The sequence below is a fragment of the Symsagittifera roscoffensis genome, chromosome 1, assembly GCF_963678635.1.
Source record: "Symsagittifera roscoffensis chromosome 1, txSymRosc1.1, whole genome shotgun sequence".
Lineage (NCBI taxonomy): Eukaryota > Metazoa > Xenacoelomorpha > Acoela > Convolutidae > Symsagittifera > Symsagittifera roscoffensis.
In genome coordinates this window covers 57,725,922-57,870,100 of record NC_087062.1, presented here as the reverse complement: position 1 = coordinate 57,870,100, position 144,179 = coordinate 57,725,922, and the positions used below count along the sequence as shown (strand labels likewise).

At 35.6% G+C, this 144,179-nt stretch overlaps 3 protein-coding genes across 8 annotated transcripts; 2 read left to right on the top strand and 1 right to left on the bottom strand.

Annotated features, from left to right (window-relative positions):
* Nucleotides 1-3,819: 3,819 nt before the first annotated feature.
* On the top strand, nt 3,820-9,192 carry LOC134846287 (centrosomal protein of 131 kDa-like). Its single transcript, XM_063863581.1, has 8 exons — nt 3,820-4,199; nt 4,571-4,759; nt 4,968-5,198; nt 5,720-5,952; nt 6,578-6,715; nt 7,304-7,790; nt 7,985-8,151; nt 8,806-9,192. The coding sequence occupies exons 1-8, from the start codon at nt 4,040-4,042 to the stop codon at nt 8,980-8,982; spliced, it is 1,782 nt and encodes a 593-aa protein (XP_063719651.1). The 5' UTR covers nt 3,820-4,039; the 3' UTR covers nt 8,983-9,192.
* A 34,691-nt stretch (nt 9,193-43,883) lies between these two features.
* Nucleotides 43,884-100,179, top strand: LOC134846267 (alkaline ceramidase 2-like). 3 transcript variants are annotated; one of them, XM_063863568.1, is made up of 4 exons: nt 43,884-44,383; nt 94,868-95,780; nt 97,673-97,821; nt 99,205-100,179. In XM_063863568.1, the coding sequence occupies exons 2-4, from the start codon at nt 95,682-95,684 to the stop codon at nt 99,746-99,748; spliced, it is 792 nt and encodes a 263-aa protein (XP_063719638.1). In that variant the 5' UTR covers nt 43,884-44,383; nt 94,868-95,681; the 3' UTR covers nt 99,749-100,179. The 3 variants fall into 3 exon arrangements, with proteins under 3 accessions (XP_063719638.1, XP_063719623.1, XP_063719630.1); XM_063863553.1 differs by having other exon boundaries at nt 43,884-44,478; nt 94,819-95,780; XM_063863560.1 differs by lacking the exon at nt 43,884-44,383 and adding an exon at nt 44,652-44,694 and having other exon boundaries at nt 94,819-95,780.
* Nucleotides 100,180-102,305: 2,126 nt separating this feature from the next.
* LOC134856845 (bone morphogenetic protein 2-like) lies at nt 102,306-111,872 on the bottom strand. Of its 4 annotated transcripts, none has more exons than XM_063873136.1 (3): nt 111,609-111,872; nt 103,940-104,285; nt 102,306-103,516 (listed from the first exon to the last, which is right to left on the bottom strand). In XM_063873136.1, the coding sequence occupies exons 2-3, from the start codon at nt 104,256-104,258 to the stop codon at nt 102,567-102,569; spliced, it is 1,269 nt and encodes a 422-aa protein (XP_063729206.1). In that variant the 5' UTR covers nt 104,259-104,285; nt 111,609-111,872; the 3' UTR covers nt 102,306-102,566. The 4 variants fall into 4 exon arrangements, with proteins under 4 accessions (XP_063729206.1, XP_063729207.1, XP_063729204.1 ...); XM_063873137.1 differs by lacking the exon at nt 111,609-111,872 and adding an exon at nt 110,729-110,806; XM_063873134.1 differs by lacking the exon at nt 111,609-111,872 and adding an exon at nt 104,769-105,024.
* Nucleotides 111,873-144,179: the final 32,307 nt, after the last annotated feature.

Here is a 144,179-nt window from a genome sequence, read left to right as displayed (position 1 = left end):
GGAGAAAAAACCACTCCGAACACAACATTTAATCACTTTTTTCGAAAGTCGGAACATTAAGTCACTAGATACACAGCTCAGGAGATACACGGGTCGAGGTATCGACTTATGCTTGTTTTGACTATCCCAAACAAACTGTTGCATGTTTTGACTGCTTTGACCTTTCGTTTGTAATGCAAAGTGGTATAGGTGTTGAAATAAGGAAAATGTCTGTTTTAGTGAATTTCTTGTAAAACTCAAATGACGACCCGGGTTGACAAAAAAGACTCCTGTACGCTTTTCATCAATAAAAATTTGCATGTCATACATTTACTTTTCCAGATAAAAAAAAACTGCTTAAAAAAAGCATGACTAGCTTTTTATTTATTGGTGAAATTGTATAATTAGATTTTTTTTCCATAAATAGAATGTTAAAATAGGCTTTTTTTCTATACATGAACGTAAATATTTTTTGTTCCGACTTTCAAAAAAAGAGACGTAATATTTGTGCTCGGGATGGTTTTTTTCTGCTGACAAGTTTTGACTTTTAACTAGGAATTTTTGACGTATTTTTTTTCTATATCAGCCATAAAGTCATATTTGAGTGACTAAAACTTTAAAAATTTGATTAATTTATGTAATAAATTTATGTCTGATTACCTTATATCACAGTTTTAAAAGTATTTTTGGAAACTGTTTGTTCGAGCATAAGGCTGATTTAGCGACTAAAATTTAAATTAAAGAGATTCGTTTCCCCTCAATTTTGACATTTTTCTGTTTTTCTTATCAGGCAGTTTTCAGAATATTTTTTGGGCCAATGTTTGTTTCTTAGACTTACGTAATCAAATTTAAATATGACTCAGTTCAGTTCCAATTTACTCAATGATTGATTAAATTGACCAAATTCAGGCAAAAATTAAATCGTTTTATCAAATTTTATAAGTCTCATAAGAAAAGTTGTACACTTCTGCTAGAGCCAGCTTAGATCTGCTGATTTAAAACTGACCGAGCCAGTTCTAATAAATTTAACTGCTCTGACATAAAATAAGCGTTTAATTTTAGACTGTTCTCAATTAATGAAATTAAAATCTGTGATAAACTTCCATAGTCCACAAAAATCAATTATTTCGCTGCAAACTAATCATGTAATTTAATTGACTTGTTACGAAACTCAAGCAAATTACGTGATTATATTTGCACCAAAAATTTAACTATTACAATAAATTTAGGCTTTTTACACCCGAGCAGTAGCGTGCCGAGGAGGGCGACTGCCCTCCCCCTTCAATTCTTGAGCACAATGTTTTTAACCACAGGGTCCCCCCTATGGGTACATTTTTTTATAGAGATTTTGTGAGGACCAAATCGACATTTCTTTTCAAAAGCGCCTTCAATTTTTTTCAAAAGGGATTAAATGTTTCCACTTTCACACCTAAACTTGACGCACCTGTAATTTCCGAGTCTGATGACACCACCCGCACTGACAAAAATGGATTAAGATTGATTTTAGTATGAAAAAAGTACGTTGATTAAATTTAAATCGATTTTAGTATGAAAAAAGTACGTTGATTAAATTTAGATCGATTTTAGTATGAAGATTAAATAAAAAAGATGAAGATTGATTTGGATCGATTTAAAATTGATTTAAATTGATCTTAAATCCCAGCTAAAAAAAATTGATCCAAATCGATTTTAAATCAATTTGAATGCACTTTTTCCAGTCTGAAAGTGTTTTTTTTAGGGGGATTAAAACGGGTTTATATCAATTTAAATCGATTTTTTTTATTCAAGTATTATTAGTTTCAAGTTTTTATTGCGTTTATTTCTGGCCTATTATTTTTTATTTTACATCCATAGCGTATAGTAGCATAAAAAAGACCAAATAAAAGGACCAAATTATCGAGAAAAATCTAAGATTTTTTTGCATATTTGAGTTCAAAAACAGATCTATATTGACCCTTATACTGATTCGTTTCATTAGTTGTTACTTAAAAAGTCCAACAATTTTTTAAAGGGTATGTTTTATTCGCCGTGTTAGCAAAAAAATCAATTTAGTGTGTAGGAAAATTCATCGAAATCGATTCAAATTGATTTTTTAAACACTTAATTTGAATTGAGAAATTCAAAAAGATCGATTTAAATTGATTTAAAATCCATTTAAGTTCGTAAAATGTACATGTTTAATCAATTTGGATCGATTCAAAATCGATTTATAATCAATTTAAATCGAGCGAAAGACATTTCTATCAGTGCGGGCAGTCAATAGTTACTATATAAGCAACCCCATTACAAGAAACTCGAATTGACGATTGATATTTTAGTGAGGACTGAATGATTCATTTGATTATTTTCTAGTTTTGTTTTTTGAGTTTAAGTTTTTATTGCATTTATTTCTTGCCTATGATTTTTTATTTTACATCCATAGCGTATAGTAGCATGAAAAAGACCAAATTAAAAGACCAAAATGTCGATAAAATTCTATAATTTTTTTGCATATTTGAGTTCAAAAACTGATCTATATTGACTCTTGTATTGATTCGCTTCATTAGTTGTTGCTTAAAATCTGATTTACTTTCAAGATTTTCTATGATTTTATTGCCTATTATTGAGATCACAATTTAATTTTACCTGACCTTTTTCTGGTTTGTTACACAAGGTTTTGCCCATAATCTGATTTACAATGGTTTTCTATGATTATATTGCAAATTTTCAAGTTTAAAACCTTATTTAGTTGATCATTTTATTGAATTCTATAACATCTGGCACGAGTGTTTATGTTTAAAAGATCAAGAAAAAAAAAGTCCAACAATTTTTTAAAGGGTATGTTTTATTCGCCGTGTTAGCAAAAAAATCAATTTAGTGTGTCGGAAAATTCATCGAAATCGATTTAAATTGATTTTTTAGACACTTAAATCGATTTAAAAATTTCAAAAAATTCGATTTAAATCGATTTAAAATCCATTTAAGTTCGTAAATTGTACATGTTCAATCGATTTGGATCAATTTAAAATCAATTTAAAATCAATTTAAATCGACCGGAAACCATTTCTGTCAGTGCGGGCAGTCAATAGTTACTATATAAGCAACCCCATTACAAGAAACTCGAATTGACGATTGACATTTTAATGAGAACTTAATGATTCATTTGATTATTTTCTAGTTTTGTTTTTTGAGTTTAATTTTTTTCGGGACCAGGTGTAGACCTTCTCGTGTGGCGGTCATGTATGTGATGAGCAATTATGCTAGTCTTGCTAGCTGTTATTAAAAACACATTTTTTACAGGATTGTTCTGCTATTTGCATCTGTCTTTCAGTTGTGCCCTCAAAAAATCTGTCAAAAATTGCTTTTCTAGGTCCGTTTTTTGACTCTTCTCTCTGTTTCGATTGTGCTTGACATATGTTTTGACTCTGCTCGACATATGTTTCGACTGTGCTTGGCTTATGTTTCGACTGTGCTCGACTTATGTTTCGACCGTGCTCGACCTTCGTTGCGATTTTCTCGACAAAAACTGGGTATGTTTCGACTTTATGCTCCACCTAAAATTGCTTCTCGGCCGCGGAATTTCAGTCGCAAAGAAAGTCCAAACATGAATTAAGCTCCTCGACCCGGGAAGTTACAACTTTTCTAAGGAACTAAAAGCACTCCGAGGAAAATATTTGTTTTTTTTTTCTACGAAAATGGGAACAGTTACAACAATTTGGAACTCTGGGAATTCGAGGGAGACCACCTGAGCAGCGGTTTCGATTAAAATCTCAAGCATCTTTTTCTGTACTCGTCAAATAACACAAATACTTCACATAATATAATATTTATAATTTATTGTTCAACACAAGTTAATGTGTTCAACACAAAGCTTACGCCAGAATTGACTGAGTGAATTTTTCTAAGTTATATAATTCTGATTAACATGAAAGAACAATTAAACGCCAAAAATTTACAGTCTGGTTAATCAACGAGGCTTTATCTCAGCTGAAAAAGTAAATATTTGCTCTAATTTTGAGACACGTGTAGCTTTTCAATAGTTATTTTTCACTTTGAGGAGGGGTCCGTTAGACTTTTTGTCATGACAGAATCAGAAGCATTGCATTCTAGAGACCACTTAGTTCAGTTTGACTCGGTTATAAACACTCCAAAAGTGAATTCGATGTCGTTGAACAGTTTGAGTTCCAAATTTGACCTGAGTTCACTGCCCACTGCAACTCTGCTACGGATGCTAGACAATGGGAAGAAAATCAGACCGTCATATTCAACAAAAATTCTTAATGCTTCTATACGTATTACCATAGGCGTTTCTTGGTACCTACATCTGATAACAATTTTTAAACTCTTAAAATACTAATTAACGTAATGGTTCAGCATAATGGATAACGGAGCGTAGTACCGATCACTTTTAATATTGACTGGGGGTTCTATTTTCCTCTATTATCAGTTACAAAAAAAAACAGAGCGGAGCTACCTAATAAGGTTTTAGTTATAAACTGTGAACGTTTAAAAAAATGAAGTTTGACTTTTTTTCACCTGTAGTTAGATTTTTTTTTGGTTTCATCATAAGAAAACCGTGATTTTATTTGAAATATGTCGGTTAAAATGACAGACAAAAGTGAATCTCAACCACGCTTCGACTCGAGTTACCATCCCGAAGTGTCTTCGTCTTCAGTGGGGAGGTATCTGGGATTGCACTACGAGAGACCTCTCTCGCCCGGAGGCATCAGAGAGACCACAGTGCCACTGTCCAGTTCAAAGTTCACAGCTGACCTCGAGGCACTTGACTGGACGCTGAAAGGTTAGGTTTGGGAATATGAAACGATAGTTGCTTTATTTCAAAATCGGATTGAAATATAGCACTTCTTTACAATAATTAAGTTTCTTGTTGTTTTTTTTAGTCGCGGGTTATGCCATTGGGTTTTTTTAGTCTTAAGAATTTGTATGTCTTTTCTACCCAGTTGTAAAAGTTTCCCTCGTTGTTTTGAAACATATGAAATTACCAACAGGAGATCTTCTTGAACTGAAGAGAAGCTACTCGATGACAGTTGATCACCAGATGGGAGAGATAGAACGACTGAGTGAACAACTAGAGCAGACAGAGAGACAGCTGAGGAGCAGGAAGTCCGAGTTCGAATCCCTCTCTCTCCGCTCTCAGGCCAAGGTGGACTCACTGCAACAGCAGGTGGATGAACTGACCGCACAACTGGGTGCTGTTACTGCCAATTCAGATGCAAAAGGTAAAGATTGATTGAGAAACGCTTTTTGAAAACTTAATAAGAAATTAATAATCAATAACTTTGATGGCCTTTTTTTGGGTAGAACAAATTGATTATCCGGTTGTTCAGCAGAAAATAGATGTTTTGGATATTTTAAAAAGCTATCAAAGGGGACATTTTGGTACTGAAGAGGTGAAATCCTCGAGCGGGGACATCTTTTCCTAAATTCGCCCCTGTTTTCATCCAGTTGCCAAATTATTCGCCAGACCTATAGCTATTCGACTATTCGTCGTTGAGCGAAGAGGCGGATTAAGGATTTTCTCGATGGGCGCAGGGATATCAAAAAAATATCAAAAATTTTCTTGTAAATTCTGTCTACCTTTTTTTAGGTCAGCCAAAATGATATTCTGAGTTTTCCTAAATCGTTTTTCTGCACGGCAGACGAACTTTCGAAGAAAACTAAGAAGGCGTTTGTAGGTTTTTTGGATTTTTGACGCCAATTTTGTTAAAATTTCGCCTCAAAGCAACTAAATTTCTTGCAGATCACGAAATTTCAAATCTATCGAGGAGTCTCGAAGCCAGTGATAACAGGTGCTCCCAACTAGCCGAACAGTTGCGCCACCTCAAAGCAGAGATGGACAAACGAGAGAGAAACCATATGGTGACAGTTGAGTCGATCAACTGCAAAATCGACGAAATGAACTCGCAACATCAGCAGGAAAGTGAGAAACTGAAGAAACTCCATGCGGAAAAGCTGGAATACGAAGTAGAAAAGGTGAGCTCCTTTTTAGTCTGTCCAAATTTTTTTTGAGAATGTTAGAATACAAGAATTGGTTGTTCTACAACAACAAAAAACAAGTCCCCAGCAACAAGTCCCCAGCGACTGAGGAGGGCATCTTTTCAGTCGTGGTTTGAATTCCAAAAAAAGCTTCAGAAAACTCTTCAGTATAAAAAAAACGTCACTAACATACGATATTCATATATTTTTTGCTATTCGCAAAGCTCATTATCATATTTCAATTGTGAGTTAATTCAGCAAGAGTTCTATATTTTGCTGAATTGTTTATTTAGACTCTGAAGAAAAATATAAAAACAACTCTTATATATACTAAATTGATTAAATCTCACACTGCTGTCTATTTCAAAGTAAAAAGAAACATATCTAAAATATTTCATATGTCATGCCATCCTGAAGAGTGTTGATGAGTGTTAGAAGAATGTACCTCAGTAAGTTTTTGAATTTGATTCCTTTGATAAATCCAGATTACGATTAAGTTTTCAAACTGTTGAAATTTAATAAAAAGTATATCGTATGAAGAAAACACCGAAACATAATAAGGTTGCATAACCCTGGAAAAATGTTAGTTCTACTTCACTGGGTAGAAATTTGAAACTTCTAGGTTCAAAGAAGTCTGAGGGAGTCGCATGAGAGTGAGGCGAGGAGAGGTGAGAGGTCATTTGAGACGACGAAGGAGAAACTGGAGCAAACTATAGCCGAGTTGAGCGCCAGAATCACCAGAGACAGCGCCGAGCACCGGGTACAAAATCGATTATTCTATAGCCACACTCTAAAGAACTTTGAAATCTGTAACAAATCATTGCAAGCAATCTAATATTTTTTATCGTTAGATTTTTTTTCTACCGTTGCAGAAATCTCATTATTTGTAGAATCTCACTAATAGTTAGAACTCTTCTTTGTAAACACTAGCGGATTAAGTGAAGGGGCGAGTGGGGACGCGTTCTTCTTTAGGGTTTCGACCCCTTATCACCTATAGGGTTCCTTTTGGTACTATTTTTTGCACCCTTTTTTTAACCGACAGCCCGAATTTTCAATTTTTTTTTGAAAGGGGCCTCCTTTGATGCTAATTTATTCTAATTTTGAGGAAGATTGCGCGCCAGAAGGCACAACTTTGAGTCAAAAACCTCCAAAAACGGCCAGAGTACGGTGTTTTTTGTTAGGCTGATATATACAATGATATATCACTCAACCCAGTCCAATGATTATTTTTGGCGTGGAAAGCAAAAGACAAAACCAAAAAAAGAAAAACTAAAACACACCCGAATATAAAGTTTCTCCCTATTTTCAATGGTCAGAATATTGAATTCTAAAACAGTGCAATTTTCAGTCAGCAATCGAAAAATTAAAAGATGATCACGAACGATCTCTTTGCTTTGCGTTGACGAGAGAAAAGGACCGAGCTCAGGCCGAGTTGCACGACTTACAAAGATCACTGTCCAACAAAAACGAGTACGAAGTGGACTCCCTCAGAAGAAAACTAGCCAATCAGAATCAAGATACGGAAGAGAAGAAAAGACGAGTTGAAAACGAGGTTGAACTTCTCAAGTCACGTGAGAAAGGTCTGAATGACGAAATTGACATGCTCAAAAAACGTCATCGTGAAGAACTGGAGTCTCTAAAATCTAAACTAGAATCTCAGCATGCTTCAGAATCTCAAAAACTGGAGGAAAAAATGAAAAGGAAACTGGAGGCTGAGATAGAAAAAGAAAGAGCAGATAAAAAGGTTGTGGAACAGAATCTGCAAGTTTCAGAGACGAAGTTGGCTGACATCAAGACTAAATTTGTATCTCTTGAGGAGCAACTACAGAAGCTAGGTGAGAGATTACTAAATTTTATTCCTCATAGAAATTAATCATAGCTATAGTGGGCGGCAAAATGAGAGAAAAAGAAACTTAAGCGTTGAGTTTCACTACAATTAAGTGCTCGGAATTATAATTGAATCGGCCAGAAAATGGACAGTTCGTCCTCAAAAAGTCAGACCTAAACTGCTTTTTTTTGCGTTTTGCAGAGCAGAGGACAATCAATAGTATTGAGAAGACGAGTGTGAAGCTGGTGAAAGCGTTGGGAGTGAGTGACCCCCGGACAGACAGGTCTCAGACAGTGTCATCTGCTCTGGAGTTCCTCAGGTGGACTGCCAAAGAGACCATCAACATGATATCCACCAACCAGACTCTGGTCAGACCACCAAATATTACGCCATGGCGTGCTTTCATTATCATGAAACTGTCAAATTCGATAACAACACCCTTCAATTTTGAATTGTTAATTTAATTATCTTTTGCATCATCTTTTGCTGCTTAATTATTTTTCGCATTATTTTTGCATCATCATTTTTTTGCTTTATCTTTTATTTTTTCATAATCTATTTCTTCTTGCATCATCTGTTTTTTTTGCATTATCTATTTTTTCACAATTATTAATTCGAACTGAAAAAAAAATAATTATTGAGCACTAGTCGAAGCAGCAATTTTCTCTGGAAGGTTTTTCGCAAGCCTATTATTTCGATGCCATTGAAGGCTAAGGCATGATCTGGTCCAATAATTTCATTCGATAATTCATTTGAATCTGTATGTCAAAAATAATGTTAGTATGTTTTTGTATTAAAAGCCATTCCCGATGTGGGATAATAAATCTTTTAAAATGTATTTCAATGTCGATTTTTTGCAAAGATTTGTCTACTAGAAGCTAAAAACTCGGACGTCCTATCATAACTATACCATGAAATTCCAACGATTAGTTTTAGGGAAAACTGAATTATTTAAATTGTTCATTCTCTATGACATCTTTGGCAAATACTGAAAAATAAATATTGACAAAAACTTTGTTCAGGTGCTGGACATTTGTGACAAGTGGAAGAAGTTTGAGCGGGAGAAGAATGGAGAGGTGAAGCGACTGAGGGAACAGTTCGACCAGGAGACGGACGGACTGATTGAGTTCTCCAAGCAAGAGATAGGCCAGTCCTACAGACACAATATGCGACAGTTCACTCCCATTCCCGACTCATGAGCTAATCATGACTCATCGCCTGAAGATTAGAAGAAACAAAAACATGTAAATTGAGGAGCCTAAATGAAACAAGTTTCTTAAAAGTATAAAGAAAACCATGTAATTCTTTAACTAAATTAAAAAAACTGCACTAACATACTTTTTTGCATTTTAATTTTGGAAATAAATAATTATCAAGTGAGTCTCTGAAATTGATTTATTCAACATTAAGTGTCTGGAGTATCATAAAAACAAAAAATACAGTTTCTGCGAAAGGGCACAGAAAATTCCGACACAGAAATTATCTTTTCCAATGCATTTGTCCAAGCTATATAGGTTACATGAGTCGACCAGGGCCGTAACATGGGTCGTTCTGGGTTGATAATTGGGTCGACCAGGGTCGATACATGATTCGACTTGGATATTGTACGGTCCACCTAGAAAAAAATCAACCAAAGGCAATCAATGTCACCTGGGTTGAGTTAAGCGACAATTTTTTATCTGTATATATAAAAATTCTCACCAAGAGTTTGATTTTTTGTCAGAGTGTGAGCTTACAAAACTGTATAACAGTTGCAATTAGCAAAACAAATCCGCATATATGGCTTCACAATGTGCAGTTGGCTAAACCAGGATTTTTTCTGATCACATACAGGACCGCATCGACAAGGCCTAAATATTGTCCTGACATCAATAGTCAGCATGGTCTCAACAACAGATTAGGGGCAATGAAAAATCGTAACCTTAAAAAGGCTAGCAAACAATCACATTGAGATTCCCTAGAAAAAAGAAAAGCTACAATCAACTCAGCTGGAAAACTATCTAAAACAACAGTAATTTGTAAGATATGGATGTCGAAGTAGTTAGAATTAGTTTCAGAAATAACAAAGGGTATCAACCGTAACCTTTCAACGGAGATGAAAAAGTGTCACGCTGAAACGTGAAAAATTCACTAGTGCTGACAGGTGTCAATTAACAGTAGTAACCTAGACTGCGCTAGAATAACACCATGACATTGAATACGGATACTACGCCGTATGACACTTCCCCCTTTTAAAAACTTTATCTATTTCGAGTAAAATTTGACAAAAACAAAAACAAACTCAAACATAGTTTATCTTCTTTTCACTTGTTTTGGTTTTAATATGGCCCTCTGTGACATTTTATTTTTGTACTTTGGTAAATTTGGACTCGATGAAATCCCTCTGGCGACGCTGATATCAGTTTGTTTCGATCTGGCGAACTTTCTTCTGGTTGGGCCAGATCTACTGAGACTGTCTCCAACAAATTGATTTGATCGCTTGACGTAGCGGGCTCCCAAAAAATCTCGTTTGTCTCCTACTTCTGTTGGAGGCTCTCGTTGGCGATTTTGTCTGAGATTCTTCTTTTGCATCTGTCCTGTCGATCAATTGTTTGCCTTGAGTTTGTGCAGCATCTTTTGTTTGTGCCGCTGTTTCCTCTAGTTTAGCTGGTTCAACTATTAGCATAATCGGAAAAGTCTGTGACTCAAAAGGTCTTGGTCTTGGGTTGCCTGCTCCTGACTGATTTGCGAATCCCCCAATGATATTGGATCTCCTGGTATTTGGAATGACGGCGAACTAGCATCTAGTTGTCTTGCTTCTAGTAATACTTCTTCCCCTTTATCTGAAGAGCCCACTGATGTCAATGCGAAGTCCACTATCGGATTCTTCACAGGACTTGCTATTGCCAATTTTATAAATTTGCTCTTCTGGAGTTTTCGATTCGACTAACATAGTTTCGTCCAAAATGATCCTGCCTGAGTTATTTATGTTTTTATTGGAAGTTCTTCTTGATTTTCTTCCGAGGACGCTGAGACTGAAGATAGATCATCTCTGCGCAAAATGAATACTGGCTTCTTCTTCTTTGCCAATCCTTGTGCTGAACCTGATGATGGTACAGTAGCTGGCAGGCTGCTGGTGTTAATAGGCTTCCTCTCTTTCTATTTTATAAATCAGACAAATTATCTCTAACTTTGTTTGGTTTCTTGATACATGATTTTTCCTTATCACTTTGCCCTTCTCAGTGATGTCAGTAGAGTCTGTTACTTTGACAACTTTGCTCTTGAATAGGTTAATTAGTAGTTTTTCCGACTTCGGTCTCTTGCTATGCGAACTACATCCTTTTTATTTGGATAATTGATGGGAACAAATTCTAGACTACTTAGGACTCTTGTCTTGCTATGTCCTGAAACTGAGCTTACCCTGATTTTAATCGTTCCTCAAGCTGGCTGCAAGGATTAGTTCTCTTGCAGTCAAATTTCTCAAGCTTTGTGAACTTGATAGATGTCACTTTAGATTTCACCAGTTACACGCTGCCTTTTCCAGATTCTCTAGAGCTTTCATCTCTTTTTCTTCTGACCGTTTCCACCCGCTTTTCAGTTGTGAATCTGAGTTTCTCTTGAGGATTAGATTTAGTCTGCTTCTGGAATCTGATCGCTCTCTCGTTTTTTTACGGAGTTAGCACATCTCTGGCTATTTGTTCTCGATCTAAATGTAACTGTTTGTCCCTAGCAAATGAAAAATAAGTATTTGATTTCTGTCCAAAACGAAACAGAAGGTTGATTTTGTGGTAACTGCGTGTTTCGCACATCTGATATCCTTCAATATAATTCACAATGACTACTGAAAATCGGAAAATTTAGAGTCAATTTCCATCGTGCCTAGCTTTTTTTTATTGTTTGAAGACAAGGCTCAACTAAGCGAAATCCACCATGATACTCAACTGCGCAAAATATGTGACTTATTACCTTTTCATTATGAAAAGTCAAAACTTTTTTATATTGAAACCGGAATCGGCATACTGATCTACTTTGTGATATTTTGCGGTACTATGATTTTGGTTTCAGTCAGATAAGAATTGTTGGACTTTGTCTGCGCCTGTTGATCTGATTACTAATGCTGACGGATTTTTAGGGAATCGATTAACTTTTACTTAGATACAAAGCTTCTTCCTTTTTTTAAATCTAACAGTGGGCCTGCAATACCAAGTTAGAGCTCCTCACTGAGGCCTGCAAAATTAAGTAGTGGTTTAGCCTAGTTGGAAGGTTTGGCAGATCTAACGTTTTTACAATTTAGTCAACACCATTTGTAGTTTTTGCACTGGTCGATAATCTCGCGGTGCATTCCTGGTCACCACAAGTACACTGCCGCATCAATCATTGATTCCTGTCCATGATGTGTGCAATGTAGTCTATTCTTGACTGCCTTTTTCAAACCTTCAGGACAGCCATTCGGTTGTCAATGATAACCCAATCGTTTTTTACTGTGATAACAACCTAAAATCCTGAGAGGTAGCGGAGGAAATCTTTTTTTAGGCCAGTATACACTTTCTAAGTGGTGCCAGTTGACTGTCTTTTGTAAAAAAATTTTCGATATGAATGTTCTCCGCCGAGATTTTGTTGAGTTTCTTGAACATGCAGTTGAGTTTCGCCTTATTGAGGATTTTTTCTAATCTAAGTTTTGTAAGTGTTTTGGTATAGTTATTCTTCAATTTTGAATTCATTTTTGGGGAGATTTTAGTTACTTGTTTCCGTTTCTTGGCCAGTACAATTTCTGACGGTCTTTTTGCCGTCCTTCCCCTCATTCTTGAACCTACTGATATGTTATTTACTTTTTTCTGATATAAAAGATAGATTGAATATTTGCTTTGAAGACATTTTTTGAAGTTTAAAAACGGAATTGATATTGTTTTGAATTGAGAACTTTGTAATTTTGAATTGAGATCAATTGATGAAATTGAATAAAATTTTGATGAAATTGGGCTAGAACTGACACAAAAAGAATGATTTGGTTAAAATTTGAGATAGTTATGGATAAATGAGTATGACAGTAAACTCGTAGGCAATAAACTTTTCATTTTTCGAGGTGATGTAGCCCTGCTGCACTCTGATTGGTGTCGATTTGTGCATAAATTTGCATAATTAAAAAGTTTGTTCTCTGATTGGTCAAAATTTTTGGTGTATAGCTCCTTCTTGCTTTATAACTCCTGATTCTGAACTTAATCTGGTTCGACAGTTTTGATGTTTTCCATTTTTAAGTCCTCTGATGATTCTTTGGTAACATTCCACTCAAACTTTCTGCAAGCTATGTCGAACTCATGAATTGCTATGTCGAACTCATGAACTCATGATTACAAATTGCTCGTCAATTTTTCAAAACTGAAGAAGTTGGTACTTGCCTACTGAATCAATCTCGAATCCTAACCAGGTTGGAGGTTCTTTGGAAAACTCGCATATGCTGAGCTTTAATGCCAAGCCTTCTGCATCTGTTCTCTTTTGGACTTTTTCGGCTATCTTGTTGTGATCTATCTGTACCCGTGTATTCACCACATACGATACTGAATTTACAACGCTGACTTATCGATTCATATAGACTTAACTGACTGAAAGCATACTTAAGATCTGGAGGTGTAAACCAGGGTTCTCTCTTGTAACTGATGAGATAATTGGGGGTGCAGGTTTTTATAGTTCAATTAGATTGGGCATCTGAAAATTGTTTGCTAAAAATTGTACGTTCATCGGCTTGGCGTTCACTCCTAACTTGATTGATCCGTCCTTTTTGCCGTTATAACTATCGGCGCTACGAAATGTTAAAGGGTACCTTTATCTAATTTTGCTTTGTGACCCTTCTTGGTTATCTTCTGAGTCGTTATCGTAAATCTAGTCCTAGTAGACAACGTGTTCATTTTCGGTTATCAAGATTTTTATCTTCTTCTACACTCGACCGTTTGAATTGATGTCTATCAATAAAGTTTCGAATAATGTTGTCGGTCTTTGGTTATAATTCACATATGATCTTGTAAATTTTTTTCTTGAAATGAGATTCTTTTTTCTTTGAAATCCATCTGTAATAAAATGTCAGCTGTCCTATTCTGGTTGATGACAGTCACATTTATTAGGGCCCCATTTGCTCTGTTTGTAGCTCTTAAACACTTCGTTATGCACATTGCGATGTAAATGACGACTTCAAAGCTATTTAATGAATTTTTGTGGTGTAACACTTCATTGATTCTTAGTACTTAGTATTCCGGTTTGCTAGCTGAATCATTGAAGTTTGTCTTTTCTTCATCGGCCACGACATTATCTGTTTTTGGGATTTTGTTGAATTTCAGCTTTTTTGCAAAATTGTTCTCTTTTTCCGCATGAATTGCAGTTGACGTTTCGAGCTGCGCATTTGTGTCAGTGTTCCGTTGTGAGCTTCTGATTTTGGTTCTGATTGTTGAGTACCTGATTTTTGATTTTCGTTCTGATTGTTGTTTTTTCATTTCTGATTCTTTGAGTTGCCTAACGCTCTAATCACCCTATTTTGAATATTTTTCTTCGATTGGATGGACAATGTAGGTTATTGTTTCTTTTTGAAAAAGCTTTGGCTCCTGTTGCTACCTCTGAAGTTTTTGTTTGTCTGTAAAACGTGATGTATCCTTTCTCGTGAGGGAGATCTGCTTTTACCGTATCGTCTACTTTGGCACCAGGTATTTTGCAGAAGTCTTTTACGACATATGAGATTTTCATCTTAGCAACAAAGATGTCACATATTACTTCTTTTTTTCTGACTTACGTGCATCCGAATTTCGCTGCTTACCCTGGTAACCGAAGATAGAACGCTTCGAAGCATTCTTTGTCACCTTGATGTGCGTTATGTAATTACATCCTTTCAATGATATAGTTCTTCTCTCTTATGAAAAGTAGCTCGCTTAAATTAATAAAGTCTTCATAGCTTATTGTTTTATGTTGATGTGAGGATTCTGTCGGATAAATCTTTTATTCCCTTCGTTAGCAAGGTCAAAGACAAGTTTGAGTTTTACACGATTATCTGCTTAGCGGTAAAACTTGTTAGAGCCAACTTTTGGACCTTTCTTTCTCTGTTTAGCGTTTCGAATTTTCGTGTAGCTGCTGTTCTGTTAACTGTTTCTTCTGAGGTTTCTGTTGACGGTATCGTTTCTGGCCTGGGTGGTGGATGGTAACAAACAAGTTTTGGATTTGATTATAGTACGTTTGAGTCACAATCCTCCTCAAGGAACATTGCCAGGAAAAATTGGCCGATCCATGTTTTCCAACGAAACGGAGGTTCTGCGGAGACTTTTCCGCGGAGTAAAAACGTTTTTGATTGATGCAGTCTGCCCATGGCAATCAGTTTTAAGATCATTTCTTGGATTTGATAGAATTTTTTACAAGTGCAAAAAACATCCGAAGATTTTCAAAGTTTTGAAAAGGGAAACACACTCTAACCCTGCCATTTCAAACTTAAACCATTCTCTCTTCTCTCCAGTAAGCATTTGACATATTTAACGCACAGTCGAAAAAAGATTTAGATTTTAAAATCAGCTCTGATCCATGTATCACATATTCTTGAACAATAAAAAGTTCCCCATCCAGACGACTTGAAGTTATTTAACCCAAAATGTTGTTATTTCATAATAAGATAAGCAAATTTTTTATAAATCTCAGTTTCTAGATACGGAACAGATTGTCTCTGTATATCGAAATCCACGATAAATGAAAGAAAAAATCTGCTAGTAGCGCGACACAGCCCTGAAAGTTCCACCTGATCTTTCAAGATACGCTGTTTTTTTGTCCAAGAGAGAGATTTTTGAAAATCGTTTTTTCAACAATTTTGTTGTTAAAGATTTCCCCCAAACCAGTATCAAAAACAAAATGATTTATTTTCCTTAATTCAAACAATTAATTTAGACAACTTAGGTTGGCTCAATACAATTTTCAGTGACTGAATTTTCCGCACACGCTCTGCGCTAATCGGAGGCATTGAAATACGCGTCTTTGTTATCTTAAAAGGTCGATTTCCAAGCTTCCATAAGTTAACAAAAAACGATCTCAGAGAATTTTTTTTAAATTTCGAACTCAATTTATTAGGATTTTTTAAATGCCTTACATAAAAGCCAGAATAATATAAGAGTTGTCGATAAAAAAATTAGAACTGAAAATATGAACTCAAAACGACTTCAAACCAAATTTAAACAGAAGCTTTGGCAAAAGAATCGGGAAAACGTTTTTTTTTCCAGAAAGCTATCTTAACGCATTCCATCTTTTTACAAGCAAGTTTGAGAAGCTAGAGTTAATATATACGTGGTTTTTGTTCCGACTATCGTAGCGAAAGTAACGGAATGTTTGTGCTCAGGGTGGGTTTTTTTTCTTCAGACAAACTACGACGTTTTAACTAGCCATTTTTGACGGGATTTTTCAATATCATTCAAAAGGTATTTTTGTCTTGAGATTAAATTTGAAAAAAGTACTTTACCCAGTGTGATCACTTTATAGGGATTTGAAGATTGCGATTTTGGCCAATTTGGAACAATTAACTAGCCATATAGTTAGTGCCATTAATACGTATTAGGAGCGAAATCTAACCAGATTGCCATTTTGGCCAATTTTGGATCATTAACAATCCATATAGTTAGTGCTATTAATACGTATTGGGAGACATAATCCGTCTTAGATTTAATTCAAATTGGTTGAAGGTAGCTTATTTGTCATAGTTGATTTGTCAATAGGACGCCAATTGCACGCCATTTAAAATAAATAGTGATAAATTTAGCTCCTAGTAACAAATCAATTAAGGCAAATAAGCTTCCTTCAACCAATTTGGAACGATTTCTAAGACGGATTAAATATCCGTTTACGCATTAATAGCCCGAAAAATATTATTCGTTAATTGTTCTAAACTGGCCAAAATGGCAATCATTAGACCCCCATAACTTTACGAAAAAGGATCACAGGTGAAAAATCTTTTCAAATTTGAGCTCAGGACAACAATATCTTTCGAATGATATAAACAATTCCGCCAAAAATAGCTTGTTAAAAGTCGAAATTTGTCCGAAGAAAAAAAAACCCTTCCCGAGCACAAATATTCCGTTACTTTCGTATCGAAAGTCGGAACAAAAACTAATCGCAATAGAATTGAAGCTAGCTTATTGCTGCGATTTTCGAAGAAAACGAAACATTTGGTTTTTCAAATGACTATGTGTGTTCCAACACTGTCTGTTTGTGATTTTAATTATTAATCATTTCGAGATCTGTTGGCTTTCCGAGACCATTTAAGAGGCAGTCGGAACATTTAAGGTTTTGCTCTGATATACTAGAAGTCTCTTGTCTAGCCTTTTTAGCGAACATTTGTCTACGATCTACGAAACATTGATACTGATAATATATGTTCAAAATTTTTAAAAAAATAGAAATTAAGCGGTGCAGTGATTTAGAACAATTTCTATCAGTGATCATATTGTACTTGACTTTGCGTAGACAGAGATGGTTTTAAAAAATGAATAATAAAAATAAAATAAATTATATAAATAATATTTAAATAAATAAATAAATAAATAGGTTTCAATCTTTTACATATATTAAAAATATTTTGATCAGTGTTTATAGTAAAAAAAAAGTGTCAAACACTTTCAAAAAGAATAACTGTAGGCTATTGTCCCGGTTTTCGAACAAAATGACAGAACAATTGCGCTTGGAATGGCTTTTTGTCCAGACCATTTCTGTTTCTTAACTAGACTTTTTTATTAATTTCAATATATAAAAGGTATTTTTGTCTTGATTTTTAAGTAGGAAGAAAAACATTTTATCTATACATGGAGAAAAATCCCACAGAACAAAGTCGTTTCAAGGTGAATGAGGCTAGCTAATCGGTTGTATCAGTTTTGTTCAACTTATAATTCCACACTTGATCTTCGATATTGTCCAAAATAAATAGTTGCCCAAAAAGACTAACTGTAGGCTATTGCCCCGGTTTTCGAACAAAATGACAGAACAATTGCGCTTGGAATGGCTTTTTGTCCAGACCATTTCTGTTTCTTAACTAGACTTTTTTATTAATTTTTTTATATAAAAGGTATTTTTATCTTGATTTTTAAGAATGAAGAAAAAAAACATTTTATCTATACATGGAGAAAAATCCCACAGAACAAAGTCGTTTCAAGGTGAATGAGGCTAGCTAATCGGTTGTATCAGTTTTGTTCAACTTATAATTCCACACTTGATCTTCGATATTGTCCAAAATAAATAGTTGCCCAAAAAGACTAACTGTAGGCTATTGCCCCGGTTTTCGAACAAAATGACAGAACAATTGCGCTTGGAATGGCTTTTTGTCCAGACCATTTCTGTTTCTTAACTAGACTTTTTTATTAATTTTATTATATAAAAGGTATTTTTATCTTGATTTTTAAGAATGAAGAAAAAAAACATTTTATCTATACATGGAGAAAAATCACGCACAACAAAGTCGTTCAAATTGAATGAGGCTAGCTAATCGGTTGTATCATTTTTGTTCGACTTATATTTCCACACTTGATCTTTGATATTGTTCAAAATAAATAGTTTCTCAATATTAGCTCGAAACAAAAACCATTCGAGACCAATTAAAGGGAAATCGGAACATTCAGGGCTTTGCCCTAATATACGAGCAGTCTTGTTTGTCTTAAAAAACCAAAAAAACTGGCAAAATAATTTTGTCTCCAATATTTTTTGCCTCAAAAATTCGAGAAGGTTAAAACATTTGAAATATTTTTTCATGATCTTGCATTGGTAACTTGAGTTTTTCAGCGTTACAATTCAAATTAGCTCAAGCAACTGAATGAAAAAACATTTTTTGAGATTCATTATTTTTTTTATCATTTATTTGTAAAGAAAAAAGTCGCTTTGCTTCTACAAATTTTTACATTTTTCGCCTGTAAGTGTAAAATTTCTACATTTTTCGCCTGCGGAATTGACGTAATATGAAACTGAATGGCATTTTATAATATAGTTTCTTCCGTGTTGAGTTTTAGATTTAACAGGAAATTCTGATCATCTACTGAAACACGCAAATGAAAAAAAAATCTTTTGGGCTCGTTTGCTCTTGTCTATATAACACTTGAATCGATTAAAAATACTGTTGTTGCAGTTTTTTGGCCTATAACTCAAGTATTAAATGATTCGATACAAAATCAATCGAAATATATAGGTAAGACAAATATGAGTAAAAGAATAATAAACAGTTCCATGCACAGACGCTCGTAAAAAATACATAACAGAAGAGTAATCAGAGCTCGTCTTGCTGGTAGAAATTATCAAATCCACTTTTCATTTTGTAAGGCACTTTTCAAACAAACCGTTTGCTCGATTATAGGGAAAATGCTTTGTCATCCTAGTTATTCTGTGAAACATTGATTTTTTGCCTGCAGTCTATGGTGATTTGAAATCTAACGAAAATTGGTAATAAAGCGGAGTATTTTAACGGATAGATTGAAACCGGAGTATTTTAAACGATAAATTTCTCACTAACATATAATTTTTTACATCTATGGGGGAGTGGGTTATAACTTATATCTTTTTCGTGATCCTGAGGACGTTGCTTGAGCGCAAAGCAACGTTACCCAGCCCAGAAAAATAACCACAAAACTGCATATAGATCTAAACAATGGAAGCTAATGTTACAAAATTTCGAGGAGGGATGCTAGAGATAATTTGACCCGGGCATTTGGGGGCAAGTGATAACGATCCCCGCAAGTGTAAATGGCCCTATCAGAACTCGGAAATGAACGGCGGTAATGGGCTCAATTTTTAACATGTTATAGGCCTAGTTGAGGGAAACTTAAGTTTAGAACCCCAGACTCCTAGGAACCCCAATTCCGGTTTTTTCCTCTACGTGAAGAAACCCACCCCTAATTTCCGGAAGTCGTTTCTCACCATCCGATGAATGCAGGGAGCTGAAACTTGGTGTGATAATAGGTAGTGGCAAAATACATCTTGTGTTATAATCTGAACGATTTCCAACGGTTGGATCGGAAGCTATTAGCACTTGAAAAAACACCCCCTTAGACCGAAATAGGCAACTCCTTCTGGTGTTAATAGCCTTTTTCCGGAAAAAATGATAACGGACCTTAGAAATGGGATAACTTGTGAACTATTAATGGGATATGGTTGGAAATTGGAAGTTAGGACCCCCAAGGGATTTTGAACCCAAATATGGAAGTTTGACCCCGATTGACCCATGTGTGACCTTAAGTTGACCTTTGTGCGTACAAAACAAAATTGCATAGAAAACCCCGAGATAAACACTGGAAAGTGGCGTATTCCCCAGCCCCATCCTGGAAAAAAGAATGGATCACCTTGCCAAAAATGGAGGGAACACTTATATATTGGGAATTAGAACAGAAGATGATAGCCACATAGCTTTTACATTGCAACCTTGGAGTAGTAGAGTTAATTCAAAGGGGACTTGGTAAATATTGGGTTCCATTTAGCTTGGCGAATGATTTATTAATACTACAGAAAAGTAGTATCAGGGGAATATGACAATAATAGGACCGCAATATGAGAAGCGGGTCTGTCAGTAGTATGAACGGACGGGGAAATTACTTGGCTTCCCGGAGGTGAATTTTTGGTTTGATTTGACCCCTACTAGACGAACTACGAATAGAGTACAGATAGAAAATTTAGATGCTGGGAATGAATTAGCTACACTTGAAAAGGGTCTCCCCCTGCCCTTGAGAGGTCGGAACGTTAACGGGATAATTAAAATAAAGACCTTGAGAGGGTCATTGAGTAAACATAGCATGGTTTGGAGAGGTTGAGTTGAACTCGAGGGCTGAAGTCAGTGAGGGCAGGACTTAGTTGATTAGAATCCAATGTCTTATGGTTGAAATCGTTCAAACTATAATGTCTTATGTTGGAAATCGTTCAAATTATAACACGAGATGTATTATGCCACTACCTATTATCAAACCAAGTTTCAGCTCCCTGCATTCATCGGATGGTGAGAAACGACTTCCGGAAATTAGGGGTGGGTTTCTTCAAGTAGAGCAAAAAACCGGAAGTGGGGTTCCGGTTTTTTTGCTCACATAGCTTTTACATTACAACCTTGGAGTAGTAGAGTTAATTCAAAGGGGTTAATTTTTATATTAGAATCCTATTGCTTGATCACATAGTGATACCTAACGCATACCGGGTATCTAATAAGCGTGAAATGATTGATAAAATAAACCAAACTTGGCACGTGGCAGAGTTGACAGGGGGATGGATATAGTCTTAAAACATGTGCGGACGAGTGATTAAAGCGGTTACCAGGACTGATAGGGAATGGCGTGACTTAACTTAAACTAAGTGTAAAGAAAGATAAGGAATCGAGGGTACCGGTGAACCTTTGAGTCAGAATAGTTGTTAGCTACTATTACGAGTAGTTGGTTCTCAGTCAGAGAAGAGAGCGATTGATACTGAGATAGAGTATAGTTGGTTCTTAATTAGATAGAGAGAAAAATTATTGCTAGCGAATCGAGTAGTTGGTTCTCAGAGAACAATTAAAGCAGAAACAGTCGAAAGTTGGAAGTTAACTGCAATTAGGCAATTGTGCTGATAAATCGCGGAACCTTTCCTTTTGATTTGATTAATAGATTCTATTCTGGCCTTCTTTGATTAGACGTATATTCATCTGAAATAAATTACAATGGGAAATTCTTGCAATTGTATCGAGTAGAGAAGACAGCCTGAAGAGCAGTACACAAGAAGGAGCAAGCAACATAATACAATACAGAATAGTTGCCACCAACTTTACCCTTTCGGGATTGTAGATAGTAGGGAATCTCGGTTTCCCCGTTAAATTCTCTACCCAAGGGACCACTTTGCTGTGTCGTTAGGAAAGATATAACAAACCTAGAGAAGCAATCCCCTAAATATACAGTGGTTATCCAAGAAAATCTGAACAGCTCGTTTGCTGGTCCTTTCCCTTGTGGATAAACCATCTTAACTTTTTAAATATTCAATTTGATATTTCATTAGTGATGCACTGTGCAAAAGAATCCCCGTTTAACAATGACCGCTACTGACATGATGTTCAATAACTACTTCAGTTTCCGTGCTTCAGCAAATCTCAGTAACAATCATAAGAGAGAGCACCAACTGAAAGTGAAAATGAAATCATTTGGTCAACAAAGATACCTGTTTTTTTGTCCCTTTTTCGTAACTATAAGGCCAAATAGAAAAATTTAGACCAGGTTTTGCTAAAAAAGTAATCATTTCGGTTTATTTCTACGGGAGGAGAAGAGCAAAAACGAATCAGTACAGATATATGCACAGCTGCACGCGAGAGATATATTATACTTAAAAATATAAAAAATAGAGATTATTTTTTTCAAAATGGACTCAGCTTAAAAAGATTTTACCAATGAAGTACTGCTCGACAATATACTCGGGTTTTCTCATATATTTGAAAACCAGCTTAAAACCTGACCCTGATAAATAATCTATTAAAGATTCTCTCTTTGCTTGCGTACTCTGTGTTGAAATAGTTTTTTTGAGGGCGGGTAATTTTTTTAAATTAAAATCCGGACCTTTTCAGATGTTATAGGTTAATTGTTTATTTGTGATTTCTCCTTAAACACCCAAACAACACATTTTTTTTCAAAAAAGAACCATTCACTTCGACAAGCATAGATATTTTGTCATATGATTGGTTTTATTGTACCGAAATTAAGTAAAGTTTGTGTCACAGCCACGTGCGCATATTTAACTCAAATTATTCCGGTCCTTCATTAATATAAAACTTTTAGTAGACTGCAGAGAAAAATTACCCCTAAATTATGTGTGACTAGAGGAAGTTAATCATCTGTCCCTGATATACGCTAAAATAGTTTTGGATATCAGGTGAGAATATAATTTATGAAAAAAAACGCTGCAAAAATGGCTCAATGAAAGTTCCTTAATTAAACGCCTTTTAAGTAGCATAAACTTGAAAGTTTTAGTTCAGAAAAGTGAAGAGACAAAATTTTTAATGGATGCTAAGTGTTGCTACCGCAAAAAAAACTTAACGGTTGTTTTGATAGTAAATTGTTGCTAAATTTAGTTATTTATACGGGCTATTTTTGCATTTTGCCCTTTTCATTCAATCTTTGAAATATTTTAAAACCAGTTCAAAACTACTTAATGAATAATTCATCAGTAGTCGAAACTGAAAAGTCCTCGGAATCATCATTCCGATTAGAGTTTTCCGGAATGTGGATTTTTCTTGTAGTTTTGACGATTTTCTTCGCATTTATGGCCCTGTTTGCAAAAATGGCTATTGAAAGTGAGGACGTCCAGCGAAGCGGAACGAGGAACCGGAACAACATTCCGAACGCAGAGGGTGTTCCAATGTTGGTGCTCCAGCCACCGTCTCCAGCGGCGTCGAGTTTGGACATCCGTAACACCTTGTCGAGAGACAACGAAGCCGCACTGATTGGGTCAGCCACCGATAAGACACCGAAACCAAAAAACTGACACAATTAGAAAAATATCCCGTTCAGTCGTGAGCGTGCTCCAAAAGAGTTTTGCTACTTCATTAACTACTACAGAAATCATACCAATCAAACATCTGCAGCCACTATATTTTACTTTGACTAACTTCAACCGTAGAAACACTAACTGAAAACTGATGGTGCTTTAGATTTGAATTTGCTCAGCGACTAAATTGGAACTATTCATTATTGGGAAATAAATTTTAAACTGCAACTGGCAAACAATAAAAAGCGTGCCTTAAATGATGACCCTAATCGAGATCCCGCTCAAAAACCGAGCGGTTTGTGTGTTTTTTAGACGATTGCGCTCAAACCGATTAAACCGTTAAAAACCGCTCAAATCCCACGTGAAACAATCAAACCAGCCGAAACTATTCAAGGCAGCTCAAATTTTTGCATCAGCCCCTCAAATTGTTCAAATCTTTTTTTTTAAAAAAAAAACGCTCAGATACCGCTTAAAACCGCTTGAACCGCTCTTTCTAAAGCAAGATTCATAGTGCAACCGACAAAGAAAAACCTGAAAAACGCCCTAATTTGTGCTGAAAACCTTTCTTCGAAAACCGAAGCTATTTTTTCCATGCCGTCAATAGCAAATTAATTGAATTGAACAAAACAGGCTCTTCTGCTACAGAATAGCTAAGATAGCTTATTCAATCTTAACTAATTCATCTCCGGCTTAGAGGCCACTTTTGGTTGACAGGGCCAAAAAAGTGGCATATTTTGCATGACTCAGTGTTTGTCGTCAAGTGTTGTAAGTCAAGTGTTGTGAGTCAAGTTTGTTTTATCGAGTTGTTTTTTGGCAAGTTGTCTTTTGTTGCAAAAATAAAAAACAAGACTGCTATTATATCGGGGCAAATGTCTCGAATAGTTTTTCTTCCAAAAATTTTTTTGATAAATTATAAGTCATGGTCTACCAGAGATTGCTTGACTGAAATTGGAACAATTGTAAGTGCGGATTTATTCTCCACGCTCGAGAAATTCGAGTAGTAAAATTTAAAAATATTGATATAGCGATTGCCAACCCAATTTAAGCGAGTTCAGGGATAACTGCTTGGCCCTCTAATAGTTTTTGGATCAATCCCCGCAAGATTTCAGTTTTCTTTCTAAAATTGATCTAAATGAAAAAACACCCCAGGCTTTGAAAGTCGGAACAATATTCTCAATACGCGAAACTTTATAGGAGAATTGGAAAAAGTTCGAACAGACAAAGCTTATTAAAAAGAGCAAATGACCTGTTTCAGAAAACTTTGCAAGCAGAAGTTTATTTTTCAGACAGAAATGATGACTCAAGGTGAACTAAAAGTTCAATTTTGCCTGCAAAAATTGCTTAAATTTAGCAAATTGCTCGTTTTAATTTTTTTTCTGTATGTTCCAATTTTTTGATACTAATTGTCTGCGCGGAGATCAGCACTAACCGCTGTTACAAACTGAATTGAGCAGAGCAAATTTGTTTATTTTAATTCCATACGGCTCATATTTCAACACTTCGAGAGAATTGCAGAAGATTTTGCAGAAGAGTTGCAGAAGAGAGATTTGCAGAAGAGATGCAGAACAGACAAAGCTCATTAAAAAAATGCCATTTTTGCCAGGCAATTGCCATGCTAGTTTGAAACTTCAAGCAAATTTGTAAGATAATTTTTCTCTGAAAAATTAGATTTTGTTTGTAAGCAATTTCCGACGTAGGACATTTGCGTTTTCAAATAAACCTGTTTGCTCCAGCACTGCCGTTTTGGTTGTTGTTGCTCTTTAACCATTTTGAGAGGTATAGGGTTTTAGTGTACAATTGACTACGATCTACAGGACATTGATATTGATAGCAATTTTTTCAAAATTAAAAAAAAATGTAGCGTTGCAGTGATATAGAACACTTTGTTTTTTTTTGGTGTTCTTAACTTTGCATAGAAGGGGATGATTAAAAAATGAAAAAAGATATCAAATTTTTACAAATATTATAAATATTTTAATCAGTATTTATAGTACAAAAATGTGTCAAACGTTTTCAAAAACTACTATCTCAAGGCTATTGTTCCGGCTTTTGAACAAAAAGATAAATTATTTGTGCTTGGGATGATTTTCGTCTAGACCTTTCTCGTTTAATAACTCGGTTTTTTTAATCATTTTCAATATGGAAAAGGTACTGTTTTCTCGAGCTTTTAGAAGGAGGATAAACATTTTGTTCGTGTTCATTTTTCTAAAAACTAGGAAGATTTGAGAACTGTCATTTTGACTAAATTGAGACAGTATTTTGTGCTTTCAACACGTACGCGGATATTCAATTCGCTCATAAGTCTTCCTCGATTAAATTAAGGCAAGATAACGTGTGTATTTAAATTTATAGACCGTAAGTTTTTTTTGAATTTTTTGAACGAAATAAGGTTGTATTTTGAGCTTCATAGACAAGCTTACATCTAAAAATACCCAAGAGCAGAAATAAAAAAATTTGATTATTCTGGACTGCTCGAAAATTGACTACTAAGAAAAAAATTGTAAATTTTGTTCGTTTAATGTTCAAATGGGCAAAATAGATGTTTTTCAGGGTTCCTGGCATTGAAAGTTTCAAAATAATTCTTGATGTTTACTTTTTCCTCCATTTTTCAATATGAGAAAAACTTAATTTTGAAATTTGGAGTCCTTGATGAATTTAATAAACTCTTGGATAAAAAGACATGGTTTTCTTTAACGCAAATAAACATACATAGTATGTGGTTTTCTAAATTAGATTTGCTACTTCAATAACTACCATAAAAACTATTCCAATGAAAGGGCTTTCAGCATAAATAGTTTGTTCTGACCAATTTCAACCGTAAAAACAAAAAAATGATTATTGATGAATTTGTAGATTTGAACTTACTCTTCGAATCACTTGGAGCTGTTTTGAAATAAAATTGAAATCACAAATGGTAAACTGATGGTCCCGGGTGATGATTCGAGGCTCATTTTCATCCCTTTGGTTATAGAAACTTAAGATAATTGGTCAAACTTGTCCTACTGCTACAGAATAGCTAACATAGCATAATCAATGTTGAAAAATTCATCTCCAGGCTTACGTCCCTGGCTGGTTGAAATAACAAACAAGAGTGGCGTAAATTGAGTGACTCAGTGTCTGTTGAAGGCTTAAATTGGTGTTTCTGAGCCAAGCTTCTTTTTTCGAACCGTTTTTCCCAAGTTGTCCTTTGTCGAAAACTTAAGTCCCCACATAAGCGCAAGAGTCCCCACATAAGCGCAGGCCCTAATCTTGTCTCAAATAGCTCTTTTATTGAAATAAATTATTTGTACTGCCTATATTGAGTTGAAAAAATTGAGTCGAAATAAAATGAACTATTAGTTAGCCACAGTTAAATTTTTAACGAATATGAAATCGTTGTAATTCTCCACTAATAAAAATTTATGCAATAAAGTTTTGAAAGTTTAGTTGAGCGGATGAAACAAAACTCCCGCAGACAAATTTTTTGTTCATTTTGAAAAAAAATTGAAACAAAATTTTCAATGTATTTGCGCATTGAAAACTTTGTTTCAGTTTTCAAAAAAATGAAGAATAAATTTGTCTGAGGAATTTTGTGGCTGTAGATTTTTCGCACTCATAATTGTTCTATGCCACATTGAGAGAAGCTATTTTAGTCACTTTCATTCCGTAAGGCTCGCATTTCAGCGCTGTTAGAGAATCAAAAAAATTAAATGATAAAATGCGATCTGTTATTTTTGAGCAAGTTTTGCCGTGACAATCTAAGAATTCAAGCAACCATGTGACAAAACTTTCTCTGAAAAATACTTAATACATGTGAAATTTTTCCAGCTAGGTCACTTGCTTTATAATTAAAGCTGGTTTTTGTAACTCTGTTTTTTAATTTTTTTTTAATTCACCAGTTAATGGGAAGTATGAACCTGTAGGGCTTTGCTCTGATTAACGAGCATTTATTAACAAAAAGTCGAAAGATTGAAAAGCCTTACTTTCCATATACCAAGGCAAAACCCTGAATTTTCCGACTGTCCGTCAATTTGTCTCGAATATTTTTTTTTGGACTGCCAATATTATGAAGAAAAAAAATGAAGTGAAATGAAATGACCAATGAGTTGGCCCAATTAAACTTTGGAAGAATTATGATTGCAGTAAAGTTCTCCGTGCATCAAAATATCGTGTTTTGAAGTTTTGAAATTTGTTTTGTCTACGATGAAAACAGGTTTTGATATTGAAAAATTATAAAGGAAAATTAAAAACAAAATTGTTTGGTACAGTGGTAAGTAACTTTTTATCGTTAGTTGTCCTAACATGCTTGATTTATTGAAAACTGCAATGATTAAAAAATAAATAAGTTTCAAAGTTTTTACTCTTGATGAAGATAACTTTTATGACTTTATAGCCAAAAATTGTATCAAAAACGTTCAAAAAACTTCTCAAGAAAATTCTCACTAAGGTTATCGTTCCGGTTTTTGACGACCGTTTTCTTAAATCTAATAAATTTTGATAAGTTTTGTTAAATCTGAAAAATATTGACTGCCTGAGCTTTAAAAGCTCATTTTGTTCTATGCGGTAAAGGCAATTCAAGGTAATTGGTGGAAACGCCCTCTACTGCTATCAAATAGCTGAGATAACTTTTGCAATCTTAATTATTTTACCTCGGGCTGAGGCCTCTGGCTAGTTGACAAGAGTACAACAAGAAGCGTATTGCGCATCAATCAGTGTTTATTGTCTATCTTGATTGTTTAGTTTGACATTTCTTAGTTCAATTTGTATTTTCGAGTTTTTTGGCAAAATGTTTTTTGTCTGTTCTAAACTCAAGATTGCTCGTATATCAGGGCAAAATTTTGAATGTTACGGTTGCTCCTTAACTCGTCTCCTAGGTTTTTTGTTAAAATATCATAAATGTGTCGAATTGAACTAAGCAAATAGTTTTCCTAATTTGAGTTTGGAACAATTATAAGTGCGGGATAAATCTCCACGCTTAAACAATCCGTGTTTTGAAACTTTTGAATACTTGTTAGACGATTGACAGAGGATTGCACGGATGCCTGCTTGGCCATCCGAAGATTGTTGGATTGATCCCCGAAAGCTGCCATTTTTTTTCAAAAAGGATCTCAACAAAAAAAAACAACCCTGGCGTGTATATATTTATATATCTCCTTATCTTCGAAAGTCAGAAGAATCTTTTCATAACATTACGAGGCCAAACTGTGCATTTTGTGCATTTTAAGCGGATTCCAAGACGAAGACGCTCCCTTTGTTCTTCTTTTGTTCTTTCATTTTCTTTGATCGTTCCGACAGAATTTAAACATGTTTAAAGACTTGTCTCTGGAATCCAGGATTACACAGACACAAAATTGTGCTCCTATCCAGTGCACAGTTTGGGTTCGTAATGAACACGGAAATTTTCCGGACGCTCCTCACTTGTTCCAAATCGATCTGAAGGCAGCTGTGGTCTTTTTTTTCACACAACTCAAAATTCAGCACTTTCAGAGAGTCAAAAAAGTTAATTAAAAATAAGATCTTATTTGCTTTTTGGCTATTTTGCCACGCATATTTGAAACTTCAAGCAACCTTACGGCATAAACCTTTTTCTGAAAGACTTTTTTTGATTGAACTTTTTCCGAAAAAAAATGTTTTTCTTAATTAATTCTGTTCATTTCAATTCTGTCTTTCAATTGTTATAATCTTCAACCGTTTCAAGAGCCCTGAGTCCCATGTTTTTTGTTGTATTAGCGGAAGTTTTCAACGACCTAGAAGATTTTTATATTAACAGATTGATTTCAAAAATACGAGTATCGTTACCCTTAAAGGTCGTAACGTAATTATAGCATAGAAGGACAGATTCAAAAAAGTATGCAATGCGTTAAGATAGTTACTTTTTTAATCATAATTTTATCAGCGTTTCAGGCAAAAGATATGTCAAACACTTTCAAAAATTTGTTAACAACTTAAAATTTTTTGTTGAGGTTTTCGAAGAATAAAGCTGAATATTCGTGCTTAGGATGTTTTTTTTTGTTCAGACCATTTTAGTATTCTAACTAGTCCTTTTTGATCACTTTTTCGAAAAACCCTGAAAAATTTAAAACTGACTCTTTTGCTAATTTTAGACAATTATGACATTTCGTGCTACAAGCGCGTGAGCGGTTTTTTAATCGGCTCGGAAATCTTTCCGAAATGAACTGAGGTACGATGTTTGGCGTATTTTTCATGTTGCTATATATAAACAACATGATTCTGCTACCTTTTTTGGGGAGGTATTCAATACAACCCGAAATTTTTTTTTATCTAAAACGTTTGAAAGACACCTAAGGGCAGTTGGAGCAACCAAGGTTTTACCATGATAAGAGCAGTTTGTTTTTTATTGATTTTATGGAGAAAACAAAGTAGTTTTTGATGTAATTTCAAACTTTGAGTTTCCCTATTTGAAATAACCAAAAACATTCACTGTTCACGAGTTATTGTCTTATTTAAACAGTGTTTTTTTGGTGTAAGATCTTTTAAACTCTACAATCTGTTTTGCATCACTTTTCAATTACTCTTTTGAATGTGAAAATTATGTTCTGTCATATTTAAAAATTTTTCAAATTTAATTATCAATTGGTGAGCTTGATACCAAAAAGACTGCGTAGTTTTCAAAAAAATTAGTAAGGTTAGTTTTATAATCTTGAAGGAGGATAGTGGTGGTTCATTGGCTGAATTTTATTGGTGATTTTTCCTAATTGAACTGGAATTGATCTTTCTTATTCAGTTCAAACTGAAAGATCACTTCCCGATTTTTGTTAACATAAGCTGGTGAAACATGATCTTTAGTCATTGATTTTAACAATTTCGTGCGGTTGGTTTACCATCTATATTTGATCTGAATTAATAATTGATTTATCACTTCAATCTTAATAATTCACTCCTTGTTAATCAACTGTTTTAGGCAGCACTTGTCTTGATTGGTTATGGGCTTAGTGCCCAAATACAAGTGAGAAGTCAGGAATCGGGATTGACTGTTTATTCAAACGAATAAAGTGAGATTTGGCGCGGAGTTGTGACAGAAAACAAAACATGAGAAAGACCACTGATCAGATAGAAAACTGCGGGAAGCTAGAAGCAGGGCAACACAACTAGAAGCAAAAACAAGGCTTTGAAGGGAGTCATCAACCACAAAGAGTTGAACTCAAAGAAGCTGGGCAAAACAACTAGAAACAAAAACAGGGCTGAAAAAATTTGAAAGAATAGGAGTCAAAAGCAGAACGAAGGGTTTCTGCCTTTGAACATACTTGTATAGTTATATATTTGGGCAATATAGTTGATTGTAATATTTGATTTTGATGAAAAAGAAAACATGGTCTTTGAGTTTTAGCTAGAGCAATGCATAGCTCGTTGAACTTTGCTAAAAGATTTTAGTAGAATCTAGCGAGGAAATAAGAGCTTAGATAATAGAAACAAATGTCAAAAACTGATAGAACATTTTTCGGGATAAGAAGTGGATTTTTCCTACTTTGAAGAGCAGTTCGAGGAACGAATATTTCACTTGAATTAAATCAGATTCTAAATGAGACAGTTGATTATAGAAAATTTATGCCAAGCCATAGATTGAATGCGAGCAGCGATCAAAAACAAACTGCAACACATAAAGGAAAAGATGTTTATGGAAAAAAAACAATTGTATATCTAGTAAAAACTCGTGCAGGCTCCAGATAAGAAAACAAGACTGTTCTTGAGACCTTATCAATCCAATGGTAGCAAAGATTGGGTTGATTTACGGAGGAAATTTAAGAGTCTGAAAGACTTAGACTGTAAAAACTAATCTCCAAACTTACAACTTTGAAAAAGTATAGCAACGAAACAATGATAGATTGTTTATGAGAGGAGATTCAGTGAAACATAGAACAAGTGAGCAAATGAGTGAGTGAAAAAATACTAAATTCAATTTTTTGGAAGGGCTTCAAAAACACTTTGACACCGTTTCTACCATAGTGAGGTTTAGTTGAGATGAGAAAAATTTAGTTGAAATGAAAGGGGAGTTAGTGAATTTTGATAGCAAGAGTCAAGTCACTGAAAGAGAGTAAATTTCAATAGCGAAAACAGAGTTTGTTCTAATTGTGTTATGAGAGGACATGTATCAGAACAGAGCTGAGAAAATTTGGCGGCACAGCAGTTAGTGAAGACAACGCTAAAAAAATTCAATGCTATGAGTGCAAGGAGTATCGATTTATTGCACAGTTTGCCAAGCAAAGAAAAAAATGCTAGTAAGACTAAACGAGAACAGAAGAACTTACCAGCTGAAACAGATGCTGCATTTAATTTCTGAGTGGATTGTCTCCGGGCGAGACTTAGTCGTAGAATCTGAAGCCACCAATAACATGACTATGGATCAAGAGATGTTTGTTAGGTTCGATGAAAAGTTTGAAGGACCGTATAGCAATGCATGTTTCCCTGAGACAAACTTTAGAGAAAGGTGAAATTAGCTTCAGAGTAAAAGACGAGAAAGGCAAAGTTAGGAAAATTGGGCTGAAGAATGTTTTTTAGGTTCCTAAAAAATTCATGGAACTTGATAAAATGATCAAAAATGAAGAAAACAGTTTTATGTGCGAGCATGTTTGTTCTTCAGGGAAATGGTTCAGTTTACCCATTGAGAGAGAAAAGTGGTCTCTTTTTGTGGGACACCTTTGTAGCGAAAGAATTTATGTTATGTGCACGTTGAAACACTGGCATTGTAACATAGAACATAACAACTTCAAAAATTTTACCCATTCAGAGAAACATGTTGAAAACTTGAAGATAAATGCTTTTAAAATGGAGAATTGGGTATCTTGTGAGTTGAATAAAGTGAAACAGAAGCCAATCCCAAAAGATTATTACACCAGGGCAACTAGGACACTAAATATTGCTGAAACAGATATCTTTACTCCTATTCACAAGATAGCAGTAGATGGACATGGAAAAGTTATAGGTTTGTGACCAGTTTTCCTTCAAATGTCAAAGTTTATTCGAAGATGGCGAGAGATGAGGCAACAGAAAAGCTTGAAAAACTCATGGCAGATAAATGAGTTCATCAGACTTTAGTTTCAAATAGTGCAGGAGAGTACATTGGTCAGTAATATAGGCGAGTTTGTAGGAAAAGATAATAAGACTAGAAATGCATCATGAGAACGGAAAGAGAACGGAAAGATAGAAAGGGTGTGCGGACGGGTTACTCTAAAGGCTCGCTGTATGTTTATTGAAGCGTACTTACCGTTAATTTACTGGCCTCATGCCCGCGATATGGCTAGCAATCTCGAAAAAATGTGATTTCCTTCTGCTATAGGAAAAACAACCTACGAATGGGGAAAAACCCAAACTGAATGTTATTAAAACTTTTCAATGTTTGGCGTAGAGATTTGCGAGAATAAAGTTTTGCAAAAAAAGCTAGACAAAAAGTCAAAAACGAGAGTTTTGGGAAGGGAACATGGGAAAAAGTAGAACTGATCTGATAGGAATTGAGATTGAAGAAAAACTCAAAGTATAAAACTCCAAAAACGTTAGTTTTGACGGACCTAAATTATATTTTGAGAAAGATAAAAATAAGTGCCAAAGAAGAAGCGATCAGTGATGTAAATTTTTTTGAAAAAGCTCTCGGCAATACAATAAAAACTGCTAAGGAAGTTTTAGCAGACCTTGATTGGCAAGAAGCAAAATAAAAAACTGAATCAATAGAGAAACTAGTTAAGAATAGAGGAGAGTAGCGTATAGGCAGTAGATGGCCTTTTGCTTTGGAGTGCGGACTTAGTTGTGAAGTTTCTAGTTTTAGGGCTAGGTTTGTGGCTAAAAGTCTCAGTCAAGTTGAGAGAAAGGATTGCCACGGCACCTATTCACATATTACTAATTTGTCGACCATAAGAGTACTTCTAAGCTTAGCAGTTCAAAACAAAAATGAGCTGAGCTAGTTAGCCATTATAACTGCATCTTTAAATGCCAAACTAGATGAGATGTTTTGATGAAGTAACCTGAAGACTTCGAGTCATTTGCGAAAAAATAAAACTTTTAGTTTGTTTTCTGAAGAAAAGTCTTTTAATGCTAAAAAAGTCCGGTAGAAACCGGCATAGGTCTCTTAAAGTATATTTTGAGGAAATAGGGTTTGGAAATTCAATCATTGACGAGGCCTTGCCGGTTAATATGACTGAGGGAAAAATAGAATGTTTAGAATTTGATTCTATTTAGAAATAGAATTTGTTCGTGGGTAGATAATAGAGTGGCTTGTTGAGCAAGAAAAGTTTTCTGTAGCTAGTTTGAAAACAGAATAACTGAAAAATAAAAAAAAAATTGAGACAAAAGACCTTATACTGGTCTTAGGGATAACAACTGAATTTGAAAACTGAAAAACGAAATGAAAATTAGTCTGAAGAAGTATATTGATAAATTGTTCAAGATTTAAGTTGACCGCAGCAAAACCGATAACAAACGCTTAAGGTCAGTGCAGAAACTGACGAAAGAAGATTGTACTTCAGAATTTTGCATAGAAAATATAAAAATATGTGACTATCGAGGTTTTTTGGTTGCCTTAATTCAATGCTTTGTCAAGTAGGCCCGACTTTTGCTTTGCAGCAAAACTTTAAGGTTCTTTTGTGGAAAACCCAAGTTAAAACCATTGGAAAGCTGGAAAAAAGTGTCAAAGATATAAGTTAGGCCAAAAAGTTCATCTTCAGTCTATAGGAGGGCTGAAGTCTTCAAACTTATTAGTTAGTCGGATGCGGAATGGATTGAAGTGTAGACAATAGGAGAACTACCTTAGGATATTGTTTCAAGCTCAGTGACAAATCAGTCGTAATGAATTGATCTAGCAGGCTTCCGCGTTGTATATCAATTTCAACAGAAGAAGCTGAAGATAATGCTGTGGTCGAAACTGTAAAAAAAGAGATCGTTTACTGGGAATTTTTTGCGAATAGGGCATAACTTCTAATAGGCCTTTGGAAGTGTTCGTGAAAAAATAAACTTGTTTTGCCCTTAATAAACTTTCATTGAACCAAGGAAATAAGAAGCATTTTGCCATAAAACTACAATTCTATCAGAAGTTAGTTGAACAGAACAAGGTTTTTACCAACAGCAAACATGCCTGCAGACGCTTTGACAAAAACTTGCAAAATGTAAAACTGCTTTTTTTCTGAGATATTCTGATGTGAATCAGTTATTTTGAAAAGCGGGATATTGATGAAATTTCCTTACTGAGCTAATCTGTCTTAATTGGTTCAAACTGAAAAATCACTTCCCGGTTTTTTGTTAAAAATAAGTGATAAAACATGAACTTAACTTCTGAGTTCCTGCAAGCTGTTGCGGGTGATTTACCATATTTTTATATTTGATCTGAATCACTACTGGAATTTTCACTCAAATCTCATTGATTCACTTCTCACTAATCAACTGTTTGTCGTTGCAATACTCTTGATAAATTTTACATTCTTTAAGTATTCTGCAATGCAGTGAAGACATGTGGAGACAGTAAAGTTTTTTGTAAGGATAGACCAAGGGTTAGAGTATAATTTCAGTTCATAATATGTTTCGATTGGAAATACATAGCGTACTTGAGCATTGTCAAATAATTTTACTAGATCTCCCAGGGTATCTAGCGGTGAAACACAAAAAGGAACTAATTTTCCAGTGAACGCGTCTTTATGATGGTCTCGGCACCGTCTGTCTGTATAGCGCAACAGAGAAGGAGTTTTTTCTGTTTGTGAAGACCGTTCGAATGGCCAAGTTTTTCGGCTTACCGAGAACCGAGTAAAACTCCATGCCCAGCTCAAGCGGGAGGTTTTTATTAGTGAAGAGAATCGAGAAAAACTCCCGTTACTTGGGCTTATGTGATAAGCTGCAGATCTTTGGCAGAATCTTCGGGATTCTCCCATAATCTCTCAATGGTAAGTGAGGTTGGGTGTATCCGGCAGTTAATTAGATGGTCCGTGGTGTTCAGTCCTATGTAGCAACTTGGGCAGACGTCGGGTATAGCGTTGTTTAGCCTGTGGTGGTAGCTGGCGAGGTGAGTTGAAAATCCAGATCAGTGATCATCGAAAAATGGGCAGTGTATATCGAGTTTTCCAGCCAAATTTGCATTCATTTGGTGACAAAATGGGGGGTCTTCTGCCAAGTAGCCTGGAATTTTCGTTCAGAAAGTTTTGTGATTCTGTGGTGTGAAAATTTTTGATCCCGGTAGCGTATTCAAGCTTAGAGAATTTCGCTCGGTTTTTGTTCGGGATAAGAAGTGGATTTTTCCTACTTTGAAGAGCAGTTCGAGGAACGAATATTTCACTTGAATTAAATCAGATTCTAAATGAGACAGTTGATTATAGAAAATTTATGCCAAGCCATAGATTGAATGCGAGCAGCGATCAAAAACAAACTGCAACACATAAAGGAAAAGATGTTTATGGAAAAAAAACAATTGTATATCTAGTAAAAACTCGTGCAGGCTCCAGATAAGAAAACAAGACTGTTCTTGAGACCTTATCAATCCAATGGTAGCAAAGATTGGGTTGATTTACGGAGGAAATTTAAGAGTCTGAAAGACTTAGACTGTAAAAACTAATCTCCAAACTTACAACTTTGAAAAAGTATAGCAACGAAACAATGATAGATTGTTTATGAGAGGAGATTCAGTGAAACATAGAACAAGTGAGCAAATGAGTGAGTGAAAAAATACTAAATTCAATTTTTTGGAAGGGCTTCAAAAACACTTTGACACCGTTTCTACCATAGTGAGGTTTAGTTGAGATGAGAAAAATTTAGTTGAAATGAAAGGGGAGTTAGTGAATTTTGATAGCAAGAGTCAAGTCACTGAAAGAGAGTAAATTTCAATAGCGAAAACAGAGTTTGTTCTAATTGTGTTATGAGAGGACATGTATCAGAACAGAGCTGAGAAAATTTGGCGGCACAGCAGTTAGTGAAGACAACGCTAAAAAAATTCAATGCTATGAGTGCAAGGAGTATCGATTTATTGCACAGTTTGCCAAGCAAAGAAAAAAATGCTAGTAAGACTAAACGAGAACAGAAGAACTTACCAGCTGAAACAGATGCTGCATTTAATTTCTGAGTGGATTGTCTCCGGGCGAGACTTAGTCGTAGAATCTGAAGCCACCAATAACATGACTATGGATCAAGAGATGTTTGTTAGGTTCGATGAAAAGTTTGAAGGACCGTATAGCAATGCATGTTTCCCTGAGACAAACTTTAGAGAAAGGTGAAATTAGCTTCAGAGTAAAAGACGAGAAAGGCAAAGTTAGGAAAATTGGGCTGAAGAATGTTTTTTAGGTTCCTAAAAAATTCATGGAACTTGATAAAATGATCAAAAATGAAGAAAACAGTTTTATGTGCGAGCATGTTTGTTCTTCAGGGAAATGGTTCAGTTTACCCATTGAGAGAGAAAAGTGGTCTCTTTTTGTGGGACACCTTTGTAGCGAAAGAATTTATGTTATGTGCACGTTGAAACACTGGCATTGTAACATAGAACATAACAACTTCAAAAATTTTACCCATTCAGAGAAACATGTTGAAAACTTGAAGATAAATGCTTTTAAAATGGAGAATTGGGTATCTTGTGAGTTGAATAAAGTGAAACAGAAGCCAATCCCAAAAGATTATTACACCAGGGCAACTAGGACACTAAATATTGCTGAAACAGATATCTTTACTCCTATTCACAAGATAGCAGTAGATGGACATGGAAAAGTTATAGGTTTGTGACCAGTTTTCCTTCAAATGTCAAAGTTTATTCGAAGATGGCGAGAGATGAGGCAACAGAAAAGCTTGAAAAACTCATGGCAGATAAATGAGTTCATCAGACTTTAGTTTCAAATAGTGCAGGAGAGTACATTGGTCAGTAATATAGGCGAGTTTGTAGGAAAAGATAATAAGACTAGAAATGCATCATGAGAACGGAAAGAGAACGGAAAGATAGAAAGGGTGTGCGGACGGGTTACTCTAAAGGCTCGCTGTATGTTTATTGAAGCGTACTTACCGTTAATTTACTGGCCTCATGCCCGCGATATGGCTAGCAATCTCGAAAAAATGTGATTTCCTTCTGCTATAGGAAAAACAACCTACGAATGGGGAAAAACCCAAACTGAATGTTATTAAAACTTTTCAATGTTTGGCGTAGAGATTTGCGAGAATAAAGTTTTGCAAAAAAAGCTAGACAAAAAGTCAAAAACGAGAGTTTTGGGAAGGGAACATGGGAAAAAGTAGAACTGATCTGATAGGAATTGAGATTGAAGAAAAACTCAAAGTATAAAACTCCAAAAACGTTAGTTTTGACGGACCTAAATTATATTTTGAGAAAGATAAAAATAAGTGCCAAAGAAGAAGCGATCAGTGATGTAAATTTTTTTGAAAAAGCTCTCGGCAATACAATAAAAACTGCTAAGGAAGTTTTAGCAGACCTTGATTGGCAAGAAGCAAAATAAAAAACTGAATCAATAGAGAAACTAGTTAAGAATAGAGGAGAGTAGCGTATAGGCAGTAGATGGCCTTTTGCTTTGGAGTGCGGACTTAGTTGTGAAGTTTCTAGTTTTAGGGCTAGGTTTGTGGCTAAAAGTCTCAGTCAAGTTGAGAGAAAGGATTGCCACGGCACCTATTCACATATTACTAATTTGTCGACCATAAGAGTACTTCTAAGCTTAGCAGTTCAAAACAAAAATGAGCTGAGCTAGTTAGCCATTATAACTGCATCTTTAAATGCCAAACTAGATGAGATGTTTTGATGAAGTAACCTGAAGACTTCGAGTCATTTGCGAAAAAATAAAACTTTTAGTTTGTTTTCTGAAGAAAAGTCTTTTAATGCTAAAAAAGTCCGGTAGAAACCGGCATAGGTCTCTTAAAGTATATTTTGAGGAAATAGGGTTTGGAAATTCAATCATTGACGAGGCCTTGCCGGTTAATATGACTGAGGGAAAAATAGAATGTTTAGAATTTGATTCTATTTAGAAATAGAATTTGTTCGTGGGTAGATAATAGAGTGGCTTGTTGAGCAAGAAAAGTTTTCTGTAGCTAGTTTGAAAACAGAATAACTGAAAAATAAAAAAAAAATTGAGACAAAAGACCTTATACTGGTCTTAGGGATAACAACTGAATTTGAAAACTGAAAAACGAAATGAAAATTAGTCTGAAGAAGTATATTGATAAATTGTTCAAGATTTAAGTTGACCGCAGCAAAACCGATAACAAACGCTTAAGGTCAGTGCAGAAACTGACGAAAGAAGATTGTACTTCAGAATTTTGCATAGAAAATATAAAAATATGTGACTATCGAGGTTTTTTGGTTGCCTTAATTCAATGCTTTGTCAAGTAGGCCCGACTTTTGCTTTGCAGCAAAACTTTAAGGTTCTTTTGTGGAAAACCCAAGTTAAAACCATTGGAAAGCTGGAAAAAAGTGTCAAAGATATAAGTTAGGCCAAAAAGTTCATCTTCAGTCTATAGGAGGGCTGAAGTCTTCAAACTTATTAGTTAGTCGGATGCGGAATGGATTGAAGTGTAGACAATAGGAGAACTACCTTAGGATATTGTTTCAAGCTCAGTGACAAATCAGTCGTAATGAATTGATCTAGCAGGCTTCCGCGTTGTATATCAATTTCAACAGAAGAAGCTGAAGATAATGCTGTGGTCGAAACTGTAAAAAAAGAGATCGTTTACTGGGAATTTTTTGCGAATAGGGCATAACTTCTAATAGGCCTTTGGAAGTGTTCGTGAAAAAATAAACTTGTTTTGCCCTTAATAAACTTTCATTGAACCAAGGAAATAAGAAGCATTTTGCCATAAAACTACAATTCTATCAGAAGTTAGTTGAACAGAACAAGGTTTTTACCAACAGCAAACATGCCTGCAGACGCTTTGACAAAAACTTGCAAAATGTAAAACTGCTTTTTTTCTGAGATATTCTGATGTGAATCAGTTATTTTGAAAAGCGGGATATTGATGAAATTTCCTTACTGAGCTAATCTGTCTTAATTGGTTCAAACTGAAAAATCACTTCCCGGTTTTTTGTTAAAAATAAGTGATAAAACATGAACTTAACTTCTGAGTTCCTGCAAGCTGTTGCGGGTGATTTACCATATTTTTATATTTGATCTGAATCACTACTGGAATTTTCACTCAAATCTCATTGATTCACTTCTCACTAATCAACTGTTTGTCGTTGCAATACTCTTGATAAATTTTACATTCTTTAAGTATTCTGCAATGCAGTGAAGACATGTGGAGACAGTAAAGTTTTTTGTAAGGATAGACCAAGGGTTAGAGTATAATTTCAGTTCATAATATGTTTCGATTGGAAATACATAGCGTACTTGAGCATTGTCAAATAATTTTACTAGATCTCCCAGGGTATCTAGCGGTGAAACACAAAAAGGAACTAATTTTCCAGTGAACGCGTCTTTATGATGGTCTCGGCACCGTCTGTCTGTATAGCGCAACAGAGAAGGAGTTTTTTCTGTTTGTGAAGACCGTTCGAATGGCCAAGTTTTTCGGCTTACCGAGAACCGAGTAAAACTCCATGCCCAGCTCAAGCGGGAGGTTTTTATTAGTGAAGAGAATCGAGAAAAACTCCCGTTACTTGGGCTTATGTGATAAGCTGCAGATCTTTGGCAGAATCTTCGGGATTCTCCCATAATCTCTCAATGGTAAGTGAGGTTGGGTGTATCCGGCAGTTAATTAGATGGTCCGTGGTGTTCAGTCCTATGTAGCAACTTGGGCAGACGTCGGGTATAGCGTTGTTTAGCCTGTGGTGGTAGCTGGCGAGGTGAGTTGAAAATCCAGATCAGTGATCATCGAAAAATGGGCAGTGTATATCGAGTTTTCCAGCCAAATTTGCATTCATTTGGTGACAAAATGGGGGGTCTTCTGCCAAGTAGCCTGGAATTTTCGTTCAGAAAGTTTTGTGATTCTGTGGTGTGAAAATTTTTGATCCCGGTAGCGTATTCAAGCTTAGAGAATTTCGCTCGGTTTTTGTTAAGCAAATGTCCAATATCTGGTTTGAACATACTTTTGAGGATAGTTATGATATTCCGATTAATGCTTTCGTTGTTAATAGTTTGGTGGTCAGCTATGCGCTCCTGGTAAAATCCGAGAAAAAACAGTTTAGAAAGCATTTCGTTGTGTTTTTTAACCGCTAGAACTTTTGTATTGTCACGTAAAGGTTTTATGTCACTCATTCTTAAGCATCCGTTTGTTAATTTCGCGTTGTTTAATTTATTTGTAAGCGTTGCCAGTTAGTGTAACTTATTGTTGGGGTTCAAATTGGAGATGCATATCCTCTCCCAGTTGCCTTATTATTTACGCTGAGTGTTTCTATGGAGCAACGCCAAGTACTGTTAGCAAGTTTTCAAGTACATAGTTCCTTTTATGCAGTTTATCACAGGTCTTAGTGCAGTTTTCACATGAGTTCAGTTGTATGTCAAATGTGATTCTTAGAATTTTGGGAAGGCAAGTATCGGGTAAACTGATTCTCTGAACCCTACTTTTTGGTTTTGATTTAAATTCAAGGTTATAAGTTGAGAATACTGATGTTGTGGACTTATCTTTGGTAATATTAAGTACTAGTGTTATGAGGGTTATGACGCATGCATCAGTGGTCACTTTGATGTAATCAATTTCTAGTACATAGTTTTGGAATATGAAGATTAAATAGGGCCGCGCATAGAACACCATCTGGTGGGACACCTTGCTTCACCTTCTTGCGTTTGTATTTTGGGTCTCTAATTTTTACATAAGTATGTCTACCTCGCAGGCATGCAAGAAAGCACCTTTTGGTGTTCTTGGAAGGATTCGAGCTGGCGATGTCGTTGAGCAGATGGTGGTGGTCAATAGTATCAAAGGCTGAAGTCAAATCTAGGGCAATCGTTAATGCTTTGAAATTGTTTGGCCTGGTTCAAAATAGCTTTTATTAGATTGAGATACAGTTTAGGGCAGTATTAGTTGATCAAATCCGTGTTGATGTTCCTAAAAATTTTCATTAAAACTGAAGTCGGGCAACGCTCGATAATTTTTTTTCACTGGAGAAATCAGTGCAATTTTTCGGTAGCTCTTATCTTTTTCGGGATCTGTAAAAGGTTTAGGCAAGGGTATTAATCTACCCATTTTCCATTTTTTATTTATGGTGCATTACTCAATAAGAGGCTTATCAACATACTGAGGTATTTCAAAGATTGTTTTCTAATGAAATGTAATTAAATTGGAGCGATTTTAACAGGTGCAAATGCTTTTCTTTTCTTACTTGATTTTTTTCATCCTTTACCAATTTAAGTAAAATTTTCAATTCTTTTTGAATTGCTTGATCATTCGAATAAATGCTCCTTTTTGCCTTTTTATTTTTTTTTGGGCATCGAGTGAACTGTTGGTTGAAATTATTACAGGTTTTTTGTGATGTGAATGGGTTCGTTGTCGAAGATAATAAGTGTTTTCTTGGAGTTTTGGCATTGGTGTTCGATAAACCTTTAACCGTATACCAGAGTTTACTTGTAAACCGTCGGATATCGACGTTGCCAAGAAACTCAATTCAATTTGTTCTTCTGTTATCTTTACAAAGAATTTATTCATATCTCATTTTAATTCACCCATTTTGTGGTCTCCGAGACCACAAAATCTCGGAGACTACAAAAAGAGTGAAATAAAATGAGAAATGAATAAATTCACACCTTTTTTTGCGTGTTGTGAATGGGATCGTTGTCGAAGATAATAGGTGCTTTTCTTGGAGTTTTGGCAATGGTGTTGGTTAAATATTTAACCGTATACCAGAGTTCACTTGTTGCCCATCGAATGTCGACATTGCCAAGAAACTCAATCTATTTTTTTCTTCTTTCATCTTAAAAAAAATTTCATTTCTCATTTTAATTCACTCATTTTGTGGTCTCCGAGATCTTGTTCTTGAAAAGTGTCCCTTGTTAAGGAGAGTTTAAAAGCTTCTGTTGAAAACTTCTTTAATGCATCCTTGAAGTATATGTCTAAATGCCCCGCCGCAAACTGATTTCCGGAAGGTTGTCTCGCCTTCTATAGTTGATTTGAGTAGAGCTTTTTTCAAAACGCTTTTTTGCTATCTTTACAAAAATTATTCCAGTCTGCTTTTTTGAAGTTAAGGGTTGTTTTTTGTTTGCCTTATTGCATCTGTATTTGTTGGTAGGTGTTGGATGGAAGCAGTATATCAGGGGCTTCAGCTTGAATGTGATGGGATGTAGATATTAAAAACTGTTAAAGATAACGTGTTTATAACTTTTGTGATTGCTTATTCTGTTTGGGGGTCGTTAGGTGATAATTTTGGTGTTTGATAATTTATGTCTTCCTCAAAATGAATGCTAGTCCGCTTCATTGCCTCGACTGGTAAATCGGTTTTGTACAACAACTTGGTGTTCATTAAGAGGCTTGGGTTCATTCGTTAGAAAGTTTTCTTGGACTGCTGCAACCATCTGTCTGTTGTAGCCATGTGGTGGATAATGTTATCTAGTTTTGGTCTAAGGCCACTTGCATTTTAACGTAGTATTCTATGTTGTGGTCATGTTTTGGTGGTGGGGGTTGCTGTTGTTTTTTAAGGGTGTCGATGGGGTTGTTTTTTTTAATTAAGGGTGTCGATGGAGTTGATTTTGCAGTAGTCACAATTCAAAGGGTTAGATTTTGCCATAGTCATAGTAAAAACTGCGTGACCTTGATTGATAACTTTAAGTGTGGAGCTTCTTAGGTGTATCCACCCTCCGAAGTGGTATCAGACATAGTATTGGTTAATGATAACTTTATTGTGACAAATACTGCAGTTATGTGGGCCAAGGTTTGGTTCGATTCCGCGGCAGAATAGTAGGGTGAGAACTAGAAGTCCAGCCAGTAACAAGTACATGAGCAGGTAGACTGGTTCTGACTGCTCATTATTCCAAAACCCATGTGGTGTTTCTTTTCTTTGTTCTCTCTCGTTTTATCTCTTTTTTCTTTTCTCGACTCTCCTATTTCTTCGGCTTCCATTTTTTTTATTTTTCCCTTCTCTCTCTCTCTCTATCTCTATCTCTTTCTCTTTCTCTCTCTCTCTCTCTCTCTCTCTCTCTCGCTCTTTCTCTCTCTCTCTCTCTCTCTCTCTCTCTTTATCTCTGTCGCAGCACTCTCTCTCTCCTTTTCTCTCTCTGGCTCTCGATACGAGACCGATGTAGAATAAATGGAATTTGGGAACCACACTGTTGAGTGATGCGTGGTCCATCCGCGTAGAGGCACTCATTCTTGGAATCTGAAAGTTGAGGTAAAAAGATAGTTCAGGCTAAATATGACACCAAAGCTTAAGAAAACATAACTTTGTTGTGGGGCCTTAATTTTTTGTCGTATATGTTTATGATTCTTTTCAATTTTTTTTCTGAGATTGTCTATAAAACAATGATTTTCGCCATTGTTTTTTCTGAGCTTGTCTACATTAACAACGGAGTTAAAATTTTTAAATTATTTTTATTGTGTTTGCAGCTTCCAACTGATTCTGCAACATTCAATTTCAAGATTATTTAGAAATCGGAGGTCATCCCTTTCATTTTCCTAAGTAACATTTTCGTTATGTGTGCTGTCAAGTGCTTTCATATCCTTTTACATAGCGGGACTGCTTGAATGGTAAGCTCTTCCCTCTGCCCGCTCTAAATTGAAGGATTATAGGAAATTACCAAAACCATTAAGGTTTCATTACTGCGCTTCTGTTATTGTCAACTAGTTGCCCTTGTCTACATCTATGCAAAGAAAAATGACTGTTCAGTTAAGAATGTATTTACGTTCATGACAGAAATGCCAATAAAATTCGAATTTAAATTTTATTGTTTTCAGTTACCTATTCATTATTATTTTTTGATACTCGAATAGACAGAAACGAATAGGCATTTGAAATTATAATTTAACAGTTTTAGTATAAGCTTTTCTTCTACTGAAGATATACTTAAATATCTATTATAAGCTTGAACCACTCATGTTAAGAGCAAGAACAAAATCTAATTTATGAACAAGTGTGAAAAAATAGCGACATACTCTTTCATCCTCGAATTAGCGTCGGCTAAAGACCATAATGTCTTTCCTAATTTTCTACATATTTGGTAGTGTGGCATAAAATTCAGTTAATACAGTGCAAAACCTTCAAGTGCATATTTGGTGCTACCAGCAGTGACTGAAATAGCTCTAATAGAAGATGTAATTGAATCGTTTATGACCAACTGGCATATGGTACGTCTCTTTACCTTTGCACTGCTTTTGAAATTTCTGTGCTCTACTTATTTTGTTCCGCTGATTACTAAAATATGAATAAAACCCAGCCAAAAGTGAGTTTAATTGAAGTTAGTGCAAATTAGTTTTCTGATTTTCTAAGTTAGATCTTTTTAACCTAATTTTAAAATTTTCATTGTGGTTTGTTCGTTTTACATTGTATAGCAAAACGACAAACCTAAATGATTTCAAGCAGAATTACTCAATTGACGAACAGTTTGGTGTCTGTAGGTATTTGGAACCCAGAGACAAGTCTTTTAACAGGTTAAAAGGTAAGTGGAGTTTACTTTTAAAAACTCTATGGAGTCCGCGTAAAATACCCGTAACTTAGAAATTGTCGGCACATTTTTTGCGGCTTCCGCAACAAGCAATCTTAGCTAGTAGCTCTGAATTCCGCAACTGCAAGCATATTCCGCAAAACTTTTCAGCGGAAACCGCATATGCAAGCGGATTCCGCAAATTGTAAGTGGATCCCGCTTATATGTTAAATTGATTTGAACCAGTTCTTGCATATGAACAAGTAAAATTAAAAGGATAGAATTAACAATTCACAGCGGAATCAACGAACAGGTCGTAAGTTAATATTCGGTTAATTAAATCCTTGAAAGTTCCTTTTAGTGTTTGGTTGGGAAATTTTTCAGCAATCATTTTTTTGGATCATTCGGAAGCACAACCATTGATTAAAGCCAATATGTGAGGTTCGTGGGTTGTAAAATTTGCAAGTTCAAACTCACCATTAGCAATTTCTAATTTTTTGTCCGGTAAATTTATGTTTTATTAGCAGCACATAAGATTCCAAATTCAATTTTCAGTTTAGAATCGCTAAATTCTGACCTATCTTTTTTGGATTACTGAGATTAACAACTGTACTTGTCTGTTCTGGTTTTTTGGCTGATAAAAAGTTTTGCAATGAAGGCCAAAATGAAGCAAACTTAATTTAGTTGAATTGAAGGGCAATTGAAAAGATTTGATGTAATAATTTTTTTCAGTATGTCCAGCTGGCAGGAATTGTGATCGAAATTGGGAATAAGTTGGCAGGAATTGAATTGAGATCGAAGCTGGGAATACGTTGGCAAGATTTGAGATCGAAGTTGGGAGTAAGTTAACAGGAGATCGAATGTCTGGGAATAAGTTGACGGGAATTGAGATCCAGCATTTAGGGGCATGTTGGCAAGGAGTGAGAACGAAAGTTTGTGAGTAGCTCAACTGTTAGTAGTAATTGAGATTGAACTCGCTAGTGATCACCATGTAAAAAAAATAGTGATTGCTAATTTTTTTTTATGTAACTGAAACGCGCAAACAAAATCCGGATTTTGCATACAACTTGAGGGATTAGCTTTTATTTAGCGGAACCCGCTTTCACCTTGTTGATTCCGCTGACAGTTGTAAACTCGTCAACAGGCCAGTTTTGTTATTCAAATGTTTTATTGTTTGTTTTGGTTTTAACAATCTGTTCCGGAATCTGCAACTACTGTCGCAGATTCCGCGATTTCGCTTGTTTTTGGACCAAATTTGAGTGGTTAAGAGTTTTAAGTTCTTCTGGAAGCCAATTTCGACCTTCTCTTTGACCCGGCCAGAACCAACTTCTTTCGTTTTGAAAATAATCCAAAATTTGTGCTAAAATTCGAAACTAAGATCACAAAAACTATTTGTGCTAAGATTTTGGTTAAATCAGTTTCGTGTTACAAAAATTCAAAAACAATTCGAGGAGACTATTGAAAAAAAAGAATTCATAACAACAAAAAACTAATGTTTGCGTTTCATCACGAACTGTACTAAATTCTTGCATTTTTCCTTTAAAAGTAATGCCCGAAAGTTTTTAATCTGGGGTGTACCAGGGTAGTTTTTCTTAGAATGTTTCCTATTCACAAAGACAATTTCGACACCCAAATTTTTCAGCCCAAAAATTATCAAAACCTTGGCCTTTTTTCAAAGCTGCTTAGCCTTATATTCTGAACAAAAGTTTTCAAAACCAGATTAAGCCAAGAACTTTTTAGCAAAATTTGAAAAAATCTGAAGAATTTCTAACTCACTTGGATCCAAAAAAGAAAGTTACCCAATTGAAAAAAAATGCAAAAATTCGATTGCCAAACTTTCAGCCCAGAAGCATTTTGCTTTAAATTTCAGAAACCCAACTGGTTTTCTCCTTAATCTAAAGGTTAAAAAAAATCTTCAGCCTATGCTTGCAAGTATTTGAAAAAAAAACTTGAAAAGTCTCAAAATACACTGTACCCGAAGCTCAAAGCTGATTGAGCTCTAACTCAATATATTTTTTAACCACTGGAATAGCACTTGGTTTGATTGAATAAAAAAATTGATCGTGATTAATAGTGAAAATTCAAGAGAGCTTTATCTAACGGAAACAACTTAGCAATCGCTACCAACTGAGCTGGTAAAATTTTTAATCCGCCATGTCTAATGAGCTAAAATTTTTTAATTACCTTTTTCTATGGCTCCAGCGAAGCCTAATTTACAGTAGTTAATTGACCTCTACAGAAGCCCCTAAAAACGAATATGTCAAGTTTACTTTCGAGGAGGTAACGTCTTGTTTCGATCTTCTCAACAAAATCGCACACGACTTTGCTGTTTTTTTTCTACTAAGATTGGCTCGGCATTGTTTCGACATTACGAACATGAAAGTGCGACCTACTAATAAAAGTCAAGAGCATCGTCAATTCTACGGTTGCTGACTTTTCTACTTACTATTCTACTTACAGTTTGATTACAATCGACATAGATGCTAAACAAACGGAGCTAAAAACAAACGGAGCTAAAAATCAGGCAAAAACAATGTCACCACTCAACAACTGCTTCAGCATGCATTTGATTTCAGATCAACATAACATGCTAATCAGGACACATTCAACTTTTGCGCTCCATTACGATACAATTTCTCACCTCAACTTGTTTCTAACGCAACTCCCATATGGAACTACAACTTAACTCACGAAGCCCAGCTGTCAACTGAAAATTTCCGATATGAGCTACTAACAACTTCAAGCAAATAGATCTGTTACTGCAACTGAAGTGTACGTTGCGATCTATCTCAGCAACCATCATAGAACTAAATCGTTTTCAAGAGATCACAATATTTTTGGCAATCACATCATTTCTGGCACTGGTTAAAGAAAAGTCAGCAACTATGCTTACAATCGTCCGATTACTGGCAGCAACTTTAGTCTCAAGTGTTCAATTTGCCGGATTTTAGACTGAAGAAGGTTGACGCCAACCCACTGGATTTAACATCTGGTTCAAATTTGTTAGAATGCTGCCAAAATTAGACTCCACGAAATCTACATTTAGATTCTATAGAAACTTTTTAAAATCAACGGCTTACCAGCCGACCTCAAGTCGAGTAACCTAACCCAACTTGCTTGCTGAAATCGTCCAGTAAGTTTACCATTGAAGTGGGAAAAACACAGCGTGCTGCACGACATCGAATATTTTAAGCTGGGACTTTGCGCAGTGCCTGAGTAACTTCTCACGAGCATGCGACAACTTGAACTTAGAACCATCGACTTCATACCAAGCGGGATGACACAATCAAGGAACAAAGCAACAACTGTCAAATAAACGGCCTAACCAGCTCTTTTCTATGTCCAGACGAAACTACGACAGATTTCCTGATGCAGCATAAACAGTTTTGACCTGTCCAATAGATAGCCAAGTTCACTAACTTGAAAATTGCCGTAAATCAACAGGCAGAAATGGTGGAAGAATACAAACAGTGTTTCAACAGCTTAGGCCGACACAAATTTATCGAATGCACTTCGGCCAAGCGATGTTTATCAACAGACGTGGAGAAAGACCTTAATCAACTCTATCTATCGAACAAAAGCCGTTTCAAACGCCCAATCAATCCATTGGAAAGGTATGTCGCTTTTTTTGCCAGTAACTTTTCTCAACATTAGCAGTAAACTAATCTGCCTTACCAATCGCAACATATGCAGCAGCTGCTCATACACCCTCAGTCAGCACAAACACTTCATATTAACTTAAGCCAATAACGACAACTTAGCGTACGAGGCTCGTTTACTAAAAAAAAACAATTTACTAAGACAGGGGAGTTTACTAAGACAGGGGAGTTTAAAATAGGCAAGTACTCAGCTAAAATAGTCTTCCTCTCTGGTCCAGCTCGGTAACAGACATCTTAACGCTACTTAGCCTACATTCACTCTACAATCAATCTACTCATTTGAATTTGATTTTTGACCTAATTCATACCAACCATAACAGAACGTGCTCACTCTGCAATCACCGTCGACAAGGCAATTTTTCTGATATAGTCGACAAAAAAATGTGCAAGTTTTGTTAAGCGTGGATGCTTTTATGGGGTAATTCCAAGCGCGATATCAGGATAGGGCCTACAGGCATCCCCCTACACTGTCAAAAGTCTGCCAAGCTGCACAATCACTAACCTTCTCAATCAGAAATCTAATATGGCCGAGTCAAACTCGTTTTTGACAACTTCATTGACCTAACCGAACAAGAATGCGCTATTCTCATTAAAACAATGGGAAGTTTCTGCAGGGAAAAGCTTCAAGTATTCACAAAGCCAACAACTCCAGTTTTTGAAAACAGCAAAAAAGAGCGGGAAAAACGGTGAGCACAATGGAAATCGCAACAAAAACAAATTACTCTGGAAGAGCGAAATGAAAAAACTCAACATCTATCTGGTAGCAAAATTTCAACTGCAATCACAACAGAGACGTACGGCTAAAACATATCATAAAACCAAGCAGTTAAATGAGGAATCGCTTACTACAGACCTGGTACAAAAAAAACAACGTCACGTTTCTAATTTTTCATTATCCAGAGCCGTAGTTAGTTTGGTACCTCCCATACAAGCCCAGAAAATACAAAGTGGCCAACGCTTCCTCGACGTACAAAGGCGTCCCGTTGAAATCTTGCATTGAAACTCAATAGACCTAATAAACAACAAGTTTGGCCTTCTGGTAGGATTCCCGGAAAAACCCGTGGCCTTCTCGGCGGATATTGAAGGCATGTTTCTGATGCAAATGGGTATTAAAGAGATTTATGATGAGAAATAAAGTGCGCTTTGCTTCCTCTGGCTTACCAAAAATCGTATGAAGCAACACCAACAGACGCGACTTCTCTTTACTAAAACGTTCTCACCATCAGCGCGTTTTCTCAAACAGCTGCTAAGTACTGCATAACCGAGCCACAATTTTGTTCAACTGTTGGATGAAAAATTCTACCTGAACGGCTGTGTTCATTCTTTCTGCATGACAAGTGAGGCCTCATAACTAAAGTTTTCTCTAAGACAGGGGAGTTAAATCTACACAAGTTCGTATCTAATGCTTATGACTTCTTCTACTCCATTGATGGAAGTGAAATTTCTGCTGATGCTACTGTACATCGGGTCCTACGCAGCAAACTGGACACAACTGGTGATAAAATTTTCGATCAATCAATAAACAAGATAACTAATACTAAAACAGTCACCTCTACAGTAACAAATGTTCTAGACCCACTTGATGTCCTGGCATCGTTTGTCATAAAACGTAAATTCCTTCAACAAAAATTGTTGAAGTCTGGTTTTTCCAAGGTACCAATTCGTGCCCCATGAATTTGTTCAATAAACGATAAATGATTCAACCAATGCAAACAAGGTCCCCTCTGAGGCTGCCTCACTTACTTGGTCCACAAGTATCACCTAGTGACATACAGCTTCATGTGTTCTACGACACGTCGCAAGAGACCATAGCAACGTATATCTACTTCCAAACAACAGGCAGCTCAGGCACACTTGCTACTTTTATGATTGGAGAACAAAGGTAGCTCCACTGAACAAAGAAAGCATTATAAGACTCGAAGTACATGATCCCCCATTGAGCGCTCGGCTGAGCAAGTTTGTTTTTTGTTAATGCGTTTGGACCCTCAGTTCACACACTATTGTACAGATAGCAAAACATTTCTGGCCTGTAATGTATCGCCTTGTAAATTGAAAACCTACTGCGCAAACAGAGTCGATGAAATAATTTTTTAAAGCAAAGTTGATCAATGGAAACCTATTCCTGGTAAACTCAACCTCGCAGAAAAGGCTATGCAGTAATATGAGCTCAAAAATGTAACTAAGCTCCGGTTGGACGCACGGGATTTTCTACTCAACAATAACTACTTGGAGGTACCTACAAAATAATGGATTCCTAACGGTTTTTAGAATTTTTTCGATTAGTTTGTCTCACCAAACGCTATACTTTTTTATGGATAAAACGGAAAAAAACGGGAAACAATCGGCTAGTATGGAAGAAATGGAGAAATAAAACTCCTCCTTTATCAACATTCCCAGCGATAAGCCTTTGCTGACACTTTCAATCAATTACAAACTTAGGAGAAAGTTGACAACAAAAAAAGACTAGATTAAGTCAATGATTTTATTCTTGCGCGAGGACGACTACAAAACTCAGCATCGAAGAGTTCTTATGACCAAACGCAAAGAAACCTATTTTGCGCAAGATGATCGAGACCGTTACATACTGTTATATGCATCACGGCACTCAATACGTTCGCAACTAATTGCAACAAAGCTTTGTCATCTTCTGGATTCAACAAAATTGAGATAAGACATAAGATAAAAACAGATAAGATAAAACAGATAAGACATAATTGCTTTCCCTGGAGAAGGTTCCAAGGTAGAGCATTATATAGACTCATGACTGACTCGCCACTTACTCGTTTCGACGATACATCTGCTGATCTATTCCCGTTCATAAACACAGGGACTGATTTTTGGCATCACAGGGAATGAGTTATACATATCAACAAAAGACGCAATTGAGAAAAACTACATTTGCCTCTTCGCATGCCTCTTAACTCGCGCGGTGCTCCTTGAATTGAAGGAGAAAATTACAAACAATTGTTTGACGGCAATTAGAAGCTTCATTGCTGGAAAAAGCACGACCAAGAGTTTTTATTCTCTGACAACGCTATTTACGCAATCGACGCTCAGAAATCATGAATTCAAAGCAACCACGCAAACTGAGACGCTACCTTGTTGAATGGAGCCTACATGCTTTTTTCAGCACTTATTAGCGGCGTGTGGGAGCGACTCGTTTCAATGATGAAGCGAGCATTCTTTTTAAATCTCGGTTACGATTGACTATAAAATGATCTATTTGCTACAATCGTAGCCGGGAATGAGGCAATCCTTAACCGTTGTCGGCTAATGCATGTCATTAGGTGACATCGTGAACGACCTTCCACTGACACCGAACCTTTTCCTGATGAGACGTCATTAGCGATGAGTACTCTCCATTAGCAATTTTCGACGAATCATCTACCAGTAAATTGTCAAAAAAGTCTTTGTGCGTAAAAAAGATAGACTTTACAGCTTCTGAAGGCGTCTACTCATTTGCTACAAAATTGATTGAGTTCGTCCCTCTCCCTTTGTCATGAAAATTTAAAGCCTCTCACCCGAGGTTCTTGATGTTCATCAACTCTGCTGCCACTTTTTCTTGATTTTAACATAACATAAACGCGCTAAAGCTATTACCTTAAATAAATGATACTCGCGATTTACATGTAGTTTTGACTAATTGTGACCAGCATGGGTAGTAAAGCTCTAAAATAAAAGTTCCCAGCAACTGAATTGTGACATAATAACCAACGAACAGGCTCGACATCAATAAAGAATTTGAAAATATAAAACATCGCACTTATGTGAGAAGCTTTGTTAAACTCAATTACGGTTCTTCATGTTTTTCCTGCTCAAAATTGATGAAGCGATAAATTTAAGTAAAAACCGAATTGCCGTTTAACAAACTTTTCAACTGTTTTTTGATTTTCAAACTATGAAATTATTTGAAAAATGATGAATTGGTGAAATGTCAGATCTGACAAAAACTTCAGCTGTTTGATTGAGTTTGAATATTTAAAACTACTTTCAATGCTTCAAGGGTACTCGCGGGTTAAGTTGTACTTTTCACAAATTTTGAAAAACAGTAAGTTCTTAACTATTAAATTAAGGAGCGAAAAAAGGCCTTGCATTTCGATCTGTGATTAAATAACTATATATATATAACTTTAATTAAACTAGCTCGCATTTACTCTGAAAGACGTTAAATTTTTTATGTTTCTGTGAAAATGTCATAAGCAGCCGATTTTGATATAACTGTAAGAGCTCTCCAAAAAAAAACAACTTAAACGTCGGTTGGTTCCAACTTTTTCAATTTTTTTTCTGGTATATGGCTTTTTGCTATGATATATAAATTTCTATTATTGTTATGTTCTGGATTAAAAACGTAAGTATATACAACTTATTGTTCCGACTTTTGAAGAAAACGGAATATTTATGCTCAGTGTGGTTTTTTTATTCAGTCAATTTTCACCAATCGAAATAATAGTTTTTGACAAAAATTTTTCATACCCCAATGAAGACATCGACTTCCTGAGTTCAAATGCAACCAGATGTTTGACCTCCAATTAATTTTTGTGAAGTTCTGAAAGTGAGGTTTGAAAATTGCTAAATTGGCCATGTTTTGGACTACATTATGCGCGCTTTGAAGAATTTATTCATATTGCTGAGAGCGTATCTCAAATTATTTATGCGTGGCAAATTCTCCCACGCAGCAAAATTGTTCCAAATTGAATTGAGGCTAGCTAATAGGTCGTATTAATTTCGTACGACTCAAAACTTTGCATTTCGATTTTGTCCAAAATTGACAAGTTTTCAATATTTTCTTTTTCCAAAAACTATTCGATATGAATTAAGGGACAGTCGGAACAGTCAGGGCTTTGCCCTGATGTACGAGCGGTCTTGTTATTTTCAGAGATCGCTCCAAGCTGGAAAAATAAGAATGAATGTTTTTGTTTCACAAAATTTCAAAACGAAGCCTGACTGTGTGATTTGCGAATTGCAACCAGATTCTGCAACTGGATTCTGATTTCTCATCTTAGTGGAAGCCACAACTAAATGAATAACTCCTAGCTCCAAATGCAACCCGCAATCAGGTTCCATGGATCATATCGGTTATCCAAGATTTCCTTTCCTCGGTAATGCTACATAAAAATCTAAAATAGTCGCTAATAAAGGATTAATTTTGGACTATAGAACAAATAGAGATCATTTCAAAATCCATGTAATTCAATATAATGGATTGCAACCGATTATAACAGATTATGATAGATTTTTATGAATATGAGCCATTTCTATGGGGGTGAAGGTAGGTGGGGTGAGGTAGGTGTTTGAGATGGGGGCTGATTGTAAATTTTGGCGTGTTCAACTTTTGGCGTGTAAAAATTTAAGAAGAACGCAAAAATTAACTAAGTGTGAGAAGGTTAGAAACTGAGTTATTGGTTAGGGTGTATAACTCATAGAGTAAATTCGGATAGGGTACACCGTCTGCTCGTCACGCTATCTTATTTTCGGCCGGATAGATTCGTGCAACTTCTTAGTCTAATACCGATCCTAATCTTACTCTTATATCTACTAGTCTCAGGGTGTTTAACTAGTCTCTGCTAGGCTCGATAGATCTAGAAAATACTGGCTTATTGCGGCTGCTGAAGTTCTCTTGGAAAGGTAACTACTTTCTAAGTTAAATTCAAATCTCTCTGGTTCTGAAATTACAAGTAATTTCAGCACTTACAAATAAGTGGGTTGTTAGTTAGATGAAATATGATTGGTTAATATTAAATATTTTATAGTGATAAAATATCTAATTTATTTAATAATGAAATGTAGTTTAGATCAGGTTCCACCCATCCGGGGTTTACAGAGTTCTTAGATTTATCTTTCTTTCTGTAATTGAAGGATGGATGATGAACGTTGGTATTTGGCGAACATCATTTTCTTATCCGGTTCCTCTTGAAGAAGAACGTTCCAGGGCGCTGGAATGATGGATATCAAGTTGTTATCTTGTCATTCGACAACGATTGTGATCCCCAATGAAATCAATCCGATTTCAAAATGGTTTGCTATGTCAGATTTTTCTGTTTTAGTAGAGAACTGTTTTGTGTTCAGCCTCGTCTGGGAATGGCGTGAAAATCGTGTTTGGAAGGGATGCCTTGTAACTCGGATCTGTACGTATACTTGAACATCGAGGTGGTCATTGGTCCAGTTCAATGAAGTCCTTTTCTGCGAAGTCAAGTCGTACTCTAAATCCTTTGAGTCGTGATTGTGGACGGCATGTCGGTTGTGTTTAGCCATTCTTTTGTTCGATTGTGATGGGATCGTCTAGTCTTTGGATGTTCGTCTTTGTTGTTGTGTATGATCTATATACTGCATATTATGATTTTTGTTTTAAAAATTTTTGTGAATTTGGTTTTTTGTCATGATCTTAGTTAGTTGTTTTCACAAAAGCGTTTTATTTTAGTTCAGTTATTTTGAAGAGTTGCCCACCCTTGAGTACCTCTTATTAAAAATTGAAGTGTGGTCACAAAGCGTGGGTGTAGCGCGGTGGGTTAGGCCGGCTATAAGCATGCTCAGGACGTCCTACTCTGGTGGGTTAGGCCAGGGGTGGGAGTATGATTTCATGCTGTTTCTTTGAAAGGTCCTGTTATGTGATAACATTTTATGTTGGTTTTTTCTGGTCTTTCTTCTGTTACTTTGGTTGTCCTTTTTTCAAAAATCAAATCGTTTTTAGCTTGGGTTTGTCTTACGACTTTTTTGTGTTTTATTATTTCTTTCTTAGACTGTATAATAGTCTTCAAAAGAATAAATTATCCAGTTTTAAGCTGGGTTAATCGTGTTTGGGTACCGTTGGTTTTCTTTTCTTAGTCATGCTGTTATTTTATGATTTGTGGTGTTAAGTAAGCTGCGTTGGTTAGTTTGGTTTAGTATATAGTTCCTTTCCAACCGGGTTAAGGAAAAGTTTGAAACTTGTTATTGCTTGTTTGAGTTGTTGTTAGTGAAAACTTGAAACATAAAATCATTAATTTAACAATTCTTCGATGGCGAGCTGTGCGAGTTTGGATAGAATTCTTGTGCGAACGAATGAAAATATTGAAAAGGTTTGTACTGCTTTCTCATTTTATGAATTTATTGCTTAGAAATTGAATTTTACTGCTTTTGGGGAAGTTTAAAATTATAAATTTTTATCGCATTTAATTTTACTGCTTCTTGGGAAATAATTTATAAATAAAATTACTACATTGGGTATTGATTTTACTACCTTAATTAGTGCAAAAGATTTAGGAGTTTTATTATAAATTAACAAGTTTGTATTTTTATTTGTCTTTTTTCTGTTTTGTAGATGTTGTGGTGTGAAGACTAGAAGGATAAATTAAACATTGATAGAAAATGGTTAGAACAATTTTGAATTTATTAGTTAAAATTATTTGATTTCATATTTAACTTATTCATCTGGGAAAAAGCCACGTGGGAAGATGTTGTGAATCAAATCTGATGTCGTTAATAACTTGGCTAGTATGAGTATAACATTTTTAGTTTGTAGCAGTGGCCAAAGCAATTGAAGTGCGTTGATGGTGTTCAGTTCTTCTGTGCCTACTGCGAATTCATAAGGTGTGTGTTGAATTAGACTGTAAATTTTATGATTATATTTAGTATTATGAATAAATTCTAGTATGGGGATTTCGATAGGTTGGATGAATTCATGCAGGATAATGAAGGGTCTTGATTCTCCATCATTGAAGGTCTTCGTGATGGGACAGAATATATACATTTGGGTAACTGGATCGTAGTTGCGGAGGATGCCGTGGAGGTTAGTATTTTTAATGCAATATATAAAATTAAGAAAGAAAGGTGACGTGTATTTCGAGTTAATAAACTGAAAACGGTGGTTGGTTTGTCGTGATGGTGTGTGTAAATCAAAATGATTTTGAATAAAACGATAATATGTGTAAGTGTGCGTTTGTTTAGTGCGTAACGTTTTATCGTGGGAACAGTGCGAATTGCGCTCCTGTGGTGAAAAAAAGTGAAAGGTTAGTCAAAATAACTGAAATTTATCATAGAAGCTTTCATATGCTTGTATGTCAACTAGGTGGTAGATAAAGGGGGTTAGTATAGTTGTAGTAAGCTGTCCAATGAAGTGTTGTCATTAAAACGTGCTCATCAACAAAATTTTGTGTTTCATTAGTAGTGGTAGAAGTATTTAAGGTATATTGTGGAAATGAGGGTAGGGTTATTTGAAGGTAATTTTTTGTGTTTGTGTGATCTGGGTGGTTGGTATATTCTCTGGCTGTTCCGGGTTTGGTTGTAAATGGGTGATTTGGGAATTTTCGTTTAAAAGTGCGGTAAGCTCGGTTAGTGCTGGTAGGTGTTTCGGTGGATGTGAATGATTGAGCTAATGATGGAGTGTAATCTGAAAGTGGTGTAGGTGTTTGTGGATTTGATGCTGTTACTATTGATGATAGTTGATGTATCGTAAGAGTGTGGGGGTATGTTAATTGTTGTTTTAGTGTAATGAAATTGTCAAGTTCTTCGGAGATTTGAATATTATCTGGGGAGTTATTATGAGATCTGTCGAAATTAAATGGAGAATAGGATGGGGTTACTTGGGAAGCGTAAGAAGGAGTGGAAAGGGATGGGAGTGGATGAGTGGTTTGGATGGGTCGAAAGGGGGGTTTTGAAAAAGCTGAAGAGTTGGCCTGGATATGGGTAGAGGGAGATGGTTCGGAGTCTGCGAATTCGTCGGGATTTTCTACATCGGAGTTGTTAAATTGTGAGATGGTATCAAAAACTGAAATATCTGAGTTAGTATCAGAATTCATGCCTGATGGTGTATTAATAACTGGAGAATCGGGTGGCGGGAAAGCAAAAAGTGGGATAATTGGGATTTGAGTTTGGAGGTTGGCTGAGTGGGAATTTGAGCGATGGAGGGATCCAATTTGTCGGCTCATCGTGGGCTAAAAAAATGATTATTTTGAGACTGAAAAATGGTGGTATGAGGTTGTTCGATAATTTGTTCATATGTATTATCATTTTGTGAATGATGTGTCATTATGTGTTGAATGGGACTTTTTGTTGTATTTGGTCTGAAATTTGGATTATTTGAGATTGCTAGGTTTCGAAAATTTCGGGGAACTAATGATAGTGGATGGTTTTGTGGTAGGGTTGGTATCTGTGGTGCTGTAGGTATTGTATCTACATTATTATGTTCATCGTCATATGTGTTTGGTCTTGTGGATATTTTTGTATTATGTTCTTTTATTTGTGCATCTAGAAGTATTTTATTGATTGATGATGAGAATATTCCAAAAAATCCTGCAAATAATATACGTGCTACATTTGCTTGGCAGTTTACTTGTGTGTGTATAGCGCATGTCTTATAGATTTCTTTTAACAGTGAGAAAAGAAATCCTGAAATATTAAACATAGCGTATAAGATAGTTAATCTTTCTAAGATGTAATAGGGCCATCCTAGAAAGGCGAGAATTTCGTTTTTTAAGGTTACAAAACTGAAAATATTTATGGTGACATTTCTTGGAAAATTCTACAAATTGTGTAGTCTAATTTCATATCTAAGTGAATCTCATAATGTATATTATACCACAGTAGGTGCAATTCATTAGTGATAGTTCTTGTAACCGTGTGCTTTTACTGTCATATGGTTTTAGTTTTCCACCAGGTTGACCTTTGCTTTTCAGAAAGTTTACTGGGACGTATGATGTTCCTTCATTAATAGGATGACTTGTGGCGTAAGGGTTAAATTTCATTTTTCCATTGGTCATGTCGAAACCTTTTTCGTATTCGACAAGTATTTCAGAGTATTGTGTCTTATAAAGTGGATTGCGATATATACATGCAAATTCTGTTTCGTGATAGATTTGAAAAGGTGTCAATTTATTTTTGTATATCCTGAATGTTTTTGAAATCAGTGCTTTGTTTGTGAGATGGGTTCACTTGGTGGTATGTAATTGATTCAATAAAATATTTTTCATGAAATTTTTTCATTCGAGCATGTAGGTTGTATTTTTTTTCATAAATCTCGTGTGAGTTGTTTTTTTTTTCAAGTTGTATTTTCCAATCAAAAAACATAATTTCTTGATATCCTTTATTTTTTTTGTCTGCTTTGCAGTTTGAGGGATTATTCATTCCAATGTCTGGTATCCAGTGTTTATCGTGTAATCGTCCATGTGCGCCATTATATGGGTATTTTTCGTCTAATTGAACGTGTCCTAGATATTGTTTAAGTTCTGCTTGATGTACAGAATCGGCAAAGACTTGAAAATTTACTATGTTTCTGTCTGTGTTTTTATTTCTTGTTAGATTTATTCTGAGTAATTCGTTTTTGCAATTGTCGGTGCTTAGATGTAAAAGTCTCTTATGTTACTCTGGTAAAATGATTCGTGATCAAGTCGGTTTTTATTTCCGTTGGAAACTTGTGAACAATGTACTTTCTTTTCAGAAAATGTTGCTGTAAACTTATATCCTGCGACTGTTGTTGCTCGGGCTTTTGAATACAATGTTGCTATTACATTTGTAGTTTCTATAGCTTGTGGTTCTGTTTCGCATTGTGTTACTTGATTTATTGCATACTTGTGTAGTGTTTTTTGTTCGTTTTCTTCACAATCATAGAGTGTTACTAATAAATCCTGAGGTCCTGTGCGAGGAGGTGGATTTGTGTTTTGGTCGGAAAATATTAGAAAAAGGATGTGTTCAAATGTTAATATTTTTAGAACATACATAAATTGTTATGTATCCAATTGTGTTTTTTCTATATCTATCGTTTTTATATATTACTTCAGTTGTTATAAAAAGAGGAGGTAGTGATTGAGCTGTTAAATTTGATGGACTTAATGGATAGGGGTGTTGTACAATATTATTAAGTTTGCCTGTTATTTCAAACTTTAATTGAAGACTGTTTTGTTGGAGTATTTGAACGTTATGTTGTCGAATATCCTCGTGGATATCTTGTCTATATTGTAACCTATTGAGTGCCTAACTGTGGAGTCGGTGGTTTTCGTGATGTTGTCCGAATAATGGGGTAGGTGCTACGAATGTGTTCCAATCTAATCGTAGGGGTATATTCGTTGATTGTTCTCTGTATCGAGCGTCGAGGTTATTGGGAAAATTTAGAAGGAAAAATATTGGTGATATTTGACTTATTGATGGTGTCGAGGGGGGTGATAGTGTTTCTGGTAACGACGGTAGCGTTGTATCAGTAGAAATATCTATTGGTTCATTTACTATGTTCGGTTCACCTTGTGTATTTGAGTGTGTTGTCCAATATGGTGGTCTATCTTTGGTATCTGGGGGGTTAAAAGGATTTTCACGGATTTGTTCGGATGTTGGTGTTGAACCTAGATAGTCTGAAGGGAGATTTGGTGTGTTATTTTGTGAAGTGAGCGTAGGAGTGTCTGGTAATGTAATACTATGTTCGGTTCACCTTGTGTATTTGAGTGTGTTGTCCAATATGGTGGTCTTTCTTTGGTATCTGGGGGATTAAAAGGATTTTCACGGATTTGTTCGGATGTTGGTGTTGAACCTAGATAGTCTGAAGGGAGATTTGGTGTGTTATTTTGTGAAGTGAGCGTAGGAGTGTCTGGTAATGTAATACTAGAGCCTTCTGAGCTTGATGGTGTTGGGGATTGAGGTAGCTAAAAGTAACTCTGGAAGTTTGAAAATTTCTATTCCGTCCTGGGTGTACAATTTGTCTATTGACTTCAACTGTATTTTGATTTTGACTAATATGTCTTATTCGATTTAAATCCTGTGGTAATGTGGGGTACAAATTTAATGTTGGTTCACTTAGGGATGCTTGTCGCTGAACCGGTTCTAGTGGTTCGGATAAGCGGGCGTGTCGTTCTTCGAAAGTGTACGGGTTATCTTGAAAAAAAATGCGTGTGGATCTTTGACGGTTTTGGGTAGTTGTAAGTATGATTGGGTTTTCTTGGGAAGATGTCGGTGAACACTGTTTTGTTGGTGGTTGGTTAGCAATTTTGGAAATGTGTCCGATCAATCTGTTTCGTAGTGGGAAGATTTATGTTTATTGTAATATTCTTCGATGAAAAGAATTAAAAGAATTATTGCAAAGGCGAATGTGACTATTGCCTTTTTTACACATTTGCACATTGTCATAATTAGGGATGATAAAAATGTGATGAAAATTACGAACAGTAAAAAATTATCTGTTCTACTAAAAATGTTCGTATCATTTAAGTAGACTTTGAATTATCGTACCTGTGAATGTGGTCAATGATTTGGGAAGGTTGAAGATATATTTTAAATAAGGAGAAGAAAATTAAAAAATATTGCAAAAAATTATTAAAAGGATTATTAGGGCTTCAAAAGTTTCAATAAAACATATTAGCAAAAGTTTAAAAAGAATGAAAAATTTTATGAAAAGGTTTATGATTATATTTTTATATTGAGTATTGACTGTTAAAGAGAGAAGCATTTAGAAAAGATTCGTTCGTCGAATATTTTTTGAACTTCTGGGGCGAAATTCAAGTGTGGTTGGATTATTTATTGATTTTCTGACAAGTGGGTTGAGTTTTGTGAAAAATTGTTGGAGGCTAATTTTATGGTGCTCGGGAGGTCTTCTTTGCTTTGTTTTTGTTTTTTGGGTAATCTGGGGTATTTTTGAAATATTTGTACTTTAGGCCAAATTATTATGGTTCTTTTTTACTTTAGGCTAATTTGCCATTTTTGGTTGGAGGGTTTCTGAGGTCTAAGTTGGGAAAATATTGTTGATCTTTGCATTATTAGATAGGGGAGGGTTGTAATATTATGGTGGTGTTTATTTTAGTTGTCAAGTTTTAGCAAGTTGCTTATTTTTGACCTGGAGGTTGTAAAATTATAGTTATAGATATGTCTGGAGATTAATATTTATCAGCTAGAAGGTTTGTGTTAGAGATATTGAAGGTGACGGATTTGAGTGAATCCTATTGGCTGAATTTGAACTAGAATTGTTGCGTATGTTTCAGCATGTTATCTTGAAAATGTGAAAATTCAAAATGATTTAGAGGTGTACGAATTTTTGGCTTTAAAATTAAAGTTGTTGTTTTGAAATTCAACTTTCTCGAATATTGTAGATTGTGGGATGAATGTTTTGAAATTTTTACGTGGTTGATTTCTAAGTCGTGATAATTCTCTGTGTTTTGATTTTTCTATTTGTTCTTGTGGTAAGATTTTTTCTATCATTTTCCTGTTTTTTCTTTCTTTTTGAGATATTTTTGGGTCTGGTGTTTTTTATAATTTTATGAGTTGTGTTTTGTTTTTGATTTTGTTTATGATGAATGTCGTCATGTGCATTTGTTTCTTGTTTTGTATATGTATTGTTTTGAATAACTTTTAAACCTGTAGAAGAATATAATTGAGTTAATTCGCGTAATGCGTATTCTTTTGGGTATTAAGATAATAAATTGTTACGATGTTGAACAATTTCTTTTTTGGTTGAGTCTGTGAGTTTGTAAGTTACTTCAGTGGGTTTGGCAATTATTTGGTATGATCTTTTTCGAAGTGGTTGTAATTTTTTGGAGATTCCTTTTTGTGTAGTAAAATAAGGTATTAAGACAAATGTTCCAATTTTAAAATCTGTGGCTGGCATAAAACGTGAATTAAATTTGTTGTTAAAGTTTTGCCTTTGTAACATTTACTTTGTTACTTTTTGGTAGATTTCATTGTGCTTTTTATCTCTATTTAAAATCCATTCGGTATGTGTGCCGGATGCTAATTTGAGAATTTGTGGGTGATGAAAATGATCTTCATCATAGGTGTGTAATGGTAGATTATAGCATATTGAATCTTTATTTGGTTTGCAATGACCTTGTCCGTTTTTGTGAGCATTTGCTGTGAACATAATTAGTTTTTTTATGGTTTTTGATTAAAAATCATTTCATATAGTGACATTCCTAAAGTTGTCGTTTTTTGTGAATTGTATGATAAGGGAAATAATTTTACATCTGCTGACCATTCTGTGTATCGTGTATCATTTCCATTAATTATACATCTAAGATATTCCTGTATTGAACGGTTCTTACTTTCGACTAAACCATTTGTCCAAGGTGCATGAGATGTACTTGGTTTATCTTTAATGTTGTATAAGTGGCATAATGTGATAATTTCAATATTAATAAATCCTGTAACGTTGTCTGTAACTAGGATTTCGGGTAATACGAATTTAGATATCCATTGTTCGTAATGTCTTGTGTAAGTTCAAAAATCATTACAATGTGGTACTGGGTTGAGTGCTACAAAGTGCGTGAATGCATTAACAATGACCATAATATAGGAGTTTCCTTCAGATGATGGTGAAATTGGTCCTTTTGTGTCGATTGAAGTTCTATGGTTGAAATATAAACTTTGTCCTTTAAAATCTTTTTTCTGTGCTATTTTTTTTTTGATTTGGATAAGGTTTGTTCAATTGACTTATTATACAATCATTGCATAATACTTTTATCCAAATTGGGGCATTTGGAAAATAAAAATTTTGTGTGAAGTTCGAGTATGTCTTTTCTGATCCGGAGTGTCCTTTTGTATTTTGTGTATGTGAGATGTTAAAAGCTATTAAAATCATACTTAAGGGATGACAGGGAACTTTAGAATAATCTAATTGATATTCTAAAAGATCTGTATTTTCATTGATGGTTGTGTTATTAAATTTTCGGAATATCGGAGTATTGTTTTCTTTCCTAAAATTGTGGTATCAGCTTTTGCTGGTTTTGTTTTATTTTTGTGCCATCATTTGAGTTGTCTAATTACTGGGTCAAAAATTTGGTATTGTTTTAAAAGTTCAAGTGTAATTTTTTCTGTTGGTGGGAGAAAAATATTATCAAATTCTAGTTTTGATAGGGGAATTGTGTCAAGTGGGTCATGGAGGTTAAAAACTTGATTTATTGTGTATTTTGAATCATTTGTTTGTAGTCCTGATGAATTTATTTTATCGGTCAATTTTTCTTTTTCAATTAATGGAAAAAGGTCTTTTTTATGCGGTTGTTGTTTTATTTTTTTTATTGAGTTTTATTTTTTATCCATTGTGAGTATGGAATTGGTTTAAAGGTAGATGTACCTAATAAATCAACTTCATAGTGATTATTTTGGCAATCTAGGTAGAGTGTAAAAGGTTGTAAATTGTTAATTTGTGATTGATCAATGTCAGTTTTTACTGCGTATTGGCATTCTAATCGGGGTGATGTTTCATCTTTTGCGAGATAGAATTTGATATTTTTTGGTAATTCAACTGTAGTTTTTGGTTTGCAATGACCTTGTGCGTTTTTGTGAGCATTTGCTGTGAACATAATTAGTTTTCTTGGTTTTTGATTAATAATCATTTCATATAGTGACATTCCTAAAGTTGTCGTTATTTGTGAATTGTATGATAAGGGAAATAATTTTACATCTGCTGACCATTCTGTGTATCGTGTATCATTTCCATTAATGATACATCTAAAATATTCCTGTATTGAACGGTTCTTACCTTCGACTAAACCATTTGTCCAAGGTGCATGAGATGTACGTGGCTTATGTTTAATGTTGTATAAGTGGCATAGTGTGATAATTTCAATATTAATAAATTCTGTACCGTTGTCTGTAACTAGGATTTCGGGTAATACGAATTTAGATATCCATTGTTCGTAAAGTCTATTTTTGATAGGGGGACTGTGTCAGGTGGATCATGGAGGTTAAAAACTTGATTTATTGTGTATTTTGAATCATTTGTTTGTGGACCTGATGAATTTATTTTATCGGTCAAATTTTTTTTTTTCAATTAATGGAAAAAGGTCTTTTTTATGCGGTTGCTGTTTTATTTTTTTTTTGTTGAGTTTTATTTTTTATCCAATGTGAGTATGGAACTGGTTTAAAGGTAGATGTACATAATAAATCAACTTCATAGTGATTATTTTGGAAATCTAGGTAGAGTGTAAAAGGTTGTAGATTGTTAGTTTGTGATTGATCAATGTCAGTTTTTACTGCGTATTGGCATTCTAATCGGGGTGATGTTTCATCTTTTGCGAGATAGAATTTGATATTTTTTGGTAATTCAACTGTAGTTTTTGGTTTGCAATGACCTTGTGCGTTTTTGTGAGCAATTGCTGTGAACATAATTAGTTTTCTTGAGTTTTATTTTTTATCCATTGTGAGTATGGAATTGGTTTAAAGGTAAATGTACCTAATAAATCAACTTCATAGTGATTATTTTGGCAATCTAGGTAGAGTGTAAAAGGTTGTAAATTGTTAATTTGTGATTGATCAATGTCAGTTTTTACTGCGTATTGGCATTCTAATCGGGGTGATGTTTCATCTTTTGCGAGATAGAATTTGATATTTTTTGGTAATTCAACTGTAGTTTTTCGTGTTAGAAGTTCAGGTGGCGTTTTTCTACTTAAAGTATCTGGTAACGCAAGGTTTTTTTCCTGCTGTCAAACTATATGTAGGTTTGGAAATTTCATTAGAATTAGTTGAAATCTATAAACTCTATGATATGGATTTGATTTTTGTGTAAAGAGAAATATAATTGATTTGTGATCTGTGAATAGAACTGTTGGGTGTTTTGATCCAAGTATCAGAAATTCATATTCTGTAAGTGTATAAATTATAGCTGTGCATTGTATCTGGTGATGCAAGGTATCTGGTGATGTATCTGGTAATGCAAGGTTTTTTCCTGCTGTCCAATTTATATGTAAGTTTGGGAATTTCATTAAAATTAATTGAAATCTATCAACTCTATGATTAAGATTCGATTTTTGTGTGAAAAGGAATATAATTGGTTTGTGATCTTTAAATAAAACTGTTGGGTGTTTTGATCCAAGTATCAGAAATTCGTATTTTGTAAGTGTGTATATTATAGCTGTACATTCTCTCATTAGAGTAGAGAGTCGTAGCTCGGCTTGTGTGAATAATCGTGAATTTGCTGGTATAAGATTCATTTTATTTGTTCCACTATGTGATTGTAATAATGCTGCACCGATGCCAAAATTTGAAGCATCGCACATTGCATAGAATGGTTGGTTTGGATATGGAATTGTGTTTGAGATTTGTTCTGTCAAAAGTTTTTTAATTTCTTCAAATCGTGTTTGATGTTCAGTGGTCCATTCAAAATTATTTTCTTGTCTGAGGATGTTATAGAAGGGTCTTAAGCATAATTGCATTTTATAAACATAATAACTTAAGAAATTCAACATGCCAAGGAATTCTTGGAATTTCTTTTTATTTGTAGGTGGTTGAAAATTTTGAATTGCATCAATGCGTGATTTTAATGGAGTGATAGTGTTTCGTTCAATATGATGTCCTAAAAATTTAACGCGTGTTAAGAAGAAATGTGATTTATCGGGGGCTGCTTTCAGATTTTCGTTCTGAAGTATTTTATGATAGTGTTCCAAAACTGTAAACATTTCGTCTTTAGTTTTTGATTGCATGAAAACAACATCTAAATATGTGGTTGCATTTTTCTTGAGTATGAAAGCTGAAAAATTGGGTCTAAAAATTTCACTCATGAAAGCTGAAAAAGCTGCTGGTCCTATGGATATTCCATAGAATAATCGATTAAATTCGTATTGTTGATTTCCAATAACAAATTGTGTTAATCGTCGTGATTGTTCATCTAGTGGCATTTGATTGTAAGCACTATTCATGTCTGCGGTTGTGAAGTACTTACCATTTATCTTTGTTAAGATAACTTGTATTGGTTCAATGGGCCAATTACATTTTGATTCGTCAATTAGTGAATTGAGATATCTAGCGTCTAAAACTATTTTTAGTGATTCACCTTTTGCTAGAATGATAACAGGGTTGATGAATGATTTACTTTTTGGTTGTTCTTCTTTTTTTACTGGTGATATAATTTCGTATTGTTCTAAGATATCAAGTAAAATTTTTAACTTGTCGTGTAAGTGAATCGGTACTTTACTTGCTCTTGGTTTTTTGAAAACTGCGGCAGGTTTTATTGGAAGGTGTAGTGATGAATTAATTTTTCCAACGTCAAATTTTGATGTTGCGTAGATTGTTGAATATTTTATCAGTTGTTTAGCTAATTTGTCAATTTCATTTTGCGTTATTTGCGAATGTTGAAAATTAAACATTGTTAAAAATTTTTGTTGTTCTTTTGTATAATTTGTTATATTAAATGTTGGTTTAAAATATGGTGTTTTTGTAAAGTAATCTGCATTCCTTTTTTCTTTATTTACTATCTTATTTATGGATAATTCTTCGTCAAGAATTGTTGATTGACAAATATCTAATAGTTGTAATATATATTATTTACTCGATATGCTACTTCATTTATAAATGAAGTTGTAGCATTTGTTTCACAATATCCTAAGAGTCCTAAGGGTAATGTTATTTGATATGGTGTTTTGTTATACAAGTGTAGTGAAATAATATCGGATTTTGTGTTTTTCAAGTATTTTATGGATGAGATTGTAATTTTGAAGAATTTGTGAATGGGTTTGAATTCGAAATCTGACATTAAAAGTTGTTAATTGTTTTGACTTTTGTCATTCTGATGAACTTGTTTTATTGAAAAATTTTATACGTTTCCTGATAGTGGTTTCAAGTGTTTCCGTTCTTGATTATAAATGGGGTAACACTTTGAGAAAAATGGTGGCTGTTTGTTTAATCTTTGAAAGAATGTTAAGGCTGTGTTTTTCGTTTTTGTATATTTATCTTTGATATTGATTTTACTATTTAAGATGTTTATTGTTGGTATATATTTAGTTATAAACGGTATGCCAATGATATTGTGTTTAATATCAGTAATATGAAAAGTTTGTTTGAATGGCTTGTTCAAAATCTTGTTTTGTTCCATTGTTCTTGTGGGAACAAGGAATAGTTGCATTTTTCCATAATTTACTAATGTTGATCCTTGTGCTGTTGCTAATTTACTAGATGTTTCAAGAGGTGTTAAATTCGGATGCAGTGTTTTGATTTCATTCCATGTGGAATTGTTAATGATACTTGATTCTGCTCCTGAGTCGATTAAAAAATCAATTTCAAGATCTGGTGGTTGAAATTCTTTACTTCTTGGACTCTCTAAGAGAAATGGGATTGTCCAAATTTTTTCTCTCGGTTGTTCTTTTTGATAAATATGTTTTGTTTTTGAGCATTGTACTTCGTCTTTTTTATCAGGTTTAATTACAGTGTTAATTTCGTTTACTTCTTGTGTAGTTCGTGTATTACTATTAATGGGTCGAGTGTAATAATCATGAAGAAGTTCCAATTGATTTTCGTTTATGTGTGAACTAAAGGGTTGTTCATATATGATAGGTTCATAGTCGTTTTCGACTGTTATCATATTTACTGAGATGGTATTATGTGTATCACTTTCAGTATCTGTTGATTCACAATTAATGTGGTTTAAGTGTAATTCATTATTTTCTGTGTTATCAATACATGGGGGGTCTGAAGTTGTTTCTTCATTTGTTTGTACTTGATTGATTTGTCTTTGATGCTTTGATGTGTTACTTCTGTATCGATGTTTAGAATCGGGGTAACGGTTATTATTCCTATGGGGTGACTGGGAATAGTTTCTGTATCTATTGTTGCAGCTTGAGTTTCGGTTTCGTGAATTATTTTGTGATCTGTCATGATAATTATCATTTGATATTTGGCTATTTGATCTATTATATGAGTTGTTCCTTAATCTGTTGTTTGGATAGTTCTGATTTCGATTGTTGGAATAACTTCTATTCCTATTGTTTGAATAGTTTCTATTTATGTTGTATGATGATTTTCGTGATCTATTGTTGGAATAGTGTCTATTCGTTGGGTTTGAATTGGAACTGGATGCAGAAACAAATTCTGTTGTGTTTGAATTCGATCGTGAATAGTTATTTCTATTTTGGTTATTTTGGCTATTCGATCGACTATATCTATTTTGTGAGAAAATTTCGTGAATTTTTTTGTTCGGGCGATCTACCTCTATAACTGGAGTTATATAGTGATTGATTTCTTGTATAATTTGAGTCGCCTGGAAGTGATTTTCCAGAGCTATTATTACTGTGTATATTCTTGTTTGGTAGGTTTTGACCTTTTTTCACATATTGTTAGAATGACTTGTTTGGTTCTTTGTGCTTTTGAGGTTTATTCTGATTGCCTTTTTAATTTTGTCTACATTCGGCAATAGTGTGTCCGTATCGTCGGCAATAATTACACCATTTGTTGAAAGATGGTTTACCTTCAAAGTTTGGGTTCTTTTCATAGATGTTTAATATTTCAGTGATTTTTTCAATCAGGTCTATATCTGGTCCTTGTATGTTATTTATATGTGTAGTATTTGTTTCGATCCGATTAACATACTGTAGTTTTAGATTTTCTGTTTCAATTGTGATTTCTGCTTGTTCTAGTTTATCTACTAATTTTCTAAAATCAAAGTCTGGTTCTCGAATTGAGGAAGGATGAGATGCTCTCTTTTTTATAGCTATTTTCCTTAATTGAGGTGTTAAGGTCATCAAAAAAAATTCTGTCATTTTTGTGTTTTTGTAATCATGTGTATTGAGTGATTATGCTTTTCGAACTAGTGTTTCGATTCGAACTGCTAATTGTTTAATTGTTTCATTTGGTAATCTGCGAATTTCGTTGCATAAAACTCTTTGATGTTGTTTGTTTCTTTCAGAAACAAACATTTTTGAAAATTCTTGTGTGAATCTTTTCCAATCTGATTTTATGTCTATAGGTAGTACTGAAAACCAATTTTGGGCTGCGCCATCTAGTGTTGTTTGTATTAACGCTGAGCGTCTATGTATCCAATTTTGATGGAGTGGCGTATTAATTGGTTCGGGTCCTATATTTAAAATTAAATTTGCTGTGACTGCATTTAGGTAATCTTCTACCAAGTATTCAGGGTCTGTTCCAGTGAATACCATTAATGGTTTATTGGATGTTATTGACGACCCTCCCATTAAATATGGATTCATCGTCATTTGGAGTGACTCTGCGGCGTTTGGTGTTTGCGGGAAAATTGTAAGTTGGTTTTTTGTTATTTCATGTTGTTGTAGGTAATTCTGCATTTGAGTTGGTTGGCAAGAATGCATAGTCATTGGGTTTTGTGATTGTATAGTTTGAAAAGAGTGTGCGTTAATTGAGTTTTGTATATGCATTGGTTGTTGATTCTGCATATCTGCTAGATTTTGTGGATAAATCTTCATATTTTGGGATGGTTGAGATTGTCGCGGTCTTTGTGTGCGATATTCTTTAGTATATGGTGCAAAAATGTCTGGTTGATGATAATCATCATCATCAGATGATAAGTAATTTGTGTAATAAGGTGTTTGTTGTTTATTCCTATTTTGTTGAAAAAATCGGTAATTTTCACTATAATCCTGTGGAGGGTGTGGATTATCTTGGAAATTTACTAAATTGGTCGATGTATTTGGAAGATTCCAATAATGAGAAAATACGTGGTTTAGGTTTTGCATATTTTTTGGGGGGGTTGATTTGTTTTTGACTGATTTACATAATTATAGTTGTTCTGCAAAACTGTTTCTTGTGAACGTTTTTCGTGTTTTTGACGGTTTTGTCATTAGTCTATATGTCTGATAGTCCATATGTGAATATTTTGGAGCAACCGAAGGTTTAACGGTCTATTGTAAGGTTACTTGTGGTAGTGTTGTATTTTTATTTCTCGGTGTTGTGAGGTTTGGACGTATTGGTGAGATACATTGTTGTGTAGTTGTTACTGCTGTTTGAACTATTTCTTCATTCACGAAGTTTGATTGTGTTTGAATATCTTGTTGTGTAGATTTCTAGTTCCATTGAGATTTTCATGATGTATAACTGTTGAATTTAAGCTGTTATTTCGTGTATCAGTTAAAAATGTATTACAATTTAAAGGTGTTGCGTCACTCGTTAATGGTATTACTCTTACATAATCTCTGTGGAAAGATATTGTACTTTTTGCTTGACTCGAGTTATCTTGTGGAATATTTAGAAATGCTGGATGAGACCATTCAGGGTCCCAAACGTAATCTGATTGTTCTGCAATGGCAGTGTCGTCATTGGTACTTTGGGGTCTAAAGGTTTTTCTTGCTTGTTCAATTAGGTCGATATTATGTGTAAAATAATCAATTTTAAACCAAGCTAGTAATTTTTGTAAATCATGTTTAGTGTTTTGTGAGACATCATTATTGGTAAAATTTTCACGGATTGCATTTAAAAATGTTGAAAATGCGACGCTTTCGTTTCTTACTTTTGTATGTTTTGATGTTTGGACTGGTGATGTACTTTGAGCTTCTGTTCTTTCTAATATAGATAAATAAGTATATATTAATGCAAAAACTTCGTTGGTGAATATTGAGTTTGCTCTCTGTGAGTTTTGATATTGTATGCTTTTGATATATTCTGTGAACACTTTTGAAAATTCTAAATCAATATCGTCTGTTCAGATAATATATTTACCATGAAGTGGTTTTGGTGTACTGATTTCTATGGTGTAGATTCCGTATTGTTGTGTTAGGTTACATATCTCTTTCAAATAATGTTCAATAATTGTCTTTTGATTTTTATATCTGGGAATTCTGATTTGCATGGACTGATTCCTGGTTCAAACAAATTTACGAGTAAATTTTTGCAAAATCGTGTTTGTCCTCTATCACTGAGTGAATTTATAACAAATGGGAAAACTGCTTCTTCGTCTGGACTTTCGTCTCTTAGAGTGTTGCTCATTTTTTCGTTTCATGACTGTTAATATATAATTATCAATATGTCTAATTGGTTGATTCCAATTGTATAGATGTACTGGTTTGTGTTTGTATAGCGTTTTTATTCTTCTTTTTCCTCTTTTTGATGAGTTTGAAGTTGTTTCTGAATCGAAAACAATGATTGATCATGGATTGGGCAATTTTTTATTTACTGATTCTTTTAATTTGTATAGTGGGTCTAGACTACTGACTTCTGATTCGGAGAATGCATTTCTATTTTTTGAAAATCTTTTTCGTGTTATCTGTCTTTGTTTACTTATAACTTTTCTTTTTATTGTTTGTCGTTTTGTTCGAATGTATCCAACTGTTTGTGTATGCAGGGATATTACAAGATTGTTTTTTTGGTTTTCTATTTCACAATTGTGTAATACCATTGTTTGTTTATTTCCTAAATTTTTCAATGACAAAAGGTTTAGGATGAAGGATGCAAGAAGTTATAAGTGATTTTAATTTTCCTCGACTGTTAACCCTTACAATTTTTTGGTTAGCTTAACCTGGGTCTTTTTGTTCAGGGTTAGAGAGAAAAGTATATCAATTCCGAAGAATGATTTTTAATTTCTCGTGGCTAGTCTAAGTTAAGTTGTTAACTTACTTAATCTTACTTAGGGGTAGTGATTGTGTTCAAGGGTTGGATAATAGTAAATCGATTGACAAGATTCAGGTATAATTAGAACGCAAGTAGTTCGTTAGATACTATTTTAAACTTACTAAGTTTAAGATTTATCCTGGGTCAGGTAAGAGGAGGGTTCAAGTGAAGGATGAATAACCGAAGTTCTTCACTGTTTAGCCTAATTTGAATGATTAGCGTGATTGAAAATTTCTATTAGTCCTGGGTTTTTTGAAAAGGTTGGGTAGTGAATCAATGTTTGAGGTCGTTAGACACTTGATAAGTGGGTGGTTTACAACAAAATTGTTCTTTTTGATCCAAGGATAAGCCTTGATGATCAGAATTTAAAATTTGTAAGATCGAAAATTGATTTAGATCCAAGGAAGGCCTTGATGATCTGGTTTAAATTAAATAAAATTAAGTTTAAAACAATTTAAATTTATTTGGTAAAAGGTTTTAGTTTTCGATGATATTAGTTGATTTATGATTGCTGTTATGTTTAGGTGATGAAGCTGGAACAACAGGATGATTTATATATACTAACAATTTATTTTTCACGAATTGAGATAATTTTATCAATCGTTATTGAACAATAATAATTTTATCTAGCGCCTGAAATAAGCATTGAAGATTTCCTTCAAGGATTTTATGTTTGCAAATGAAAATCTAAATTCATTGCTAGTAAGACTCTAAATATAAAAGTTTGTGTTGGCTTTTGCCGTACGACCATGAAACTAAATAGTAAGTTTCTATGTAGTTGTATGTCGTCTCTTGTTCGAGGTCTTTTTCCAACAACGGGTAGTTCTCTGATCTATTGAGTCGTAGAGACATTTCAATTAAGTTATTGTCGTGTAACATTTTGAAATAGTATTGTCTCTCTTCTAATCTATTTTTGGTTAATTCTGAGCTGTTTTGTTTTTTAAGGTCTTTATTCGAGACTTATGGTCACACCAGATGAGTTATGTGTTATGGGTATAACACATAGAGTAACTTCGGATAAGGTACACCGTCTGCTCGTCACGCTATCTTATTTTCGGCCGGATAGATTCGTGCAACTTCTTAGTCTAACACCGATCCTAATCTTACTCTTATATCTTCTAGTCTCAGGGTGTTTAACTATTCCCTGCTAGGCTCAATAGATCTAGAGTATACTGGCTTATTGCGGCTGCTGAAGTTCTCTTGGAGAGGTAAATAATTTGTAAGTTAAATTCAAACCTCTGGTGCTGAAATTAGCACTAATTTCGGCAGTAATTTCAGCACTAACAAATAAGTGGGTTGTCAGTTAGATGGATTATGATTGGTTAATATTAATAATTTTATAGTGATTTTATAATTTATCCAATAAGGAAATGTAGTTTAGATTAGATTCCGAAACCGAAAATAAAAAGCTGCAAACTTCAGAGAAATTTGAATTTTTGAGAAAATTTTCTTTAATTTAAGCACTGAGTTTGTGATCAGAATAGAAACCTTGTCTCAAAACAACAGAATTGGTTTCTGAAAAGCATAAGTCACCTGCACTCAATTGCTATTCAAAACGATTAAAATAAAACCCTTAATTTTTTTCTGGAATTTCAGTTTTCAATTTTTTTCAATTTAGTTTCGAACTTTGTGACTCTGTTTCCATCAATTTAAATAATTCAAATAAACTGGCCTCGTAACTGGCCTCACAATTTAAATAACTTTTATTTTCATTTACTGTCGTTAATCAAAAATAAGTTGCAATAGCTTTGTTTCGATTGAGCAAAAAACTGGATAACGTCAATTCATTGACAACTACTTAAGATACATGGCTGAAATTTCGACACATGATTTAAGAAACAATTTAAACGACACCTTCCCATCAAAATAGCCCTATTTGGCGAATAATTTTTTATCTATAACCAGACAGACACCTGTACATTACGCGACGCACTTTTGTTTGGTCAAAAACTGTTCCAAACTATTATGTAATAATTGTCTCCCATAATCAAGAGAAGGATACCGACAGTTTTTTATGTTTTCTTAGAAGAGTCGCAAAACCGTTTTTTCTATTTTCAACTTCGAGATTATTAAGGTGTTTCCTAATACGCCCTTTACGCTAAAAAAAATTGTTATCAAGGCAAATTTTATTGGTTCTGATAGTATATTAAGGTGTTATAAATAGTTTTTGAAAATTTTTGAAATGTAACACGTCATGCAATATTTAAAATGGCCTGTGATCTTCTTAATGACCAAAAAAAGTATATAGTCCCAATGTTTTGTTGCTATGTGTTTAGTAAAATCAGGTACCTATTTGAACGGATAATAGTTTGGGTAATAACATTGTTTTCTAATTACATTGTTATCAAGTACCCGGCTTGACGCTGGTTCGAGGCTGGCAACAGATTTGATTGGGAAGCATGTTTTTGCGCTGTAGCGGTAGGTATTATCTGATATGACCTATCAAACATAATAACAACATAAATATCGAATTTCGTGGTTTTCCCCAAACAGATTGTGACTTTTTGCTGAATTTCCTTTTGTGGTCATCTGCAGATTTGGTATAAAATGCAGGAGCTCGTTGGTTTCCCTATAAGGGATTGCAATTGCTTTAAAAATTTAGTTGTAATTTTAACATTGCCTGTAGGTTGACGTGAGTCGGTCCCATTCCTAGCGAATCAATCTCGGATCATATCCAAGGTAAGGTTTGTTTTGAAAATTCGCATTTGCTAAACTTCATCGGAAAAAATTCATTAACTGCTTCTTTCAAAACTTCACAAAGTCATTATGACTATATGCAAAATCTTTGGGTACCACAGATATAAGATCTAAGAGGCAGAAGACGTCTGGTAACTCAACAAATGTGTATTACATTGCCCTTTGATATACCACAGGCATATCGTTTAACCGTAACATCTTGGCTTGAATCCTGCGCAAATTCCCCACGTCTGATACTGAAGTTGCGAGTTTAGCTGATTGATTCATCTAAACTTAATTGGTTGAAGGCGTACTGAAAGTGTAGTGATGTAACACAGTCACCTCCTGCAAAATCCGAAATTAAACTTTTAGTTGCTGAGTCCCGTAATTCTCACAGTTTTGACCTTAAGATTGCGTTTTAAAAGTTTTGGCCATGCATTGTTTGGCGTCCATAGTTAACTTCACCTAGCCGTCCTTCTGAACTGTTATTACTACTGGAGCTACCAAAATGATCGCTGGTGCAGTTGTCCAATTTGATTAAGAAAACCTTCCCTATCAGTTTTTTTTTCATTTCTGTTCCTATTTTTTCTTAACTGTGGATCGGAATTTGTGTGTTTTTCTCTTAGATTGGAACCAGTGGCGATTTAATTAATGTGTAAACATTGTTGTTTATGGATCATCCTGGTCTAAAACTTTCGTTATAATTCTTCACAAAATTATTTCACAATATTTTGAGGGTTTCTTCTCTTCTGGTTTTTCAACTTCGGCTACTTTGGATGTTTACTAGGATGTTTTATTTGTGTTATTTTGTCACATGGCCTGGGCCTGGCTGCAAATATAATCCTAAAAAACGTTTTCTTTTTTCTGTTACGACAAATTCAGCCTTTCTCTTGGTCCATTGGTTTGAAAAAATACTGTATGTGAGCCAAATGGTTTCCTGGGCGTACCGAAATGTTTACGTAGAAGGTGCTAGTTGGGTTTTCATGAGCCGTGAGTAGTTTAGCTGTCAATTTTTGGAAATAGGTTTGTCCGCCGTTTTCTTATAAACAAAGAAAGCTGGACTTCTCGTGGCAATCCTTGAACTAAATATCAGTTTCTTGGCCCTCTCAATTGTTTCGTTCTCCCCTATAGCTTTATTTATCACCTCTAGACATTTAACAGTATTTTTTTGTGTGAAGTCATGTATCTTTAGAAACGAGCATTGGGGTTCAATGTCTGAATCGATAGAAAATCATTCTCTCTTCGTCTTCTTCCTTCGAGGCAACATTACCGATTTGTGATTTCGATGAGAAGCACTATTTTGCGAAATGTCAGCATTTGTCGCATAAGTTGTCATATACCCTCCGAGCTGCATAAAAGTTTTTGGTTATTCTGCTTGAATTTGTTGCCTTAGAAATTGCAAGGTCTTACCACAATTGAATGTTCCAATTTCTGCAGCCCTACTTAAGATACAGGGCTGAAATTTCGACACATGATTTAAGAAACAATTTAAACGACACCTTCCCATCAAAATAGCCTTATTTGGCGAATATTTTTTTAATCTATAACCAGACAGGCACCTGTACATTACGCGACGCACTTTTGTTTGGTCAAAAACTGTTCCAAACTATTATGTAATAATTGTCTCCCATAATCAAGAGAAGGATACCGACAGTTTTTATGTTTTTTAGAAGAGTCGCATGACCGTTTTTTCTATTTTCAACTTCGAGATTATTAAGGTGTTTCCTAATGCGCCCTTTACGCTAAAAAAAAACTTGTTATCAAGGCAAATTTTATTGGTTCTGATAGTATATTAAGGTGTTATAAATAGTTTTTGAAAATTTTTGAAATGTAACACGTCATGCAATATGTAAAATGGCCTGTGATCTTCTTAATGATCAAAAAAGTATATAGTCCCAATGTTTTGTTGCTATGTGTTTAGTAAAATCAGGTACGTAATTGAACGGATAATAGTTTTGTTATCAAGTACTCGGCTTGACACTGGTTCGAGGCTGGCAACAGATTTGATTGGGAAGCATGTTTTTGCGCTGCAGCGGTAGGTATTATCTGATATGACCTATCAAATATAATAACAACATAAATATCAAATTTTGTGGTTTTCCCCAAACAGATTGTGACTTTTTGCTGAATTTCGTTTTGTGGTCATCTGCAGATTTGGTATAAAATGCAGGAGCTGGTTGGTTTCCCTATAAGGGATTGCAATTGTTTTAAAAATTTAGTTGTAATTTTAACATTGCCTGTAGATTGACGTGAGTCGGTCCCATTCCTATCGAATCAATCTCGGATCATATCCAAGGTAAGGTTTGTTTTGAAAATTCGCATTTGCTAAACTTCATCGGAAAAAGTTCATTATCTGCTTTTTTCAAAACTTCACAAAGTCATTATGACTATATGCAAAATCTTTGGGTACCACAGATATAACATCTAAGAGGCAGAAGACGTCTGGTAATTCAACAAATGTGTAGTACATTGCCCTTTGATATACCACAGGCATATCGTTTAACCGTGACATCTTGGCTTGAATCCTGCGCAAATTCCCCACGCCTGATACTGAAGTTGCAAGTTTAGCTGATTGACTCATCTAAACCTAATTGGTTAAAGACGTACTGAAAGTGTAGTGATGTAACACAATCACCTCCTGCAAAATCCGAAATTAAACTTTTAGTTGCTGAGTCCCGTATTTCTCACAGGTTTGACCTTTAGATTGCGTTTTAAAAGTTTTGGCCATGCATTGTTTGGCGTCCATAGTTAACTTCACCTAGCCGTCCTTCTGAACTGTTATTATTACTTGAGCTACCAAAATGATCGCTGGTGCAGTTGCCCAATTTGATTAAGAAAACCTTCCTTATCAGTTTTTTTTCTTTTCTGTTCCATTTTTTCTTAACTGTGGATCGGTTTTTGTGTGTTTTTCTCTTAGATTGGGATCAGTGGCGATTTAATTAATGTGTAAACATTGTTGTTTATGGATCATCCTGGTCTAAAATCATCGTTATAATTCTTCACAAAAATAATTCACAATATTTTGAGGGTTTTTACTCTTCTGGTTTTTCATCTTCGGCTACTTTGGATGTTTACTAGAATGTTTCATTGGTGTTGTTTTGTCACAAAGCCTAGGTTTTTCTGTTACGACAAATTCATCCTTTCTCTTGGTCCATTGGTTTGAAAAAGTAGTGTCTGTGAGCCAAATGGTTTCCTGGACGTATTGAAATGTTTACGTAGAAGGTGCTAGTTAATTTTTCATTAGCCGTGAGTAGTTTAGCTGTCAATGTTTGGACATAGGTTTGTCCGCCGTTTTCTTATAAACAGAGAAAGCTGGACTTCTTGTGGCAATCCTTGAACTAAAAATCAGTTTCTTGGCCCTCTCAATTGTTTCGTTCTCCCCTATAGCTTTATTTATCACCTCTAGACACTTAACAGTATTTTTTGTGTGACATCATGTATCTTCAGAACCGAGCATTTGGGTTCAATGTCTGAATCGATAGAAAATCATTCTTTCTTCGTCTTCTTCCTTCGAGGCAACATTACCGATTTGTGGTTTCGATGAGATGCACTATTTTGCGAAATGTCAGCATTTGTCGCATAAGTTGTCATATACCCTCCGAGCTGCATAAGAGTTTTTGGTGATTCTGCTTGAATTTGTTGCCTTAGAAATTGCAAGGTCTTACCACAATTGACTGTTCCAATTTCTGGTTTTGAATTTGATTGTTTTTTTTACTTTGGTTCCATGAATTTTCAAGAGCTCTGTTCATTCTATTTTATATGTATTTTTATTCTATTCGATTATATTGACAATTTAGGCTCTTGTTTGAACTTGGAAAAACCAGTACTTTGATTGCAACCTCCAAACGGATTCTGTTTTCTTAGAAAGTTGGCTGTAGCTCTATATTTTCTTGTAATAAGGTCGATTTCAAAGTATTGTCCGCCGTAACCCTGGGTCTGATGTATTGAACGATGCATTGGACTCTTTGAACATCAATAAATTTCATCTTAGCACTAAATATGTTAGAATTGACTTCTTTTTCAATGTCTTGAGTCCACCACAATTCAATGCTTGACCTGATAAACAAAAAGACCTTCTTGAAGACCTTGAAGACCTTCTTTGTCACTTTTGTGAGCATTCTAATTTGAGTTTTTTCAACAGTAACTATTTTTTCTCTCCAAAAAAGATCGCGCAAACGTTTAAAAACTCGTTCAAAAATGACTGAAAATATGAAAACTTGTGGATTTTGTAGAAAAAACCGTTTCTTCCCATGATTTCCTATTATGAAAAAATCCGATTATCTACTTTGTGATAATATTTGTTTGGACCTGAGTATGGTCCTTCTCTTCTCCCTTCTCCTTTTTCGTTAGTTTTACGAACAGCTGCCGCGTCTCTCGCTAATCTGCTTTCCGTTGCATCTGGTGTATCTGATGTTGGAATACTTTCTGGACTCAGGGGAGGATAATTGGAGGGTTTTTGTTTCATCTGAAGGGTGTATCTGATGTTGGAATAGTTTCTGGATTCAGGGGAGGATAATGGGACAGTTTTCGTTTCATCTGGTGGGTGTATCTGATGTCCAAATTGTGTCTGTATTCAGGGGAGGATAATCGGAGGATTTTCGCTTCATCTGGTGGGTGTATCTGATGTTGGAATAGTTTCTGGTTTCAGGGGAGGATAATCGGAGGGTTTTCGTTTCATCTGGTGCGTGTATCTGATGATGGAATAGTTTCTGAATTCAGGGGAGGATAATCGGAGCGTTTTCGTTTCATCTGTTGTGTGCATCTGATGTTGGAATAGTTTCTGGTTTCAGCGGAGGATAATCGGAGGGTTTTTGTTTCATCTGGTTGGTGTATCTGATGTTGGAATAGTTTCTGGATTCAGGAGAGGATAATCGAAGGATTTTCGTTTCATCTGGTGGGTTTATCTGATGTCCAAATTGTTTCTGTTTTCATGGGAGGATAATCGGAGGATTTTTGTTTCATCTGGTGGTTGTATCGGATGTTGGAATAGTTTCCGGTTTCAGGGGAGGATAATTGGAGGGTTTTCGTTTCATCTGGTGGGTGAATCTGATGTTGGAATAGTTTCTGGATTCAGGAGAGGATAATCGGAGGATTTTCGTTGCATCTGGTGTATCTGATGTTGGAATAGTTTCCGGATTCAGGAGAGGATAATCGGAGGGTTTTCGTTTCATCTGGTGGGTGTAACTGATGTTGGAATAGTTTCTGGATTCAGGGGAGGATAATCGGAGGGTTTTCGTTTCATCTGCTGGGTGTATCTGATATTGGAATAGATTCTGGTTTCAGGGAATCTAATCGGAGGATTTTTGTTTCATCTGGTTGGTGTATCTGATGATGGAGTAGTTTCTGGATTCAGGAGAGGATAATCGGTGGGTTTTCGTTGCATCTGGTGGGTGTTTCTGATGTTGGAATAGTTTCTGGATTCAGGGGAGAATAATCGGAGAGTTTTTGTTTCATCTGGTGGGTGTATCTGATGAAGGAACAGTTTCTGGATTCAGGGGAGGATAATCGGAGGGTTTTCGTTTCATCTGGTGGGTGTAACTGATGTTGGAATAGTTTCTGGATTCAGGGGAGGATAATCGGAGGGTTTTCGTTTCATCTGCTGGGTGTATCTGATATTGGAATAGATTCTGGTTTCAGGGAATCTAATCGGAGGATTTTTGTTTCATCTGGTGGGTGTATCTGATGATAGAGTAGTTTCCGGATTCAGGAGAGGATAATCGGTGGGTTTTCGTTGCATCTGGTGGGTGTTTCTGATGTTGGAATAGTTTCTGGATTCAGGGGAGGATAATCGGAGGATTTTTGTTTCATCTGGTGGGTGTATCTGATGTTGGAACAGTTTCTGGGTTCAGAGAGGATAATAGAAGGGTTTTTGTTTCATCTCGTGGGTGTATCTGATGTTGGAATAGTTTCTGGTTTCAGGGGAGGATAATCGAAGGGTTTTCGTTCCATCTGGTGGGTGTATCTGATGTTGGAATAGTTTCTGGATTCAGGGGAGGATAATCGGAGGGTTTTCGTTTCATCTGCCGGGTGTACCTGATGTTGGAAAAGATTCTGATTTCAGGGAAAAATAATCGGAGGGTTTTCGTTTCATCTGGTGGGTGTATCTGATGATGGAGTAGTTTCTGGATTCAGGGGAGGATAATCGGAGGGTTTTCGTTTCATCTGATGGGTGTATCTGATGTTGGAATAGTTTCTGGGTTCAGGGGAGGATAATAGAAGGGTTTTTATTTCATCTCGAGGGTAAATCTGATGTTGGAATAGTTTCTGGTTTCAGGGAGGATAATCGGAGGGTTTTCGTTCCATCTGGTGGGTGTATCTGATGTTGGAATAGTTTCTGGATTCAGGGGAGGATAATCGGAGGGTTTTCGTTTCATCTGGTGGGTGTATCTGATGTTGGAATAGTTTCTGGATTAGAGGGAGGAAAATCGCAGGGTTTTCGTTTCATCTGGTGGTTGTATCTGATGTTGGAATAGTTTCTGGATTCAGGGGAGGATAATCGGAGGGTTTTCGTTTCATCTGGTGGGTGTATCTGATGTTGGAACAATTTCTGGATTCAGGGGAGGATAATCGGAGGGTTTTCGTTTCATCTGGTGGGTGTATCTGATGTTGGAATAGTTTCTGGATTAGAGGGAGGAAAATCGTAGGGTTTTCGTTTCAACTGGTGGTTGTATCTGATGTTGGAATAGTTTCTGGATTCAGGGGAGGATAATCGGAGGGTTTTCGTTTCATCTGATGGGTGTATCTGATGTTGGAATAGTTTCTGGGTTCAGGGGAGGATAATAGAAGGGTTTTTATTTCATCTCGAGGGTAAATCTGATGTTGGAATAGTTTCTGGTTTCAGGGAGGATAATCGGAGGGTTTTCGTTCCATCTGGTGGGTGTATCTGATGTTGGAATAGTTTCTGGATTCAGGGGAGGATAATCGGAGGGTTTTCGTTTCATCTGGTGGGTGTATCTGATGTTGGAATAGTTTCTGGATTCAGGGGAGGATAATCGGAGGGTTTTCGTTTCATCTGATGGGTGTATCTGATGTTGGAATAGTTTCTGGGTTCAGGGGAGGATAATAGAAGGGTTTTTATTTCATCTCGAGGGTAAATCTGATGTTGGAATAGTTTCTGGTTTCAGGGAGGATAATCGGAGGGTTTTCGTTCCATCTGGTGGGTGTATCTGATGTTGGAATAGTTTCTGGATTCAGGGGAGGATAATCGGAGGGTTTTCGTTCCATCTGGTGGGTGTATCTGATGTTGGAATAGTTTCTGGATTCAGGGGAGGATAATCGGAGGGTTTTCGTTTCATCTGATGGGTGTATCTGATGTTGGAATAGTTTCTGGGTTCAGGGGAGGATAATAGAAGGGTTTTTATTTCATCTCGAGGGTAAATCTGATGTTGGAATAGTTTCTGGTTTCAGGGAGGATAATCGGAGGGTTTTCGTTCCATCTGGTGGGTGTATCTGATGTTGGAATAGTTTCTGGATTCAGGGGAGGATAATCGGAGGGTTTTCGTTTCATCTGATGGGTGTATCTGATGTTGGAATAGTTTCTGGGTTCAGGGGAGGATAATAGAAGGGTTTTTATTTCATCTCGAGGGTAAATCTGATGTTGGAATAGTTTCTGGTTTCAGGGAGGATAATCGGAGGGTTTTCGTTCCATCTGGTGGGTGTATCTGATGTTGGAATAGTTTCTGGTTTCAGGGAGGATAATCGGAGGGTTTTCGTTCCATCTGGTGGGTGTATCTGATGTTGGAATAGTTTCTGGATTCAGGGGAGGATAATCGGAGGGTTTTCGTTTCATCTGGTGGTTGTATCTGACGTTGGAATAGTTTCTGGGTTCAGGGGAGGATAATAGAAGGGTTTTTATTTCATCTCGAGGGTAAATCTGATGTTGGAATAGTTTCTGGTTTCAGGTAGGGATAATCGGAGGGTTTTCGTTCCATCTGGTGGGTGTATCTGATGTTGGAATAGTTTCTGGATTCAGGGGAGGATAATCGGAGGGTTTTCGTTTCATCTGGTGGGTGTATCTGATGTTGGAATAGTTTCTGGATTAGAGGGAGGAAAATCGTAGGGTTTTCGTTTCAACTGGTGGTTGTATCTGATGTTGGAATAGTTTCTGGATTCAGGGGAGGATAATCGGAGGGTTTTCGTTTCATCTGTTGGGTGTATCTGATGTTAGAACAATTTCTGGATTCAGGGGAGGATAATCAGAGCGTTTTCGTTTCATCTGTTGTGTGCATCTGATGTTGGAATAGTTTCTGGGTTCAGGGGAGGATAATAGAAGGGTTTTTATTTCATCTCGAGGGTAAATCTGATGTTGGAATAGTTTCTGGTTTCAGGGAGGATAATCGGAGGGTTTTCGTTCCATCTGGTGGGTGTATCTGATGTTGGAATAGTTTCTGAATTCAGGGGAGGATAATCGGAGGGTTTTCGTTTCATCTGGTGGGTGTATCTGATGTTGGAATAGTTTCTGGATTAGAGGGAGGAAAATCGCAGGGTTTTCGTTTCATCTGGTGGTTGTATCTGATGTTGGAATAGTTTCTGGATTCAGGGGAGGATAATCGGAGGGTTTTCGTTTCATCTGGTGGGCGTATCTGATGTTGGAACAATTTCTGGATTCAGGGGAGGATAATCAGAGCGTTTTCGTTTCATCTGTTGTGTGTATCTGATGTTGGAATAGTTTCTGGTTTCAGCGGAGGATAATCGGAGGGTTTTCGTTTCATCTGGTTGGTGTATCTGATGTTGGAATAGTTTCTGGATTCAAGAGAGGATAATCGAAGGATTTTCGTTTCATCTGGTGGGTTTATCTGATGTCCAAATTGTTTCTGTTTTCAGGGGAGGATAATCGGAGGATTTTTGTTTCATCTGGTGGTTGTATCGGATGTTGGAATAGTTTCTGGTTTCAGCGGAGGATAATCGGAGGGTTTTCGTTTCATCTGGTGGGTGTATCTGATGTTGGAATAGTTTCTGGTTTCAGGGGAGGATAATCGGAGGGTTTTCGGTTCATCTGGTGGGTGTTTCTGAGGATGAAAAGTTTCTGGTTTCAGGGGAAGATAATCGGAGGGTTCTCGTTTCATCTGGTGGATGTAACTGATGTTGGAATAGCTTCTGGATTCAGGGGAGGATAATCGGAGGGTTTTCGTTTCAACTGGTGGGTGTATCTGATGATGGAATAACTTCTGGATTGAGGGGAGTATAATCGGAAGATTTTCGTTGCATCTGGTGGGTGTATCTTATTTTGGAATAGTTTCTGGATTCAGGGGAGGATAATCGGAGGATTTTCGTTTCATCTGGTGGGTGTATCTGATGTTGGAAAAGTTTCTGGGTTCAGGGGAGGATAATCGGAAGGTTTTCCTTCCATCTCGTGGGTGTATTTAATGTTGGAATAGTTTCTGGTTTCAGAGGAGGATAATCGGAGGGTCTTCGTTCCATCTGGCGGGTGTATCTGATGTTGTAACAGTTTCTGGATTCAGGAGAGGATAATCGGAGGGTTTTCGTTTCATCTGGTGGTTGTATCTGATGTTGTAATAGTTTCTGGATTAAGGGGTGGATAATCGCAGGGTTTTCGTTTCATCTCGTGGGTGTATCTGATGTTGGAATAGTTTCTGGATTGAGGGGAGGATAATCGGAGGGTTTTTGTTTCATCTGGTGAGTGTATCTGATGTTGGAATAGTTTCTGGATTCAGGGGAGGATAATCCGAGGGTTTTCGTTTCATCTGGTGGGTGTATCTGATGTTGAAATAGTTTCTGGATATAGGGGAGGATAATTGGAGGGTTTTTTTTTCATCTGGTGGGTGCATCTGATGTTGGAATAGTTTCTGGTTTCAGGGGAGGATAATCGGACGGTTTTCGTTTCATCTGGTGGGGTATCTGATGATGGAACAGTTTCTAGTTTCAGGCGAGGATAATCGGATGGTTTTCTTTTCATCTGGTGTGTGTATCTGATGTTGGAATAGTTTCTGGACTCAGGGGAGGATAATTGGAGGGTTTTAGTTTCATCTGGTGGGTGTATCTGATGTTGGAATAGTTTCTGGTTTCAGGGGAGGATAATCGGAGGGTTTTCGTTTCATCTGGTGTGTGTATCTATTGTTGGATTAGTTTCTGGATTCAGGGGAGGATAATCGGAGGGTTTTCGTTTCATCTGGTGGGTGTATCTGATGTTGGAATAGTTTCTGGTTTCAGGGGAGGATAATCGGAGGGTTTTCGTTTCATCTGGTGGGTGTATCTGATGTTGGAATAGTTTCTGATTTCAGGGGAGGATAATCGGAGGTTTTTCTTTTCATCTGGTGGGTGTATCTGATGTTGGAATAGTTTCTGGATTCAGGGGAGGATAATCGGAGGGTTTTCGTTTCATCTGGTGGGTGTATCCGATGTTGGAACAGTTTCTGGATTTAGGGGAGGACAATCGGAGGGTTTTCGTTTCATCTGGTGGGTGTATCTAAAGTTGGAATAGTTTCTGGTTTCAGGGGAGGATAATCGGAGGGTTTTCGTTTCAACTGGTGGGTGTATCTGATGTTGGAATAGTTTCTGGATTCAGGGGAGGACAATCGGAGGGTTTTCGTTTCATCTGGTGGGTGTATCTAATGTTGGAATAGTTTCTGGTTTCAGGGGAGGATAATCGGACGGTTTTCGTTTCATCTGGTGGGGTATCTGATGATGGAACAGTTTCTAGTTTCAGGCGAGGATAATCGGATGGTTTTCTTTTCATCTGGTGTGTGTATCTGATGTTGGAATAGTTTCTGGATTCAGGGGAGGATAATTGGAGGGTTTTCGTTTCATCTGGTGGGTGTATCTGATGTTGGAATAGTTTCTGGTTTCAGGGGAGGATAATCGGAGGGTTTTCGTTTCATCTGGTGTGTGTATCTATTGTTGGATTAGTTTCTGGATTCAGGGGAGGATAATCGGAGGGTTTTCGTTTCATCTGGTGGGTGTATCTGATGTTGGAATAGTTTCTGGTTTCAGGGGAGAAGAATCGGAGGGTTTTCGTTTCATCTGGTGGGTGTATCTGATGTTGGAATAGTTTCTGATTTCAGGGGAGGATAATTGGAGGGTTTTCTTTTCATCTGGTGGGTGTATCTGATGTTGGAATAGTTTCTGGATTCAGGGGAGGATAATCGGAGGGTTTTCGTTTCATCTGGTGGGTGTATCTGATGTTGGAATAGTTTCTGGATTTAGGGGAGGACAATCGGAGGGCTTTCGTTTCAACTGGTGGGTGTATCTAATGTTGGAGTAGTTTCTGGTTTCAGGGGAGGATAATCGGAGGGTTTTCGTTTCATCTGGTGGGTGTATCTGATGTTGGAATAGTTTCTGGATTCAGGGGAGGATAATCGGAGGGTTTTCGTTTCATCTGGTGGGTGTATCTGATGTTGGAATAATTTCTGATTTCAGGGGAGGATAATCGGAGGGTTTTCTTTTCATCTGGTGGGTGTATCTGATGTTGGAATAGTTTCTGGTTTCAGGGGAGGATAATCGGAGAGTTTTCGTTTCATCTGGTGGGTGTATCTGATGTTGGAATAGTTTCTGGATTTAGGGGAGGACAATCGGAGGGTTTTCGTTTCATCTGGTGGGTGTATCTAATGTTGGAATAGTTTCTGGTTTCAGGGGAGGATAATCGGAGGGTTTTCGGTTCATCTGGTGGGTGTTTCTGAGGATGAAAAGTTTCTGGTTTCAGGGGAAGATAATCGGAGGGTTCTCGTTTCATCTGGTGGATGTAACTGATGTTGGAATAGTTTCTGGATTCAGGGGAGGATAATCGGAGGGTTTTCGTTTCAACTGGTGGGTGTATCTGATGATGGAATAACTTCTGGATTCAGGGGAGTATAATCGGAAGATTTTCGTTGCATCTGGTGGGTGTATCTTATTTTGGAATAGTTTCTGGATTCAGGGGAGGATAATCGGAGGATTTTCGTTTCATCTGGTGGGTGTATCTGATGTTGGAAAAGTTTCTGGGTTCAGGGGAGGATAATCGGAAGGTTTTCCTTCCATCTCGTGGGTGTATTTAATGTTGGAATAGTTTTTGGTTTCAGAGGAGGATAATCGGAGGGTCTTCGTTCCATCTGGCGGATGTATCTGATGTTGTAACAGTTTCTGGATTCAGGAGAGGATAATCGGAGGGTTTTCGTTTCATCTGGTGGGTGTATCTGATGTTGTAATAGTTTCTGGATTAAGGGGTGGATAATCGCAGGGTTTTCGTTTCATCTGGTGGGTGTATCTGATGTTGAAATAGTTTCTGGATTTAGGGGAGGATAATTGGAGGGTTTTTTTTCCATCTGGTGGGTGCATCTGATGTTGGAATAGTTTCTGGTTTCAGGGGAGGATAATCGGACGGTTTTCGTTTCATCTGGTGGGGTATCTGATGATGGAACAGTTTCTAGTTTCAGGCGAGGATAATCGAATGGTTTTCTTTTCATCTGGTGTGTGTATCTGATGTTGGAATAGTTTCTGGATTCAGGGGAGGATAATTGGAGGGTTTTCGTTTCATCTGGTGGGTGTATCTGATGTTGGAATAGTTTCTGGTTTCAGGGGAGGATAATCGGAGGGTTTTCGTTTCATCTGGTGTGTGTATCTATTGTTGGATTAGTTTCTGGATTCAGGGGAGGATAATCGGAGGGTTTTCGTTTCATCTGGTGGGTGTATCTGATGTTGGAATAGTTTCTGGTTTCAGGGGAGGATAATCGGAGGGTTTTCGTTTCATCTGGTGGGTGTATCTGATGTTGGAATAGTTTCTGATTTCAGGGGAGGATAATCGGAGGGTTTTCTTTTCATCTGGTGGGTGTATCTGATGTTGGAATTGTTTCTGGATTCAGGGGAGGATAATCGGAGGGTTTTCGTTTCATCTGGTGGGTGTATCTGATGTTGGAACAGTTTCTGGATTTAGGGGAGGACAATCGGAGGGTTTTCGTTTCATCTGGTGGGTGTATCTAATGTTGGAATAGTTTCTGGTTTCAGGGGAGGATAATCGGAGGGTTTTCGTTTCAACTGGTGGGTGTATCTGATGTTGGAATAGTTTCTGGATTCAGGGGAGGACAATCGGAGGGTTTTCGTTTCATCTGGTGGGTGTATCTAATGTTGGAATAGTTTCTGGTTTCAGGGGAGGATAATCGGACGGTTTTTGTTTCATCCGGTGGGGTATCTGATGATGGAACAGTTTCTAGTTTCAGGCGAGGATAATCGGATGGTTTTCTTTTCATCTGGTGTGTGTATCTGATGTTGGAATAGTTTCTGGATTCAGGGGAGGATAATTGGAGGGTTTTCGTTTCATCTGGTGGGTGTATCTGACGTTGGAATAGTTTCTGGTTTCAGGGGAGGATAATCGGAGGGTTTTCGTTTCATCTGGTGGGGTATCTGATGATGGAACAGTTTCTAGTTTCAGGCGAGGATAATCGGATGGTTTTGTTTTCATCTGGTGTGTGTATCTGATGTTGGAATAGTTTCTGGATTCAGGGGAGGATAATTGGAGGGTTTTCGTTTCATCTGGTGGGTGTATCTGATGTTGGAATAGTTTCTGGTTTCAGGGGAGGATAATCGGAGGGTTTTCGTTTCATCTGGTGGGTGTATCTGATGTTGGAACAGTTTCTGGATTTAGGGGAGGACAATCGGAGGGTTTTCGTTTCATCTGGTGGGTGTATCTAATGTTGGAATAGTTTCTGGTTTCAGGGGAGGATAATCGGAGGGTTTTCGTTTCAACTGGTGGGTGTATCTGATGTTGGAATAGTTTCTGGTTTCAGGGGAGGATAATCGGACGGTTTTCGTTTCATCTGGTGGGGTATCTGATGATGGAACAGTTTCTAGTTTCAGGCGAGGATAATCGGATGGTTTTGTTTTCATCTGGTGTGTGTATCTGATGTTGGAATAGTTTCTGGATTCAGGGGAGGATAATTGGAGGGTTTTCGTTTCATCTGGTGGGTGTATCTGATGTTGGAATAGTTTCTGGTTTCAGGGGAGGATAATCGGAGGGTTTTCGTTTCATCTGGTGGGTGTATCTGATGTTGGAACAGTTTCTGGATTTAGGGGAGGACAATCGAAGGGTTTTCGTTTCATCTGGTGGGTGTATCTAATGTTGGAATAGTTTCTGGTTTCAGGGGAGGATAATCGGAGGGTTTTCGTTTCAACTGGTGGGTGTATCTGATGTTGGAATAGTTTCTGGATTCAGGGGAGGACAATCGGAGGGTTTTCGTTTCATCTGGTGGGTGTATCTAATGTTGGAATAGTTTCTGGTTTCAGGGGAGGATAATCGGACGGTTTTTGTTTCATCCGGTGGGGTATCTGATGATGGAACAGTTTCTAGTTTCAGGCGAGGATAATCGGATGGTTTTCTTTTCATCTGGTGTGTGTATCTGATGTTGGAATAGTTTCTGGATTCAGGGGAGGATAATTGGAGGGTTTTCGTTTCATCTGGTGGGTGTATCTGACGTTGGAATAGTTTCTGGTTTCAGGGGAGGATAATCGGAGGGTTTTCGTTTCATCTGGTGTGTGTATCTATTGTTGGATTAGTTTCTGGATTCAGGGGAGGATAATCGGAGGGTTTTCGTTTCATCTGGTGGGTGTATCTGATGTTGGAATAGTTTCTGGTTTCAGGGGAGGAGAATCGGAGGGTTTTCGTTTCATCTGGTGGGTGTATCTGATGTTGGAATAGTTTCTGATTTCAGGGGAGGATAATCGGAGGGTTTTCGTTTCATCTGGTGGGTGTATCTGATGTTGGAATAGTTTCTGGTTTCAGGGGAGGATAATCGGAGGGTTTTCGTTTCATCTGGTGGGTGTATCTGATGTTGGAATAGTTTCTGATTTCAGGCGAGGACAATCGGAGGGTTTTCGTTTCATCTGGTGGATGTATCTAATGTTGGAATAGTTTCTGGTTTCAGGGGAGGATAATCGGACGGTTTTCGTTTCATCTGGTGGGTGTATCTGATGTTGGAACAGTTTCTGGATTTAGGGGAGGACAATCGGAGGGTTTTCGTTTCATCTGGTGGGTGTATCTAATGTTGGAATAGTTTCTGGTTTCAGGGGAGGATAATCGGAGGGTTTTCGTTTCAACTGGTGGGTGTATCTGATGTTGGAATAGTTTCTGGATTCAGGGGAGGACAATCGGAGGGTTTTCGTTTCATCTGGTGGGTGTATCTAATGTTGGAATAGTTTCTGGTTTCAGGGGAGGATAATCGGACGGTTTTCGTTTCATCTGGTGGGGTATCTGATGATGGAACAGTTTCTAGTTTCAGGCGAGGATAATCGGATGGTTTTGTTTTCATCTGGTGTGTGTATCTGATGTTGGAATAGTTTCTGGATTCAGGGGAGGATAATTGGAGGGTTTTCGTTTCATCTGGTGGGTGTATCTGATGTTGGAATAGTTTCTGGTTTCAGGGGAGGATAATCGGAGGGTTTTCGTTTCATCTGGTGTGTGTATCTATTGTTGGATTAGTTTCTGGATTCAGGGGAGGATAATCGGAGGGTTTTCGTTTCATCTGGTGAGTGTATCTGATGTTGGAATAGTTTCTGGTTTCAGGGGAGGAGAATCGGAGGGTTTTCGTTTCATCTGGTGGGTGTATCTGATGTTGGAATAGTTTCTGATTTCAGGGGAGGATAATCGGAGCGTTTTCGTTTCATCTGGTGGGTGTATCTGATGTTGGAATAGTTTCTGGTTTCTGGGGAGGATAATCGGAGGGTTTTTGTTTCATCTGGTGGGTGTATCTGATGTTGGAATAGTTTCTGATTTCAGGGGAGGATAATCGGAGGGTTTTCTTTTCATCTGGTGGGTGTATCTGATGTTGGAATAGTTTCTGGATTCAGGGGAGGATAATCGGAGGGTTTTCGTTTCATCTGGTGGGTGTATCTGATGTTGGAACAATTTCTGGATTTAGGGGAGGACAATCGGAGGGTTTTCGTTTCATCTGGTGGGTGTATCTAATGTTGGAATAGTTTCTGGTTTCAGGGGAGGATAGTCGGAGGGTTTTCGTTTCAACTGGTGGGTGTATCTGATGTTGGAATAGTTTCTGGATTCAGGGGAGGACAATCGGAGGGTTTTCGTTTCATCTGGTGGGTGTATCTAATGTTGGAATAGTTTCTGGTTTCAGGGGAGGATAATCGGACGGTTTTCGTTTCATCTGGTGGGGTATCTGATGATGGAACAGTTTCTAGTTTCAGGCGAGGATAATCGGATGGTTTTCTTTTCATCTGGTGGGTGTATCTAATGTTGGAATAGTTTCTGGATTCAGGGGAGGATAATTGGAGGGTTTTCGTTTCATCTGGTGGGTGTATCTGATGTTGGAATAGTTTCTGGTTTCAGGGGAGGATAATCGGAGGGTTTTCGTTTCATCTGGTGGGTGTATCTGATGTTGGAATAGTTTCTGATTTCAGGGGAGGATAATCGGAGGGTTTTCGTTTCATCTGGTGGGTGTATCTGATGTTGGAATATCTTCTGGTTTCAGGGGAGGAGAATCGGAGGGTTTTCGTTTCATCTGGTGGGTGTATCTGATGTTGGAATAGTTTCTGATTTCAGGGGAGGATAATCGGAGGGTTTTCTTTTCATCTGGTGGGTGTATCTGAAGTTGGAATAGTTTCTGGATTCAGGGGAGGATAATCGGAGGGTTTTCGTTTCATCTGGTGGGTGTATCTGATGTTGGAATAGTTTCTGGATTTAGGGGAGGACAATCGGAGGGTTTTCATTTCATCTGGTGGGTGTATCTAATGTTGGAATAGTTTCTGGTTTCAGGGGAGGATAATCGGAGGGTTTTCGTTTCATCTGGTGGGTGTATCTGATGTTGGAATAGTTTCTGGATTCAGGGGAGGATAATCGGAGGGTTTTCGTTTCATCTGGTGGGTGTATCTGATGTTGGAATAGTTTCTGATTTCAGGGGAGGATAATCGGAGGGTTTTCTTTTCATCTGGTGGGTGTATCTGATGTTGGAATAGTTTCTGGTTTCAGGGGAGGATAATCGGAGGGTTTTCGTTTCATCTGGTGGGTGTATCTGATGTTGGAATAGTTTCTGGATTTAGGGGAGGACAATCGGAGGGTTTTCGTTTCATCTGGTGGGTGTATCTAATGTTGGAATAGTTTCTGATTTCAGGGGAGGATAATCGGAGGGTTTTCTTTTCATCTGGTGGGTGTATCTGATGTTGGAATAGTTTCTGGTTTCAGGGGAGGATAATCGGAGGGTTTTCGTTTCATCTGGTGGGTGTATCTGATGTTGGAATAGTTTCTGGATTTAGGGGAGGATAATCGGAGGGTTTTCTTTTCATCTGGTGGGTGTATCTGATGTTGGAATAGTTTCTGGTTTCAGGGGAGGATAATCGGAGGGTTTTCGTTTCATCTGGTGGGTGTATCTGATGTTGGAATAGTTTCTGGATTTAGGGGAGGACAATCGGAGGGTTTTCGTTTCATCTGGTGGGTGTATCTAATGTTGGAATAGTTTCTGATTTCAGGGGAGGATAATCGGAGGGTTTTCTTTTCATCTGGTGGGTGTATCTGATGTTGGAATAGTTTCTGGTTTCAGGGGAGGATAATCGGAGGGTTTTCGTTTCATCTGGTGGGTGTATCTGATGTTGGAATAGTTTCTGGATTTAGGGGAGGATAATCGGAGGGTTTTCTTTTCATCTGGTGGGTGTATCTGATGTTGGAATAGTTTCTGGTTTCAGGGGAGGATAATCGGAGGGTTTTCGTTTCATCTGGTGGGTGTATCTGATGTTGGAATAGTTTCTGGATTTAGGGGAGGACAATCGGAGGGTTTTCGTTTCATCTGGTGGGTGTATCTGATGTTGGAATAGTTTCTGGATTCAGGGGAGGATAATCGGAGGGTTTTCGTTTCATCTGGTGGGTGTATCTGATGTTGGAATAGTTTCTGATTTCAGGGGAGGATAATCGGAGGGTTTTCTTTTCATCTGGTGGGTGTATCTGATGTTGGAATAGTTTCTGGTTTCAGGGGAGGATAATCGGAGGGTTTTCGTTTCATCTGGTGGGTGTATCTGATGTTGGAATAGTTTCTGATTTCAGGGGAGGATAATCGGAGGGTTTTCTTTTCATCTGGTGGGTGTATCTGATGTTGGAATAGTTTCTGGTTTCAGGGGAGGATAATCGGAGGGTTTTCGTTTCATCTGGTGGGTGTATCTGATGTTGGAATAGTTTCTGGATTTAGGGGAGGACAATCGGAGGGTTTTCGTTTCATCTGGTGGGTGTATCTAATGTTGGAATAGTTTCTGATTTCAGGGGAGGATAATCGGAGGGTTTTCTTTTCATCTGGTGGGTGTATCTGATGTTGGAATAGTTTCTGGTTTCAGGGGAGGATAATCGGAGGGTTTTCGTTTCATCTGGTGGGTGTATCTGATGTTGGAATAGTTTCTGGATTTAGGGGAGGATAATCGGAGGGTTTTCTTTTCATCTGGTGGGTGTATCTGATGTTGGAATAGTTTCTGGTTTCAGGGGAGGATAATCGGAGGGTTTTCGTTTCATCTGGTGGGTGTATCTGATGTTGGAATAGTTTCTGGATTTAGGGGGAGGACAATCGGAGGGTTTTCGTTTCATCTGGTGGGTGTATCTGATGTTGGAAAATTTTCTGGATTCAGGGGAGGACAATCGGAGGGTTTTCCTTTCATCTGGTGGGTGTATCTAATGTTGGAATAGTTTCTGGTTTCAGGGGAGGATAATCGGACGGTTTTCGTTTCATCTGGTGGGGTATCTGATGATGGAACAGTTTCTAGTTTCAGGCGAGGATAATCGGATGGTTTTCTTTTCATCTGGTGTGTGTATCTGATGTTGGAATAGTTTCTGGATTCAGGGGAGGATAATTGGAGGGTTTTCGTTTCATCTGGTGGGTGTATCTGATGTTGGAATAGTTTCTGGTTTCAGGGGAGGATAATCGGAGGGTTTTCGTTTCATCTGGTGTGTGTATCTATTGTTGGATTAGTTTCTGGATTCAGGGGAGGATAATCGGAGGATTTTCGTTTCATCTGGTGGGTGTATCTGATGTTGGAATAGTTTCTGGTTTCAGGGGAGGATAATCGGAGGGTTTTCGTTTCATCTGGTGGGTGTATCTGATGTTGGAATAGTTTCTGATTTCAGGGGAGGATAATCGGAGGGTTTTCTTTTCATCTGGTGGGTGTATCTGATGTTGGATTAGTTTCTGGATTCAGGGGAGGATAATCGGAGGGTTTTCGTTTCATCTGGTGGGTGTATCTGATGTTGGAATAGTTTCTGGATTTAGGGGAGGACAATCGGAGGGTTTTCGTTTCATCTGGTGGGTGTATCTAATGTTGGAATAGTTTCTGGTTTCAGGGGAGGATAATCGGAGGGTTTTCGTTTCATCTGGTGGGTGTATCTGATGTTGGAATAGTTTCTGGATTCAGGGGAGGATAATCGGAGGGTTTTCGTTTCATCTGGTGGGTGTATCTGATGTTGGAATAGTTTCTGATTTCAGGGGAGGATAATCGGAGGGTTTTCTTTTCATCTGGTGGGTGTATCTGATGTTGGAATAGTTTCTGGTTTCAGGGGAGGATAATCGGAGGGTTTTCGTTTCATCTGGTGGGTGTATCTGATGTTGGAATAGTTTCTGGATTTAGGGGAGGACAATCGGAGGGTTTTCGTTTCATCTGGTGGGTGTATCTAATGTTGGAATAGTTTCTGGTTTCAGGGGAGGATAATCGGAGGGTTTTCGTTTCATCTGGTGGGTGTATCTGATGTTGGAATAGTTTCTGGATTTAGGGGAGGATAATCGGAGGGTTTTCTTTTCATCTGGTGGGTGCATCTGATGTTGGAATAGTTTCTGGATTCAGGGGAGGATAATCGGAGGGTTTTCGTTTCATCTGGTGGGTGTTTCTTATGTTGGAATAGTTTCTGGTTTCAGGGGAGGATAATCGGCCCGGATGCCAGTAGTGGTGTGTTGGGACTGCAACCTTGTTTCAATTATTTTGCAAGTAACAATTGGACGGTCCCTTTTGCCATAAAAACGGTGGCTCTGCCAAAATACCGGTTTTCCGACTTATTCTTTTTTCTTGTCCGATAGGACAACTGCTCCTTGCGCCACAATATAAGCAGCAAAAATGGACTGTGAACTTAGTAGAAAATTATCTGGAAGGACATTGTAAATTAAATATAGATTTTGTCATTTAAAAGAAAGTTAACAATTGAATATCGACTGTTATTCTTCAACTTTGTATAAGAGTGTGTCACTAAGACTTGTGATCAACTCAATAACAAAGGCAGGTTTTTAATTACAATTATAATTAAGACTGCTTTGGTCATGAGTGGACCTTCAATACAGATACTACGCCGTATGTCACCCTCCAACAAATATTGATTGTTTCAACTTTTTGCTCGCCTTGTCCTATTTTGTCGGCATATGTGTTTATTTTCCAATCACCAACAACAAATTTTTACTTGTGCTCGTTTTATGTGATCGGGTAGAACAAGAATTTTTTTTTGAAAAATAGTCATCTTAAGAGCCATTTTAACAAGACCTTATAAGGAACTTGTAGAATATATGTACTTTTCTTGCTGATGGCCTTTGATTTCGTTATGCGAACAATTTCAAATAAGTCTTATCATTTGGTAATTTTAAGCCATCAAGCTTGTACCAAGAATGTGTTTCGGTAACTTTTTCTGTAGGTATCTTGGCTTTAATGTTATGTATAATGAATGAATGGTCTGTTCGAAGTATCACTAATATGGTGACTTCTGCATCAATGGAGAGCGCGGGAGCACCTGAAAGATCGCAATAGAGTTACATGACATCTGTTTGACTTCTCAGTGCCATCTCTAGAATCTGAATCGGGACAACCTTACGATCCTTGCGTATGTGCTACCCAGAATCTCTCAGTGAATCCTGCGCCAAACAACACCGCCAAATAAACCCATGCTTCTTCAATTTTGTTCTTATTTTACATCAACTTAATACATATCATCAATTATATACCTTATATTTCGTCACTAGTAGAATTATCTCCTCGCCAGTTTTATGATATACTACTAATTAATCCGATCTCAAGGACGAGGATGATGTTAATCTGTTTGTGGGTCACGGTCAACTGCGGACTGAACTAATTTCATTTCACGTGGACTTACAGCATTCAGCAGCAGAAGTTGGTTTTGATTTATAGGGTTCTAAGCTGGATCAGAGGGAGTGCTGTGTTGTATAGCTACTTAACTGTGTTTTTCAACCAAGATAGTTACAAAAGGTAAAGGACTACCGACAGCTTCGAGCGAATTGTGCTTTAACGGGTCGTACTGAAAACAAAGACATCGCCTCACAACACCCGAAGATACCAATTTTGTTGTCAGTCCAATTATACTTCACGCGTGAGTTTACAAGGATTTCGAAGTTTTCAGGACAACCTAGAATCAAGATCTTCATTTCGGGTTGTCAAAAAGCAACAACTCGTCTGTAAACAGAGTTCTACAACCAGCTACCAAGTGTGCTGCAGCAAACGACGCGACAGCGGTCGAAGTTAACCGAGTGTAAGTCAATTAAGATGCGACTACCCGAGGCGTTTAATCCCTTGAGTTCTGAGGTGGATTGGTGTGAGCCCAACTACGCAGTCACACCTTTCATCACAGAATTTGTCAACACGGTAAGCACTGAAGGAATCTGTGAGAAGAAATTGAGATAAATCCTCTCATTTTAAACTTAATTGATAAATGGGGCCTAGGAAATTAGACAAGCAAGTTAGACGACAGTAAAGAAATGGAAATTACGGGGCCTAGGAAATTAGACGATAAGCAAATTAGACGGATGCAACAAAAATGAAAAAGACGAAATTTAACATTATTACAGATCTGGCATTTTAGACGAAAAAGCTATGAAAAGGAAAGAACCAATAAAATTTTTTCTTTCAGTCAAGTTTCACAAATACAAAAAGAACATAAAATGACATTACCTAGCAAAACAATTACTTTAAATGAACATAAAATGACAAATCCAAATATTACAGAAGAGTTTTGAATTGAATAAATTATGCATGATTGACTTGTAAAATTTTTGGCCACCGAAATTTAACTGTTGTCTGCAAACAATTTTGTTTTTCTCACCCAATTTGTCTGCAAACAATTTTGATCTCTCTCACTTTCGTCTATTTTCTGACATTTGCAGTTTTGCAAAATCGTCTAATTTCTTTTTAAAAACCTCCGTCTAATTTGCTTATCGTCTAACTTCTCAACCCCCATAATTTACGGAAAACCATTTTATACTCAGGCGAAAGTTACTTTAAGTCCCCGGGTTGATCAAAACTTCTTATCGTACATTTTCCATATATAAATTTAATTTTTGAAAAAGTTTGGTTGTGTTTGTAATCAAACACAAATCACAAAGACCTTGGTTTACTCAAAGCACCAAAGTGGAGTTTCTCATGCATTTTCAATGCATAAAAAACGACCTGAATTATCTTCGAGCTGTCTTTCACAAGTGATATAAAAATAACTTTTAAAATTTGGCAAAATTTTTCAATGACAATTATTTTAAAATTTGAAATTTAAAATTATCAGACATTGATCAAGGCATACATAAACACGCCACACAAAAGAAATAAGAATTTTCTGCGTTTTTGAAAAAAAATTATAAAGCGAAAAGGAAAAAACCCCAACATTAGTGTATCCAGGACTACGTTATGCACACAAAAAAAATAAATTTTGCATGCAAAAAAAAATTTTTGGAAAATGTTTGCTCGCGTGCAAAAAATCGATTTGCGGTTGAAAAAAAAAACGAAAAAAATTGGGGGCAAATTCAAAATTACTTGAAAATTTTTTTGTGTCGCCATCAAAAAAACGCTAGTCATACAATTTCAATATATGGGAATTGTATGATAAGCATTTTTTTCAAAAAACGAAAACCTCTGATTTTTATCACCAGATTGTTTGATTAGAATCAAACAGCCACAGAAATTAGTTTCTATCTTTTTTCACCCATTTTTCGAAGTTGTATGAAAATTGTATGGCAAGCCTTTTCCCACACACTTTGATGTATAGAATTGTATGATAAGCATTTTTGGTGTATGGAGGTCAACCCGGGTCTGTAAACAAAACTCATGCAATTTTCACGCAAGTTATTGTTTAAATTTCGTTGTTTTCTGATCGTCTAATTTCCTGTCGTCTAAGTTCCTAAACCCTATAATAAATATTGCATTTAAAGTGTTCTTATTGTAATTGAAGTTAGAACCATAGCTCTGATAGATCGTGGCAATGTGTTTCATTTCAAAAATGGGTATTTGATATTAGGTAAAACCTAAGGTTTATAGGAAGATCGGAAATTTAAATTCCATCTACATTTTTTTATCGGCCATATTTTGAAATCTGTTTTTTTTTAATTTCAAATTGTGTTTTTGTTTGAAATGACACTTTAAGATTTCGTCATCAGTCTTTTTGTGTATGAACATTCCATATTTTCGCACGTTGGATAACCATTTAAATACTAATTCATTATCGGCAGCCAAATTTTCTAACAGTGGATGCACTGGTGGTTTGCGCCTAGGTGTCCAATCTGCCGCTGGTGGTGTTCCCTGTGGTACAGTACTACATCTACCTGCGCTATGCCTCCTTCTGCCAGCCCAACCTGAAGTTCCTCCTCCTCACCCTCCAGCTGGTGGGCATTGGATCCGCATACTACCACGCCACACTCTCGTCAGTACACACCTCGATAGATATTCAAAACGTATCCACTTTCAACAAGGATAGCCGGTTGCTCAAAATGTGTATTTTGTGAGTTGTCGCGGCATCAACAAAAGCGAGGTCAAAATATGCATTTTGTGATTGTCGCGGCATCCACAAAATTGTTTGTTATGTTCGATCTTATTTTTTCTTGGATTCCACGAAAAAATAACTACAACACTGTTTAGCTCAAATTCATCTCAAACACAGGTGAATTTACGGAATCGACAACAAAAATTGCGGAATCCGGAAAAGTTTGTGGAACCTACAAACAATGATAAAATACGTATGTAGCAAAAATGCGCTGTCGCAGAATCACAACTGTAAGCGAAATCCGCAAATTGTAAGCGGAATCTGCAAAGTGTATGTAAAATCTTCAAAATGTAAGCGGAATGGCATACTTTTGCGGAACCTGCTTACAATTTGAGGAATTCACTTACATTTGCGGATTTTGTACAACTAATGATATTCGCTCATTGCGGAATCCACGAAAAAATTAAAGTGCCGACAAAACTTAGTTAGACGTATTTCAGCTCGGAATCTATGGATATTTTGTAAGTTGTCTCTGAGTTCCAGAGACCTACAGACAATTCTTACAAGTTAGTGTCGTTTTTCGGTGCGGTGAAAGAACCTGAACGATAATATTTAACGGCAGGCATATTTAACAGTCAAAACAAATAAGGCAGATCAGACAACAAATTGAGAAATTTTTGAAAGTTTTGATTCCCAAAGTGGCGCTAGAAAAACTTCAAAAAACTAATTATATTTCGAGTGAAACTAAATTTTCACGGCTTAAATTAAGCATAAATAAGCTATGGTAAGCCTGCTTGCTCGCTTTTGCTCGAATTTATTCTTAAAAAATTTAAATTCTGTGTCTCGATACTGAGACAAACTTTTGAATTATTTAAATGTCTTTTGAATGACGAGTAAAAGTTCTTTAATATAATGATTCCGATGGTTATTTGTGGTACCTAATTTTGCGTGGAAAACAATAAAATGAAAAAAACTAAAACTCACCCAAATTCCAAAATCCACCCCACAAATTGATTATTTTTCTGCTCTGTAAAAATTTTGAAGTTATTAAGGAAATCATTAAGAGAAAAAAAGACTAGAAAAAAAATTAACCATTCCACACCCTCGTTTATGAAGCTTTTTTTGAAATAATGAAATTCAGCGCTTAAATATGATATGTCCAAATACTGCTTTTTTAAAAATAATTGAAATGAAAAGTTGCATTTTTTGACAAAGAACAGATTCAAAAAACCATATTTGTATTTGGCTGATTAAAGTTGGATTTTATAAGCGATTGTTTCATGGGAAAACAACGTAAAAAATATGTACACTATTCTTTTCTAGATTCGCGGGTCAGTTAGTGGATGAATGTGGAATCCTGTGGAGTCTCAGCTGGCTCTCAGCCGGATACTGGCCCAAACACCTGCTGCCTTTCGGGCTCAAATCCAGAACCAAATTCACCATTATTTTCATCTTTATCACCTTCTGCTGCACGATGCTCTCAATCACAGCACCCGCGTTCAACCAGTTCGCACTCATCATTTTCGGAGCACCCTTCGTGCTCACGGTCATGGCCGACTACTTCGCCTACAGAACTCCAACACACATTTACACCAAATGCTTTCCCAAATTCATCCTTGGGTTCGTCTTCGCCTTTGTAATCTGGACCCTGGACAAATCTTTTTGCCCCCTCTGGAGGTCCTTGTACATTCCTTATTTACACGGTGTGTGGCATATCATTAGTGCTTACGCGTGTGCCTATGGAATCGTGTTATGTGTGCATGAAGATCTAACCGTGGGGGGATACCCTATCGAAAAAATTCACATGAAGTACATGCCTGCTTGGATGGGAGCTATGGGAGTGCCTTATATCGATTTCAATCCGTAATTTGAAGCAACACGACAAAACTGAAGTGATTAATTCTTATTGTTGCAATTAATTCTCGCAACGGTCGCCTTAACAACTTGAAACGAAAAAAATACAACCAACGATAAACCATTTCACTCTACAAGAGGGGTGAAATTAACCATTACAACAAAGCTCTGATTGTCGTGAAAACTACCCAACCAATTAAATCGCTTCGGATGACTGCACCCTGAAAGCCTTCAAAGTTAAACAGCCACTGGTTTCCATTTTCAGTCGATTCCCAAAACAGGATCTGAAATGCGTTTATCTTCGGATCTGATTGTTTTTTGCAGTATCTTTGTAAATGTACCTCGCAAATAAAAAACTAAATAGGTTGGTTTTTAGTGAAATGTGGCAAGATTTGTGATGATAGAAGTTAAAAAGAACTAAATCGGAATAATTTTCGCAAAGATGAAAACGAAGAATAAATAAATCTTAACATTTTTCCAAATTCGCTGGGAGCCATTTCGCATGCACCCCTGTCTGCTATTTTCAAGTTTGGTTTTTCAGATTTTCTTCAACCACCGATGAAGAGGAAGTTCCTATATAGTTGTAGTTTATCTGACAAAAATCAAAAATCAGGCACCTCAAGCAACCGTCAGATTTGATGTTAAGTGATATATCTTCTCAGTCGTGAAACCATCTACAGTATAGAAAAACATTTTGTCCTTTCTCAAAACAAAGTTGCTTAGACGAGTTTCATTGGCGAAGATGAATGTCTGACGATAAACACCATTCAAGGTATTTTTAGCTAGTAAAGACTAAATATCTGCACTTCAGATATACACCATGTTGTGTTTTGGTACATAGAAGTGAACTTGTCAGAATACGCAGATTAACTACACTGAGCGACATTGAAATCGCATCATAAAATATTCGCAAAATTTTACCTCAGAATAAAGCGGCTGAAGCAAAATTGATTACATTTCATCTACTCATTTATATTTGATTCTTTTCTAAATTTGGGTTTTCTTGTAGGCTTGAAAACAAGTTTTGCCTGAAACAACCAGGAAAACCCAGTTTTGACCCAAAGAAAATAGGTATTTTTACGGCTTAACTTTCAGTTTTATTTATTTTATTGGCCTCAAAAATGCCAAGATTGTGATATAAACAAAGTATTAAAGTTCTATAAAAAGAATCGCTTAAGACTTAGATAATTTTTTAGTTTAATTTTGCCTAAAAATCTTATGTGTCAGCCTTATTTTGAGGCACGTCGTCAAAATCAGTTGTTATCTATCAGAGCAAGCATATAGATATTGTAAGAAAAAAACGCCCTAAATTTTTTTTGGATTACGAAGTTCGCTGTTGCGTCGACCACTATATTTGTAAAAACTATGCGCGTCATTTGCACATTAATTGTTAAGGCAATATAAAACACATTGGTTAAGAGTAATGAACGCAGTAAAGACTCTTATGTAAGTCTTGTTAATTTTTTTTGTTTATTTTTCAGGAAAAATCTTAAAATGTGCAAAAAATGTCCAATAACTACAGATGTGCATTCATACATATTGATGCATTTATTAATGCACTTAGTTATGTTTGCACTTTTTGAATTCAATTGAAAATCATCTGCTGAAAGTGACGTAAATAGCACTCTCCGAATACGAACGTGCAAATAGCTCGGAAAATCAGTTTTCTCTAGTTGGGTTCATATTATCAAAAAAATTCCAATCATAAATCGTTCTAGAAATTCGAAAAGCATAAAAGGCATCTTTTTTTCATTTAAATTCAAAAGTTGAGATTTTTTCAACATGTCAGTGTTTTTTTTATGTTTACTTGCGTTCATTACATTTTTTCAATCTTTGATTGGCTATGTTTGTACACTGTTGAAACATTGATTGCACAGTTCTTGTGACAAATGAAATTCAGATTATATGGGTACAGTTTTTGTTTATCGATAAATCAGCTCTGTTTCATCAAAAAAGAGCGCTCGGGCTGCTCTTACAGTTTTTGCTTGTACACATTTCAAAAAAAAATTGCGTTGACAGTGAAGTCAACTTTTTGTTTTTAACATGATAAGTCACCATGATGTGTAACGAAAACCAAAGTTAAAGAGCCATGAAAATGGCAAAAGATTGGAGAAAAAATGACATTACTTCGATTAGATTGACATTACTTTCGACATGACGAAAGTCGAAACAAACAATTTTTGACTGAACGTCAGCGAAGTGGCACTGTACAGGAAACGCTTTGTGAACGACAAAAACTAGAAATGTCATGAGACATATCTAAACTACAATGCATCGTTTATCCCAACTATTACTTGTTAGTGGAAACAATTTAGTTTTTGAAACTCGCACCCAACTCTCCTCCTCAATTCCCCTTTCGTCAATTTATAAAAAATTGTTCTTTTCATAGTTCGAAAGTATTTGAGCTGTCTTTTCAACTGGCTGTTCTTTTTCCTACTCTCATGGCCCAAATTAATCGATTCGTGATTACCAAAAATCGGAATGACTTGCAAATATATACTTTTCTTCTAAATATTTTTGATCTCGCTAACTTTAAAAAAATGAGCAACTAAATATAAATTGTCGTTAAAATCAAGTGAAATAACCTCTATAAAAATAATTACAATATTAAAATTGACAAATTGACAAATTTCTAATGTGCATTATCAAAAACAACAACTTAGCTGAGCTGCCTTTTCAAGTCCAACAAATCATCAATCGGATATTTTCCGAGTCCGTCAGGTCAACTCAACAGAACAGATAGACTTCGAGTCCTTAATTTGCATGATCAACAGTAATCTGTTTGAATTCTTGGGATTGTTTTTTTTTCAAAAATGGGGGAAAAGGGGGGTTTATCTGCATCCACATGCTTGCACCACCATGTCCTTGTAGCTCTTCAGGACTGGGGAGTTGTTCTGGTCCAAAAACAACAGACTTATTGAGCTGAGCTCTGTAGGGATGCATCTTGAGGGTCCGACAACATGCGGTCGGAAGGAGTTCACAACTGTCTGGACGATTGCGTGGTTGGTCGAGTTCACGTGGTGTGCCAGGGGGAAAGGACAGGATCCGATGCAGATGTATGCCTGGAATCCAGGAGGAGCCAGGATCCAATCGTCCCAGCGGATCTGGGAGAAGTCGATGTAGAAGAGATATCTGTTGCAAAGTTGGCTCCGGATGCTTTCCAGTTTTCTAGCTTTCTCACTCTGATCAAAACTTCCCTGAATCACGTTTCTTCTTCTTCTTAACTGTTTCTGGTCGCTTATCCGCGAGCTTGGTCCCACTTCTTTAGACTTATGCCGACAAGGCTCATTCATTTGCGTCTGGTCACGTGATTTCAACACCAAAACTGGCTCATACAATCGCATCCACTCTTGGACAGATTCGAGATTATATTTGCTCATTTTGAGTTTTATATGTTCAAAACTGTGAATTTCGTTGCTGCTGTGCAGAGGTTCAATGTTGATCAAAAACCCGCAACGCAGTTCGCTCGGCGTCGCCATCCAACTTTTAATGGATTCTGTAACATCGAAGGAATTCCACTTAGCTTCACTTTCGGTCAACAATTTTCGACTTTCTATCAACTTCTTCTTCTCTTTACTGTCATCGCATTTGATGACCTTGTCTTCATCGGCATTGGATAAAATTTCGTATACATGTACTGTGACGTGTGATGCGTTTCCAAAGGGATCCACTGCTTCTGTGAATAATTTCAGTTCTGCTTTCTGCAGGACTTCGTCCGGTGGAAATGTCTCCAAGTTGTACTTCAGATGTCTTTGATGAGAAGTTGCAACTTCTTCGATGTCTGAAACGGATATTTGATTTATTGGGACATAGAAGCGGTAACGCGAAAATTAACTTAGAAAGTATCACGAAAAGGTTTAAATGCACTGTTTGAATAGTCCTATCAGATGTTCCAGAAATCAGGGGCGGATCTAGGATTTTCTCGAAGGGGGCGGATTTTCAAAAAAATTTTGAAAAGTTAGACATTTTTTTAGGTCGACCAAATTGAATTTTTGACCTCTCCCAAATCACTAAATAGTCCCGTTTTGGCCACATTTTCTGCGCTGCAGGCAAAATTTTGAAAAAAAAACAAGCCAAAAAGGGCAATTTAAACATAGCTGTTTTGTTCTTCTAATCAAATGGATTTTTTCATTATTTAAGGTTCAAGTTTCATTTTTTTCCGGTTCTTACTTCACTTATTGCATCGCAGGCATGATTATCTCACCATAATTGAGTGGATGATAGCTTCTGATGTTTCCGTAAAATGTGAAGTCATCGTTCGGCTCCAAGTCTCTATGGTGTGTCGTTTCCTGATTGGCCAAATCCACCATGAACTGGGGCACCACAGAAGCTTCCGAGCTCCTTCTTTTTCTCGCTTTAAACTGGGGGTCTGTAAAGCCGAAAGCCTTCCGAAGTCCCATGTCAAGTTGCTTCAGGGAATCGGGGTCAAGTTTTCGACTTAACGTGGGAAGCTCTTCTGCAAGGATAATAGCGGGGTATATTGTTGCAAAAATTCGAAGAATCGTAATTACACTGATGGCCATTTTGGTCGATGTGGTAATTGAAGGGACCTTAAAAATAACACCTGTCAAGTGAGTAAACAAAAAATAGGAGCAAAAAACAGGTTATTTAACACTTGGGATAAGAAAAGAGTCTTTCTGGTGAGCGGGTGTCACAGGTTTGTATTGTTAGGTCGGAATTGTGAATTTGTTTCCTGATGCGATTGCGTGACGTGAAGTTTGTTTTGAAGTGAAAAAGTTAATAAAATTTGGGTCTTTGAGTAGTCAGTCAGGTAGGTATTTGGTAATTATTAATTGGAGATAGCTCAGGGACCACCACAGATAGCCCTGATTCGACAAAATCGCACGGCTTTGCCACTTCTCGATTTTTAATCCGTTATTATGACAAAAATGTAGCTTGTTGATGTGTTAACGGCGAGCTTATCTTCCACTTTGGAATCCTTTGAGCCAAAATTACGCGGCTGGAGATTCACCCCAAAAGGTAACCAGAACAGAACACTCAACTTAAGAGCCCCCAAATCAAACTCAACTTACCCAATTCGTAGAGAGTCTGAATGTGCGGATCCCAAACGTATATGTAGACCTCTTGATCCTCTAAGAGGAGAGATAACGAAAGTTGGTAAGTTTACGAGTGGTGTCTTCAGTTTTGTTTATTACAATATCTTAATATACACTTGGAAGTCTATGATCGAGTATCTTTATCTGCTCTCTCAATTGAGAGTGGCTTATAATAACAACAACAGCTTCTAATGGGCTGGTTACAAAAGAATGTACAGAATATTCAATCACCTGTTATTATGATTATACACCTATGTGCATTTTAATGATTAGTTTACTTAACAAGCCAATTTTTGTGAATTCTTGACAAAATTTTTGTTATGATTTGATAATCTTGTTGGCGGCTTCACAATAAAAACATGCTTACAACCTCTAATTAAACTCATTAAGTCGAACGTGAAAGCTGTAATTATCAAATTTAAACAGTCGAAAGAAGAGATTTTTGGCTACTCAGTGATTTTCAAGCAGCACTTTTTACAAATATACTGGCTAGCTAAAATACACACAGGTGCTTGTTTACTTTGGTCGTCGATTGGAAATGATACTACGACTTCTTTTTATAATTTACTTTATCTCTGACTGATGTCTTTTCTCTGACTGCATCAAAAATTGTTCGATTTGTCTCTAATGGAACTACTAGCCAAAATACCCTCTGTCTTTATTTAGCTTCGAGCGCGTATTGAATCCCTTCCAAGAGTTTTTTTTTTAAAAAAAAACAAATAACAGAGCCAGAGTCTTTGCTAAGACAAAAACGAATAGAAATCACGCGTTTTATTTTTTCAAGACGTGAAATGAGGACTGTTCTTAGACTTGTGGGATCCGTTTTTGTGGAAACTCTGAATTTTGGTAAAGAGACTAAAAAAAATCAATTTGATATTAGGACCGAAATCAATAGGACCGAATGTTGAGACCGCCGCAGTTGAAATTTCCAAAAACTTATTCTCGTTGAGTTGAATGTAGTCTAACGAAAACTTACAGAAAAGTAACCAAAACATTGCATGTGGCTCTCAAACTAAAACATCAGCGTGGTTATCCGTAAAAATATGACGCATTCGTATGTTGGCATATTCTCTAGAGAGTAAAAAGTTTAAACTTTCAACGAAAGATGTGAAAATATATTTTATTGGCACTGAAAAAAACTTTCCGACATTTGATGGTTTGAATCCAGTAGCAATTTGGGCCGCAAGATGTCTTTTACATTTGGGATTTGAGATTTGACCCAATCACCACCTAAAGAAGGTTTCCTCGAATAAAATTGTTGTACTTTTGTATGAACACCATTTTCGGCCGACCGATCTTAAACTTTTTCTAAAGAGGAACCTAAGCCTTTTCAAGGCGAAGCGCGAGCTGGGAAAACGCACATTTTTGCTAAAAAATCTCTAGAAAAAGGCCGTAAAATGCCATTTCTGGCCTTTTTTTCAAACATATGCCTGCGGCGCAGAAATTTAGCGGGAAAATAAGGTCTTTAAAGTGCTTCTGAAGAGGTCGGGCAATCAGTTTAGTTGACCTAAATAAGATCGGCAAAAGTTTCAAAAATGTTTTGACAATCCGCCCCCTTTTGTTTCAAAAAAATCCTAGATACGCCCGAATTTGAGTCATCAGTAAATTTCGTAGCCACGATCAGCTCAAGTATTTTGACGTCGAACTGAAACATGCCGTCATTGTGTTCAAAGTTCGTATATTTTTCATCAAAAACCACAGATTTTCGAAAATGCTGTTAAGTCAAAAATCAGAAGGAATCCATCGATATTTGATTAAGCTGAAAGGCGTTAAAGTTGGTTTTTTTGATCGAAAGGTTATATGGATCCCACAGACAAAGCAGATTTTCAAGGCGTATGCATAGTTTTGGTTTGTTTTAGTTCCATCGACATACATATAGCCTTTGCAGTGAATTCTCTTTTAGAAATCGTGAATTTATTGATGGTGAAAAAAAAACACAGAACCCAGAAATAAACTGCGGAATGCTGCGAAAACTGTTATATCTATCGACAAAATTTATACTTCTGTGAGAAGACTGCGAGTTCGAGTAAAACTGTGTAGATTAGTTTCTTTACAACGGGTGCAATGCATTTGTCTTCAACTTCTTTGAACAAAAAATTATTTATCGTCATTTTTTGAACACATCTTGGCTCAAAATTTTGAAAAAAAAAACTGATTTTGTCAAAGTAATTAGGGTGTCTTGTTCTGGATTGTTACGTTTTCAATGCTGCGATCTAAAAATAAACTTCAAGTAGTTTTTTAATTATTGTAAAATTACCTTTTGGACAAATTCAGATAAGACTTTTTTTTGGATAAAACGCTCTTATTAACAATTGCTTAGGAGGTATAAAAAGACTGCTCGTATCAGAACGGAGCCCTAAATCTTTCAATTGCATTTTCAAATTTATGGATTAAATGTTTCCTTTGAAAAAAATGAATGAAAATTCCGGAAAAAAATGTTTGATTTTTTTCAATCCATCTCCAACACGCTTTTAAACAACTAAGTGATAAGTTTTGCATATAACAAAAATTTCAATAGACCAAAAAGCATACATCAGTTCAATTTGGAACAATTTTCAAGACGGAAAATTTTTTGAGTACGCGTTGCGTTGTTAATACGAAATATATCGCGCGTTAGTTATCGCAAATTGGCGGTTATTAAACCCCGATATTTTTACTAAAAATGGTCCCCGTTAAAATACATATTCTTTCCATTTATTTGAGCTCAGAACAAAAACATTTCCAATAAGATTAAAAAGTTTTGTCAAAAATTGCTAGTTATAAAGTCGAAGTTGTCTGCAGAAAAAATCACTCGGAGCACTAACATGCCGTCTTTTCCTTTGAAAATTGGAACATTAGGGAATTGCTTAAAGTAAAAAGCAGGTAACCATAAATTGTTTGTACATAAACATCACTCGTATGCTGGTACTTTCCTTGGCAGACAAATCATCATTGTTTATCTAATCGGTAAACTAGATCATAAATATGAAACACAATCATTTCAATCAAAAAGATAAAAAACATGTAAAGATAAAAAATTTGTGTGCTTGGTGTTGTTTGTTTTTCAGACAAATTTGGACTTTTTAACTATGTCCCTTGGATTTATTTTGTAAAACACTTCTGGGTAAATTTCATGTAATTTTTCAATTTTTCCAGAAAACTGCAAAGAAGACAAAGCTGAGCATTCAAAAATGTCAACTTTCCTGTTGATCAATTACAGAGAGGAGAAATTCACTCTTTTTTGTTCCGTTTTTTATTTCATTTTCCCACTTTGATAAATAACGACTCACATTCAACTGCATTTACTTTTTTGAACATACAAAATTTTTCATAAAAATATTTGATGCCAAAAGAGTGTTAGAAAAATTGCTGTTCGAATTTTAAAATTAATTGGGTATGATATACCACTCATTGTCTTACGACTCCATGTTCAATTACATATCAAACAAAATTGCTTCTATCGGGGCGAAGCCTTGAAATTGATTGCTCCGACTGTAATTTGAGTTCTATGAAAAAACTGCTTCCTTCAAAATATAGTTGAAATTTTTAAAAAGAATGAAAAAAATAAATATTCAAAAATTTTCGAAGTTTTTTTGAAAGTTATCCCTCCACAAGCTATGTAAAGTGCATTGTGATATTTTTTGCAATTTTAGGAAAGTGTTCGATAGATTACATAGCCTGACCAATATAATTTGAAGAGTTAAGACTAGTTAAGCTTCGCTTTCGCGTTAGTAGCACCATATATGTCGAGCTGTAATGATCGGGAATTGGCTGCTTTTAAACACTCATAAATTTACGAAAAATGTCCACAGCTAAAATATATTTAAAATTTTGAGCTCAGCTGCTTGCTAAAAAGTCCAAATTGGTCCGGCAGGTTAAAAAACCATAAAAAGCACCCCGAGCACAAATATTCCATCCCATCCTATCCTTTTTTTCAAACATATACGAAAAAAAGACGAAGATACGATAACTCAAAATTCATCTTGATATCCTATGAAAGGTTGTTTTTTGGTTCAACTTTTTTAATTGTTTCGTTTTTAGATAAGTTTGGTGGAATAAGCTTTTGGTGGATTTTTCTCAAGGCAAACTTTTGACAGGTTTTGTGAGCAGTCTGAAATATAACGATACATTGCATTAACATTGCATGCTTAAAATTTCATTCACAGCAATTTATAAAAAATTATAGGGATTTGAAATTTGAGCCAACTTTCTTTTAATGCGCAGCGCCACCGCCAATGCAACCGAGCTTGGAAATTTTTCCGAATTGGATTGAAGTTAGCTAATGGATCCAAGTTTTGAAATCCAAAAAAAAAATGTTTTTGCGTGTAAATTTAATAAAAAAAAAGAAAAAAGTTTAAGTTAAAATCCTATTTTAAATTTTATCTTTTGTATCAATTCGAGCCTTTTTGTTGGCTTTTCAGAAGGAAAAATTCAGTGGTTTAACTGAAATGGTATACAGGGTGTTTCAGATAGATGTAATAAGTATCACATCATTGAGCTTCACGATGAATCACCCTACGAAAAATTTTTTTTCGAGCGAACCTGCCCAAGTCAAAGATTTAAATTAAAAATTTGTTCTCACGTTCTTTTGCGGTTTAATGACTTTTCTTGCATTTTGTGCTGAACAAGGTTCTATAGTATTGAATTAAAACAACCGGATAAAATGAGCTAAAACTGAATTGTTAAACTCGCTTTTCTCAATTTCACGTTGTTTGACCGAAAATTAATGAAAATTGCTAGTGTACCAGCTTTTTTATGGTGCATTGTTTTTGGCAAGTTTTTGAACCAAAATTACACCCTTAAAGCGGATCAATTTGTTTTGTTCAAAATTGAGAAGGTACACAGGCTAAGTTGCAGTTTCTTTTATCAAATGACCTTTTGTCCACCTCAATTTTAAACAAATTGAATTGATCCGTTTTAAGGGTGTAACTTTGGTTCAAAACTTAGGAAAACATTGCACCATAAAAAATTAGTAAAGTTTCAAGCAACTTTTGTGCTCATCAATTTTTAGTCAAATACTACTGAAAATGAGAAAAGCAATTTTAAAATTTCTGTTTTAGTGCATTTCATCCGGTTGTTTTAATTCAACACTATAGTATCTTGCTCAGCACAAAATGCTGTGAAAACCGCAAAAAAACGTGTGAACAAGTTGTCGAATTAAATCTTTGACTCATTGGCACAAAATGGCGATATTTTGGGCAGGTTTTCCCCGAAAGAATTTTTTTTGCAGGGTGATTACTTATTACATCTATCTGAAACACCCTGCATATTTCCCTGAAATACATCTAAGTTTTTGACTCTCCTGTTTTTTTTTGTTTTTCGACGTGATCACAATTTTTAGGTGCTCATCATTTCGTTAGGTACAAATCACGAAGTTGTTTTTTTATTTAACACTTCACTTGACTCCCCATTTGTTGTTTATTTGGGGTAACTGTTGGGCATTAAAAAACAATTCATCAAAATTTTCTTCCCGAAATAAAAACACGTTTCAGTACATTCATACGATAGCCATACTATGAAACGATATGGGTTAAAATTTTAGCAAGTGTGTTTTTTAACATTTTACATATCACTCGACTATTCAACTATTTTTGAGGCGCTACTTAGAAGATGCTGTATAAAGTAAGTCACGATGGAGCCAGGACTTGTCTTTGATTTATAATCGACCGTATTCCACGTATCAAAAAAATGTCATGCTCTTTCTTCAGAAAAAGAAATGTTCTTTTTGTATACACTAGCTGAAAGTTTTTAGCTTCATGAGTATTTCTTAGCGCTTAAACTAAACAGCATCCAAAAGCAGACGCCATATCATATATTTCTGGGAAGTGCGTTGACTAACGACTACAAAAGCTGCTTTGGGCAACCGCGCTTCCTGAAGCCTGGCTTGCAAAATTGATCACAAATTAAAATGAACTGGAAGGTATCTTTTAGTTTAACATTGGATTTTGATGACTCACCTGTCCGTCATAGTCTCACGCAGCCAGGGCAAGCTCAAGCCGCCCTTCATAACTTGTGGTAAATTTGAAAAGTGTAAAATTTTAAGCCATCAATGTTTTTTCTTTCGATCAAAAGTGGCACGAGCATTAAGCGTGACAATTTTTTTTGCACACGAAGTAGAGCCACGCTCGTTTTCTTTTCAGTTGGTGTTGAATTCATTACCAATAGAAATTTGTCTACCACTTAATTTAGTTTTTGTTTACTCTTTTTAAATCGCTATGCTCTCATAGTACGGGAAAGATATGACTTTCTAAGGATGCCATCCATGTTTATGACTTCAGGTGCGGCGGAAATTCTTTTTTATTCTTAAAATTCAAACAAATCTTAATCACAGTAAAATTTCTCCTGAACTAGCCTCTTCCTATTAAGAAAAATCATGCGAATGTTTACTGTCATTTTGATTACAAAAAAAACTAATAAGATAAGATAGTGATTTCATCTACCAGTTTTTCACTGAAAATGATGTCATCTTCAAAAGTTCATAAGTAAAAAATGGATGAATCTTTGTTTTGCTAGCGACGAGATCTGACATATAGGCCCCACAGCATGAGATGGCATTATTTTCAGTGAAAAACTGGTAGATGAAATCACTATCTTATCTTATTAGTTTTTTTGTAATCAAAATGACAGTAAACATTCGCATGATTTTCTACCAGTTTTTCACTGAAAGTTTTTCACCAGTTTTTCACTGAAAATGATGTCATCTTCAAAAGTTCATAAGTAAAAATTGGATGAATCTTTGTTTTGCTAGCGACGAGATCTGACATATAGGCCCCACAGCATGAGATGGCATTTTAATTGGCCATGGTGGCGTGCTTATTAAGCCATGCTTACACGTACCTTTTAATCCGATTTGGTGTCCGACAAATTGGCAATCGTAGCGACAAACTTCAGCTAGAAATAAATTCAAGGGCTTAAATTTGATTAACTTTTTCAGAACAGAGAATAAATTCATACTGAAAGATGCCAAATATATTTGAGCAACGCTTTTCAGCAAAAAGTGAGAATAATTCAGAGGAACTTTTGATAGAACTGGAAATATATATGAAATATTTCATATTAGATTCAAGTGAGAGACGTGAAATCAGACAAACGACAGACAGTCGGACTTCTTCCAACATTGCCTCGGCCATTTGGGAGTAATCTATTGAAAATAATGCGCGAGTCTATCAAACTTCAATACTCCAGAAATAATTTGGGTTCCAGTTGTTGAAAACAAATACTTTTGTTATGTATATCTTAACTCGGTTCGAAATGCACTCTTAAAATAGATAGAATCTTATTTTCAATCTCCAGAAAGCGCTTTAGTTTCAAATCAGCTTGCTGATTACAGGCGCTCTTTTGTCATAATCAAGATTGTGAAAATTTAATTGCCGATTTTGGTGTTTATTCGCCAGTGTTCAGACGCGGAAAAAAGACTTATCTGATTTTTCTAGCTGAAAATAGACAATTATTTCTTTAGGGTTCAAAGACCGGCTAGCAATTACGAGACCAGACAAGCTACCTTCAAAACACGCTATGTAGTTTCGGGGAACTGAGGGGAAAAGGCAACTTTGAAATGTCATGTAATCTGAACAGTCAGTTTCGATATAAAGTCTGATTGAGGACTTGTATTTGTTACATGAATAATTTTTTTTCATACCATGCACCAATGAGTTTTTCCGCGCATGCGTAAGTAACAAAAGTTTCGAAATTCAATTGCAAGCCTTAAAAATCACATCTCAGAGAAAAGACGGAAAACTCAAAAAAGAAAAAATGTTTAACTTGAGTTGAATAACCTAATTGTTAAAACTGAAAAAAAATGAATAAAAATAACTATCCCTTATAATTGGTTGGTTTGGTTTCAATTAGACTTGCAGCAGTATCAGCAATTTTAGCCAAAGTTGTTGGGAGCGCAAGGGTTGATTGGAGTTTGCATTTTAAAAGTCCCAGGTTGAACTAATTGATTTTTGCTTATCGGATTTTTTTGATCAAAAGTTGAAATGTTTCGACCATATGGATCAGATTTGGGTGTGTTTCGACCTTATCGAGACAATGTTTGCATGTTCAGTTTTCTCGACTAAAAAGCTGTTTAATAGATGACGCTCAACCCAATTTGGATATGAAATGACTAGTTCGGCCATTTTCAGGTGTGATTTGGTTGATCCTCTTTTTTCGGCTGAAGAAAAAAATTTTACAATTTTTGCGCAGTTCAGGTATGTTTTGATCAACTTGACGAAAATTTGGTGCGTCTCGATTATCTTAGTTTTCTCAACGGACGAAAGTTGAATCCGGCTTTGCTCGAGGTAACAATATTTTTACGGCTCACCCAAAGTTCGACAGGTCCGCACATTATTCTGACCACGAAGTGGAACTTTTTTGTTGGGGTGCATTTCAGGGTTTCATTTTGAAACGCGAAGTTCGGGAAAGTTAAGGGTATCAAGCCATTTCATTTTCAATAAAAATTGTGATACAGTGAAGAACTAAGAACACAGTCATATAATAAATGTTTTCTAAGCGTTGAGATACACCGGATTTTTTTAATTTGTCATTTCAACCAAAGGTTTTTCTTTTAAAACTAGTTATTAGTGGCTGTCCACAGGAATAAAAGACTTGCAAGAGCTTACGTTCTTCTTAATTACGTGACCGGAAAGCGTCACTGCTCAAGAGTGAAAATGACTTGATTCTTCTTTAAGCTGATCAACTTTACTGGCGACCTCGAGTTATGTTTCGACGAACCCGATATTTTGAACTGGATAGCCTTTGTCTACGAATTAGCTTTTGAGATTCGGTTGCAGGCACCTGGTATGAAAGGACCCGATATTTTGATTATTCAGCAGATATCAACCGATTAACTAGTATTTCATATCGAAGAATTCAGTTATTTGGCGACTTCGGATTGACGCCCAGTGCTTAAAAGAACATTTGTTGCGCTCTTCATCTTGACAAGTTTCGAAAAAAAATATCGACCAATATAATTAGCGGTTGGGCCTTCCGGTAGTGTAGGAAAAGAAATATGAGTTTTTCGATATGATTACTAGTTAGTCGGTTGATATCTGCTAAATAATCAAATTTACGACCTTTTAGTGTCAAGTACCTGCAACCGATTCTCTAAACCTACTTCGTAGACAAAGGTGATCCAGTTCAAAATCTCGTGTTCCTCGAAACATCACGTCGCCAGTAACATCACGTGTACGTCGAAACATCATGTCGCCAGTAACTTGATAAGCTTAAAAAAGGATAAAGTCAATTTCACTAATGAGCAGTTACGGTTCCCTGTGAACTCTGAACTCTTGCAAGTCTTACATTCTTGCGGACAGTCAATGAAAATTAGTTCTATTAGAAAAAATCATTGGTTGAAATTATAAGTTTAAAACATCAGGTGTATCTCAACGCTTTGAAAACATTCGTTATCTGAGTGTGTTCTTAGTTCTTCTCAGTGTGTTAGATCTCGATAAGGTTGAAACATACCCAAATCTGATCAATATGGTCGAAATATTTTAAATTTTGGTTAAAAATTCGTTAAACATAAATCAATTAGTTCAGCCTAGGACTTTTAAAATGCAAGCTGCAATCAACTCCCGCGCTCCCAAATACTTTGGATAAAATTGCTGATACGGCTGAAAGCGGCTTTTTGATATCAAACTAAACGAGCATAATGGATAGTGATTTTTCCTTTTTTTTTAGTTTCAACGTTTAGAATATTCGTTTCAGGCTAATTAATTTTCCTTTTTGAGTTTTCCATCTATTCACAGCGGTGTGATTTTTGAGGATTCCAATTGAATTTCAAAAATCCTGTCACTTCGAATGCTCGGAAAAACTCATCATTGCATGGAATGAAAAACTAACCTTGTTCATGTAAGTTGCTTTTTCCTCTCAGTTCCCTGAAACTACATTTTAGCGTGTTTGGTCTCGTAATTGCTAGCCGGTCTTTGAACCCTGAAGAAGTAATTGTTTATTTTCAGCTAGAAAAAACCGATAAGTTTTTTTTCCGCGTCTGAACACCTGTAAGGCAAGCTGATTTAAAACTAAAGCGCTTTCTGGAGATTTCGATGCGAGTTAAGAGATATAACAAAAGTATTTGTTTTCAACAACTGGAACCCAAAATATTCCTGGAGTCTTGAATCTTGATAGACTCGCGCAATATTTTCAATAGAAAATTCTCAAATGCCAAGAATAAGTTGAAGGAAGTCCGACTGTCTGTCTTTTGTCTGATTTCACGTCTTTCATTTGAACCTAGTATGAAATATTTCAGATATGTTTTCAGTTCTAATAAAACTTTCTTTGAAAAATTTTACACTTTTTGCTGAAAAGTCTTGCTCAAATATACTTGGCACCTTTCAATAAAAATTTGTTTTCTCTCCTCAAAACATTAATCAAACTCAAGCCCTCAAATTTGTTCTAGCTGAAAATTTTCGCAAAGAGTGCCAATTTGTCGGATACAAAATCGGGTTAAAAGGCCCATGTAAGCATGATTTTTTAACCATGGCCAATTAAAATGCAATTTCATACTGTGGGACCTATATATCAGATCTTGTTGCTACGAAATCAAAGAGTAATCCAATTTTTTACCTTATTGATTTTGGATATCCACATGATTTTTCTTGATGAACTTGTAAATGAAATCACTATCCTATTTTGTTAGTTTTTTGTAACGAAAATGACTGTTACTATTCGCATTTTTATCAATAGGAACGTTTGGGTGCATTTCAGGGTTTGATTTTGAAATGTGAGGTCCGGGAAAGTTAAGGGTGTCAAGCAATTTCATTTTCAATAAAAATTGTGATACAGTGAAGAATTAAGAACACACTCACATAATAAAAGTTTTCTAAGAGCTGAGATACACCGGAGTTTTTTAAATCGTCATTTCAACCAATGGCTTTTTCTTCTAAACTAGTTGTTAGTGGCTGTCCACAGGAATAAAATACTTGCATGAGCTTACGTTCTTTTAAGTTACGTGACCGGAAAGTGTCACTGCTCAAGAGTGAAAATGACTTGATTCTTTTTTTAAGCTCATCAAGTTTACTAGCGACCTCAAGTTATGTTTCGACGAACCCGATATTTTGAACTGGATAGCCCTTGTCTACCAAGAAGTTTTAGAGATCCGATTGCAGGCACCTGGCACTGAAATGACCCGATATTTTGATTATTCAGCAGATATCAACCAACTAACTAGTATTTCATATCGAAGAATTCATTGTTCTTTTCCTGCAGTGCCGGAAAACCCAACAGCTAATGATTTTGATGGCCAATTTTTGTGGCAGTTTGTCCAGTTATTTGGCGACCTCGGACTGACGCCCAGTGCTCAAAAGAACATTTGTTCCGCTCTTCATCTGGACAAGTTTCGAAAAAAAATTTGGCGATCAAATTAATTAGCTGATGGGTCTTCCGGTAGTATAGGAAAAGAAATATGAATGTTTCGATAAGAACTACTAGTTTGTCTGTTGATATCTGCTAAGTAATCTAAATTACGACATTTCAGTGCCAGGTGCCTGCAACCGAATCTCTCAAACTACATCGTAGACAAAGATTATTCAGTTAAAAATATCGTGTTCGTCAAAAAATCACTCGAGGTCGCCAGTTTTTTGTTAAGCTTAAAAAAGTTATGGTCAATTTCACTGTTGAGCAGTTACGGTTTCCGGTCACGCAATTAAAAGGGTTGTGATATTCATATATATTTTTCCAGTTCTATCAAAAGTTCCTCTGAATTATTCTCACTTTTTGCTGAAAAGTGTTGCTCAAACATATTTGGCATCTTTCAATATGAACTTATTCTCTGTTCTGAAAAAAGTAATCAAATTTAAGCCTTCAATTTTGTTTCTAGCTGAAGTTTGTCGCAAAGAGTTCCAATTTTTTGGATAGCAAATTGGATTAAAAGGCCCATGTAAGCATGATTTTTTAACCGTGGCCAAGTAGAATGCAATTTCATACTGTGGGACCTATATATCAGATCTTGTCGCTACAAAATCAAAAAGTAATACATTTTCAACCTTTTAAATGCAAAGAAACCGTAATAATTTTTGCATGTTCACATGATTTTTCTTGAAGAACTTGTAGATGAAATCACTATCTTATTTTGTTAGTTTTTTTGTAATGAAAATGACAGTTACTAATCGCATGATTTTTTTCTCAATACGAAGATGCTAGTTCAGGAGAAGTTATACGGTGGTTAAAATTTGTATAAATTGTATGAAAAAAAGAGTCGTGTAACGAAACTCAGACTCAATGAAGAGACGAAAGCGTGGCTGAAAACTTTGAAGCAAGATAGCAGAATTACAATAGGTCAACTGATGTCTGCGGAATGTCAGATCTCTCTTGTCCGGGTCCCTTGTCAGCTTTCTCGCCGGAGTTTCTTAATTTAGTAACGCATTTTTGCTCTCGTTTTGAACGAACTTTTATTCCTGGTGGTTTGAACATTCAATTCAACAACCCTTTTGACTATAAAACAGCAAAACTTTTCGTTGCCAAGCTCGAGACAGGAGTTAAAAGCATAATGTCGTTTCCCACTCATTGCTCTGGGCAAAATGTTATGAACTCTCTGCTCGCCATGTGTGATAGCATAACAAATACGTTTACTGGTAACTGTAACCTCAGTGACCTATGCACTGTGTTTTTGTCTAAGAATATGGAGAAGACAATGATGATAATCAGTTTTTCGCGCAAACAAAGATCTGCTTGTAGGGCCATAGCACTCGAAATGAATTTCAAAACTGTTTATTTCTAAGAATTTTATTTCTAAAAATTACTTCCAGTACACACAGATAAGCCAAATTTTAAAAAAAATACTGAAAACTCCCCAAATTCAGTTAAAATTAGTCCGATTAAGTTAGATAAATTTCCATTTTAAAGAAATTTGGTCCAAACTTGGTCAAAATAAATCCGATTTAGCTTGGAAAACGTCCATTTTGACAAAGATTTGCCCATTTATGATCAAAATAAATCCGATTAATTAAGACAAACATCTATTTTAACAATATTTTGCCCAATTTATGTCAAACTAAGCCCAATTAAGCCAGAAAGACTCCAATTTGAAAAAAAAGCGGCCAACGTTTGTCAAAATAGGTCCATTTAACCCAGATAAACTCCCATTTTAACAAACTTTTCCCCTTTTGGAGATGGCTTATCCAATTAAACTAAATAAACTTCCATTTGTAAAAGTTTTGTCCAATTTTGGTCCAAATCAGCGTAAATAAGATCAGCTAACTCCAAATTAACCCAAAATTAACCCATTTTGGACCAAATCGAGCAATGTAAGCTAGTTTAAATCAGTATTAATCAGTCCTAATTTTGGTTCAAATGAAGTCTTGTAAGCTGGGTAAACTGAAATTTAATTGAAATTCACTCAACTTTGGCCCAAATAAGAGCAACTAAAAAAAAGTCAAATCAAATTAACCTAAAAAACCCAATTGTGACCAAAATAGAGCATTTAAGCTAGTTTAACTCAGTATTAAATAAAAATTCAGTCTAATAAAGTTAAGATAGGTAAACTTCAAAATTACCTAAAAATCAACCTTTTTGTCAAAATAAGCCATTTAAGATTTAAAAGAAAACACAATTCATCAATCTGTTACTCAAACGTTGGTCCGGATAAGCCCACCTAGGATAGCGAAGTTTCAGAATTAATTGTAACTTTATCTATAAACTGGCCAAATGAAACCAAATTAGAAAAGTAAATTTAAAAACTTTTTTCTATAAACAACTGATAAAAATTAATTTTTCATCAAAACTCCATAATATTGAACTCCGCTATGATATATAAAAACTAAAAAAGGCTAAAATTTAACTCGTTTGTCAAAATAATCACATTAAACTAAATTTCAGCTGATACTCAGCCAACTTTCATCCATTAAGTGAAAATTTGTTAACGAAATCTGAAAAAGGCTGAAACTGTTCAATTATTCAACTTAATCACGGTAGAAAAGCATTAATTGAAATTGTGAAAAAATTGATTTAAAAAAAAAACTATGGTTAACACATTCTAAAATCGATTTTTGCACTTTAAAAAAAAGAATTTAAAGTAAGAGCTAAAATTACTATTATTCTTTGGAAGATTACTAACACTGAAAAATATCACATCATCATTTTATCGAAGACAGACTCTCCCAAAAAAAGATACAATTCTCCAACCAGTAATTATACTAAACAACTTAATATATACCAGAAGAACGTTTGATTACTTCGCTCTCGATTACTTTCTTATATAATTCTAGTCGTCGATTCCATTTAAAACTAAATACACCTTAACAATATTTCCATTTCCATGCTGCTTAAAAACTACACTAGCAAAAACATCAAAAGCTAAAAAAAAGAAACAAAAAAAACAAAAACAGTAATGGCAGAAACGGTCGCACATCCAGACTTAGCTCTCAAAGCTATTACAGGCTTAGACCCAAATAAAGTAGCCAGAGATTTTTAAAATGTATTAGAGAAAAAAAATATTTTCAATAGGCACTTGGCCAGCAGTCGCAGGTGCGAATAACTACGCATATGATAGAAGCTAATGAGCTTTTTTTGGTTCATTATTAAGAAATACGTCATCCCATTGAATGAGGAAATGAAACTTTATCGAAAAAAAATCATCAATGCTGCTACGTTTTTATTTGTTACGATACGAAAAAAATCAATCCTATTATGCATAAAAATCAGTCAGAGTCAAAGTAATTATATCAAAGAAAAAACCGGTGGAAAACATTTGAAAGAAAAAAACGGTGGAAAACTTATTTATCACTTAACAGGAAGCTGAAAAATTGATTTTCAAATATGTTGTAAACTATTTCAACGCATGAGTGATCCATCTGATTTGGTTACAAAACTTTAATTTATAGTATATTTTGTGACCAAGCGAGTGATTATATTCTTTTTAAAAAATCTAAACAATACTTTTTTCTGCGTTTCTGTGTGTGATCTTTTCTAAAACTTCCTGAAACAGTTCAAGATGGTTGAGAATGTATACCTGCAAAATAAACAAAAGTTTTTTTTAAACACTTATGGAACATAACTCATTCAACGGAACCTGTAGCGCTTGTTTATTGTTTTTGATTTCTGTGAAAACAATGATAAACTGCGGAAGGTTGAGGGCCTTAAACTGAATTAGGCTTTGAGTCAATTTCACTTCAAACTTAGGCGGTTTTTTACTGAAAAAATCAGCACAAAAATAAGTGGAAACAACTTTTTCCCATTGCCTTCGAAGCGCAAAACAAACTTGGGTGGAAATCTTTGATGTATCAATTAGCCAATGTAAAATGCAGCAAGCCAATTAAGGCGAGCAAAGTTTTTGCCCTCGGAATCGTCCTAATACACAAAATGGAACTGATAAATTGATTTTGAATTTCGCTCGTTACAAAAATTACACTATCAGACTAACATTTGAAAGGAAATCTCATCTCCCGAAGGTCCTAAAGTAAATCATTGTAAGATTAAATCTTTTACAAAAAATCAAGGCTGTACATTGCCTCCAAGACTCGAATGGTACTCGCTTCTCAACAATGTGGCCAATTTCATAATTTTTCCGCCAAAGAACAAAAATGCGCCCGCATGTCACCATCTAGCATTTAAAAGTTTTTTTGATATAATTGTTCATAAAGAAACTTTAACTTTGCTTTTGCTCAAACACTTCTCAATTTGATTCTTTTTGTTGTAATCAGAGACCAAGGAGACATAGTAAAACCAGTTTTAGAATTTAATCTCAGACGAAAAGTCCAAGTACGACTTTAGAAACAACAAATTTCCATTAGTGCAACTATTCATTTCTTCTACAATAAAATAAGCATTATGTTTGCTATACTTGCAATCATTAACTAAATTGAATAGCCGATGAAAGTGATATATATCGAGAGGTACTGGAAATACAATTTGCTTAGGACCATGTTCTGCTTAGCAATATATATCAATTTCCTGCTCGACTACAACATCCTAATTGAAGTCATCCATGTACTTGCTAGTGAGAACACGACTCATAATTACCCAGATCAATCAAAATTGATTCTTTATCATAAAAAACTTCCCGGTTTCATTGGAGGAGCAATCACAATTGAAAACACAAGTTCTCAATAATCTCATATTATCAATGCTTTCGTGAACAATTATAACACAATAGATATCAATTTGATTTCCCATTAAGATAAAACTTGTTCAATTGTGACAGTTTTTTATGATAGTTTTTTTATTCTCCTTTTTTAGTTTACTTATTCTCTTTTTACTTATTCTCCTTCTTCTTCGTTCATATAGCTTTTTCAAAAATTGATCATTCAATCGTATCGACACACTGCTATGTAAAGTTTGAAGACATGTCTAAGAATGACACCACCCGAGTGCACGGAGAAACCATTTCTGTAACTAATGCAATAATTTTTTAAATATTTTTTCACTGTGGTGGGTTTGTGCATGACACAAAAATACCCATAACAGGAAAATACTGAACGAGCAGGAAAAACCAATTTATGAAATACTTACCTCATAAAACTTACCAATACTTTATTTGTGTACAACACACGGTTCCTCTATTAACTGATTCTGTAAGACACAGAAAATTTTACTATTTTGTTATTATTTAACAACGGAGTGCAAATCTGTAAAAAGAGAACTGGAAGCTCGAACATAAACTAGACAAGGACGAAGTAAACGCAAGAAGGAACCATAACAATTCCAATGCATCTATGATTGTCAGAAGCAAAACTCCAGCAACATGGTTGCAACCAAGATTCAATGAAGACAAATACCATAAAAATCAAGAGATGGGAGATTGCAATTAAGTTCAATTGACGGTCCAGGAGCCAAATTAAAAAAAAACTAGTGTAGACATAGTGATAGAAGGAAACGAAAGTGAAAGAAAGTGCTTATTTACACAGAACAAATTAAAGACATCATTTGAAGTTAAAGTATTATTTCAACTTTAAATTTCTAACCCAAATGGAAATGATTTTTTAAATCCTTAACTTTTAACAATGTGTCACCCAACTATATATATCTAAAAAAGGGGAGTGAGTTGTAGTATTGCAAATACTACACTAACTTAAGCTACAACTTACTTTTCTAACATTTCGAATAAACCTCCGATTAGAATAAATCTTTGAAGATCGGACTGATTTTTTTCTGCTGCTTTCAGTCTGGATATTGAAAACAAGTGTGTCGCCAATTAGGAGGACTGTTACTGTCTTGCATTAAAAAACAGACAGCGCGATGACAAAGCCTCCAGTCGTTTTGCAATCCTAACAAAAGATTTTGAATTTTTAATTAAGTTAGGCAGGTGCAGCACTCAAAAAATATCCTGATCTTTTAAATTATTGATTTTTTATGCTAAGCAATCAATGAGCTGCAAATGTCAATTTCGTCAATTTCATCAAGAGTATGAAGAAAAAGGGAAAAATGAAGTTTGAAGCCCAGACTGCAAGTGCAGATTTGTCTCAGCCAAATAGCCGAGAAATAAATCAATCTGAATCTTCAGAATTTTTATTTTCCCCCACTCGATCAGTCGAGTAGAATTATTTTGCTTTTTGTATTTATCAATAAATTTTTTTTTCTGATAAAAAATATTTTTAAAAAATAAATATTCCAGAACTGACAGAGGTAAGATTCTAATGTTTTCCTTTAGCTTAAATTAAAGTATCTTAACCTAGATACCCCAAACCTATTTTGGTATTTTAGACATTTGTTCACCCTTTTTATAAATAGTTTATACTTATTTAATCAACCCTTTTAATTTATCTATTTAAATAAATGTCATTATAACTCTATGACCAGATCGACTATGATCTATGATAAATCTAGTATGATACTTATGCTTAACTTTAGTAATTAATTGAAACAAAGGGGTCTAATAATCGCCCCAACGTTTCTTTTAGTAAACTACACTCAATTTTTAGTGGAGAGCAGATAAGAATTTAGATGCGACATCTTTGCTTCTTTAGTTAGATAGAGCTAAAAATAGAACAAAACGGAAATTAGGAGCTAGAGCTAGTAAAGAGCCCCTACTACACTCCAGTAAAAAAGCGCAATCGAGAGAGTCTGCAGCAGCTCATTCAGTTTCTAAAATAATTCAATGCAACTTGTTGCTCTCAGTAGCACGGTATAGACTGAATGAAAATGCAATAAAGGAACTATTGCTCTGCCTGAGAAACACAAATATGAAACATCAAATTTTGCAGAAAATAAAACACTTTTGAGAAATATATCATCCTTTCTGCTGGTGAAAAATCAAAATCTCTGTTTGAAATGGTCAAAAAGTTTGTCAAAAACCAGAAAGCTTTTAAATTGCTCAGGCTTTTAATTTTTGAACGGAAATTTTTGTGAGACGTGCATTATGATTCGAGATGTTTGAAAATTTTATATTCATTTTCTGCGGATTGATAATAAGCTGGTAAGTTGCTGCTATTCACGCGATTTGTAGCCTTTCTGAGACCTGTTCATATGGCATCTTTGCTTTCAGTCAAAACCCTTTTAGTTCTTACTACTCGCAGAAGATCTGCGAAAAGCGATCCAGCCTGTACAAGCATAGTCGGTGTCTCTTGTTTCCCACATTCCGGATTGAACTATTTTGTTAATCATTAGGAGAAACCGCTTTCTAAGCCAGGGGAAAACTTTAGACACTTAATTATGAAATCAAAAACTGCCCACGCATTATTTCCAAGGATTTCAAAGGCTTGAGGTTGTTTTAAAGTGACGCCATGATCTTTGATGTCAGCGATGAAGATTTGAGAATGATTTACACCACGATCTTTTTTATTTAGAGAGAGGTCAATCAAAGAAATTGCTTTCCGTATTCGGAAGGACACTTTCCTATATCAGAAGAAATAAGATATCAGAAAACTAATTGTGCCCGACCCACAGTTCTTAGATAGAAGGTTTCAATTGTTACTACAGAACAACAAATGAAGCCAAGTTCTTTGATGGACATGAAAATTTTTTGGCCGAACGATCCAACTAAAAATCTACGCTTCAGTTCATCTATCAAATCAAATGACATAGACAAAGATGAAAACAAATATTTCAGAAGCAACTTAAGTCACGGATCATAGTAGTTGCAAATTTTCGATTTTTTGAACGAATTTTTATTCACGTTTTGCCGTTTTCTTTGAAACTGTTTAGAATATAAGATTGAAATTATGACATAAACTAGATGAAATTATTTTAAAAAGCATAGACGGGCCATAATGGAAAAACTTTTTTTGAAGACGTAATTAGCCAGTATATTATAATTCTTTTTAGAGGTGTTCTTGCTGTGGAATCAACCTTGCAAACAAAACAAAAAATTGAACTTATTGGCTCAAATTAGTTCTTTGGAAAGCTGATGCGTTTCAATTACTCTTTGGGATGTCGAAAATTGACAGATAACAGAATTGAAAGAGTTACTCATTCCGGCGTCGACAAAAAGTTATATCTGTTTTGACGACAAATAAATTAAAAGTCATTGTGAGCTTATACAAAAGAGTAGCAAAAAGTTACACACTATATAACCGTTAATGAGAAATCTATGCATGAATTGTATCAGTACTTTTTCGAAATGTTTGCTGGAATTGTTCTTTTGTTGCTTTATTCCAATAGTCAGTCCGAAATTAATCATAAAAATGTAGACACTTTGTTACGCCGGACCAATTAACTTTTTCAACTCCGTTATCTATCTTTTTTCAGCGGGATAAAGAGTTAGTGAATCTCATCAGCTTCCCAAAGAACTAGTTTGAGCCCATAAATTCAAATTCCTTATTTTGTTTGTAGGGATGTTTCCAAGGTAAGAACACCGCTATAATGACTCATGATATACTGACTAATTTACATCTTCGAAAGAAGGTTTTTATAATTTTGTTCTGTCTAAGCCCTTTGAAATAACTTCATCTAGCATATGTCATATTTCCAATCTTTTATCTTCAATAGTTTCAGGGAAACGCTGTAAACACGTGAAGAAAAATTTCGTTCAAATAAAAATATGCAAATTTTAAGTCCCGTGACTAAAGTTGTAAATTAGAATAAATTTGAAGATTGCTCAGAGCTCTGTGTTAAGATTGACCAGTGCTGACCAGACTTCTTGCAACGTTGGCCGCGTACTCTCATGTAACGAGACTTTAACAATTTTTCCTGAGGTGTAATTTCTGAATCATTATCAACCACAAGCTCTTGTAATTAATCTTTCGACCGTCGACAGAAGCTCGAAAAGACGATCGGCTCGAAATATACGGCAGATTTTTGAGTTATAAAAATCTTTGATTTCGGGTTCAGCCTGCTGATTGAATGTCGAAATTAAGATTTCAAAGCGATGAGATGGTATTCCATAATAACTATATCGACCAACCAAATATCAAAAAGCCTGCCATTAGTGCCAAAACCATACAACAAAAATTAACTCAAATCCATTTCCACGAAAAATAAATATCTCTACTCAGAAAGGCAATTAGAAAATCTAGAGCAAAACTGAGTCTCAATTTGCTCAAATGAGGACGTTTATTTGTCAAAAAAAGTTATTCCACAAACATCGGCAATGGTGTTTTGGCCTCGAAAAAATGTATAAATAATAATGCAAAAAATTTACAAAAGTTCAACGTTTTTGTTCAAAAGTATGCGGTGGGTGCACCAAAGCACCAAGAAAAACAATGTCGAGCGGTATTACCCATTATTGGACAGCTGCTGAGCCATGGTTGTGCTCCCTCTTTGATTGGCTGTGTTCGATCATCGAATGTATTACCCTCAGACGAGGCAAAAAAGTTTACTTGGACACAAATTAAGCATTCGCTAGAAATTCCAGGATGCTAAAAAATTAAACTAGCAAGTTTTTACGTAAGATTTGTAAATTGTTTCAATTCAATAAAAAACGTTTGCTGTGCTGGATTGACTGTCTGCCTAAACTACGCGTCAAAAAAAAAGAAAAATAGTTTTGTTTTGGCGAATTAAATTACCCAAATGGCCATAGTTACAAGCTTCAAATGTCTTACAAAAAAGGACCGTAGTTGATGTATATTTAAGCTATTGATGTACCTAATTTTTTCCATACTATAAAGTGTCGTCTAAATCAAAAAGAAAAAAACAGCTCATCGAAATTTTGCATTTTTCTCAGGACAAAAGACGGAGGCTAAAAGATTTTTAAAAAAATAGTGGGTAATGGGTAATTATAAGTTAATGGGTAATTATAAGTTTTGGAATGACATTTTTTCTTTTTGACAATTTTGTTTGATTTATTTCGTTAATTTTCAAATATTTTGAATATGTGACTAGTCCTGAGAATGATTTTTGCTGAAAACAGAGGAACTAAACCTTTAAAAAACAACGATAGTAGAATTTTATTTTTTAGTTCAGAACGAGCTCCGCAGCAATAGATTAACCATATCTCTGTCAGCCATCATCATTTCAAAAAACAAGTACATTTAGATAAAAATTGATTTTTATGAATCTTTCTCCACTTATTGCGTGTCAACATTTATGACAACCAAACTGTTTGTCCTGAAACAACCCATAAAGTTTCCACAGTTTTATTTTCAGTTCACTTCATATACCTTGGACACCTTAATTTAATGGCTTACATTTAATGTTATTTCGTTTCTAAACATTGCAAACAATGAATATTTCTTCTTACCATGCAATTTTCGCTATAGCCGTTTTGATTTTGTCTATTAAATCAGAGTTGAACGCGTTAGCTAATTTCCAAATTAGTTTATCAGACAACCATCAACCTCGACCAGAGCCACTTCAGAGCCCCCGACCGGGAAGTGAGGGGTTACGGGGGGTCGTCGTGACCCCAGAAGATGCGATTCAAGGATGTATCTACTACCAGGGTGATCAAAAAGTGGAGTGCGAATACATCTGCCCATTCTGTCTGCATTTTAGTTCCCGGTCGCCTCAGTGCATTGGTCAAAAATGCTACTGCTGCAGCGCCTATAAACAATTGTAATCAAATGGAGATCGCAATGCTTCTCGAAACTTGGCCCAACTTGAAAGTTTGAACAAAACTTTGAAACAAAAAAACTAATTTCACGCAGTTATAATTTTGCAGTCAAAATTATCAAGGGAACTGAAAGAAAATGTTATACAATTGTGCTGTCAAAGCGTTGTTTGTTTTTGACGCCCGGAGAAGGGTTATAGAAAAAAAAACACAAGTAGTTGATTGCAGTGTAAGTAGCTTTCCAGTGTTTCGATCTTACAGAATCTAGGCCAAAATCATGCAAGAAATTACCAGGATCATGCGACAGTTATAACGTCCAATAGGCTGTAAGTTCTTGATGAGTGTGCAAAGTTCCAGTTTTCTTGCAGGGATTACCACAATACTATGATCTTGGCAAGATCTTGGCAAGATTTAATCTTGGCAAACCACGAGTTTAGCAGGCAAAACCAAATAAATAACTATCCATGTTAATCGAGGATTTACTGAAACCTTACGGCAAAAATTTACGGCAAAATTATCCAAGTCCTAAATACCTACGAGTAGCCTACAAATCAAGTAGCTAGAAATAATCTGCAGCTAGTCGAGCTAGTGCTTAATGGGGGGGGGGGGGGGTTTAGCTAGCAAAAAAGTGAAATAGTTCGTGTCAAATGCCGAAAGCCTACTTTTTGAGCTAGCTACCAATCAAATAGTGGTAAAACTGAATGTATAACAAAAACTTCATGAAAACTTGAAAATTAATCGAGTTAACACAAACATCTTCAAACATAAAACACCTATAGCCATCGCTTTAAATGCCTGTAACAATTAAATATTAAAAAGACGATATTAGAACAAAAATATAGACTAAATAGATGAAAGGCTTAGAAGTACAAGCAAATAACAAAAAAATCAAGGCAAACATTCATCTTTTGAACCACCTCGACCTCATATAGTTTTTATTAAAAAAATCAATTCCAAATATATACAATTTCCAGAAACTTTGCTGCTACTATTTGAATGAATCGACTAATTCGAAGAAACATTGTGATTTGACAAAACTATAAAAAAAAACTATAATTTTTGTTGAAAAATTGCAGTTTGCCTGATTTTGAAATGTCTGGCGGCTGAAAAAGTCAACACCTGATATTTTTACGAACAAAAAATCCCAGCTCGATTGGTTGAAAAATCAAGTTTTATACTTTTGAGCCAAGCAGTTTTACCATAATTTAAACATTATTCAAAAAATTAAAATCAAATAGGCGCTTGGCCGCGCACAAACGTTTCTAGTAGCGTTTGATCGTGACTTCGTCCCATTCTACCCGGATTAAAAACATTTTTAGGTTGAGGATTCATGTTGAAAAAAATTGAATAATTGTCAAGTGTTGCCAAAAAAGATTACAAAAAATTGATAACTTGAAAAGTTCCTGACAATGTTCAACAAGATCAATTGTTTCAAGACGCCGGGCGCCAACATGAATATTTTGGCAAGATCTTACATTTTGAAAAATTCTAGAGTTAGTTTTCTTCGCTTAATTTTCGTACGTTAATTATTCTGGATTTTTAGATTATAAATCTTCAGATTAAGCAGTTTGAGGTAGGGACAAACTACTAACACTCAAAACCGCTATATAACAGGTTTTACTTTCAAAATTTGCATATCAGACTTCAGTTCAAAATAAACAGTTTAGAAAAAACTCTAAACCAGTTACCGGGCTGACAAAAACGCTCGTGATACTATTCTATACTATGCAAAAAGATATCTCATGCAATTCCATACAATTACATAGACTAAAAAAGTTTTATCAAAAGAGCATGATAAGTGAGCGTTTTATCCATTCTATGGAATTGTACGGCGGACATTTTTTCATACTTTGGAATTGTATGACAAGCTTTTTTTTCATATAATTTTTAAACTAAGCTAATCTATTAAATTTCACTCCATATTATATCCAAGAAGTAAATGTATATGAATCTCTATTTCAAAAACCTTCAATTTGGAATGCAAATAAATTAAAGTTTCGACACACAAAAGGTGCTTCATTCAGCAAAAACCGGCAACAAGTTTTTTCACACTGACTAATAAATAAACTTGAAGGGTTTCAGAAATTAGTTTTTATGGAATAACTTCATGTCAAGCAATTGTCATAAACAGTATGACAAACATTTTTAGTATGACAGCGTAAAAGACTTGATCTAAGGACAGCGAGTATGACAGCTTATACAACATGGTCTGAACTTGAAAAAAAAACACCCCAGGCATATGTATTCCTGACTTTCTTCGAACAAAAATATAAACTCCTCAATTACCTATTCAGTTAGTTTGTTCGGTATTGCAGAATTGAATCTACAGCCGCTGCCTCAATTATTATGCTTAAAGCATTATGCTCTAGCCATAACAATTAATTTTCATCTCAAGAAAGTTTCTCTGACAATAACAATTTCAAATGCAATGAAGTTCGGGTTGACTTAATTATTTCGCCCTTATGGTATCTATTAAAGAACCTCCACCCCTATAAAAATGCTGTAATTCAACACTAGAGCCTTCTCTTAAATTTGCTGCGTTATGAATACTTGACCAAGTAGAAAACTTGACCAAGTTAGTCTACTTAATTATATCCCTTCAATCTTGAAACTGGAACTCTTAAGAAGATCCTTCAAATCCAGCAGAAACTATAAAACTTCAATGTAACAATGAGTTTTGTCCACAGAATCAACAGTTAAAAAGGAAGTTCAAGTAAAGTATAGTTAAATAACAAGCGCAGGCTTTTTGTATAGATAGATTCACAAAATTCCCGTCGGCTAAAGTGGTGAACAAAACCTCAGCTTCCTCCTTACTAACATTTATGTCGGATATTATAATCTACATGGGTGCCCGAAGTCGATTCGAGCGAACCATGGGTCATGCTTCATTTCAAACGATTTTAAAAAATTCAGCGAGAAGAACAAAATTAATTTTATTGTATGTACAGTCGGAGATCATAGATCCAATGGAGTCGTAGAACGTCTTATTTATGCAATCAAAGCAAAATTTATGGCAATGTCGTTTAACGAGCCTAAACCAATTTTAAATGCGGCAATTGATAAAATCATTCAAAATCTTCGTTCATCGGAACAACCATCCATTGGATGTTCCCCTTTTTCTAAACAATTTAATAGATCACCCAATACATTCTAGAAATCCCTGTTTTCACACGCCATTGATATAAATAAAGGAAGTCAATTTTCTCAGAGAAAGAGCGCACGACTGTGGAGCGAATGACAACATAGAGGACGAATACTTGGAGGAAACGTTACCGAACAAGAGGGGATACGAGAGCGACCCTACTGATGAGACCGATCAAGGCATACAGAGAGCCCACTATCTAACCCCTTCTGTCAAGGAGGTAATTGTTTTAGGAAGACAGTTAACAGAAGGGAAGGTGAACCGTACTTTAAACCCCTTGGCGGAAAACCATTATCAGATACAAAGCATACGGTAACCTTAGATAACGACCATGTACTTCAAACATCGGATCTCGCCTTCAAAAAAATTCAACCATTGGCACCTAAAAAAAATTCGTCCGTTTCAAATACGTTAGTTACCAAAAAATGATTTAGCAGAGAAAAGAAAGAGAAACTTTCCTCTGAAAAGATTGGACTCCAATGAAACCGGCCCATCAACACCGTACACACCAACCGGCGCTAGTTCAACGAAAAGGAGGAAAACAAAAGCCTCAGTCAATAAAAGTTTAAACTTCGGTTACTCGGATCTATCATCTTCGCTAGACCTAGACTATTGAGACAATGTTTTAGAGGATTATTTGGGTACTGACTCGTAGTTTAATCATAATTCTCAGTCTTTTAGTGGTAATAGTGTTTTAGATCAGCCAATAGGAACTTTCTCTGGTGAAGCCCCAACCTCTACATATCACACATCAACCCCTGGCTCTAGTGCCAATCCGATAGCAATCGAGAATTCCCCGGAGAAACAAACAGGGACATTAGCGGAAGTCCCTACTTGCAGTTTGTCGCGCCCAGGAAGGAATTCAGGCCCCCCCCCACATTCTACGGAGAGACACGATTCATAGAACAGGTGTCACCAGCAGCCTCAATAAAAGACATATTGGACTCAGAAGAGGAACCACTGATAACATTCTCGTCGAACAACAAACGCCAGGCTTCCAATACGATCGATTCACCATCCGCATACTTGACACCACTGGAAGATTTATTACCAAGACCAATTTTAGTGGCCGAAACAACCCAAGGGTCAACCTCATCCACATCCTCGATGAACCCGAAAATTACTGTCGTATGCTCTCCGTTTGAAGAAAGACCAATGAATAACCGAGATGACGAGGGGAGCGAGATCTCGTCGATTATCGATACGGAAGTTAGAAAGAAGGCAGACAATTTCCTTAAGACTTTTAATTCCTCAGCATAAAACTCATAAAACTCAATTAGCTTAATCGGATACTAGGTAGATTTTATTTTACCATTGGTTTTATACCATTTTTGTTTGGAAACATTGCTTTTTATGTTCATTCTTAACTTAAGTGACTTTTACAGTAGTTCACTGATGGACTCATTTTAACGCAAGTACAATCTTAGTTTAGTATGTTCTATTTGTTTATACGATACATAACCCCAATTGTACATTACATTTTTTTTTATCACTTAATTGTTCATCTGTAAAACTCTGTAAGATTTTTGTAGGTAGCCTGTAAATACTATCCCATATTCATCTCCATGTTAATGTGTATCTTTTCTTGTAAAATCGATTGGTACTGAACTCTGATTCATTTTGTATCAAACTTCGGATCCCGTGGAGTGAGGGGACAATGGAGAATATGTGTGATAATGGCTACCCAGTAAAAGTGCAGATACAATTTTTTCGTGCATTGGGGAATGTTGTGATTGTGTATCTCTAAGTAGTAACCTTGACCTCTTATAGTTAATTAGATACCTGTATGTTGTTAGCTGTACGAAGTCCAGTGGACTTCGCGTCACTAGTTGCTCTAATTAGACATCGGTCAGTTTTAATTCATCAATAATACCTTTAGTTTTTAACTTAGTTTAGTTAAGTTGGCTTACCAGAGGTATTTGCACACTTTTATTAGACCCTATTATAGTTTTAATTACAAATAGCATAATTAGGATCATTTGTATTTCTGCAACAACATAAGATGCTGTTCAAAATTTTCGACGAAATTGACGTTTTTTTTTGCAGTGGCTCAGGGTAGATGCTCATTTTAATCAAGGTATATGCAGTTTTCTGTATAACCTCCGCAAAGCCTCTATTAAAAATCAACTTCCTATTAACAAAAAACCAGAAGTAGGTTGGGAGATATGGTCCTTTTTTGTCTCTCCTGACCTACGTTGGTACTTTTGAGCCAAATTTTTTTATCCTAACTTTTTACTGCTGATGAAAAAATTAAACTAATTCAAACCAAGATCATTATTTGCGAAAACTTGCTTCCATCATGAAAAGACAATATGATGTCAGCTGATGTTGTTCAAAAGTTATTACATTATTGAAGTCTTTGAAAGGTTCCCCAAAATGATCATCTTAATTCATAAGACTTATGTAAAATTCATCCGTTTTAAAGACCTTGTTACTGTGTATAACAATCGATAGGGCTTGTGTAGCTGAACAAGGGCGGAATTAGGTGGGGGGGCGGACACCCCCTCAGGGATTCGACCCCCTGCCGACCGCAAGGTTCCCCCTTTGTACTATTTTGGGATATCCATATTTGGTGACGGAACCTATAACATTTTTAAATGCGCCTTCAGCTACATTTTTAAATGCGCCTTTGAGGGAGGAGCGCGCGCCAAAAAAGCTTAATTTTTGAACAAAATTTTCCAAAAATTGTGTGTTAGGACCGATATGGTTAACTCATAGAGTAATTTCGGATAGGGTACACCGTCTGCTCGTCACGCTATCTTATTTTCGGCCGGATAGATTCGTGCAACTTCTTAGTTTTATACCGATCCTAATCTTACTCTTATACTTACTAGTCTCACGGTGTTTAACTAGTCTCTGCTAGGCTCAATAGATCTAGGGTATACTGGTTTATTGCGGCTGCTGAAGTTCTCTTGGAGAGGCAACTAATTTCTAAGTTAAATTCAAAACTCTCTGGTGCTGAAATTACAAGTAATTTCAGCACTTACAAATACGTGGGTTGTTAGTTAGATGGATTATGATTGGTTAATATTAAAAATTTTACAGTGGTAAAATATCCAATTTATCCAATTATAAAATGTAGTTTAGATCAGGTTCCACCCATCCGGGTTTTACAGAGTTTTTTAGAATTATCTTTCTGCATTTCAAAGGATGGATGATGAACGTTGGTATTTGGCGAACATCATATCCTTGTCCGGTTCCTCTTGTTAAGGAAGTTCCAGGACGCTGGAGTTAGGGACATACAACCGTTGCGTCGTCTTGTGACAATGACTGTAATCCCCAATGAAATCAATCTGATTTCAAAATGATTTGCTAATGACGGGTTTTTCTGTATTCTGTAGAGAACTTGTTTTGTGTTCAACCTCGTCTGGGAATGGCGTGGAGATCGTGTGTGGAAGGGTTGCCTCGTAACTCGGATCTGTACGTATACTTGAACATCGAGTAGGTCATTGGTCTAGTTCAATGAAGTCCTTTTCTGCGAAGTCAAGTCGTACTCTAAATCCTTTGAGTTGTGATTGTGGACGGCATATCGGTTGTGATTAGCCATTCTTTGTTCGAATGTGATGGGATCATCTAGTCTTTGGATGTTCGTCTTTGTTGTTGTGTGTTGATCTATATACTGCAAAGTATGATTTACATTTTTTAAAATCATAATAGTTCGGTTTTTTAATCATCAATTTAGTTAGTTGTTTTCACAAAAGCGTTTTGTTTTAGTTCGGTTATTTTGAAGATTTACTCACCCTTGAGTATCTCTTATTAAAAATAGAAGTGTGGTCACAAAGCGTGGATGTAGCGCGGTGGGTTAGGCCGGCTATAGAGCATGCTCAGGACGTCCTCTCTGATGGGTTAGGCCAGAAGTGGGAGTATGATTTCGTGCTGTTTCTTTGAGAGGTCCTGTTATGTGATAACGTTTTATGTTGGGTTTATGTTGATCTTTTTTATGTTACTTTGGTTGTGTCTTTTTTTCAAAAATCAAATTGTTTTTGGTATGGTTTTGTCTTGCGACTTTTTTGTGTTTTATTATTTCTTTCGTAGACTTTATAATAGTCTTCAAAAGAATAAATTATCCAGTTTTAAACTGGGTTAATCCTGTTTGGGTACCGTCGGTTTTCTTTTCTTAGTCATGCTGTTATTTTATGATTTGTGGTGTTTAGTAAGCTGTGTTGGTTAGTTTGGTTTAGTATATAATTCCTTTCCAACCGGGTTAAAGGAAAGTTTGAAATTTTTTATCGTGTGTTAGAGTTGTTGAGTGGAAAACTTGAAACTTAAATTCATTATTTAAACAATTCTTTGTGGGCGAGCTGTGCGAGTTTGGATAGAAGTCCTGTGCGAGTGAATGAAAATATCAAAAGGTTAGTACTGCATTTTCATTTTATTAATTTATTACATAGAATTTCAATTTTACTGCATTTGAGGGAAATTTTAAAGTTATAAATTTTCATCGTATTGAATTTTACTGCTTCATGGGAAAATAATTAATAGATTAATTTACTACATTTGGTATGAATTTTATTACATTATTTAGTGCAAGATAATAATAAATTTTAGAAGAATTTTAACAAGTTTGTATTTTTATTTTTCTTTTCTGTTTTGTAGATGATCGTGGTGTGAAGACTAGAAATAAAAAATAAACATTGATAGAAAATGGTTAGTACTAATTTAAATTTATTAGTGAAGAGTATTTTATATTATACTTACCTGTTAGTCATCTGGGAAAGCCGTGGGGGAAGATGTCGTGTATCATATCTGATGTTGTTAGTAATTTGGCTAGTATGCGAATGTTGTTTTTAGTTTGGAGCAGTGGCCAAAGCAATTGATGTGCTTTAATGGTTTTTAGTTCTTCGGTGCCTACTGCAAACTCGTAAGGTGTGTTTTGAATGAGGTTATATATTTTGTGATTATATTTAGTATTGTGAATGAATTCTAATATTGGTATTTCCATAGGCTGGATAAATTCATGCGGGATAAGGAAGGGTCTGGATTCTTCTGCGTTAAAGGTCTTCGTGATGGGACAAAATATATACATTTGTTTACTGGGTCATAATTGCGGAGGATGCCGTGGAGGTTAGTATCCTTGATGCAATAGGTGAAATTAAGAAAAAATAGTGAAGTGTACTTCGAGTTAAGAAACTGAAAACGATGGTGTGGTTGTCTTGATGGGGTATGCAAATCAAAATGATTTTGTATAAAACGATAGTATGTGTATGTGTGAGTTTGTTTAGTGCGTAACATAATATCGTGGGAACAGTGCAAATCGCGTTCATGTGGTGCAAGGAAGTGAAAGGTTAGTGAAAATAATTGAAATTTGTCTGTGAAACTTTCGTAAGCTTGAATATCATTTAGTGCTTCAGAAATGATGTGATCATATTTTCTATTAAAAATATTAAGTGTGAATACATATGATGTTTTGATGAAGAATTTTTCTGTTATTTGTGGGTTAGCGAAGCGATCTTCATCTAAAAATTGGTCTTGATTAGTTCGGATGATATTATGGTCGTAATATTTTATTGTAAATTCGTTAGCTCGGGGTGCAGTGAATGTTTTTAGTAATTTTTTATATGCTACATAAGTAAATTGTCTAGGTGTTAGTGTTGCGGTGAGTCTATATAACATATATTTTTGTTCTTTTCTATGTCGTCATGAGTACTAGATAGTGGTAGGCAAAGGGGGTTAGTAAAATGATAATAAGTTGTCCAATGAAGTGTGGGCATTAAAACATGTTCATCTACGAAACTTCGTGTGTCATTAGTGTCGTTAGGTGTATTTAATGTATATTGTGGAAATGAAGGTAAGGTGATTGCTAGAAAATCTTTCGTGTTGGTGTGTTGTGGGTGATTAATATATTCGCAGGCTGTTCCTGGTTTGGTCGGGAATGGATGATTCGGGAATTTTCTTTTAAAAGTGCGATAAGCTCGGTTAGTGCTACTAGGTGTTTCGGTGGATGTGGATGATTGTGCTAATGATGCAGTGTAAGCTGAGGAGGATGTACGAGTAGATGGGTTTGAGGATTCTATTGTGGATGAAAGTTGATGTATTGTGAGGGTGTTAGGGTGTATTAACTGTTGTTGTAGGGTAATAAAATTATCGAGTTCTTGGGAAATTTGGGGGGTGTCTGGAGACTTATTATATGATTGGTCGGAATGAAGTGGGGAGTAGCTTTGGGTCACTTGCGAAGCATAACAAGGAGTGGAAACGGATGGGAGTGAATTATTTGTCAGGATTGGTTGAAAAGGGGGTTTTGAAAAAACTGAGGAGTTGGTCTGAAAATTATTTGATGGAGATGGTTCGGAATCTGCAAATTCGTCAGGGGTTTCTATATTAGGGTTATTAAGTTGTGAGATAGAGTATAAAACTGAAAAATCTGAGTTAGTATCCGAATTCGTGCTTGATGATATATTAATAATTGGAAAATCGGGTGGTGGGAAAGCAAAAAGTGGGATTATTGGGATTGGAGTTTGGAGGTTGGCTGGGTGGAAAATTGAGCGGTGTAGGGATCCAAGTTGTCGAATCATCGCGGGCTAAAAAAAATGATTATTTTGATACTGAAAAGTGGTGGTATGGGGTTGTTCTATAATTTGTTCGTATGTATTATCATCTTGTGAATGATGTGTCATTATGTGTTGGATGGCACTTTGTGTTGTATTTGGTCTAAAATTTGGATTATATGTGATTGCTAGGTTTCAAAATTTACGGGGAACTAATGATAATGGATGGTTTTGTGGTAGGGGTGGCAACTGTGGTGCGGTAGGTGTTACTTCTATATTATTAAGTTCTTCGTCGTAAGTGTTCTGTCTTGTCGCTATTTTTGTGTTATATTCTTTTATTTGTGCGTCTAGAAGTATTTTGTTTATTGATGATGAAAAAAGTCCAAAAAATACTACGAACAGTATGCGCGCTACACTTGCTTGTCTATTTACTTGTGTGTGTATAGCGCATGTGTTATAGATTCCTTTTAAGAGTGAGAAAAGAAATCCTATAAAGTTAAACATTGCGTATAAGATAGTTAATTTTTCTAAGATGTAATAGGGTCATCCTAGAAAATCTAAAATTTCATTTTTCAGGGTGACAAAAATGAAAAAATTTAAAGGTGAAATATCTTGTGGTCTGTATTTTTCACCGTTTAGATATAAATAATCTTTAAAATATCCGCCAGAATCTTGTGTATGAATATCTTCAAATCCTGCGGTTTCGGCAAGTTTTCTTAAATTTTGATCAATTGACTGTCTTTGTATAGTGTCCATTTGTATAGTATAGTGTCCATTTGTATATTATCCACTTTGTATAGTGTCCAAGGTAATCTAATTTCTTGGTAGATCATTGTGTTGTCTGATAAATCTCGTGTGAGTTTTATTTTTTCGAGTTGTATTTTCCAATCGAAAAACATTATTTCTTGATATCCTTTATTTTTTGTGTCTGCTTTGCAATTTGAGGGGTCATTTATTCCAATGTGTGGTATCCAGTGTTTATCATGTATGTCATAAGTTAATCTTCCGTGTGCGCCGTTGTATGGGTATTTTTTTATCTAATTTTATATGTCCTTGATATCTTTCAAGTTCTGCTTGATGTACAGAATCGGCAAAGACTTGAAAATTTACTATTTTTCTGTCCGTGTTTTTATTTCTTGTGATGTTTAGTCTGAGTAGTTTGTTTTTACAATCATCGGGATTTAGATGTAGAAGTCGTTCTATATTACTTTGGTAGAATGATTCGTGATCAAGTCGGTTTTTATTTCCGTTTGAAACTTGTGAACAATGTACTACATTGTGGCTATTTTTTGATCCACATGGGACAGCGGTATCCCAAAAATATGTTCGTCTTGAAAGTGTGTCAACAAAATGTACTTAATTTTTATAGAATATAGGGATTCTTTTATAGCAACGTTTATCTTCAAAAACATAAAGTGGTGATACTTTTTTTGGTACAAGTATAAAACCATAAAACATTTCCTTCGTAGTCAAGAAAATTTGATCTGTTTCCTGACAATAAGTATCCTGCGCGGGGTATTTTTAATACTGCTAGTGCGATTGATTGTAGGATTTGTGTCCGTTCTAATTCGCATAATTGGTGAAGTGTTTCTAATTTGGAGAGTGATATTTCTTAAAAAATTCGGCTAATTGTGTAGTCTAACTTCATATCTAAGTGAATATCATAGTGGATATTACCAAAATAGGTGTTATTCATTAGTGATAATTCTTGTAAACGTGTGCTTCTACTGTCATGTCGCTTTAGTTTTCCACAAGGTTGACCTGTGCTTTTTTGAAAATTAACTGGTATGTATGATGTTCCTTCGTTTAGAGGGTGACCTGTGGCATAAGGGTCAAATTTTATTTTTCCAGTGGTCATGTCGAAACTTTTTTTGTATTCAACTAGTATTTCAGAATATTGTGTTTTTTAAAGTGGGTTTCTGTATTTGCATGCAATTTCTGTTTCTTGATAGATTTGGAAATGTGTTAATTTATTTTCTATATTAAGGATATTTCTAAAATCAGTACTTTGTTTTCGAGATGGATTTACTTGTTCGTACGGAATTGGTTCTATAACACATTTTTCGTGAAATTTTATCATTCGAGCGTGTATTTTTGCTACTTGAAATGTTGTGCATGTATCTTCGGGAAACCAAACAATTGTTGCTTGTGTCCGTGTTTTAGGGTCACAATAACCTGGATCATTTTTGCAAGGTAATCTATTTTCTTGGTAGATCATTGTGTTGTCTGATAAATCTCGTGTGAGTTGTATTTTTTCGAGTTGTATTTTCCAATCGAAAAACATTATTTCTTGATATCCTTTATTTTTTGTGTCTGCTTTGCAGTTTGAGGGGTCATTTATTCCAATGTGTGGTATCCAGTGTTTATCATGTATGTCATAAGTTAATCTTCCGTGTGCGCCGTTGTATGGGTATTTTTTTATCTAATTTTATATGTCCTTGATATCTTTCAAGTTCTGCTTGATGTACAGAATCGGCAAAGATTTGAAAATTTACTATTTTTCTGTCCGTGTTTTTTTTTCTTGTGATGTTTAGTCTGAGTAGTTTGTTTTTACAATCATCGGGATTTAGATGTAGAAGTCGTTCTATATTACTTTGGTAGAATGATTCGTGATCAAGTCGGTTTTTATTTCCGTTTGAAACTTGTGAACAATGTACTTTCTTTTCGGAAAATGTTGCTGTAAATTTATATCCTGCGACTGTTGTTGCTCGGGCTTTTGAATACAGTGTCGCTATTACATTTGTAGTTTCTATAGCTTGTGGTTCTGTTTCGCATTGTGATACTTGATTTATAGCATATTTGTGTAGTGTTTTTTGTTCGTTTTCTTCACAATCGTAGTGTGTTACTAATAAATCCTGGGGTCCTGTGCGAGGAGAAGGATTTGTGTTCTGATCGGAAAATAATAGAAAAAAGACGTGTTGAAGTATTAATATTTTTAGAATATACATGTGTATGATAATGCTGAGTATGGGTTATAAAATGTGATGTAACCAATTGTGTTTTTGGTATATCCGTCGTACTTATATATCACTTCATTTGTTATAAATGGTGATGGTAGCGATTGAGCTGTTATATTGGGTGGATTTAATGGGTAAGGATGTTGAACAAAATTATTTAATTTAATCGTGATTTCGAATATTTAATTGGAGACTATTTTGTTGGAGTATTTGGATGTTATGTTCACGAATGTCTTCGTGGATATCTTGTCTATAATGTAGTCTATTGAGTGCCCAACTGTGGAGTTGGTTACTTTCTTGATGTTGTCCAAATAATGGTGGGGGTGCTGTGAATTTGTTCCAATCTAATCTTAAAGGGATATTTGTTGATGATTTTTCTCGATATCTAGCGTCGAGGTTATTTGGAAAATTTAAAGGGAAAGGTGTCGGTGAAATTTGGCTTAATGATGGTGTTGATGGTAGCGATAATGTTTCTGGTAGTGATGATGATGTTGTTGTATCCGTAGAAATATCTATTGGGTCGTTTACTAAGTTTGGTTCACCTTGTGTAAATGAGTGCGTTGTCCAATATGGTAGTCGTGCTGTGAGATTGGGGGGGTTAAAGGGATTTTCACGTATTTGTTCAGATGTCGGTGTTGAACCTAAGTAATCTGAGGGTATACTTGAAGTGCTACTTTGTGAAAGGAGTGGGGGAGTTTCTGGTAATGTACTATTTGGGTTTTCTGGGGTAATTGGCGTTGGTGATTGGGGTATGTCAAAATGAACTCGGGGGGTTTGAAAATTTCTAGTTCGTCATGGATGTATTATTTGTCTATTTATTTCAACCGTATTTTGGTTTTGACTAATGTTTCTTATTCTACTTAATTCTTGTGGTAATGTTGGGTACAAGTTATATGTTGGTTCACTTAGGGGTGCCTGTCGCTGAACTGGTTCTAATGGTTCGGATAAGCGAGCGTGTCGTTCTTCAAAAGTGTATGGGTTATCTTGGAAAGAAATTCGTGTGGATGTTTGGGGGTTTTGGGTAGTTGTAGGTATTGTCAGGTTTTCTTGGGATGATGTCGGTGAAGACTGATTCTGTGATTGTTGGTTAGCAATTTTTGAAAGTATTTTGATTGATTTTTTCTATTGGAAAAATTTATGTTTATTGTAGTATTCTTCAAGGAAAAGAATTAAAAGGGTTGTTGCTAAAGCGAATTTGATTATTGCCTTTTTTAAACATTTGCACATTGTCAATATAGGGGATGATAAAAATGTTATAAAAATTACAAATAGTAAAAAAATATCTGTTCTACTAAAAATTGTTCGTATCATTTAAATAAAAAAACTTTGGGTTATCGTACCTGTGAAAATGGTCAATGATTTGGGAAAGTTGGAGATATATTTCAAACAGGGAGTAGAAAATTTTTTAAAAATGTTGCAAAAAATGATTAAAATTATTATAAAAGCTTCAAAGGTATCACATAGAAATATGAATAAAATTTAAGTATTATGAAAAAGTTTATGAAAATGTTGAAAATTGTTTTTTTAAAGATATTGACTGATCGAGAGAAGAGCATTTAAGAAATGATTTCTTTGTCAAATATTTTTTGTTGTTTGAGGCGAGGTTCAAGTGTGGTCGAGTTATTTATTGATTTTTTGACAAGTCGGTTGAGTTTTGTGAAAAGTTGTTGGGGGCTAATTTTATGGTGTTCGGGAGGTCTTCTTTGCTTTATTTTTATTTGTCAGATGATCTGGGGTATTTTTGAGATTTTTGTACTTTAGGCCAAATAAATACGGTCGTATTTTTACTTTAGGCTAATTTATCATTTTTGGTTGGAGGGTTTTTGAGGTCTAACTTGGGAAAATATAGTTGATCTTTGCGTTATTAGATAAGGGAGGGTTATGATATTATGGTGGTATTTATTTTAGTTGTCAAGTTTGAGCGGTTTGCTTGTTTTTGACCTGGAGGTTGTAAAGTTATAGTTATAGATATGCCTGGAGTTTAATATCTTTCGTCTAATAGGTTGGTGTTATAGTTAAAGATGGTGACGGATTGAATGAATCCTCTTGGCTGAATATGAACTAGAATTGTTGCGTGTTTCTAATTGATTTTGTAAAAGATTTGTATTGTCATTGATTGCTGTGTTATTAAATTTTCGGAAATATTGGAGGAGTGTTTTATTTCCTAAAATTGTTGTATCTGCTTTTACGGGATTAGTTTTGTATTTGTGCCAAGATTTTAATTGTCTTATTACTGGATCGAGGTTTTGATACTGTTTTAAGAGTTCAATTGTAATTTTATCTGTTGGAGGGAGAAAAATATTTTCAATTTCCAGTTTTGATAGGGGAATTGTGTCAAGTGGGTCATGGAGATCAAAAACTTGATTTATTGTGTATTTTGAATCATTTGTTTGTGGTCCTGATAAATTTATTTTATCAGTTAGATTTTCTTTTTCAATTAATGGAAAAAGGTCTTTTTTTATGCGGGTGGTGTTTTATTCTTTTTTGTTGATTGTTATTTTTTATCCATTGTGAGTATGGAATTGGTTTAAAAGTTGATGTGCCTAGTAAGTCAACTTTGTAGTGATTATTCTGGCAATCTAAGTAGAGTGGGAAATGTTGTAGGTCATTTATCTGTGATTGATCATTATCAGTTTTTACTGCGCATTTGCATTCTAATCGGGGTGATGTTTCATCTTTTGCGAGATAATATTTGATATTTTGTGGTATTTCAACTGTAGTTTTTCGTGTTAGTAGTTCAGGTGGCGTATTTCTACTTAAGGTATCTGGTAATGCAAGGTTTTTTTTTCCTGCTGTCCAAACTATATGTAACTTTGGAAATTTCATTAGAATTAGTTGAAATCTATAAACTCTATGATTTGGATTCGACTTTTGTGTAAAGAGAAAAATAATTGGTTTGTGATCTGTGAATAGAACTGTTGGGTGTTTTGATCCAAGTATCAGAAATTCATATTCTGTAAGTGTATAAATTATAGCTGTACATTCTCTCATTAGAGTTGAAAGTCGTAGCTCTGCTTGAATGAATAATCGAAAATTTGCTGATATAAGGTTCATTTTATTTGTACTATTATGTGATTGTGGTAATGCTGCTCCGATGCCAAAATTTGAAGCATCGCACATTGCATAGAATGGTTGGTTTGGATCTGGAATTGTGCTTGCAATTTGTTCAGTTAAAAGTTTTTTAATTTCTTCAAATCGTGTTTGATGTTCACTGGTCCATTCAAAGTTATTTTGTTGTCTGAGGATATTATAGAAGGGTCTTAAGTATAATTGCATTTTATAAACGTATTTGCTTAAGAAATTTAACATTCCAAGGAATTCTTGGATTTTCTTTTTGTTTGTTGGTGGCTGAAGTTTTTGAATAGCATCAATGCGTGATTTTAATGGGGTGATAGTGTTTCGTTCAATATTATGTCCTAAAAATTTTACTCGTGTTAGAAAGAAGTGTGATTTATCGGGAGCGGCCTTCAGATTTTTGTTCTGAAGTATTTTATGATAGTGTTCTAAAACTGTAAACATTTTTTCTTTAGTTTGTGATTGCATAAAAACATCGTCTAAACAGGTGATTGCGTTTTTCTTGAGTATTAGTGGTCTAAAAATTTTACTCATAAAAGCTGAAAAAGCTTCTGGTGCTATGGATATTCCATAGAATAAGCGATTAAATTCATATTGTTGATTTCCAATAACAAATTGTGTTAAACGTCGTGATTGTTCATCTAGTAGAATTTGATTCTATGCACTATTCATATCTGCGGTTGTAAAGTATTTTCCATTTATCTTTGTTAAAATAACTTGTATTGGTTCAATAGGCCAATTGCATTTTGATTCATCAATTAGTGAATTGAGATATCTAGCGTCTAAAATTATTTTTAATGATTCGCCTTTTGCTAGAATGATAACAGGGTTGATAAAAGTGTTACCTTTTGGTTGTTCTTCTTTATTTACTGGTCAGATAGTTTTGTATTGTTCTAAAATATTAAGTAATCTATACTCTGTCGTGTAAGTGAATTGGTACTTTACTGGCTCTTTGTTTTTTGAAAACTGCGTCGGGTTTTAAGAGGAGATGTAGTGATGAACTGATTTTTCCAATGTCAAATTTTGATGTTGCGTAAACTGTTGAATATTTTAACAGTTGCTTTGCTAATTTTTCAAATTCGATTTGTGTAATTTGTGAATGTTCAAAATTAAACATTGTTAAAAATTTTTGTTGTTCTTTTGTGTAATTTGTTATATTGAATGTTGGTTTAAAATATGGTGTTTTTGTGAAGTAATCTGTGTTTCTCTTTTCATTACTTACTATGTTATTTATGGAAAATTCTTCGTCAAGAATTGTGGATTGGCAAATATCTAATAATTGGAGTATAATATTAACGCGGTGGGCTACTTCATGTATGGGTGAGATTGTAGCGTTTGTTTCACAATATCCTAAAAGTCCTAAGGGTAATGTTACTTGATACGGTGTATTGTTATACACGTGTAACAAAACGATGTCGGAATTCCTGTTTTTCAAATATTTAATAGATGAGATCGTGATTTTGAAAATTTGTGAATAGGTTTAAATTCAAAGTCTGACATAAAAAGTTGTTGTTTATTTTGACTTTTATCATACTGGTGAACTTGTTTTATTGAAAAATTATATATATTTCCTGATAGTGGTTTCAGGTGTTTCCGTTTTTGGTTATAAATGGGATAAAATTTTGAGAAGAATGGTGGTTGTTTGTTTAATCTTTGAAAAAATGTTAGAGCTGTATTTTTTGTTTTTGTGTACTTATCTTTGATTAGTATTTTACTATTTAAGATGTTGATTGTTGGTATATGTTTAGATATGAATAGTATGCCAATGATATTGTGCTTAATATCAGTAACATGAAATGTTTGTTCAAACGGTCTGTTTAAAATTTTGTTTTGCTCCATTGTTCTCGTGGGGAGAAGGAATAATTGGATTTTTCCATAATTTACTAATGTTGATCCTTGTGCTGTTGCTAG

Excerpts from the sequence above, each read along its gene's own strand:
- LOC134846287 (XM_063863581.1), top strand. The coding sequence starts at position 4,040 with ATGACAGAATCAGAAGCATTGCATTCTAGAGACCACTTAGTTCAGTTT. Across the intron at positions 4,760-4,967 it reads ACTTGACTGGACGCTGAAAG|GAGATCTTCTTGAACTGAAG; the intron begins GTTAGGTTTGGG and ends AATTACCAACAG. Across the intron at positions 8,152-8,805 it reads TATCCACCAACCAGACTCTG|GTGCTGGACATTTGTGACAA; the intron begins GTCAGACCACCA and ends AACTTTGTTCAG.
- LOC134846267 (XM_063863568.1), top strand. The coding sequence starts at position 95,682 with ATGCGACTACCCGAGGCGTTTAATCCCTTGAGTTCTGAGGTGGATTGG. Across the intron at positions 95,781-97,672 it reads TCACAGAATTTGTCAACACG|GTGTCCAATCTGCCGCTGGT; the intron begins GTAAGCACTGAA and ends GTTTGCGCCTAG. Across the intron at positions 97,822-99,204 it reads TACTACCACGCCACACTCTC|ATTCGCGGGTCAGTTAGTGG; the intron begins GTCAGTACACAC and ends ATTCTTTTCTAG.
- LOC134856845 (XM_063873136.1), bottom strand. The coding sequence starts at position 104,258 with ATGGCCATCAGTGTAATTACGATTCTTCGAATTTTTGCAACAATATAC. Across the intron at positions 103,517-103,939 it reads CTATCATCCACTCAATTATG|ACATCGAAGAAGTTGCAACT; the intron begins GTGAGATAATCA and ends TATCCGTTTCAG.